Source organism: Microtus oregoni, unplaced genomic scaffold, assembly GCF_018167655.1.
Source record: "Microtus oregoni isolate MIOR12 unplaced genomic scaffold, Mior012 000020F_ref0000438, whole genome shotgun sequence".
Classification (NCBI taxonomy): Eukaryota; Metazoa; Chordata; class Mammalia; order Rodentia; family Cricetidae; genus Microtus; species Microtus oregoni.
In genome coordinates this window covers 34,818,596-34,962,774 of record NW_024543079.1, presented here as the reverse complement: position 1 = coordinate 34,962,774, position 144,179 = coordinate 34,818,596, and the positions used below count along the sequence as shown (strand labels likewise).

The 144,179-nt window shown below is 42.4% G+C and overlaps 1 protein-coding gene across 4 annotated transcripts; it reads right to left on the bottom strand.

Annotated features, from left to right (window-relative positions):
• Positions 1-78,168: 78,168 nt before the first annotated feature.
• On the bottom strand, positions 78,169-135,732 carry Gpcpd1 (glycerophosphocholine phosphodiesterase 1). 4 transcript variants are annotated; one of them, XM_041670388.1, is made up of 21 exons: positions 135,594-135,732; positions 128,758-128,830; positions 127,333-127,429; positions 123,518-123,602; positions 116,574-116,649; positions 114,823-114,864; positions 111,988-112,111; positions 105,093-105,324; positions 102,058-102,220; positions 101,634-101,766; positions 99,937-99,991; positions 97,303-97,395; positions 95,799-95,819; positions 94,979-95,056; positions 94,141-94,180; positions 92,541-92,602; positions 90,116-90,181; positions 87,418-87,554; positions 86,664-86,799; positions 85,817-85,977; positions 78,169-79,838 (listed from the first exon to the last, which is right to left on the bottom strand). In XM_041670388.1, exons 2-21 carry the CDS (start codon positions 128,804-128,806, stop codon positions 79,649-79,651), a joined length of 2,040 nt encoding a protein of 679 aa, XP_041526322.1. In that variant the 5' UTR covers positions 128,807-128,830; positions 135,594-135,732; the 3' UTR covers positions 78,169-79,648. The 4 variants fall into 4 exon arrangements, with proteins under 4 accessions (XP_041526322.1, XP_041526323.1, XP_041526324.1 ...); XM_041670389.1 differs by having other exon boundaries at positions 128,758-128,833; positions 135,594-135,726; XM_041670390.1 differs by lacking the exon at positions 95,799-95,819.
• Between the last annotated feature and the right edge of the window lie 8,447 nt (positions 135,733-144,179).

Sequence of the window (144,179 nt, the reverse complement as noted above, 5' to 3'; positions counted from 1 at the left end):
GTGCAAGTCAGCCACCTGGGATTTATTTTTTATTTCTTTAAACTTTTTAATTGAAAAGAATTTTCATGTGGTACACTTTGATCATGTTATCATCCTCTCCCCCATTTCTGCCTAGATCCTCCCCACCTACCTACTTCCCCAAATTTATATTCTTTATTCTCTCTCTCTTTAAAATAAACAAAACAAAACAACAAAACAAGAACCACACCAAAACTTTCACAAAAAAAAAAACAAGAATCAAAATAAGCAAGCAAAAAGCTAAAAAAAAAAAAGCCCACACAAAACAAAATGTTTACAAAAAATACCATTGAGTTTGTTTGACCTACTCTGACATGTGCTTAATATACCAGTGAGACTCCACTGGAGAAAATTGATGTTTTCCTTTGCAAGCAGGTAATAACTGTGGATAGCCTGGTTAGCAGTGGGAGCTGTCTGTGTCCTGCATCACTATTTTATAGGTATACAGAAACGCTCTCCTCTTGACACTGGTACCTGGTCTGGCTTAAATCTGTGCCGGCCCTGTGCATGCTGTCACAGTCGCCGTGAGTTCATATGTGCACCAGTCCTGGTGTGTCTGGAAGACACTGTTTCCTCGGACTCATCCATCCCCTCTGGCTTTTATAATCTTTCCACCTCTTCTTCTGCACAGCTCCCTGAGCCCTGGAGGGAGGGCTTTGGTGACGACATCCCATTCATGACTGGGTGCTCTGAAGATTCTCACTCTCTGCCCATTGTCCAGTGTGGCTCTCTATTTGTTCCCATCTACTGCAAGAAGAAGCTTCTCTGATGAGGGCCAAGTGAGGAACTGATCTGTGGATGTCACAGTATGCCATTTTATTGCTGTATTCCTTTAGCAGAGCAATAGTATTTGATTTTCCTCTAGGCCTCTTCAGCATTTCTCAGTTGCCTGTAGTTCTTAGTGTAGGGTTCAGGCTGTGTGGGGTTCGTCCTACCAATGAGCATCTTATTTTTAACAAAGAAGCCAAAACTATCCACTGGGGGAAAAAAAAAGACAACATCTTCAACAAGTGGTGCTGGTCAAAATGCATGTCTGCATGTAGAAGAATGAAGATAGATTCATATTTATCACTACACAAAACTCAACTATAAATGGATCAAGGACATCAGCGTAAGACCAGATAACCTGAATCTCATAGACTAGAAAGTGGGGATATGCTTGAATTCATTGAGACAAGAAATGACTTTCTGAACAGGATACTGACAGCACAGGCAGTAAGACCAACAATTAACAAAAGGGACCTCAGGAAGCTGAAAATATTCTGTAAGGCAGAGGACACCAACATTAGGGCAAAGGAGTAACATACAGAATTGGAAAAGCAGGGAACTGTGGTCTCTTGCTAACAACCAGTACTATCTTGACAGTCATGAAAGGACGATCCTCTAGCAGTTGACAGAAGCTCCAGCTACCATTTTAATCATAATATGAGAAATTCTGAGCCCAAGCCATTAGCCCGTCATCTTCAGATTTCCTAACTCATAGAGTCCTTATTGTTGTTTTAAGATGTTAAGTACTGGGGTAACTTATAACACCGTAAAAATAGCTAATATACCACCTCGTGGGCTGGATGACAATGTACAGAGGCTATAGCCTGGTATTTGAGCACGAGCAGAGGAAGCATACAGTAAATGGTAGCTGTTAATGTTGTTGCCTTATGCCTTGAATGCCTGGTGCATTGACAGATTTCAGTGTCCAATAATCTAACTGGTCATCAGGTAGCAATGGTCACACAGTCCACATTATGCCAAGCTACATTTCTTTCCTTTTCTACCTGAGTTTTCTCTGACCCCATGGGGTTAGGAGCATGGGGTGGGCCCCATAGACTTTTCTGCTGCTGGTCTTCTCCCTTCACCCCTCTTTCCTTTCTTAGAGGCTCTATCCAGGGAAGCACAGTGCTAGGAAGGTGAAGAAGGTGATCTACCTCCTCCTTTCATCTCAGCAGGTCCTTGTTCTTCCTTAGTGGGGCCGGTGCTGCTGCTTAAGTTTGGTGGTTTATTATGCTAAAACCCTTCTGGAACCATGAGCCTGAAGGAAGCTGGTCAGCAGCCCCAGAATGTCACAATGTACTAGCGATAGAAAGACATTTAGCTTTCTGATTCTTCAACATAGCATCTCTATCATGTTTTGTGGTTGTTTTTTAGGTGAGTTGGTCTGCTCACACCACCTGCAGTTCTTTGTCCAGGCCTCAGAGGCATGAACTGGATGCTGCCCTGTACTGATACTGCCTGCAGCTTTTTCTCTGTCCAGGCCTCAGCGGTATGAACTGGACGCTGTTCTGTCCTCGCTGATGCTGTTTCAAAGCTTTTTGTGAGATACCGACTCCAAGCCAGGTCTCCAGTCTCCTCAGAGTAAATGCAGTCAAACAAGAAATTATTAATATGAATTTTTATTCATGTAGACATATTAAATTACTCCCAGTTAGCAATTATGAGCAATTCTATTGTGATAGGCTTAATGGGAGAATTCCACAGAACAGAAAGAATTCTTGAGAGTGCTAATTATTTCACACAAACACTGGGCTGAGAATTTCCCACGAGGAAAAATGTAGAGTGGAAAAAATGAGAGTGCAGTCAGGAAATTGTTTTGGGGTAATAATTGGAATTTACCTGTATGTCAGACTTTTATTTGTATTAATCCTCGCCTACAGTCTTTTGGGAGATAACCTTTGATTTCCATCTTATAAATGTGGAAATTGAGCAAAGAGTCATTAAAAACCTTGACAGAAGCAGAATTAAGCCCTTGCTGTCTCTTTCACAACTTAGGGAAGCATCCCTGAGAGTGGATGCTTTGTATAATGCGCACATGAACTGTTAGCATGATGGAACAGGACATGCTACATGTGTTTTAAGGCGGGCTTATAGGCCACAGCTGGTCCTGTAGGATCTCAGGAGAGCAGGCAGACCGCACAAGAGACACCCTATTGTGTAAAAATTTTTTTGGAGACTGAAACATTCCATTCTGCAGGGAAGCACGTGAAACAACAATGTTTACAACTTAAAATAGCTTCAGGAAGTTCCTGAAACAGACCAGATTCACTAGGCTCCTCTCTGGCACAGTAAGCAATAAGAGTTCAGGGTCTCTCTCAGACAAGGCAAGCTGCAAAAAAGATTCTGAGACTAGATAAGCCGCCTGGAAGAGGTTTAGACTAAGCCACTTGGAAGGGCGCTCTCCAGTTTGTTGAGTTGCTTGCAGACTGCAGTGTGTTCCAGGTTCCCAGCTTTATGAGCTGTCACCCATGCTGGGGTGGGCTCTGTGGATGCCGCTGTATTTGAGTCATTTCTCCTCCTATAAGTAACCCTTCAGTCATATTCCTGTAAGTAATGCCAATAAAACTCACTGGTTCACCAATTTGAACTTTAGTGGTATCTGTCCTTTGGCTTGTCACCGGTTCCCTACCTGGGAGTGAGTAGACATGTGTATAGCGGCTCCCGAGGAAAGTTTTGTCACACAACACACCACCTGTTATACAGATGTTTCCTCTAAACTAAAACATCCTCTCCTTGGAGGCAGGCTACTTAAAATGCAATTAATAAAGGAAATGTACAATGTTCAGGGAACAAATAAAACTCATAAGTCTCAAGGAGTTCCTGAAACTTACAGGGTTTATAGGTCTTCCCTAGGATGCAAACAGTAACAGTTGCTGGGGAGAGGAGATTCTTCGGTGGCATTGCCTGAGAGTTGTACTGGAGGTGGAGTCATCACCCATGGTGGACTTTTGGGTGTGCAGCTGCATATCAGTGACCCATGCTACTGTAAACAACCCCTCACCTGTACTCCTGTGACCCTAGGTGTTTAACTAAGCTAGTTTACATATGTTCATGACTCCTCAGAAAAAAGTCACACTGTACCCCAGAACACTGTCCCCCCTGCAGAGAAAACCTTGTCTCATGAAGCTTTCATACATGAGATCAGTGTTCACCAGCTCTGTCTGCCTGCCATGGCAACCCTGGCCTAGGGATGCTCAACCACTGAGAGCAGGGGTCATTAGTGGTCAGCTCTTTCTGATCTGTTGAGAAACAGGCAGAATAAGGCTGGGTTTTGAAATGGCAAAGGTTTTTAAATTGGAGCAACTCTTTGAAAGTTTAAGGAAATGATATTTTGCCATTTCATTATACTGGATAGAACTTTCTACAGATCTCACACTCAAATGTAGATTCACTGAGCTGCACTGTAGTGTGTCAGGGGAAATCATAAAAGTCACAAAATAGGCTTTGATATTTACATTTCCCACATTTAAAATATTAAGGAATATTTTATATATAGCAAAATTTGTCATTCTCATGTATAATTCATAGAAATGAAGCCACTCTCATAGTCCTAATAGACAATGATTTCACAACCTATTCAAGTCTCCAGCACTGTTCTTTAGCAGGCGGGCCAGCACCATGCTTTGCAAGGCCTCTTCTGAACAGTATCTAAAGGAGTGAACAGCTGTTGCAGAGGGGGGATTCTGACTCATGCCTATTCCTGTTAGCAGCCCCAATAAAACTCATTGGTTCACCAACTTGGACTGTGTGAAATCATTATTTTGATCTGTTATGGGTTCCCTTTCTGGGTGAATACAAGTGTAAGTGTGTGTACGTGTGTGTCTGTGTGTACATGTGTGTTTGTGTGTGTATGTGTGTGTGTTGCATCTTCCCAGGAAAAGTCACAATATTCACTCTGTCCAGCTAGGTAATAGATGGTCCATCCGTTGGAGCATGGACCACCTGCCAGTGACCACACCTCCAAAGAAGAATGGTTCTCCCACCCCCAGAAGCTATCAATGCCAATAGCATCTCAGTTAAGGGTAAACCTCAAGAGCTCCTCCCTATCCATGCTGGAATTTTGATTGGCTTGCTGTCGTGACGGTCTTGCTCAGGTAACCACAGCTGTCGTGAGCTCATGAGTTCAGCCACCATAGCACGTCTAGGGGACAGCACTTCATGGCACTGTCCCCATCAACTGGCTCTTCTTGTCAAGGGCTGGGCTGTGCGATACAGATGTCCCAGTTAGCGCTGGGCATTCATCGTCACTTAATCTCATCATTTCAATAGGTTGTGAGTCTGTATTAACTGCTGTTCATGGCAAAAAGAGGTTTCTCTGACCAAGGTTAAGAGGAGATTGGTCCATGGGAATGAACCTCTTTAAAAACCATTTGGCAAAATAATAGTATCTTCCATGCTAAGGCCTGTGACCTCCCCTAACTCAATTGTTTTTATTTCTCTTTCTAAGGCAAGTTCTTTCTACCAAAAGCTCTACCATACTTGCAAGTTTTGTCGTCTTCCTCTTGTATTTGCCTTAAGTTCTCTCTGTGTGCTCATATCCCATTGATCCAGAATTCTATGCCCAGGCAGCACCATGAAGCTCTATATGAAAACGAACAGTAGAAGACAATGGGGGTAAGTAGTGTATATGGGTCTCCCGTGCTCATGCACACCCTTCACTAACCCAGCAGCTCTTGGTTACGAAACACAAGCTGAAAGATAAAGTATTACAAGTTTCAAACTGTTCTAATTTAACTGAAGATTTCCTAATAGATTCTAGTGTGGAGGCACCTGCCTCTAACATCAGTCCTTGGGAGACTGAGGCAGGGAGATTACAAGTTTGATGGCAGCCCAAGTTACACTGTTCGAGGCCGTCCTAGGCTACACTGGGAGACTATGTCTCACAAAATAGAAAACCAACAAAGTTTACTGAAAAAACAGATATCAGTTAGATCAGTAGAGTATGTTTGTCCATGTTTGTAATCCTAGCACTTTTGAGGCTAAGGCAGGAGGATTGCCATGAGTTCAAGGCAAGTCTGGGCAATGCGAGGGAGACTCTGTCTCAGAACATATGGAGGTGTAGGGGAGATATCAGCACAATACAATGTATGCCTCTAAGTCCATTAAAAAGACAATGATTTTGTGATGGGAAGTTTGAGTATTGATATTTGGTTACACAAAGGAACTATCGTTGCTTAATGAGTAACAGTAGTTTGCTGGTTTTTAAACCTTAGTCCTTTTATTTTAGAAATGCAGGAGCACTTGGTGGAGGCAATGAAGTATTCGAGGTTGGTTTAAAAATCATGCATTTGGGTGAAATGTATAAGAAGAACATAGGGTAAGTAAAATGGACTGTACTTCTTTCAGTGCTTGTTAAAGGTGGATGATGGCTATGTTGGGGATCATTGCACTATGTTTTTCTTATGTTTGATATTTTCTGTGATAAGGTGAAATGTCCAAGACATAAAAGAAAATAATGCAACAGCAGAACATTAAACATGCGGCTGTTCTGAGCACAGAGCCTCTAGGACTCTCCTTCCTAAGTTTGTAGCCAGCCTTCCCTCCCTACAGTGTATGACTGTTTGCCTGCACGTGTGTGTGTATGTGTGTGTGTGTGTGTGCAACATGTGTGTGCAATGCCCGTGGTGGCCAGAAGAGGGCATTAGATCCTTTGGAACTGTGAGCCTCCATGTGGGTGTTAGGCACTGAACCCAGACCCTCTGAACCCAGGCCCTCTGAACCCAGGTCCTCTGCAAGAGCAACAAGCACTCTTAACCACTGAGTCATCTCTCCAGCTCCTATGTTTATAATTTTTAATCTCAGTTTCTTAAAAGTTACCTTGGGGAAGGAAGGTAAGACTCTGGTAAGTCGGGGCTTCTCTGTGGCAGCTCTCATCACCAGAATCTCCCTGGTTCTCCCCACACAGGCCCCCTGGTAATTCTCCACCTGCTTTGTGTTTACCTGGCTCAGTTTTGCCTTTGGTTCCTTTCATGCCCTGACTGCAGGCCTCCTGATGTGGTTCTTATCCTTTCAGCTGTTTTGGCGACTTTACCTCTTGCACCCCAGCGATGCTTTCCTGGGGTTGTTACTGGGCTGAAAGTTCTTCTGAGAACAGGCTAATGAGCAAGGAGTAGGCTGCTGAGTGAAGACCGGCTATCTTGCAGGGAAGTTCCTCCCACCAGCAAGGGTGGGGGTGGCGATGCAGCCTCCTTCGTCTTAGGTGGCCATAGCCTTTCCCGAACACAGTGTGACTCAGAGGCGATAGAACCGGACTGCTGGGTTCCAATTCCCATGAGCCATTCTTAGCTGTGTGAGCATTCGCAAGCTCCACTTCTCGGTTTTCCCATCTGTAAACGGACCAAAATCAATAGCGTCTTCTGGAATGTTTGATTCTTTAGGAGAATGACACTAATAAGTGCACAATTAGTTACACTAGCAAACAGTGGGTGTATTTTCACAAACACCCAGCATCCAGGCCGAGGATTAAAGGGTCCTTAAACTGGATGTGTTGTATGACTTTGTAACTTTAGCGCCTGAGAGATGGAGGCAGGAGTTCAGTGTCTAAGGCTAGCCTAGACTACATAGAAAGACCTTGGTGCCCTCTAAAGCCCTCCGTGACCCGCTGCAGCATGGAGCTGCTCTGAGGACGAGTGAGTTAATATTGGCAACATGAGAACAGTACCTGGCATGCAGTCATCACTTTGTCGGCGGCTCGCTTGTGTCCGGGAGAGCAGTTTCCTTAGAAGATAGGGTTTCCCCGCTCTCTGAGAGCATTGCAGCTGGCAGGATGAGCGAAGACTCTTCAGAATAATCAATTATTTCCTCCCCCTGAGCACCAGGTGCTGTATTGTATGGCAAATGGCTCCTGTGGAATGCCAGCAATTCTCTTTAGAGGAGAAAGAAATAAGCAATCAGGCTACTGTTACCGCCCCGCGAAGCGCCAGATACTGCTGGGCCCGGCAGCCGGTGTCATCCACAAAGGACTGGCATGGCATATCCTTGTGCTAGGCTAGACATCAGGGGTCCGGGCTGAGGGTTAGGGGTCTTGGATGCAGCTTCCTGCATCAACTGCGCAGAGCTCAGCTGGGCTGAGGAGAGTTACTAGCCAGAGTGGAGCAGGACTGGAAGGGTTCACTACATAATATGGTCAGGGCCTGGAGAGGCGGCTTAGTGGTAGAGCGCATTGGCTTCTCTTTCAGAGCACCTAGGTTTGGTTCCCAGTACCCACACACCAACTCACAACTATCTGTAACTCCAGTGCCAGGAGACTCATGCCCTCTTCTTGCCTTCTCAGGTTCCAAGTACCTGTGTGGTATATATTCCATATGTAGGCAAAACACGCAAACAGAATAAAAATAAATCTTTTTGTTTTAAAAATAAGCCAGGTGGATGTGGAGCTGGAGAGATGGTTCAGTGGTGAAGAGCATTGGTTGCTCTTCAGAGGACCCAGGTTCAATTCCCAGCACCCACATAGCAGTGTGCAGCCAACTGTAACTCCAGTTTCATGGGATCCTACACCCTCTTCTGGTCTCTGCAGGCCTTGCATGTCTGTGGTACAGAGACATCTATGCAAGCAAAACATCCACACGTAAAATAAAAGTGAATAGATCTCATAAGACAAATGAACAAACAAAAATCCGTGGACAGAGGAAGTGGTTATGCTATTAATGGTGATTTATTGCATGCTAGTTAACTTTGGAATGTGTGTTTGCTCCTTGTTTTTGTGACGCAAGAAGCAAGAGAGGCCATCATCCATCTGGATGGAGACCAGCTATGGGTGAGGAAGGTTTTTCCTGCTGGGGTACACTGGCAGGCAAGAGGCAGCTCCTAGGGCTGCTGGCCCACTGTATTTGCCTGAGAGACATTCCACTCTCACACTGTGGAGAGAAGTTCTGCAAAATAGTGCATTGAAAAAACAATCACGGGACAAGAAAAGCTGCAGCACTCTTCAGACTGCAAGGAGATTTAAAAAAAAAATCCTAATGATAGCTGTAAAGGTAGATATGATTTTTTAAAAAATCAATAAAGGTTTATTTGTTTATTCATTTAGTGTATGTATGTGCATGTGTGTGTGTGAGAGAGAGAGAAAGACAGAGACAGAGAAAGAGAAAGGTGTTCAGGTGCCCCTGGAGGCCAGAATGGTGTCTGACTCCCTGGAGTTTGGGTGACAGGAGATTGTGAGCCATCAGATGTGGGTGCTGAAATTCAAACGTAGGTCCAGTCCATCACTAAGAATTTTTAAGTTACTATATATGCTCTTGGAATTGCAGGCACTTGTTCCAATCTAGAAATCCAAGCAGACTTTATTAGGCCTAGAGTCTGCTGTTAGCAAGCCGGCACTGCTTCCAAGGTGCCAAGCACCCGCACTGTTCCTGAGAGAAACCTCTAGATGTAGATTTGGGGGATCCAGAGTAAAGCAACAGCCCCAGTGGGGAATGAACCAGGGATGCCGCTGCTGATCCAGTGAGTTGTATTTAAAAAAGCACCTCAAGGGATTTTAAAATTAAAACAACAACAAAAATCCAGCAAACAAATGTGTGGTGCTAGGGTGTGTGTTGTGTTGTGTGAGTAGCAGAGAGAAAGAAACACTAAACACTCCTTTGTGTCTAGATTTTAACAACATAGGTTTGCTGAGGATGTAACTAATTGGTAGACTATATGCATGAGGCCTCAGGTTTGACCTCCCTATCTCCAGGACTGACATTGACTGGGTGTGGTGGTGCATGTATTTAATGTCAACACTTGGGACACAAAAGTAGGCAGGTCTCTGTGAGTTCCAGGCCAGTCAAGGCTGTGTAAGTGAAACTGTCTCAAAAACACCAGGAGCAATAAGCAACAAGACCCCAAACACATTTTTAGATTCGACACTTCACAGAGAAAGCTCAAGAATCGTTTTTATGAAACCAGAAAGCCCTCCTCACACTTCCCAGGCATCCTAGTCTCGGATCTTAGACAAATGGACCACAAGTCCTGTGGGTAGAGGGAAGTTTATGTCACATCAGTAGAGGACTGAATTCCTTATTGGCCGGAGGAACACAGTTCCAAACTGTTTGCCCTGTCGACACATTTTGGACTTCTCAGTCAGCCGAAACAACAAATTCTTATGTAAACAAACTTGCAAAACTGCACATTACCTTTGAGCTCTTTGCGCACATCCACTAACGTCTCCAGGTTTCTGATAGGAGGTGTTGGATTTTGGTAAGAGCCTTTCACTCCTTAGGCATCTTGTGTGTACCCTAGAATGGGCAGGCAGGCGAACACATAGCAATTTTATTAGTTGGCGGTGTGTGTGGTATGTGTGTGTGTGTCTGTGTGTGTGTATGGTGTGGTGTTCAATGTTCTGAACAGGTATCGAGGAATCAACAATGCATCACCCTTGATGGCTCTTGAAACTATTTCTCATCCAAACTGAACCTGCTCTGCAATAGGCTTAGGGCATAACTTCTTGCTCAGAAAGCATCGGTACCTCTCTGACTGCAGCGTATCGAACATTCCAGTCTGAACCTACCCACGGCGTTAACCCTCCTCTGCTGAAATTAAGGTCATTTTCTCCCCATGCCTCAATCTCCACTATCTGGGGGGTGGGGAAGATGGCGATTTTCACTGTCACCTTCCACTAAGTGCCTGGAAGACAACAAAGGCAGTAAAATCAAGGGGGAAAGAATCAACTGAGAAATTGATTAGATGCTTTAGACCAGTTATGAATTCTTCATATGGATATAGAATGGCGTTTTTATTTTTTTGAACTGTATTCCAGCCACAAAGAACAGGCGTGAGTTATTCAGCTCACCATGGTGGCTGATCTTTTGCTGCCTGATGGGGGCTGGAGGAGGCTTCTGAACTGTGCTCTGCGAAGGGGAGAAAGTGGGAACAGCGGACAGCACCTGCAGGCTGGAGCAGCATCGGGGAGACTGCTCCATCACCTGTCAGGCTTCCCCCCTACACACCGTTTTGAGGGTATTTTGCCTTCCAACATTTGGTGACCGACTCAGTTAGTCCTGGTGCTTAGCTGGAAATACTAGTGAGATTAAAATCACACAACACAGCCCAAGATGAACTACCTGAGATGCAAACTAATTCCAGTGCAGAAGTGTGGGTTCTAGAAAAAGATATGGACTTGAAGTCCACATTCTGCAACTGGCCATGGTCTTGCATTGGTCAGTTAACATCTCTGTGCTTGTTCCAAAGGGTTGAGTTCGCATCTGGAACCATGAGCTCAAAGCAGAGAGCGTGAATTCTAAACGGCCTGAGTCTGTAAGCTTTCAACCCTGTCTTCAGGACATACTCCCTTTTTTCAAATGTTATATGTATGGTTGTTTTGCCTGAATGTATGTCTGGGCACCACATGTGTGCCTGGTGCCTGTGAAGGTCAGATGAGGGTGTAGGATTCCCAGGAACTGGAGTTACAGACCTGATCCACCATGTGGGTCCTCTGCAAGAGCAGCCACTGCTCTTAACCATTGGACTCTCTCGCCACCCCCTAAATGAATGAATTTTTAACCAAGCAGATTCTTGGTTCAGACCAGTGCTGCAGATCCAAGAACTCTACTTGGAGTTCAGGACTTCACGTGTAAGCTGACAGCACTTCTCAGTCTAGATTGTATGTCGGGGGAGCTCCAGATGCCATCCGTAACAGTGATCGCACTATCCATGGCAGGGAGACCCAACCGGCCAGAGACAAAGCTAAAGTTTAGGGCAGTACCTTATTTTATAGTGAAGGACATTATCCTAGAGGGGATAATTACCTGTCCAAACCCCTACAGGTCATCAGTGCTGGAGGTTGATTCTAAACCCAGGGCTCCTAGCTCTGGAATCTGGATCTCATCCTCCTAGCCGTTCTTCTCACAGCCTCCTAAGGAGAGGACTGAAGCTCACACTCTGTCCACTGGCGTTGACTAGGGCAAGCAGAGCTGTATGATGTACACACACACACACACACACACACACACACACACACACACTGTTAGAAAACAGCCTGGGCCCAGAGGTTCTCCAGCACAAAGATTCTCATCGTGGGTTTGGCACTGTCACAACCAGAGGTCAGAATGTTGTCTCCAGGCCTGCAGAAAACTCTTGTGCTATGAGTCTCAATGTGTTTCCCGGAGCTCAAATATCATTGGTTCCCCAGCTTTCATATAATCGCTGACCAGTATTTTCCCAGTCGCTAAGGTTTTAAGTGTAAGAGAAAGCCAGGTGCGTTAAACCAGTGTAATTACCTCTGAAATGCTGGTGATTGAGGAAGTGGATTCCGAGAGAAACTCTCCAAGGCTTTATCAAAGTGGGATTGTGAAGCCCCGGGCTGGACAGCAGCCAAATGTCTGCCCCTTTCTGATGGGAAGCAAAGGATTCTCTGAGGAAGGGGCTTGCTGGCAGTGGCGGGTTCATCTCCCATCTGGGAATTCATTAATTAGGGCTTAGCTCTGAAGGCAGATAACAAGCTAATCAAAAGGGGAAGTGAAGGCCCTCAGATCACGCTGTCTAATGAGTACCACTGGGGTGAGCAGACCAGGAGGCATCGGAGCAGGTGGAGTGTCGGATGGGGGACTGCCCTGGCGCCATGATGCTGGCACACTTCCCAAGGTAAGACAAGTATTTAAAAATGAGCCATGGCTCACCTTTCTGCATCAGCCACCTCCCTGGATTTCTGCCACATTGCCATCTCATCTTTCCAGACACGAGACAGCACGGTCCTTGCCTGCCAGGGCAGAGAGGCGAGGGCACTCAGGCCTCCTGCTGCACCTTCACAGAGAACACAAATAAAACCACAGTGTTTTAACTTTGGCTTTGTGCCTTAAAACAGGCACTTAGAGAGTGTGAGACTGAGAACAACATAAAAAATATAAAGAAAAATCCTTGGATTTGTTAGGTTTTCTTTTCTCCACCATGAAATCCTTTGCTATCTTTTCATATCCAACCACTGGGTTAAAGGTTTTCCAGTCTGGGTTCACCTTAAAGCCTTGCTTCTCTTCTCATAAAACACGGCTGGAACTTTGCTCCAGATGTTGCCTTGTGTGTTTTCTCTAGGTGGGATTCTCTTGTGAAGAAATTAGTTTGGAATCACTTTGAATAATGGCCAATCAGTTATCTGCATACCATTCTTGGGCCAAGCTTCTCTTCATCACTCTTCTTTGTAAAATGAAATCCCAAAGATTCAAAATATTCTCTCCCATCCGTCAAGGAGAACAAGAGAATCTCATCGTGGTCTTCTTGATGCTGCAGCTTCTGGTGTGAGATGGAGCCACCTGACCTCCGTCAGGTAAAGGATCTGGTCATTCTGTGTGAGGGGAGAGGTGGGAAGGCAGGTGGCCCTGCTGGCACAGGTAGAGACTTCCCCTTCTCTGAAGATCTAACACTCTGATGCCCTCCTCATTACTATAGCAGTTGCTTATTGGAAACCCTCAGAAGATCTGCATGGTGGGTATATGTGCCCAGCTCTCCAGTGACACCCAAAGCTCTCTCACTGGCTAAAGAAACATGTTCAGCCACTCTTCTGGATGGGTTGCTCTTTAATAAGGCAATGGAGAAAGGGTAAGGGAGATTGGCAAGAAGGTGGACTTCCCGTGGCTAAAATGCATTTGCGTTTTACATAGCCATTGCTTTGTTCTCTGTTAAACCTGTGGCTCCTAATTTACATGACCCCTGATACCCAGGCTCTACCCCAACCCTTTTGCCAATGAATATTTGTGATTGTGTTCGGGCATCAGACGTTGCTTAATGACCATTTTCTGAAATGTGGCTGCAAATTCAGAATTCCTCCCAAGGCTTAAAAAATATTGATGCCTATTTTGACTCCCATAAATTCTGATTAGTAAGGGTGTAGTGTGCATCTGGGAATGAAAAAAAAATCTCCCCAATGTCCAGTCACAGTTGAGAATCCATGCTCATTTCCTCTCCACCATGGTTTACTGCACAAATCTAAAATCAGTACGCACTTTGAAAAGCAGAAAGTGTGTAGCTTAACTTTATCCACTATTCCCCACTTCTTGAGCTGCCCCTGCCCAGGGAGCATAACACAACACAGCCGTAAACAAGAATGTGAACAATGGGGCTGGAGAGATGGCTCAGAGGTTAAGAGCATTGCCTGCTCTTCCAAAGGTCCTGAGTTCAATTCCCAGCAACCACATGGTGGCTCACAACCATCTGTAATGAGGTCTGGTGCCCTCTTCTGGCCTGCAGGCATACAGACAGACAGAATATTGTATACATAATAAATAAATATTTAAAAAAAAGAATGTGAACAATGGAGGAATTTGAACCACTCCTACCAGACTGCCATTTTTAAAATTCCTTCTCTGAAAAAAGTTCATGCTTGAACCAAAAATGTAGGTAAGCTACATCCTTAGCCCTAGACTTCCATCTTTAACTGACTTCTAATAACTAACTTACCGGTGGAACTCAGATGGTGCATCTTGTATGGATTTCCACAGGAGAATCCTGCATCTACTGCGAACCTGCAAAAGCTTACGGAAAAAAAAAAAACTGTCTTAAACATGGGATCACCTGAGTTGGTGACTGACTAGCAGCCCTTTGGTTCCACTGAGGTACTGTAAACTCATTTGCATCCCTGAATGCAAGCAAAGAAACAAAAGCCACAAATCACATGGTTATAGTTAATTGCGGGAGTAGAAGGTGAACCCAGAGGTCTCTTCTAATGTCAGGAGTCTCTGATAGAAACAGAGTGGTTCACGTGACTGTCACTCACAGCGAGAGAAAATACGCTTAAGGGAAGGATTTGAGCCAGTAATTTTACAAATGCAAATCCAGCCACACGTTTGTGTATACAATACAATATATTTAAGAATGCCTATGTGTGTAGTAAAATATCCTGAGGAGTGGGCACATGTCCTTATCTCTTCTCTAAGATGAGGAGGTTATTAAGAAAGGGTATTTTCAATGGGAAGTGATGGATTTAGAACTCAGATTGCTGACTCCCACACTTTCTAGTCTGCGCAGACAATTCTATGTGACCCCATTGCTTTTTCATCATTATTAACAGCATTCAATTACTACTGAAGCGAGATGTTGGTTAGGTAGCAAATAAGATACATAGGGCAATGTCTGCCTGGATATTCCCCAGTCGAGTCATTCTGAGAAGCTGCATAGTTAGGAAGCCTGCCTGTACATTGTGAAGAGGAGGATTTGGAAGAGGAGGAACCACATATGCTGGAGTAGATAAGACGACTCGGTCTCCCTCACTGTGCTTGGGGCTCACTAGCGAGTGTGCTAATTAAGGGTCTAAAAATCAGGAGACAGGACTGAGTTACAAAGGCAGGAAGGATCCCAGGGGATCAATTGCATCTGCTGTGTAATTGCCACTTAACTATAGACCTAGAAGGAGGGAATCCCACATGCCCAGTCTTCTCTAAACAGGACATCAGCTAAGTGTGTGAACCCATCCGTTGGGATGGTGGTGTCCTAGTTAGGGTTTCTATTGCTGTGATGAGACAACACGACCAAAAGCAACTTGGGAGGAAATGGTTGATTTCATCTTATGACTTGTAGTCAATCATCCAAGTCAAGGCAAGAACGCAAGGCAGGGACTGGGTGTCTCTTGCTGTGATGGAACACCATGACAAAAAAGCAAGTTGGGGAGGAAGGGGTTTGTTTGGCTTACACTTCCCACCACAGTCCATTACCGAAGAAAGTCAGAACAGGAACTCAAGCAGGGCAGGAACCTGGAGGCGGGAGCTGGTGCAGAGGCCATGGAGGAGTGCTGCTTACTGGTTTGTTACCCTTGGCTTGCTCAGACTGTTTTCTTATACTATCCAGGACCACAGGCCCAGAGATGGCACCACCCACAATGGTCAGGGTCTTCCCATATCTATCACTTACAAAAATTCTCCGAAGGCTTGCCAACAGGCCAATCTGTTGAGGGGCAGGTTCCTCTCTTTCCTAATGACTCTATCCTGTGTCAAGTAGACATAAAACTTAACACAGATGGCTTCATGGAGGGTCAAGCCAATTCAAGCATATGAAATGAGAATTACTCTAGGTTGGTTTTTCTAAGTTGGTGTATTACAAAGAACAAGACAGGAAGGGGAGGTAATGGGCTTGTGTGATTGGCCTGTATTCCAGCAACACAAGGTGCATGCTATGTAGAACAATTTCATATTCATATGTAGTTAGAACAGAGGTAAGCAGAGGCTAAGCTGAGCTCTGTGAGGCTGGAACCACACATCTGTCATTCACAGCACAGCTCTAGCACCCAGCACAATAGGCGTTTAATAATTGTCTAAACTCAGTGTTAACTGGACACTGGTTACCACTCTTTGGGGCATCCATCACTCATGCTCAAGATTGTTTGTGGAATTTAAAGCCAATTGCGCTCAAGTGAGCAAAAAAGTACCCAGATGATCTTACTGGCATTGTCCCTAAACAACTGTGTAGTCACCTAGTTAAGCCACCTGGACTCTGAGAGCTCAGAGCTACTTGCGTGCCCGGAGTCCTTACACACATCTGTCTCCTTACTATCTGCCTTATAAAGGAATCATAGTAATCTGACCCGTTAAAGACAGGAAAACACCTGAGCACACTCATCTTTATATCTGCAGAGTCTTATTCACAGAAGGTCCTCCTACAGTTTTTAAATCATGGTTAAAATGACCTCAAAGCCCACAGGCCAATCTGTTCAGTCTAACTTGTGGACTTTCATAAGAAATAAATGTAATAACCACACAAAAAACTCCAAACATTTCAATGACAGACTATAAATGCCTTGCATGTCTGTAATAGAAATGTTATCCCTTTTTATCTGTTTTTAATAGATTAAAATGTTTCAGTGTTCTTTTTGTTTGTTTTTACATCCCAAACCAAAGTGTCTCCTCCCTCCCAGCTTCCCAGTCCCCCACCCCACCCCATCCACTCTTCTGCTCTCAGCCAGCCGTGGTATACCAGTCTGCAGTGAGACCAGCACCTCCTCTTCTATTAAGACTGGATGAGGCAATCTGGTAGGAGGAACAGTTCCCAAAAGCATGGAACACAGTCAGAGACAACCCCTGCTCCCACTGTTAGGAGTCCCATTCGAAGATCTGGGACTGTCACATATGTGCAGAGGGGACTAGGTCAGTCCCGTGTAGGCTCCTTGGTTATCAGTTCAGTCTCTGTGAGCCCAGGTTAGTTGGTTCTGTGGGTTTTCTTTTGGTGCCCTTGACACTACTGAGTCCTATAATCCTTCTTCCCCATCTTCTGCAGATTCCCCAAGCTCCACCTAATGTTTGGCTGTGTCAGTGTTCTTTAAAAAGTAAAATAAAGGGGGCTGGGGAGTTAGCTCAGAGGTTAAGAACACTGGATGTTCTTCCAGAGGTCCTGAGTTCAGTTCCAGCAACCGCATGGTTGTTCACAACCATCTATATTGAGATCTGGTGCCCTCTTCTGGCATGTAGGCAATGCAGGCAGAACACAGTACACATAATAAATAAATATATCCTTTTTTTAAAAAAAAAAGTAAAATAAAGGTCGGGCAGTGGTAGCAATGCTTCTAATCCTAGCACCTGAGAGATAGAGGCAGGTGGATCTCCTTGAATTCTTTGTCAGCCTGGTCTACATATCGAATCCTAGGACAGCCAGGGCTGTTACAGAGAAACCCTGTCTCAAAAAATACAATAAAATAAAATGGCAAATTCAAAGAGGAACCAGTTACTTTGTGTGAGGAAAATATAAACAAACAAACAAACCAAACCAAACCAAGTTTCTTGCTACTCTACAAAGTGTGTGTGTGTGTGTCCAGAGCTCCCAGCACTGTAAATGCTAGTTGGTGGCCCTCATCCGCTGTCTTTAGACGCGGCTTTGAAAGCTTACTTTAATGTTGAGATACCCTGATGTTCTATAAACTACAAAGCCTGATAGTGATCAGGAACGGTCATTACTGGGAGCATCCTTCCCAGCAAACACTTTCACCTGTTGAACCATCTCCTGGAACCCAAAGAGTTTTCAACATCATCTTCTGCTCCCCTTCCCATCACCACTGTCATCCTTTCCTAACTGGTTTCTCTCAAATGTCTAAGCATCCGTAGCAGCTTCCATCTCTGATGTGTACAGAGCTTAAGCCAAAGCCGTTCACGTGGACAGAGAGTATAGTTTAACTCCCAAACCTAACTGTGGCTTTTAACCCACAATGGATGGGGATGATACACACAAAATGCTCTCTAGAAATAAAGTCACTTTGGGATGCCCAAAGGCAAGAATAAACAAAGCCTCTCTATTCCAGGCAGACCGAGCCAAGGCAGAGAAGAGACAGCATCGGTGTTCAAGGATGTTCTGTGAAGAAAATACGTGTTCCCAAAGGGCAGAGCCCTCAATACGTGAAGGAAGATGAGCTCGCCAGGAAGAACCGGCAATGTCCATCCAAACACTACTCAGGGATCCTGGACACTTCATGTCCTAGATGAAGCTGTCGGCTGTGCAGAGGACACCAGCTGTTCTCTGATGGACGTCCCACCCTACTCTGGCCTTGGCCATTGATCTAAATGGACAGGATCCATGGGCTTCCTCAGTGCCTGGCTTTGCATTTAGTTCATGAAAGACCAAAGAGAGATGGGAATGACCCTGGCTAGTTGATTCATTTGGCTGTAGTCCTTGCTGGTTTCTGTTCTGTGGCTGCTGTGGCACCCCTCCTCTGGATCCCATTGTCACCCCATCCTTCATTAGCCTGACTAGAGGTCATAAGGTAATGTCAGGGAGCTGCACTGTCCCAGGCTGTCCAAATTGGATGTGCCATCAAATTTTTCTGAGCGACAGATCAGGGACTAATACCACTATGAATTCAAATCCCGAGTTCCTTGCTCTAGTATCATCTTTACCCCACAGTGTTCTATTTTAAAACCGACTTAGCACCTAAGTCCACCTATTTAGAAAGAGCACGCTGGTCATGTTTAGATGAGCTTCCTGTTCTTCTGATGTTTGGAGTTTTCATCTTTAATTAAGAGGCTCTCATTCTTAATTTATTCCTCTTGAAAATCAAATTAGCTTTGTTAGAGCTAGCTGGTCTGCCTGGGATTAATGAATTCGAGGTCTGAGCTGAATTTTCTCAGATGTTTTGCTTATGGAGGTCTCTAGTGCCCATCTGTTTCCACACTCCCACCTGCACCCCTCCCCTTCCAAGACACTGGTGCTTACAGACAAGAACTGCTGTCTCCTGGCCTGATAGTTCCTTGCCCATGCCATGACACACACGCACACACACACACACACACACATATATATATCCTCTTTCTTTTTTCTTTTGTTTTACTTTTTTGAGACAGGGTTTCTCTGTGTAACCCTGGCTGTCCTGGAACTTGCTCCATAGACCAGGCTGACCTCAAACTCAGAGATCCACCTGCCTCTGGAATGCTGAGATTAAAGGTGTGTGCCACCACCATCTGGCTCCTCCACTCTCTCTTTCTCCCACTCTTTCAGGGCTGCTGTTTAAACAATACTTTCTTAACATAGCTATCTTTTCCATCTTTCCTTCCCTAGAAAAAATTCTGCCTATTCATTTTATTGAGGATTTTTGCATCTAAAACCTTGAGATATCCATCGAGGGGACATTGGAATGGCCCAGACTTTTAATTTCATATGTAAGATGCAGGTACTAGGGAGGTTCCCACCTAAGTGACATGTGAAAGCAGAGACATACATAGGACGCTACGCAGATGGGGTGGGAGAGTGGGTAGCTAGGTGTCGTGGAGAAGGATATCAAGAAGAGGTGCAAATGTGACTTGATGGTCAGGAAAGAGGATGGAGAATAAAGAAGCCTGTGTTTTCAGAGCCAAGAGCCTGTCTTGGGCCTGCCAAGCTCATAGACACCTCTGCCAGTTGCTCGGGCATCAGGGTCCATGTTCGGGACTCTTAGCATCTGGTTGTGACTCCTGCAGACTGACACAAAACAAGATACAAGGTTAAATGGCAGCCACTGTGGGGGTGGGTTTTGAGGTCTCCTATGCTCAAGCTATGCCCAGTGTCACAGTGATCACTATGCCTGTGGATCAAGATGTAGATCTCTCAGCTTGTTTTCTAGTACCCTGTCTGCCCACATACCACCATGTCCCACCATAAGGAGAATGCACTAAACCTCTAAAACTGTAAGCTACCCCCAGTTAAATGTTTTCTTTTATAAGAGTTGCCATGGTCATGGTGTCTCTTCACAGCGATAGAAACCACAACTAAGACACAAACCAAGCAAATACAAAATGAATCTGAATTCCAGAGTCCAGCTTTCAGGCTCAGACATGGAGTTAACTAGTCAGTGGTTCCCACCATAACCACAGAGAAAAGCAGGAGAACTACTGGAACTACCCTTCACACAGTTCCCTTCACTTTTCTTGTATGGCTACAATATTGTTTGGCTTAATCACGTATCACTTAATTACATACTCTTTAATTTTTCATATCTGTCTGTCTGAGCCTGAAATGTCATGAAAAGCCCCCTGGGCCTCTATTCAAGTAAATGGATTTCAGACACAACTTACTTCTTGCAGACTCTTGAACAGCTCATTTAAACTCATCTGAAAAATGCAAATTTTAGTCTTGACTTCTTTATGCTGTGACCACCAATATAACAGATATCAAAAAGATAATAGATATCAAAAAAGATAATAGATATAAAATATTTATGAGTTTTAAAACTTTTAAAGAACTTAAGTTATATTATCTCTCAATTCTATTTAAGAATTGGAATTATGTACTTCTTATATGATTCATCAATCATGGTGTTCAAGCGATATTTCTTGAACAGAGGAGTGGAGTAATCAATGGACAAGTAGGTATGCAAAGGGCCACCATTGAGGGAACATGTGGGTATGTGTGGGAATCTGGATGTAATTGTCCTTTCATGATCTCATAGGGAGTGGCACTATTAGGAGGTATGGCTTTGTTGAAGTGAGAATGGCCTTGTTGGAGGAAGTGAGTCACTGTGAGGGCGGGCTTTGAGGTTTCCTATGCTCAGGATACTGCCCAGTACCTCAGTCAACTTCCTGTCAACTCCCAGCTCCAGCTCCACGTCTGCCTCCAGACTACCATGCTCCCCATCATGATGAGAATGGGTTAAACTTCTGAAACTGTAAATGAGCCCCTCAATTAAATGTTTTCTTTATAAGAGTTGCTGTGGTCGTGGCATTTCTTCACAGCAATAAAAAATCCTAACTAAGTAGGAAAGGAGAAGTTAGCCATTTTCAAATGATAGTTTTAACTATAAAACACATTTTTCTAAGTCATACTAAAGTCCACTAGACTCAGTATGAGCACGGCAATATTCTTAGACCATGTTTCCTTGGAAATAGGCTCCGAGAAATGAACTGTTGCTAGAATTTCTGTACCTAGGAGAGAGCAAAGAGGGTGGGTTAATGATGCTGAGTGTTGATGTGTGTGTGGCAAATGTCTCAGCCAACCTCACAGAGAGATCTAGACTTGGTACACCCTTCATGGTGAGTTAAGATGGAAAGTTCTATGTCTCTGCATACAACAGTCTTTGGAAGCCAGATGTCACTGGGAGGGAGGATAATGCTAAGTGAAGCAGCTGTCCCAGGTGGCCTCAGTAGCTTGTTTTCAATCCAGAAGTCGAGCTGTATCTGGAAACATGGCATCCAGCAAGATGTCACCAATGCTTCTATGGCAACATGTGCTCAGCCAGGACAGAGAGCTCTAGATGAAGATGGAGACGTGATGAAAAGCAAAACTCCAGAGACAGGGCTGACAGTATCCATGAGAGATGGCTGCAGAAGCCACCTCAGCTTAGATCTAGGAAGACTTCTGGTTGTCTAGACCAAACGCCTAGCTCTTGACCCAAACTCCCAGAGACATTTGGATTTCTCCTGCCAACTGGCAACACATACCAAATGAAGATGGTGACATTCCATCTTGAGAAGTAAAATGTCTGCACTGTGCAAGCTCTTGGAGAGAGCAGCAGACTTTGAAATATATCTCTACTATAGACATGGGTATTCTTCAAGTTTCTGGGCCCTGTGATGGACCTAACGAGGGGGATGACAGAGATCAAAGAGAAGGGTCCAGGGCTGGTGAGATGGCTCAGTGGTTAAGAGCACTGACTGTTCTTCCAGAGGTCCTGAGTTCAATTCCCAGCAACCACATGGTGGCTCACAACCACCTATAATGAGATCTGGTGCCCTCTTCTTGCCTACAGGCAGGATACTGTATAAATAAATAAATAAATCTTTTTAAAAAGGGGGGGGGGAGGGTCCAGACAAAGAATTGTCTCTCAGCAATGATCATGGAAAAACCATGTGAACTGGGATATCCCTGAGAGGAATGTCTTAGTGGCTGAAGACAGGCTGGTGCCGTTGAGTGTGTCAGCGTGGGACCAGCTATGACAAAAATGAATGGGCTTGAGGTTCCAATGATGAAAAATAGATATATCTATATTGAAGAAATTAATTAATTTCCATCTGCATCTTAAGGACAGTCTGGAACAAAACAGAACAAGACTCAGAAAGGTTAATTCTCATAAAGATGCTATCGGAAGGTGCCAGAAGCGAAAGGGCCACACCCATGAAGTACTAGAAAGAGAAGGGACATGAAACACCTAGGGAGGAGGAAGAGAAAGTACAAGCTTCACAGCCGTTTTTTATAAGAAATGTGAGCTTGTGCCTCTGGCTGGTACTTGTGGGAACACCATGAAGAAAAAACAGAACAAACTCCCAAATACTCCATGCCTCTTAATGAATGCTCAATTTTAGAAACGTATGGGAGTCATGAACTGTTCTCCTTCGCAGGCTTTCTGAGAGCAGATTAGAATATCAAAGTGTAACAGAAAGCAGAGAAAAGTTTAACTGAAAGATGAAAACTTTACATGCATTAGTGCTATGGCAACCAGCCATACCCACTCCAATTATGTCCTTAATTGGGTCCATAAATAATTTATAACCTACCATTTGTGTCTGGGGCAGAGGATTCCTAACGGCAAATGCTTAAGTAGCTGTTACAGGGACCAAATGATTTCCAATTCTGAACTCATCAGAACTCTGGGAGGCTGTGATCCCACGGCCCTTCTTGAAGTAATTGGGTAGGCATTACTCAAGTAGGGAGAGGGATTGTCTTCGGTATCTGTTGGGACAGGCTGACAGGGAAGTGACAAGCTCACCTTTTTCTGCTATTCACTTTGCCATCGACTTTCAGTTAAGGTCAAAGCCACGAACACCAACAACGCTAGTGGAAGCCGAGTTCTGGCCGACTCTAGGATTTTCCTCACTTCCTCCGCAGAAGCTGAAGGCCATTTTTCCTTCATCATAGGTGCCTGAATGTGCCTGCTGACTTTCTCCTCTAGGTCTTATGTTTCCTGAGAAAATTTAATTGTAGCGTAATAATGTAGGCACAGGAAGAGTGGATCGAAGTGCGTGCGTCGTGAGACAGCTCAAAAGACGTGCTTGCAAAGGAATTTAGCCAAGCGGCAGTGGCTAGGTCGAGATATAGATCATTATAACTTCCCCTGAGGCTCCCCTGTTCTCTCACAGGCTCTTTCGTCTCTCACAGGAGATGGCTGAGGAATGAAGCAAAGCCCCTGAGGCTGGTTACCAGAAGATTCCTGCACGGTCCGCCTCATATGAGACATGAACGAATGAAGAGCAAGTCTAAGCAGAAGATTTTAAAAGTCAAATGCTCCACAGTGGGTGAGAAGTATGTGAGGCCAGCTACAGGACTGGGTCCTGTTTACTTCCTGTCTAAAGCGTGGTTTTCCAAAGCCTGTTCTTCCAGGTCCCATTCCAGGGGAGCCACAGCAACACCCGATGGTCTGCGATCCCTGGAGGTACCTCACAGAGCAAGTGGCTGCTTGAGTGTTTGATTTAGATGAGGGACACCTGGAGGTCATCTGCCACCAGCCTCTCTGGGGATGAATGAGGTTCAGGCTTTGCAAACTACCTCTCCTTGCCAAGATGTAGGTGCTTCAAGATTTCGGTTCTCCCCACCAGCCTCCATTCAAGCCTGTGCACGGTTTTCTCTTTTACAAGTAGAGTTTCAACACTGAGGAGGACGGATAGTTAATAGCACGCACTAACCATACCTTTATTAGGTACCGAGAAACGCTATATCCTAATAAACTCATTAGTATGCAACTTGCATTGACCACTTTCTCCATCTTAGGCATGATGGAACAGGAGGGCAGACAGAGCTAGTGAACAATATGTCAGACTCTGCACCTAACAATCCTGCCCCAGGGCCTCATCAATACACAGCGAATCCCCTCCCCACTAGCCAAGGAGACGGCTCTCAGATGAGAAGAGGAAACACAACTCAACCAAGTTGTGATTGGATGAAATCCCAGAGCCACGACCATAGCTCAGTTCTTCATAAACAGTAAATTCATAAACGCCTCTTCTGCAAGGCGTGCACTGATTGGGCAACATGGATTAAATGAGATTTAGAGTGGAAATACTTTCCACACCTTTGAGTAGAATTTCAACCTGGGGCAAAACTTCACATTTTCCCTGTTGCAAGGACTTTTGGACCGAGCCAGAAATCAGAGGCACCCTTCTCAAAAAATGACATCACACAAAAGTGCCCTAAGCCTCGCTTGGTGCTGGGCTGACATTCACTCTGCCAGAGGTCGTGGCAGGGATGTCAGGATGAGCTTGGTTGTTACAGCAAGGATCTCATTATGAGATCGAAGCAGGGATGAAAGGGACAGTTCCTGAAGCGGAGAAATAGAGAATGGTTGATCCATTAGTTCTGTGGACACAAAGAGTCTGTGGGAATAGTCCTGCTGTTCTTGTGTCTGGACTAGGGGTGGAGGAGGGCCAGGATCTCAGACCAGAGGGCTGGGGTGTCATGGAGACCCAAGGATCGGTGGAATAATGAAGAGAAATGGAAGGAGCAAGCCAGTGACAATCTTGTTCGTTTGTTGTGTTGGAGACAGGGTTTCTCTGTGTAGCCCTGGCTGTCCTGGAACTAGTTCTGTAGACCAGGCTGGCCTTGAACTCACAGAGATTCACCTGCCTCTGCTTCTGGAGTGTTGGGATTAAAGGCGTGAGCCACCACTGCCTGGCCTCATTTTTTTCAATTCTCTGCAAGTGATAGTTAATTTTAATTGCTTTATCTGGGGTATGATGTACCTAGACATCTGGGACAAACATTAATCTGGGTACTTCTGTGAGGATGTTTTCAGACAAGCTTAACATTTCAATTGGTAGGCTGAGTGAACAAGGGTGCCCACCTAGGGTGGATGGGCCCCCGTCAGTCAGACAAAGCCTGACTAGAACAAAAGGGCTGAGCCAACCCTGGATGACAGACACTCCTTCCAGTCCTTCCTTGAGATGGGTTTGATTTCGTTTTCTCTAACTTAGAGCTCAAACTAACGGAGCATCTTAGCCCACATCTGCATTTCTAACACTTAGGACACCGAGGCAGGGGGTTTGTGAGTTTGAGGCTAGTCTAGGTTACAAAGAGAGTTCCAGGACTTTGAAACGCCAGAGCAAGACGTTGTCAAAACAAAAAATAAAAACAAGCAACAAAATCAGACAAAAACCAACCAAACAAAAAGACTTTCCAACTAAAATGCTGGCTCTTCCCGAGACTCAACCCCATGCTAGCCGACTGACCAGAACCACCCTGTCGTCTTTTTTATGCCACCAGGTTGTAGAGTTTAGCTTTTCTCACCCTCAGCGATCACACATGCCAGTTCCCCAGAATGAGTATGTGCATGTCCCACCAGCTCTCTTTCTCTGGAACCCTGACTAGTAAATCACCAGAACCAATAGAAACTGGAAGCAAGCATCCTGGGTGACCGAGAGCAGCTGCTCTCATGGCGACCACTGGAGCAGACCGCTGAACGGCCCCTGAGGCAGTGGGTGGGTGGACCCTGCAGATCTGTGCCACTTGAGCTTCCAGATGGTGCCAGGAATGCTGATGCTCAGGTGACACCTGGGTGTGGAGTGGCAAACCCGCACTCCCACAGCAGTTTATTCTGTTCAGCCTTTGCCAGATAGTGCTTCCTGTGGATTCCAATGCAGAAGCACTTAACCCTGGGCAGGTGGCACTTCAGCCTTGGTTATTTTACATTTGGTCATACCCAATATTTTAAGGCTTCTGTGAACCAAAATAGAGTAAGCCTTTTTTAACAGGGCTTTGCTGAAACTTCCTCAGGATTCCGCCGCAAGAAAGTCGTTCTTAAAACCTCCCCAGTCCCGATTTCCAGAAAGCACCCTCCTGCCTTTCACTCTCTTCTCTTTTACTATAAGGTCTTTCATAGCTCATGAAAGTGCTGGGGTCAGTGTGTCTCCTTCCCCACTGCTAATTTTTAAAAAAGCAATCTGAGCAGCTGAGTCTGTGCTGCTCTGAATGTACAGGAAATTAGAAGTGAGTGAATGAGATATGCGGTGTAGTTCAGATAAAATTCTGTGGCTGGAAAAACACGCTTGCAAGAAATAAATAAGAAGGGGCAAATCACCCCTGACACTTGAGGGCCCAGGAAAAGCTTACAGACAGTGGCCTGCCAGCTGCTCATCTAAATGCTTCAAGTGTCAAACTAAGGGAGGAAGCTTCCGATCAAACATTCTATCACATGCCGTGGCACGAATGCTTCATAATCACTTGGCATCATCAAGTTTACTCTGAAAACATTTGCATTCCTTGCCTTTGGAAGCTGGAGGTACCAAGACCATCAGCCCTTTGCCTGCTGCGAATGCTCCCTCCACTTTTCTTCCATCCCGGTCTGCATTCAGGAGAGGGACCTTGCCTTGGACCTGATCCCCCCCTAGATGTGGTTCCAGCTCCTTCTCCACACCTCCAAGTAGCAGTCCTTGGCTAACTCCCTAGTTTAGAGGAGCACACACAGGTATGGTGGCCTGCTGAGGAGGACAGATCAAGAGCCACTTCACCCCTGGGGGAACCAGGAGGTGCTGGATGTCACACGGTGAAGGGGAAAGAACTGTCTATGTTTTCATGGTGAGCCGGTGTGAAGTGAGGCATCGCTAAGGATCCAAGGCCGTGCCGTTGATTCTCCGGAGCATCCCACTGCCCCTGTGCTGCATGGCCGGGTCTGCTTTGTGAGCTGCGCCTGATCTATTGGGCAGAAGCCATACATGGATTCTCCAGTTTACTCTGTAACGTTGGCAATTAGATATTTAATTGCTGCCGTGGCGCAGATCACAGTGCAAAGTGGGGCAGGAGCCTTCCCTGTAATTTGATTCATTTTCTATCAGAGAGAAACAACACCAAGTGCAGGCTAGAAGCCGTAGCTGATGGCATAATTGCCACATGCATCTCCTGGGAGCACTTCCTTGGCACCCCTATGTTCCATTCCCTGGCACTGGGAAGCAGCTGACACCTGGAGGGTAAGAAGGGAGTTAAAGGAGCTGGTGGCTGGTACCCAGCAGCGAGAGAACCAGAATCATCACTTTGTTCTCACTTAAAGCGCCTCTTTATTTTATTTGTAAGGACTGTATGATCTGATGACATTTCAGTTGTTGGGGACTGCACCGTAAGGGACCATACAGTGTACCTGGTCAGTGCTTGGCACAGGCCACAGGCTCGGCAATACACGGTGTCTTGGCTGGTTTTGTTTGTCAACTTGACACAAGCTAGGGTCATCAGAGAGGAAGCAGCCTCAGTGGAGAAAATGCCCCTGTGTGATCATTTTCTCAACTAGTGATCGATAGGGGAGCCCAGCCCATGGTGGGTGGTGCCACCCATGGGCTACTGGGCCTAGATTCTATAAGAAAGCAAACTGAGCAAGTCAGGGGAAGCAAGTCAGTAAGTAGCAACCCTTCATGGCCCCTGCATGAGCTCCTGCTTCTAGGATCCTGCCCTGTTTGAGTTCCTGTCCTGATTTCCTTCAGTGATGAATAGAGATGTGGAAGTGTAAGCCAAATAAAACCCTTTCCTCCCCAACTTACCTTTTGGCCATGGTGCTTTGTCGCAGCAATAGAAACCCTGAGACATATGGTAGGGACATCTTGGCTCTCAGACGGCTCCCTGTGAATGCCTACACATTCCAATCCATATAGTCCGTACCCCCTCTTACTTCACCCCCTTGGTAGTTTGTATAATGATTTAGTAAATATTCTTTCTGACCTTCCTGTCCATGGTGGCGGGGGATTCCCATATCATATGGTAGACTTGATCTTTTACTCATTATTGACATAAGACATATAAACTGTATATGCATATAAACTGTATATGCATGCAAGGAATCTAAAAGACTTGTGTAGCTTTTTCTATCCTGCTCTTGGACATTGGAAGAAGATCTTTCAGATCATTGCTGGCTGTAGAATGAGAAACCCTGTGGAGAAGTCGTGAGCCAGCTCACAGCCTAGAGCTGGATCTACCTGTACCCAGCGCATTTCAGCCAAAGCAGTGCAACAGCCAGGATGTGATCTGGAAGAAGGCGTTAAATATGATCTATTGCAGGCTTCTGAGGCGCCATGTTGTTACAGAACATTATTAAAGCAACAAACTGGAGAACACGCTATACCCTCCTGGGACGGACACTGCTGCCTGGTTCAGAGCAGTCGCCAAAGCCTCCAGGCTCTTCATGAAAACCAGCAAAAGACAACCAAGCTGATCTCATTGTAGCCATGTGTCTTCATGTAGCAGTTACAAAGTACCTAACACAAGAAGTAGAAGGGGAGAGGGTTTACTGTGGACCATAATTTCGAGGGATATCAGCCCACAATGGCTGGGAAGATAAGGTGGTTGGTGGGGCTCCATCCATCGTGGTAGGACCTTGTGGCGTGACTTGTTATATCTCAGAAGATCAGGAAGCCGAAAGCTTAGGCCAGACCCAGGAGCAAACATCACCTCCAAACTCTACCTCCAGTGACCCATTTCTGCTATACAGGCCACAGCTTCGACGGTTCCACAGCAGCCCAGACGGTACCACCAACTGGGGACCAGGTGTGTTCAAACACATCAGCCTGTGGGGATATTCTCTATTCAAATCATAACATCTCATAATTGAAAACATTCAGTGACCGAGTGGCGGGGAGGAGAAACTATTGGGAGAAATGGCTGGAGTCAGGAGGGAGCAGTCAGGGCCGAGGTGGAATCCTAGTGCAGTGGAAATTCCATGGAATCTATGAGAGGAACCCTAGCAAAGACTCCAATCATTGGGGACACAGAGCCTGAAGTGGCCATCTTTTCTGACCAGGCAAGGCCTCAAGTGGAGGGACCCAACCACAACCACAAAACCTTTGCCCTACAGCCTGTCCTGTCTGCAGAGTGTTCTTGGACCAGAGCCCAGCAGAATCCTCATCACAGAGACCAGATAGACTTCATTGAGCAATCGGTGGGAGCAGAGGCAGAGTCCCACAGCCAAACATCAGGTGGAGCTTAGGGAGTTCTGTGGAGGAGGAGAAGGAAGGATCAGAGGAACCAGAGGGGGTAGAGACATCATCACAAAAACACGGCTCACAGAATAAACTGACCAGGACTCATGGCGGCTGGCAGAGATCAGGGAGCCTGTAGGGTCTGACCTAGGTCCTATACATATAGGTTATGGTTGAGTAGCTTGGTGTTCATGCAGGACTCCTAATGGTGGGGGTCTCTCTCTGACTCTTTTGCCTGCTTGTGGGACCCCTTTCCTCATCCTGGGTCACCTCATCCGGCCTTGATGTGATGGTCTGTGCCTGGTATTATTGTTGCTTATTATGCCATGCTTGGTTGATGTCCCTAGAGGCCTGCTTTTCTCTGAGGGGAGACAGAGGGGGTGTGTGGATCTGCAGGAGAGGGGAAGTGGAGGGGAGAGACTGCAGAAGGGGAGCGGGGAGAACTGTGGCTGGGATGTAATACGTGTGAGAAGAATATGAATAAGTAAATAAATAACCAAACTTTTATAAACAAACAAAACATAACATTCTATAGTGATATTTCATTTATGTTTTAATAAATAAAGTTTGCCTAAACATCAGAGGGTAAAACTAAGCCACTAGAGGCCAGGCAGTGGTGTCACACACCTTTAATCCCAGTACTAGGGAGTCACACGCCGTTAGTAACAGAACTAAAAGGGAACATAAGATGGGGGAGACAGAGGCTCAGGGCTCGGTCTGAAGTCACCTAGCCTTGATAGAAGTAAGACTTTTCTAGTGGCTGGCTGTTTTGTTCTTCTGATCTTCAGGTTGAACCCCAGTATTTGTCTCTGGATTTTTATTATTCGTACTACAACATTCAGCCCAGTTTTGTCTTCACAGTCCCAGTGAGACAGGGGAGAAGGATCCACCTCTCTCTGGGGCAGCAAGCAGGTGTTAAGTGGAGGGAGCAGATGAGGGGCCCCAGTGAGTGTGTATTACTGATGTAAGCATGTCCAAGTCAAAACCCCCAATTCCTCGGACCCATAGGAATGCAGAAGACTTGCCTGTATCAAACTCAGAGGACTGACAGAGTTTCCCCTGGTCCAAGTATGGATGTTGGCAAATGGTTGACCATCATCATCATCATCATCATAATAGAAAAATATCAACTGCAGCTTCCTCCTCCCAGATGTCGATGGTGTATTCAGAAACTGCAGTTGCAGTAGGGCTTCCTCCTGGATGACCACACCCGGAGACTGCTCCCCTACAGACCGACCCAGACTAGTTCACCTGCCTCCTCATTCCTGCCATGCGTGAGCTGTGTTTCTGGACCGTTTCTTGTGCATTTCCATCAGAGTACACTGCCCATCTGATCCCAGACTTTCTGTAGGTGTGTTGGTCTGCACACAGCTGTCAAACAGCCAGTGATACTAAGGTAAAGCCTTGAGGAAACTGCGCCGTAATCATAGCTGACTGTTCTAACCCCTGAGCGCCCAACCTCAGCCACTGCTGTGTGCAACACCGCTTGTTTGTTTACTCGATCTTTTTGCTATCAACAGCCTCCATGAACTCTAGATGACGCTGTAGTCTCTTCCGGTTACACCAGAGTGGAAAGGTTTCCCCTAGCAGTCTAGCAAAGAGACTGTGTGGGAGATGCTAAGAGGCAAGGCTGTCATTGGTCCCAAACAAATGGCCATGATTAGTCCAAATACCCCTTCTTGGTCTATAGAAGAATGCTCACTTAGTTACTGGGAGGCTCTCTCCTGTGCCCCTCACCCCACCCCCCAGTTGTTAACAGCCAATAAAGGATTCTCTCAGGTGGTCTTTCTTTTTCTGTTTTCAGCATTACAGGATGAACTGGTAACTGCAGTGGAGAAGCGATAATACCAAGGTGTTGGCAGGACAAGCGGGGTGGGGTGGGGCAAGGCGGGGGGGGGGGATGATACCGCCAGCTTGACAGCTGATAAAGAAGTAACTGAACAACTCAGAGACGCTGGGGCAGGAAGACATGCCGTGGAAGTGGAGAGATGCTAAGAGAGAGTGGAGAGCTGAGGCGAAAGGACAGAGGATATAAAGAACCAGAGAAGAGAAACGACAGACCTTGATCCTGAAAGAGTTCCAGAGAGCTGTCAAGCCTTTTGGAACAAGGATCTCGAACATCCCAGGTCAAGAGCTGGCTGCTGTCTAGAACTGAGGAATTCCTGCTACCCAGGTCTGCCTGAAACTCAGTTAAGAGCTAGAAAACCTTGACTTCCTAGATCTATGTAAGAGTTATTTTATCAGTGGGCTACAGGTTTTGCTATCTGGGGCTTGCTTGCGAGCTGAAGCAACAGAGGGCACCACCTGCTGCAGTTCCTCTGCCTCCTGCTGTGGCTCACTGAGGCCAAACACCCACGAAAACAAGTTGACAAGGACCAGGGCTTGAAGGGTGTCTCTGTACCTACCCATGATTCTATCTGGATAGAGCAAAGGGCCCAAGCCAGCTGATTGGAAACACCCACACTGTCAAAATTCAACATCTCTTCTGAGACATAAAGCAATCCATTAATTTGGATCTTCTGTTTTTAAAAAAATCCAAATATTGTGGTACATGACTGTAAAACCACAATTGGAAGGTGGAGGCAGGAGAAGGAGGCTCTCAAAGACAGAAACAGCTAAATAGCTAATTCAAAACCCACCATGAGACCACATCTCAAAACAATAACAGCAAATAGCCTTAATTAAAAATTTCAAGAGTTACATACTTCTGATAGACAAGCCACATAGAAAACATTCTCATTCTAAAAGGGAGGGCTGAAGGCGTATGAATGAATCAGAACAAAGCAAATCGGAAACTGAGCACGGCAAAGCACTAAACCTGCAGCTCCATGTCCAGCCCTCGGAACTTGTGGTGGTGTCCTGCGGCTCTGCAACCTACACGGCTTTGAGGTTGACCTGACTGGGGGATGGGAATGAAGGAAGGACAGGCACAGGAAAGCTGGGCTCGGTGGGATGTGTCCTCTAAGGGAGATACACGGGCAGCCTGGAAACTCAGCGCCTGTATTATACACACAGCTGAATGAAGAGGCAGGCTGGCTGATTTAGGGTGTGTGAGTCTCTGTCGGGAAGCGGTCTCAAGCTGCATTGTCCAGGAAGGATGAATTCGTGGTTGACGATTTCTGCACACGCTAATTGGCACCCGTATTAGGACCGGGGGAAGGCTTTGCCTTTCCCGTGGATCTGCGGTATCGGGATCCTTGACATGGCTCTGCCGATATGCGACGTGTTGTCAGCACGCTGTTGTGTCCTTAGGTCAAGCACGCCCGGCAATATAAGATCGATTACATTGGTCAGCAGACTGGAGCATCCCTGCTGTCCCAGCCCACGGGACTTCTTTGCTGGGCTACTGCCACTCGGTGCCGGCAGCTTTCTCTGGTATATAGTCGACAGTTCCGGTATTTCCAACATCCTAGGCTCTCCGCTGCCACTTAGGTTTCACTTTCAGAGTTTCCTATGCAGCTCTCTCAGGAGCTACATAAGGAAAAGTCAACTCTGCTACACGCTGCTTAGCCTCATCCGCATTCCGCTGGAATTTTTGTGCCTTAGTGACCCCCACCCCTAACTATTATATTCCGCATAAACGCAAAACCAGCGCCACATGGATGTTATACTGTGCCAGCTAGTTTTTACGTCAGCTCAACACAAGCTAGAGTCTTCTGAGGGGAGAGAACCTTAGTTAGGAAAATGCCTCCATAAGATCTGACTGTAGGACATTTTCTTAGTGATTGATGTGGGAGGGGCCAGCCCTGGGCTTGTGGTCCTGGGTGCTGTAATAAAGCAGACAGAAAAGTCATGAGGGAAACTCCCCTAAGGCACCTGCCTCATTTCTGGTCTCCCTGTTCCTGCCCTGTTTGAGTTCCTGCCCTGATGTCCTTCCGTGATAAATAGCGACGTGGAAGTGTACCGAGATTCATGAGATTCACCTGTCTGAATGCTTGGTCCACAGGGAGTGGCACTATTAGGAGGTGTGGCCTTGTTGGAGAAAGTGTGTCACTGTGGAGGCGGGCTTTGAGGTTGCTGATACTCAAGCTAGGCCTAGTGTAGCAGTCTCCTGGTGCCTAGGGATCAAGATGTAAACCTCTCAGCTCCTTCTCCAGCACCATGCCTGTCTGCATGCTGCCGTGCTTCCCTCTGTGATGATAATGAACCCGAACCAAAGAGTTGCTGTGGTCATGGTGTCTCTTCACACCAACCGAAACCCTAACACACCTAAAACTGGTAGCATACTAAGTGTGGGAAAGCTCAAAAATTCTAGGCCAGCAGAATTTAAGGTCCTAGGAACAGGAAGCAAAAAATTTTCCTAGTGAGTCACTAGGGATGATGGTAGTAGAATCATTCCCAATTCTACTCCTTTGATTCCTGGACCCATGGATCCTGGCTATAGAGGAAACTACCGCATACTGGATGCTAATTCAGAGCGTATATTGACTGCTGGCAAAGGCTGCTGCTACCTAATTGGCACTGTAACTATGCCTTTAAGAAGTCATTCCGTCATTATATCAGCAGGCCAGCTGCTCCAGAATTGGCACTCAGCAGTAGCTGCATCAAGAGAGAAGTCCCTGGGCCGAGGGGAAAGGGGAAGGTGAGGTATAGATGACCATGTGGGCAGCCAGCAAGACAAAGGCTGAAGACGCCTTCAGGACCCTGGTGAGCAGTCCAGAGATTAATTAAAAGTCTCTTCACTGTCAGAAACCTGGATTCAGCTAAATACGACAATCAAAGCCTGTACTATGAAATAACTGGCGGGATAATTCACTTGATCAAAAAAAGAAAAGAAAGAAAGAATGAGTAGTTTGTTGGGGATATTCAATCACACTGTGAACCCTAAGTTTGCATTTGTGTTAATTAAATGAAATTAACCTTGTGTCAGGAGGCTGTATTAGCAACTAGATGACAGGAAGTCATCATAGAGCATCAGAGGGCACCCAGGAGAGATAGAGAGACACAGGAAGTAGTAGGGGTTGGGGTGGCTCAGATTTTTTGTGGTTTGGTAAAGCGGAAGCCCAGGTCTTCTGTGAACACAAGCAAGGAGAGAACTTTAGCTAGTTGCTGCTCAGCTTCTCCGAGCTTTCAGGTTTTCACCCCAGCCTTTGAGTCTTGAGTCTTATTCATAATTAGAAGGACAGAGATGTAGTTAAAGCTACCTTTAGCGGCAGCGATAGAGTTCGGTGCCTGTGGGAGCAGAACTCCTGCCAGGCTACTGCCTGAGCAGCCAGGCTGCTGCTAGATGAACAGGCCAGTAACTGTGGAGCTGTAATTGCTGGCTGAGATAGCAGTGGAGTAAGCACAGTCACTGTGCTGAAGTCAAAACAACAGTAGTTGGCATTCTCTGGTTCTACAAGCCCACTCTCTTCCCCCATCCTCTGGAGAAAATGCCTAGACCTTCCATGAAGAACCAGTTGTCTGTGGAGACGCTATTTCCCAATCTTAGCCTTGAGGTTGCGCCCCGCCCCAGCTCTGAGGTGATTGCATCGTCCAGGCCTGACCTGTGGAAGCATTCTGGTCCCCTGGACTGTTGTAAAAGATGGACAGCTCCTGTTACCTTTCATTTTACCCAATTAGAACTTATAAATGGGGAAGGAGCAGCAGTTCTGGGCCTTTGAGTTTCCATGCCCTAGGAAATGTATAGCTTTAAGCCCTGACAGCCTGGAGTCGATTGCTCCAGATTTTAGAGCAGTGGTTCTCAGCCTTCCTGATCCTGCAACCCCTTTAATACAGTTCTTCATGTTGTGTTGACCTCCAACCATAAAATTATTTCCTTACTACTTCATAACTGTAATTTTATAATTGTTATGAATCATAATGTAAACATCTATGTTTTCTGATGGTCATAGGTAACCCCATGTGAAAGAGTCATTTGACCACCACAAAGGGGTCATAACCCACAAGTTGAAAATCACTGTCTAGGGTTGCCAGAACATTTAGATTCATAACCTGGGCTGTAGGCTTAGCCATCTATTCCAAACACAACAAGCAATAGTGAAAAGCAGAGAGAGATTTATTCAATATGATCATACTCGGAAGAGAAACAAATAGAGGGGTTTGGTGACCTCCCAAGTTCATCTTGGGAATACTGGCATGAAGTTTAGTATTTAAAGTGGGGTAATAGGGCCTTAAATCCAAGCAGAACATCATCAATTACTCCCATGATATTCATACCAGTATTGCACCAATGGGCTGGTCTTGTCAGGGTGGTCATTATTATAGTTCACAGGGGTCACAACTAGATAAGATTGTTAATTATCTTTTCTGCCAGTATCATCATACTTTGAAAGCTACCCAATAGGAATGAAGCTTCTATGAAAACTACCCAATAGGGATGAAGCTTCTTTGAAAGCTACCCAATAGGGATGAAACATCTATGAAAGCTATCTAATAAATGGATAAAGCTTCCAGATGAGCACCTGCTTGATTTCTCCATCCTATGACTAAAGTATGTGATATCTTCAGCAATAGGGTTTTTTTTTTTTTTTTTCGAGACAGGGTTTCTCCGTAGCTTTTGGTTCCTGTCCTGGAACTAGCTCTTGTAGACCAGGCTGGTCTCGAACTCACAGAGATCCACCTGCCTCTGCCTCCCGAGTGCTGGGATTAAAGGTGTGCACCACCACCGCCCAGCTAGCAATAGGGTTTTACATTCAAGTTCTGGGTGGTAACCCAGAACATTGGCAATAGTCCATAATGTTTGGGGAGTTGTTAGAACTGACTGGCTGACAACTTCAAAAGAGAAAACACTCCTTTTTCTTTAATTTCTATTTGTTAGTCTGTGGTTTCTAGGAGGGGTGTGGTTGCCTCATTATAGTGTAACTCAATTTAATCTTTAAAAATATATTTGTGTGTATGTAGCCATATCTATCACTGTTATCAGTGCTAAGAACTTTTTCTTTAATTTCTATTTGTTAGTCTGTGGTTTCTAGGAGGGGTGTGGTTGCCTCATTATAGTGTAACTCAATTTAATCTTTAAAAATATATTTGTGTGTATGTAGCCATATCTATCACTGTTATCAGTGCTAAGAACTTGTGGGGAGACAGGTTATAGGCTCTAGACACAATATTAAACACTGTTGTAAGTACTTATCATTATACCCATGGGTTACTATATCTCTCAACCCTCATCAGAGAAAATTCTTTTTGCAGTAGGATGGATATTAATATTAATATTGATACTCACAAATGGTCAAGATGCAGTCTTTTTTTTTTCTTTTTGGATTTTTGGAGACAGGGTTTCTCCGTAGCTTTTGGTTCCTGTCCTGGAACTAGCTCTTGTAGACCAGGTTGGCCTCGAACTCACAGAGATCCGCCTGCCTCTGCCTCCCGAGTGCTGGGATTAAAGGCATGTGCCACCAACGCCCGCCCAAGATGCAGTCTTAAACAGGATGTCTGTATCACACTCCCTCCTTCCAAGGGTTAGGGATTATGGATAATGAGGAAGAAGAAATATTATAAGGATCAGAGACTATGGGTGATTACAAGAGAACAGTGTTTTCTGGGCACAGCTGGGCAGTTGTAGATTATGAACTCACAGCAATTATGGCAGCATACACAGCTCAAGCCAGACAAAATTTCAGCATGAAGAAGGGAGGTGGGAAAATGTCCCACCCATAGCTGGCAGAGGGCTAAAGCAACTGTTAGCTGCTGGAAAAAGGAGAGTAGTGTTCTTTAAGGATGTGTCCGCTAGTAGGTCAACCACACTCCAATGGATGTCCACATAGCCAAGAGTATATGGACAGCAATAAGTTGGACTTGGTAGATTTTTAAAAGAAAAGAAAGAAAAAAACAAGAGAAAAATGGACACAGTGTTGGATGTGTATGGAAGGAGATGTAGATCTGGGAACAGTTGGAGGGGCAGTGAATATGATCAAAATGCATTCTATGAAATTCTCAGAGAACCCATTAAAATAAAATATAAGGGGTGTGTGGTGATTTGAAAGAAGATGGCCCCCAAAGCGAGTGGCATGATTAGGAGGTGTGGCCTTGTTGGAGTAGGAAGTGTGCCATTGTGGAGGCAGGCTCGGAGGTGTCATATATGCTTAAGCCACACCCAGTGAGTCAGTTCACTTCCTGTTGCCTTTGGATCAGTTCCAGCTCTGTGCCTGCATGCTGCCATCCTTCCCATGATAATAATGGACTAAACCTCTAAACTGTAAGCCACCCCAATTAAATGTTTTCCTTTATTAGAGTTGCCGTGGTCATGGTGTCTCTTCACAGCAATAGAAACCCCAACTAAGACAAGGGGTAGGAGATATGCATTGTAAAGCGGTCTTGATAAAAATGTAGTCCCACCCATCACTGACCCATCATTGTCTCAGCTTTGATAAGCTGTCAGAAATGTGTTAAATCTTCTCCTGGAGGGTGAAGTTCCTCCTCTAGATGGCACCGAGGGTTCAGCCTTTCCCTTCCCCCTGCCTGAGATTTCTGGGAAATTTTAATTCTTTGGAGTTCAGTGTGATAGCTAAAAGGATGGACACAAGTGTTTCTCTTAGAAAATCTTCTCTCCTGCTTGGCCAGTTACACCAGGGTTGCAGTTTCTTGCTCTGGGATTTCATAATTAAGAGTCTTGGCATCTGGTTGCTCTTTTGCTCTCCAGTTTCTAGCAGTAGAGGGCAGCGGTAGGAAGTCCTTGTTACTGTTACAGCTTAAACCTGTGGGGTTGGGGCCCTCCCCTCCTACAGGGACTAGTGCTACAGTTCTTGGGCTTAGAGCATGACAGTCATTGCCTTCTGATAGTGGACAGTGTGTACCTCTTAGACATAGGCTCACAGGACTCTTGACCTTTAAACCTTGGCACTTTCCTGGGGCCCTTTTAAGGGCCAGAACCTGTGGCTTTGTCTTTACCATTCGACAGACTTTGCTGTGTGCTCCTTGCCTGGTTACTCTCTGGAACTCCAATCTACTCTGGCTGCTGCTGCCACCTTTACTGAAGACAGCACTCTGTCACTCCTCCCACCGTCTCCTCATCCTGTCTCCAGCTCTGCCTGCTGTACTGATGACAAAGATCAAAGGCAGACAACGGGCTGCTACCACAGCATCAGGGGCAGCAAGGAGGGTGTCTTCCACTTTCCCAGAATGTGAGCCCAACTGGCTGTTTCTAAAGCCAGGAGGGGTGTTTTGTAGACCCATCGTGATGCGGCCCTCTGTGCAAAGGAAGGGTTGTATTTGTAGCTACTCGGGGAACTGTCAGTCAAGCAACTGGCCAGACTACCTTCACGACAGCACGACTGTGTGGGAATCAAAACAAACACTCTCAGGACACGTGGGCAGTTGCAGGAGACCACTACAGCCAGGTTGAAGATGTATTCGTCAGGCTGCCCTGCTCCAGACAACTGTCGCTAGCCTCGGAAAGCAGCACTGCAAATAAGACAAGCCTCAGTGAGTGCTGGATAATCCTGCCCCTGTCTCCACTCAGGTCACAGGAGGTGCCCTTCCCCATCTTCAAATCTGTAGCACATCGTATTGGCAATGTCTCCTTTGCCAAGTAAGGTGACAACGTCACGGGTTCCAGTGACTCAGTAACAGACATCCTTGCAGCATCATTGTGCTGTCTGCCACAGGGATAACTTCTGGTGACGGTGACTCCAAAAGTCATGCCTGTGAGGGACATGCAACCTGCACCTGTGGCCAACAAACTAGAGTGGGGACAATCTGTGCACAGACACCAGCCTCTGAGCAATGCATGCATACTGGTGACCATAATAACAGCAATAGGTCATCCCTTGGCAGAGGTCCTGCGATTTCTGCATGTCCCTAGGACCTTGAGCAAGAGCTGGTGGAATGGGCCTGCCCTCCCAGCTGTGAGGGGCAAAAAGACACAGGATCAAAAGCCCAAAGCCTGCCTGGGCTACAGAGCAAGAATGCCAGCCTGGGACGCTTAGTGAGACCTTATCTCAAAATAAAAAGTGAAAAAGAAGGCTGGGGCTGGGGCTGGGGCTGGGTGGCATAGTGTCTGCCTGGTGTGAAGAAGGCCCTGGTTCAATGCACAGCCATGAGGCAAAGGAAGATGAAGTGAGTGTCCTCTTGGAGAAGGTGTTTGTATCCAGTGGGGTCATGGCGTAGTTAAAAGATGATGGTGGCTACCCCTGTTATCAGAAAACTCTTCCAGAGAGGAAATAATTTCACACTGAAAGCTTTGCCATGAGCAGATTAAAAAGCAATAACTGTCCAGGTGTGGTGGCACGTGCTTGTGATCCCATCACTCAGCAGGCTATCCTAGGCTACGTAAAGAGACCCTGTTAGGACACTGCCCCCCAAACCCCCAAATCACAATCATGTAAATCATGATTAGTAAGTTAAAACAACATAACCCATGGAGCTGGAGGTATGACTTAGCAGTTAGGAGCACTGGCTGTTCTAGAGGACCTGGTTTCAATTCCCAACACCCACACAGCAGCTCACATCCTTCTGGAACTTCAGTGCCAGGGGATCTGACACCCTGTTCTGGGCTCTGTGGCCACTGCATGTATGTGGTGCGCAAACATACAAGCAGGCAAAGCACCTATACAAACCAAATAAAAGCAAATAGGTCTTTTTTTTTTATTCTTATTTGTAACAAAATAATAGCTTCCACCATGAAAAGGGGTTTGGGAGGGTTACAAAGGTAACTCTTTATACAGCGTCGCAGGGAATAGATGACATTTAGAACAGAGAAGTTGCAGTATTATGACTTAGGCACACTGTTTGGAACATGCAGAAAGCATTTTCATAGTTACAGGAAGAAATTAAAGTGAAAAGTAGGTATTTCTGGGACAACCTGGAGGCAGGAGAGTGCTTCTTTTTATTGTATTTTTAGTATTCAGCATTTTATTTCAAGCCAGACCTCTAACAAACACAAAACCCAGATCTATTCTTAGCATCGGATTGTGGGAATATGATGACTGGGTATTGGTCAGGTCGTTTAAGAGCATCGTTGGTATAACTTCAGCTTGTTTGCAATAAGAACAGAAGAACGGGAGGAGAAAACCCAGCCTTCTATTGTAATGCACAGAGATTGAAATTGCTTGTGGGTGAAGGTCCGAGGCGACGCCCTCCTGTCCAGACTCAGCACAAATAAGCAGCTAGGTCAATTTTAAAGGCAGACAAATATCATATTGCTCTTTCATACTCTCATCAGCATGAACCACCTTTATGTAGACATACTTAACGTGAACATTTCTATCATACATACAGGTCTGCAGATTCAGTCCAGAGACTGAAAACATATACTCATCTACCAATAGACAGAATCAATCCGGCGCTAACCAACCCTGTTAAATGTCCCAGTCTTGTCGCCTGTCAGGGCTGAGACCAGACCTGTGCTAAAAGGATGTAAGCCAATTGCCTGAAGTCACAGCAGCCTCCCTGTGACTGTGTGGCCTAAGAGTCGGCAGAGACCACAAGTACCTTAAATGTCCTCAACGGCTAGGTTATCAGTTCCAAACTCCTTTCTCCTTGTTAAAGTCTAGCCTTGAAGAAGACTCAAGTGCCATACCGGTAAATGACCATAGAAGAATAGGTTTGCTATAACCTGCTAGCTTGTTCTCCTGCTAGTTTCTTACCGTGGGTCCTGTGGAGTGTGATAGAGAAGGAGACTTTTCAGGAAAAATGAGAAACATAGGAACTCCTGTGCATGGGAACCTAGAGTTGAGCATCATTGTATCAGTGGTCAAGGGGACTTAAAAATGCTGCCAGCTCCATCTCCGTCACTGGCTGACAGGAGAGTTGGATGAACCATTTGATGGATATAAAACAGGTTATAGTGGCATATTATTTGTGTATTAATAAATAAAGCTTACCTGAAGATCAAAGAGCAAAGCAGCCATACTAGTCAGCCATACAGACCAGGGAGTGGTGGCACACATCTTTAATCTCAGAATTTGGGAGACAGAAACAGATGTGTAGTGATGGGAGCAGAAGACCCTCCCACATCACAGATGGATTTCCACCCTGGGCTACACAAGATTAAATCTGTCTAAATGAGAAACAGGTCTCACACAAAGGTGTTCCCAGCACTTGGGATCACACGCCTTTAAACCCAGCGGTAGGGAGGTGGAGACAGGAGCGATATGGCCAGGCAGAGAGAGGAATATAAAGGGGAAGAGTCATGAACTCAGTGGAGTGAGGAGTCTGAGGATTTGTGGAGTCAGGATCTCGCCCCTCTGGTCTGAAGATTTGGTAGAGGTAAAAGGTCTCTTTAATTTCGGCTGCTTTGCTTTTCTGATCTTTAGGTCGAACCCCGATATCTGTCTCTGGGTTTTCATCATTTTTGCTACAAAAGGTAGCACAAAAGGGTTAACAATTGCTGTGGTCACTTGAAATGTCCACTTTCATTTAAATGCTTTGGCATGGCATCAGCCACAAACTAAGGTAAGGGTATGTTCAAAACGGGCCACCAGGAGATGAGCCGAGTGAGAGATGGGCTGTGAATTGAGGTAGAGACACTAATGAGACATGCTCATGTGATTTCAAATGAGGTACAGCTACATAAAGAAATCCTGACCTATACCTATGTGCTTGTTAGTTTTTAATATTTTTATCGACTCGATGTAAGTTACAATAATCTGGGAAAAGAGAAGCTCAATTGAGAAAATGCCACCGTCAAATTGGCTGTGGACAAGTCTGTGGGGCATTTTCTTGATTAATTATTAACGTGAGAGGGTGCAGCCTACTGTGAGAGGGACCACCCCTAGGCAGGTGGTCCTGGGTGGTGTAAGAAAGCAGGCTGAGCAAGCCATGAAGAGCAAGCCAGTCTGCAGCATTCCCGTCTTCTCTGCTTCAGTTCCTGCCTCCAGGATCCTGAACTCGCATCCATTCGTGGTGGACTGTAAGAGGGAAGATGAAATAACTTCCTTCCCAGGTTACCTTTGGTTGTGGCTGTCACAGCGGCACAAAGCAAACTAATAAAACCAATACTGCCATCCTTTTAAAAGATGCCAGGAGCTCCCACAGCGAAGGTGTCCTTATCCTTAAAGACCTTCCCTGAAAAGGATTTCAGTGCTCTGGAGTATTCACCAGTAGCCCCTTCAGCACCCAACACAGCAACACTTACCACTCAGTCTTACAGTAATGTGTTTAGCGACCCATGCGGGTTGAGGGATTTACATCATCCGTGTGAGCCCTATGCAAAAGATGCAGGTATTTAACTCAAACATTTCAAAATAAGTGAGTGAAAGCATTGAAATTCAATGCCATTTACCATTTCCCTCAAAAGCAGGACTTAGTATGTTTGCAGAATGTACGATTTTGTTTGCATTGTCAGTCCAGACGGTGGGTGATATATTTGAAACTATAAAATACTAATATTTGATTGGCTGTTTGGCTGATTGTATTATTGGATTTTCATCAAAAATAATGCAGCGATTTCTTCTGCCTAATAAAAAAGGGACCCATGATTTTCAGAGATTTCCAAAGATGAAACACCCTATGGATTAATCCCACAATCCACTTAGGAAGCTTTATTCCGGGTCGGTATGGACCACTCTGGCTCTCCATCGCTGCCTCCTAACAATCAGGATGCTGATTTGAGGATAAGCACCTTTCTTTGATTTCAGGTCGACAGTGGGTCAAACTCCGTGTAAGAATTTACCAGATGGTGTGGCTTGAACACATCCTTCAAAGTTCACATGTTAGACACTTAAGCCCCTAATGACTGCTCATAGAATTTGGAGGCAGGGGCTTTGAGAGACAGTAGGGATTAGATGAGGTCACAGGGCGGAGCTGAGGCAAGCCAAAGAAAAGGGGAATCCCAGTACTGAAAAGCAACATCACATTTAATAGTGATCACATTCAAAGAATGGTCGCGGTGTGAGGCTCAATCCAAAACTGCTGTCTTTCCACACTCTCGGTAGGAGCTCACGAAAATAACAAGCTCACTGGAACCAAATCTAAGGACATAAGATGCCAAAAGGCAATTAGCTAGTTTTATCCACCTGCTTTTGACCCTATCTAAGACTGTGGCCTTTTCTGAGTTCTCAGAAAGACAGGACATTAAATTTATCCTAAACTCTTTTAAACAAAACCCATTTGAGGGTATGCACCTGATCAACACAAATGCTTGAGACTGCGGGTACCAGAGGCCATTTGTGTGGAGTTCCACTCATCTTCTCCAAGGTCTTTTAGGAGCCAATTTTTTTTTTTTAACAGAATCGAGAGAAAGGAGAAGTTACAGTGTTGTACTTTAAGATTTTGTATTTGTTTTATTTTAAAACTGCCCTTCCTGACTTGATTCTTCTTTGTACGGCACAGAAAAAGGAATCACATTATAGCCAAGGCCTCTGGTGAGGGAAACCCTTCACAGGAGTGTGGTTTCCTCAGTCTCTTCTTCAATCACCCCTTGTGCCCTCTAGGAAGCGACACCCCATCCTTCACCAACAGGACCCTGAGTTGCAATGGTACAAATTAGACATGTAGATCAACGGAACAAGATAGATGATCCAGATTTGACAAAGATGCCAAAAATACACATTGAAGAAAAGACAGCTTCTTTAGAAAATGGTGCTTCAGAAGCTGGGTAATCATATATAGAACAAAACTAGAACCTTAGCTCGCACCTGCAAGCATAAACTCCAAGAGCATGAAGGACTTTGACTTGGGACCTGAAAGTGGGGAGAACATTTCAAGACACAGGCACAGGTCTCTGAAGAGGATTCAAACTGCTCAGTAAAGAAGGCCAACTGGCAAATGGGACCTGTGAAATTAAATAGCTGAACAGCAGGGAAAACAGTCTCGCTGCTCACCAGAGAAATGCAAATCAAAGTTACATTGAGGGGACTGGGAAGATGGTTAAGAGCACTGGCTGCTTTTCCAGAGAACCTGGGTTTAATTCCCAGCACCTACATGGCAGCTCACAACCATCTGTCACTCCAGTTCCAGGGGATCCAATGCCATCAATCTTCTGGCCTCCTCAGTCACCAGGCACACACATGGTACATAGACATACATGCAGGCAGAACACTCGTACGTATAAAGCAACAACAACCAAACTACATTGAGTGTCCATACTATCCCATTCTTAATGGCAGACTTTAAAGAAATAAATTCTGGTGAGGATGTGGAGATAATTGGGCACCTGTACACAGCTACTGGGAGTGTAAACCATTCCAGCAATTATGGAAGTCAGTATGGAGATAGCTTAGAAAATTAGCAATAAAAATATAAAATAAAATTAACAATAGATCGTCTATATGACCCAGCTAGACCACTAATGGATTTTAATTTAAAGGACTCCGGGTGGCTACGTCAAAGGGACACTTGCAGATCAGTGTCTATAGCCACACTGTCCTTACCAGTGGCGTCATCAACCAAGTAGGGTGTCCAGCAGCAGGGGACTGGATCAAGTGTGATACAAACACGATGGAAAAGTTTTCAGCCCTACAAGAATAAATTATGCTATTTGCATGACAATAGGTTCGAATGGTGACAGTAATACCGAGCTAATTAAGCTAGTTTTACTTGTGGTTTTATGTGTGCGTATCTACAACGAATACGGAAGTGAAATTCTTCTGGGGAACAATGGCAGCAGTCAGGAAGAGCGAGAAAGGAGAGGATAGGGGAGTGGGGAAAGTGTTCTTGGGGTCTATGAAAAGTGACAATTTTAATTTTTTATTAAAGATGTAACTGAGGGATGGAGAGATGGCTCAGTGGTTAAGAGCACTTGTCCTCTTCTAGAGGACCCGGGGTTCAGTTCCCAGCACCCACATAGCGGTTCAACCATCCAATGCTCTCTTCTGGTCTCCTCGGGCATGAAGCATGCAAGCAGTGCACAGACTTACATGCAGGCGAAACACTCATACACACAAAACAATAAATGAACACTTTAAAAATGATTTATTTAAAGATGTAACAAACAAAAAAAAACATAAAACAATCAAATAAAAACAAAGAAGTTAGATTTTAATGAAAATAGAGTAAGTTGCAGTTTGTGGGTTTGTTGGTTTTGTAGAACCTAAGGAGGCAGGGGCGTTTTTGCTGGTATGCAGTCCACCTTCTAAACAGAAACCCTCTGGATGCCAGGGAAAAGTCTCCACTCAGAGCAGCAGCGATCTTTAGATAACAGACTGTGTTCCTCCGCTGCCACCCTGGAGAATAACTCGAGAGGTGTCTAGGTCTTCTCCAGGGAGCCATGGTTCAGAGTTTTGGATCCTGCAGCGAGAGAAGAGGGGCTGGAAGTGGGCCAGTCAGGGGATGTGTCCCTTGGTAACCGTAATCCAATGCAGTCTATGAGGGGAACCACTTCCAGAAATGTCGGATCTCCCTTTTCAGTCACTGAGGATGACGTCGTCCAAGAGAGGCAGTGGCAGTGAGAGAAAAAACGAGCGAGTCAAGGACTGATCTGCTGCGAGCTGGTGCAAACACGAGGCTAGGCAGACCCCTTCTTGTGATGCTGTGCCCATGGGCATGGAAACTTCCAGAAATGTAATATACCCCAAACTGAAGAGCCGGGATTCACACCACCTCCCCGCCCTGCCCCAGGAAGCCAGCATTGTCATTTAGTCTAAGTCCCAAGGTCTAACAGCTGGGGATTGAGGGTGCAAGTCTCTGATCTGAGGGCCCACGGAGAAGAAAAGATGACAATGTGGCTGCCTTAGCTCTAGCAGAGTGCAAAGGTCCCCTTCCACCACTGCTTTGTTCTCTTCGGGCTCTCAGTGGGGTGGAGGGTGCCTACCACGTTGGAAAATGCAGAGTGCAGAGCCAGGTGCTGGTGGTCCACTCCTTTCATCCCAGCACTCGGGAGGTGGAGGCAGATGAACCTATATTTGAGGCCAGCTTGGTCCACAGAGCAAGTTCCAGGACAGCCAGGGTCACCCAGAGAAACCCTGTCTTGAAAAACAAAAAGAACACACACACAAAAAAAACCCAGATAACCTTTACTTATTCCACCAATTCAAACGCTAATCTCTTCGAGAAGCACCATTACAGGCACACCCAGGGGGAAAAAAAGATCAGCTACTTAGGTACCCCTTAGCCCAGACATCCCAAGCTCACTGTACTGTCTTTTGCCACTTCTGACACAGTCTGCTAGATAGAGAATCCAGATCTTGGCTAGATAGGACACACATTTTGAATCACATGCTCCCTAACTCTTACTCTGGGCCCCTGGTCATTCTCACCAGTCAGCTCCTGTAACCAAGGCTTTGAGAGGGGTGGCAGAAAAAACCAAGCATCCAAACTGGAGGCAAGGCACCATAACAAGTTTTGCACGAAACTGTATCAAGAATTCCTGTCATCCCACAATTATTCCATATCTGTGGTTCCAACTTAAAACCCAGACAGGAGCCTCTGCCTGCAACATTGGTCCTTGGCTGGTACACACAGACCTGAGCCATCTGTTGGGCAGCTTGCCCAAGCCTTATCTTGCTGCTGGCAGCCTGTATTTATTTACAATAGGACTCTCCATTGTAAGAGTTGACTTTGCTTAAGACCCGAGTAATAGACTAGGAATTAGGCTATGTCTCCTTTGATATTCCAAGATGCTTTCACAGAGAATCCTCATTTTCAGTCCCCCGACGTCTATGAAGAACCGCCCTTTGCCATACTGTGTTTGCAAACATCAGGCAGGAAAGAATGGGAAACTTGAGAAAGTGACTCTGGTAACTGGGTGGAGGAGGAGAGTTCTTCTGTGTCTGTCCTATGATGGTGTACAATTACTGCGGTGCTCCGAACAAAAGAGAGCTGGCCAGTTACCTCCATGTGCTGACACGGTGCTAAAGCAGTATTTCTCCACTTGTGGGTCACGACCCCTTTGGGGGTTGAAGAGTCCTTTCACAGGGCTTGCATATCAGATATTTCCATTATGATTCATAACAAAAGCAAAATTACAGTTATGAAAAAGCATTGAAATGATTTTATGGTTGGGGGGGTCACCCTAATATGAGGAACTGTATTCAAGTGTTGCAACATCAGAAAGGTTGAGAACCACGGAGCTAAAGGCTTAGAAAGAACTTCCGGGAAACTTCCCTTCCCCTCTCTTGCCATTTACTTTATTGAGATGCAGTGGTAAACTGGCTTGGAAAACAAAACCAAACAACAAACAAACAAACACCAAACAGCGATTGTTAGAACCATTTCTGTTCTCACCAGGGCATCACTGAAAGATTAGGGGCAGGATTTCCACTTAGTCCTCTTTCTGCACCTCAACAGACACTCCACACTGTTGTTCCCATCTAGCCCAGCTGACTCCCCCACCATGGAATACTCCCCAAATGTCCTTTGTCTAAAGGTCTAAGGAGGATTGCTGCTACTGCTTAACAACCCGCTTCCTACTGTGTCCTCCTCCGTCCACAGTTTCAACTTCACCAGACCTACCCTGTTAACCAAATATATAAACCGGAAGAATATTAAACTTCATTCCCGGGCTGGAGAGATGGCTCAGTGGTTAAAAGCATTGACTGCTCTTCCAAAGGTCCTGAGTTCAATTCTCAGCAACCATATGGTGGCTCACAACCATCTGTAATGAGGTCTGGTGCCCTCTTCTGGCCTGCAGACATACAGACAGAATAATGTATACATAATAAATAAATATTTAAAAAAAAACTTTATTCCCTGAGTCTCACAGAGTTCCTCTCTTAGACGAAGAGGAAGAGAAGTGACCAAAGGAAAAGACCACGATGACATGGCATGGCTGTTGGACCCTGGAGATCTAGCACCATGCATGCAAATCTCCTGTACTCAATGATGAAGGATCAAAACACGGAGCCCACGGATGGAGCCTGGCTACTTCTTTCCCAAACCATACAGGTATGGGGCTCTTCCTTCCAGAACTGTGAAATCTAAGTACAGTTTTCTCTGTGCTTCCTCCTCCCCAGCCTTACTCATCTCTACTAAATGTATGGAAATGGCGAACAGCTTCCTTTCGTGAGGGTGCATTTAAAATTGTTCAGTTTTTGCATTTCTACATTATTTTTTTTCTGGGAAAATATAGCTTAAGACATTTGAACCACAGCAATCCTACCCCACCACTGCAGTAAACCCCACTAAGGAGCTGTCACCTGGCTTCTTTCTTGCGTATGCACGTCTTTCCACCTTGTCACCTGCATTTAAATGACTGCACTAGTATCATCCACAATTACACAAATCTCACTTAACCCTAACTAAAATCCCATTGAAAAGTAAGCAATCTCAATACTTGGGAGGCTGAGACAGGAGGATTGTTAATTCAAGGCCAGCCTGGGCTCCATGGTAGGACCTTGTTTTAAACAAACAAACAACAAATAAATAAATAAAGTTATATGGAGGAATTTTGGCAAATATCAGAGCAATAAGGTTGAACTTTAGACATATTTATCTCTAAACTGAGAAAAGTATGCTTTCAACTCAGCATTTGGGAGGCTGAGGAAGATATGTCTCCAATTCAAGGCAATCACTTCCTGAAGAAAAGTAGGATGGAGGGAGGGAGGGGAAAGATCCAAAAATAAGAATATAAAAATGTAGATTCCAGGAATAAGAATGTAGAAATAAAGAATTGTAAAGTTGTAAGCCTAGGAGCCTAGGAGAATGAGAACAGACTGTCAGCTTTCTCAGCAGCTCAAGGATTAACAGTGGGTTACTCCGCTTTACAACCCATAGCTCTATTTACAAGGCCAAAGCATCTCTCTGCAAATGGAGAGCCTAGCACCCGGGCCATCCTTGATTAAAGACAGATATGAGCTGAGTTAACTTTTAGGAGATGGATATATGACCTCTGGGTTACACGTTATCCCTGCTATGTGAAACTGGCAGCATCAAAGGGGAGAGCACAGGGCTTCAGTAAACACCACCTGGAAGCACCAAGGAAGACAATAGATTAAGCACAAACGCTAGTTAAACTGATAAACTCTGTTAGTGAAGATTGTAAAGTAAGGCAATCTGTATCTAAGTTTTACCCCAAGATTGTAAAAATTCCTTTGTTCAGACCTAATGCTTGGTGCCCCTACTATAAAAAGGTGGGTTCAGAAACCAGCCTTGGCCACAGCCTTACAAAATCCATCTCTAGCTGTGGTCTCAGCTAGCTGATAAGCTTTTTGTGCCCCATGGAGACTTTTTATTTTACTTTATTTTTTATTTTTTCCTGGAATCTTGTCTCTGGAATAAAGTTTGCTTCTGGTTTATTAGACTTTGGTGGACTGTCCCCATCTTTGCATGAACCCCCCCCACACACACACACACACTGGACCCAACAGGAGGTAAGAAAGGCAAGAAGAAGAGAGAAAGGAAGGTGAAGAAAAGGAGAGAGGAAGGAATTTTTAACCCTGACAGTTAAACAAAATAAAACTTTAAATAAATTAAATTTTAAAGGTCATCCCTCAGATTTCCAGGAATACTAAGGATTTTTCCTGAGAAGAGAAACGGCAAGGTTGCATGAAAACATTCCTCACGTTTCTCAACTGTGGACGAAGGGGCTCGGAGGCAGGTTGCTAGCAACCTCTGCTCTTTACAAGGGGATTTCTGAGGATATTTTCATAAAGTGGTTATTTTGCAGACGATGTAAGATCCAAAAACACGGAGGAGGTGTTTGGCACAAACATGCCAACCATGTAAAACAGCTTCTGGCAGTTTCCCTTTGGCGGCCTCCTGCGCCAGCGTTTCACTTAGATAAGAAAAAAGTCCCCTTTGCAGCTAGCTTCTTAAACGCACTAATTTGACGCTGTCTGGAAGTGATACTTAAGCTGTGGCAAATCACATTTAATTGTAGCCGTCTGCTCTCTGCTATCTCTTCCTTTTCCCCTTAAGCTCTCGAAACCCCAAAGAAAACAAAATATTCCTTAATTCAAGTGCTTTCATCCCCGGGCGACTTCTTGCCCATCTCTGTCAATTATTCTAATATATGCAAAAGCAGTCACAGCCACGTCGAAACGTCAAAAAGCTAAACACTGCAACTGGGTTCTGAGAACTCAGCGTTTGCCTGTCTGTTCAGCTGCAACTCGCTGGTGGAGTCTTCTTCCTGCCTGAGTCACTCTGTACCCACACGGTTCCACGACCAGCAGGGTTGGAGTAATGAGTTCCTAGAGCGGCTATTACCCATGTGGAGTTCTTCTAGTGGCTGAGGTAAACGCAGAGAAGACAGCAGAGAACGCTGAGGAGGTCACCCAGTGGTCAGGCAGCTGGCCAGGATCCAGCGGCTCCTGTTTGCAGAGGGAGTTTGTGCTGGAGCCTGTGTGGCTCCTTCACGTTCATTGCCGCTGTGTGTGTGGTTGGGGGAGGTATGTGGGTGAAACCCAAGTCGTTGTATATAAGTGGTCATTCTATCACTCAGCTATGTCCTTAACTCCTTCAAAAAGTTTTTGAAAAGTTTTAAGGCAGAGTAACACTAAGTTACACAGATAGGGTCACACTAAGCTACCTTTTGAAACAGAGACGCAATTTTCATTCCTGGAATAGGCACTGCAAAGCCTTTTCTAGTTAAGGTTACACGTGGGGCATAGCCCAATCCTTGAAAAGCAGAGATTTAATCATGAACAGGAATGAACTTAGTTGTCCTTTCTATAAAGTGACTTTTAAGCCTAAAATGAAGGCAAGCTACCTTATTAGAGGCCCAGCTTCCTCTGGAGAGTAGCAAGAGGAGGGAATTTGATCTCTGCATTTCTTGGAGCCAGGTCGGATTTGGTAAACACTAGATGCCCCTTTTCTTTGACCCATTTATGGATCTTCCAAACCTTTGATTACCCCAACCCCACATATACACTGAACACATGCCACCCTCTGTGTGATGCTTCTCTGGTATTACCCCAGGGTGAGGGTACCTTCTAGTTACTCAAAGACTTAGCTTCTGCCTGTGTGTCTGTTTCATTTTGATCGCGTACTCAATACAACCTTTGTAAACTATCCATTGAAGCTCTTTATGTTCAAGATTGTTACCCTCTTTGCTTTGGTGAACACTTTTTAGGAATTAGCTATCTAGGATTGAATTAATCTAAGTGGGTTTTTCCACAAACAACACAGAGATACTTAACACCTGGTATATAGTTGTATAGATAGTTTCCAAAGAATATTGTCCCTGAATACTTCAGAAGCCCTTATTAATATATATATAGAACAATTTATCCCAAAATTTAGGTTTTGAAACAATACCATGCTCTCATAGTTTGAGTAGGTTGGACGTCCAGAAGGAGTCCAACTGATTCACTCAAGGGGACATGGGTCATTGTGGGTCATGTGCAGACATTAGGACTCAAATCCAGGTTCATCTGTTGGCAAAACCCTTGTACTGATAGAGGAGAAACTGAGAATAATAAATTGATATTGTAGGAAGCAGTAAGATACACAAAGGAGAACTTAGTAGAAGGAACAGTCCCTGGTTCCCTTATTAGAAAGAGCCATATTCTACCAGGCAGACAGGACCACCCTGCTTTAACAGCTGCCTGGAAGGAGCAGCCCTGATCTTGGGATCACTATGACAATATTTTGCATTGTAAATCCCCCCATCTGTCCAAACAACCAAATTCTGGACTTTCGGTCTCTAGACAACATGTTCAATCCTTCAAAGTGTAATCCGGGCCCACGAAACTCCATAAACTGGTTGGGATTTCTGTTCAAGGCTGGTTCCCTTTTGTACATCAGCCAGGACCAGTAGCGTACTAGTAGTGAAGAGTTTTTCCTTTATTAATCTCCAAGTGGTGGAGTGGAATTCTCATCGCAAAGGCGTATTAATCCTATACCAGTACTTCACCCAGCTCCCCACCCCCACCCAAGCCATGCCACTCGTAATTTGGCGGTGGCTCTGAAACATTGAGCCTGCTTGATGGCATCAAGCGGATGAACTAACCGATCAGGAAAACCTGGGACCGTGGAGCCTGGTATGAGGTGAGGAATCTGGGTCAGTGAGCAAAAGGTGGGTCCAAGAGGAAGAGTGGGGGGACCAGGTTGACTGCCCCTACATCGTTCATTTAGTTTAATCCGCCTGGCACCAGCAGTCTGAAAGTCTCCGTGGGTGAACTTCTGAGTACTCTCTTTTATGCAGCTAACAACCCTCCCACGAAGCTTCCGCTGGGCCGGGCTGGGTTTTTCTTAGGCAGTATGAAGTTGGCAGAATGGAAATTGACTTGTTCCTGTCCCAGAAAGACTGCTACCTACTGAGCTTAACCTGAGCTGCAAGGAAGCATCCAATCCTGCCGGATCCCCCAGGGTTTGCAGAACAGAGTCTCAGTGGGAGGCTCTGCCGCAAAGGAACAGCGTGCAGCTCCTCTCTTTCTCAAAGCTGACTCTGTACCGATATTTAATAAGTGCTTCTTTGGTGGGGTCTCCATGTCCATTATTTAAACTTTGAAAATCAAAGCTCTGTGTCTTCTGAAAAAAGACCCCTTGACTCACCATGGGAAATCATATAAATATTGATGTACATTCCAATGACAGTGACCACGGGGGGCTGTTTTTCACAAAGTTCAATTTCCATTGCTTTGAAAGACAGCCGGGCAACTCAGGTCCTAGGAAGCACAGCTATTTTTCTGGCTGCCTGCAGTCCTGTCTTCATTCTTTCTTTCCTCTTCTTTATCCACCCTCCTTCCATTCCTCCCTTTATTGTTGATGCTACTGACGTCGTCAATAAATGAAGCGCGGCTTACAGCTAAACAATAACCCCTTTTGTAACTTGCATCCTTTTCTTGTTCTCAAGAGTGTTGCCTAATTTGATGCAAGTTATAACTCCGAGGAGCAGATAGGACCCCTTCTCCCCACAAGGGAGAAAACAAAGCCCCCTACCCAGGACTGTCCTCTCTCTCCTTAAGAATTGCCCTACCCATATGGGGACATTGAAATCTGTTTTATGGACACAGCAGTTTCTTTGTGGAAAGCTCTGCTAACTGCTGGACGGCAGGGGCTCAGAAGCAGAGGGCTCGTCTAGCATGCCTAAGGGTCTGGGTTTGAACCTCCGCACCAGAGGGAGGGAAGGAGGAAGGACGGATAGAGGGAGGAAGGGAAGGATTACCATAGCCTGGCTTTTCTTTTCAGTTAAAATACAGGTCAGACACAGAGATTACAGAACAAGATTTAAGAGCGAAACAGCTTGTGAGAAGCCTGCCTGACTCCATTTTGAAGGCAGGAACCATTATGCGTCCTTGTTAAAAAAAAAAAAAAAGTTTCTATTTACAGAGTTGCTTTCTGTTTCCTGTAACCTGACCTTCCCCAAGCCATGACCTTGACTTTTTTTATTTTTGAGAATACCCTTACCCTCTCTGACCCTCCCTGAACCCTCCCTACTTACATGGTGATCACGTGATTTATTTTTTTAGATTATTTTTCTGTATTTCCTTATTGCTCCATTGTCTCTCTTCTGTAAAAACTACTTGTGATTTTACTCCTTAAAAGGGGCCCAAGAAATGGATTTGGGGCTGCTCTCTTTAACCTGACTTAGGAGGCAGTCGCTGGCCAGCAGTTGGGGGCATGCCAATAAAAAAAATCAAGCTTGCTTCAAATTTGGCTCAAATTGTGATAGTGATCTTATTCTTGATGTAGGGATTAACACATTCAGCATTTGGTCGATATTACCGCCTGGGGTGGGGGTGGGGCAGCCTCCAGACAGCACAAGGCTCTAAAGGAATCCACAGTGTCACTGTATACTAGACTTTCCTATCTGAGGAGTTAGGGAAAAAGACACACACATGTGCGCACACACACACACTCTTGATGGTTTCCTTCTTTATTCTCTATTTTTCTCATTATGTTCTTGAAGTTCCAAAGTTCCTCCATTTTGTCTTCCGCCTCCATCTTGTGTCTTGTGTAAGCTATTTCCCGTAAAATATTCTGGTCCTCAGAAATGGCTAGGGGTAAATGTAACAGGGTAGCCATCTGGAACGTAGAGATAATCACAGAATGTCCACACCAAGAATGTCAGCCAACAAGCAAAAGGTAAGGTTCGAAAATGCAACTTGTGAAAAGTCCCTAGACACAAGCCAATCAGGATTGAACCTGCCACCCCACACTGTGCTAATGTTACTTTTCTGGGTTTGCCTTTAAATAATGCCCTCTAGAAGGGTGGGGTACCTCCTCTTGCCGCTGCTGCACTGATAAAGTCCTGGCAGCTTGAAAACATGCACACAACAAACTTTGCTTTTGCATTTCAGTGAGTCGGTCACCCTGATGGTCTTTTGGGGTCCCCATGGACTGGGCATAACAGCTCTGTATTCTCTTCTCATATCTCTGTCTGGAAGTATCCCTTCTGTCTCTCTTGATGTTTTCCTTCTCCTTCTAACTCTCTTGATGATCTCCTCTTAATTCTCTCATTCTTGATGTTTTCCTCCTCTCTGATTTGTGATGTTTTTCTTCTAACCCACTTTAACTCTCTCTAACTTTATCTCTATTCTGTCCCTTATAACTTACATACAAAGAAAGGGCCAATTACTTCATTACTTATCTTGAAAGGTAATCTCATAAGGAATGTTAAAGGAATCACAAACCTAAACTTTTCTGTATGAAAAAGAATCAGTCAGCTCTACTTTAAACCTTTAGGGTGCATACCCATTGATGAGTAGTTTCTTATGTCAGGAAGCTGAGGGTAGAAATGGGCATAAAAAATTAATCATCACCTTTGATCATCAACCAACCCTAGGAAGGAAAGTACGTCAGCTAGTAACAGTTGGGCTGCTTTGTATTTTTGACCACCCTTGTGAACTTTAGATTGTTTTCAAGGATTATTCATTGCAAAGCTGTTATCAACACATCTGGTCTAACCTGAAGTTATTTTAAAGCTTTGTTTCAGCTAATGATGCACACTGGAACCTGTGACTGTGTCTTTCAGCATTGAGAATTCAAGCCAGCCTGGCTCCTAAGGACTCAATTGTTTTTCTTAAACATTAACTTGAGCTATGGCTTATGCAACTCCTTAGGTGAAACTCATAGGCCCCGGCTATGTGGCATTTTCTTGTATTTATTTTTATTCACCAAAAGTCTGTATAAGCTAATATTATTATTATCAATTAGACAGTGTACAGCTTGGGGAGTGATGGAGGAAGGTCATTGGCTAATAAAGGAACTGCCTTGGCCCATTTTATTGGTTAGAAGATAGGTGGGAGGAGTAAACAGAACAGAACACTGGGAGGAAGAGGAAGTGAGCTCAGACTCAACAGCTCTCCTCTCGGGAGCAGATGCCTCAGAGAGATGCCATGCCCCGCTCCCAGGCAGATGCACGTGATGAAGCTCCGACCCAGGATGGACATAGGCTAGAATCTTCCCGGTAAGCGCACCTAGGGGCGCAACACAGATGATTAGAAATAGGCTAAATTAATATGTGAGAGATAGCCTAGAAGAGGCTAGATAGAAATGGGCCAAACAGTGATTAAATGAATACAGTTTGTGTGTTGTTATTTCGGAGCATAAGCTAGCCGAGCAGGCAGCCGGGGTGCTGGGGATGCAGCCCCGCCACTCCTATTACTACAGATTGGTGCCCAGACATGTGGACAACTGAATCCACTGAAAGCCTGAGAAAGCTTGGGAAAGAGAAGAGCATGTTTTCTTGGTAGCTGCAATTTAATGGAGGCTTCCTGACTCAGCTTTAGCTGCAAAACCCTGCAGCTCATTAAGAGGTCCTGCCACAAAACACTTAAATGGTGTTGACGAAAAGCTGAACGCATGCTTATCGGTTTTCAGCCGTAGCAGGAAAAAAGCTGCGCCGTTTAAAAATGCCGGCTTTCTGGGCTGTCCTGCCAGGGCAAACTCTGACTCTTTTACGCAGGTGGTTCGTGCGGTTTGCAAGCACAGGCTGCTGAAGCTCGCTTGCTGGCAGGGACCTTGAAATGCCATAGAGTTGTGGCAGTAAACATGGCTACAGCCAGTACCTCAGCCATGAGGCTGGAAAGCTAAGAAATGGGCTACATCTAGCCGGCAAAGCCACGCCTTTAATCCTACTGATATTGCTTGGTAAATTAAAGACTCATGTGGTCAGAAAAAGAGAGATATACAGTAAAGAGGGATTCAAAGACAAAGAAAATTTTTAAATGGTTTACAGTGTGTTAAAAATATATGCAGACTAAAAGTTGAAGTTCTTAAAGTAAAAAACAAAAAAAAAAAGGAAGAGAGTTGTTGTGTGTGGTAGTACACACCTTTAATCCCAACACTTGGAAGGCAGAGGGAGATTGACCTCTGTGACTTCAAGGTGTGGTAGCACACGCCTTTAATCCCAGTGCCTAGAAGGCAGAGACAAACTGATCTCTGTGAGTTCAAGGTGTAGTAGTGTACACCTTTAATCCCGAATGCCTGGGAGGCAGAGACAGGCAGAGCTCTGAGAGTTCAAAGACAGCTTGGTCTACAGAGTTACTTCAGGTCAAACATACAGAGAACCTGTCTCAAAAAGCAAAGAGTTAAAAGTAAAAATAAACGAAATAGAGGTTAAAACAAAGCTGCACAAAGATGGAAAATACACAGAGAATTTTGATACTGTATGCTATTATGCTCTCTTTGAATTATTTGAATGTTGAGGAAGGAGCAACAGCTGCTAAAAGATATTTATTTATAAATACTGCTGAACTAATCCAACATAGATATTTTGAATTTGGATCTAAGGATATGATACTTTGGAAAGGAGTTTCTTATTTTGTTTTCACAGAGAGTGAGAGTCTGTGGATTGCTTCCATCCCAATGTGATATGATAGACCACGTCCTCCTGAATGATTCCTGTGCACGCCTTCAAAAAATTGCTTTGCTCAACTGCCAACTGAGATGAAACTAGCACACAGATTATACCATGAAAGACCTAATTAACGACGCCCCATTCAACAGGAAGCAGTTTGGAGAGAAAAAACTGTGTCCATGTTCCCAAATATGGTTTATAAGCGTTCTTTTACATTTAAAGGGGGATATGATAGAGATATGAATAATTTACATTGATATGGATTTTGTTTTAGTGATTTAAATTTAAGGTCAATTTTGTTATATGTATATGTGTTTCTGATCTTGATTAAGGAACTGTGATTATGTAGTTCATTTAAAAATGTAATGTATAATTAGAAATATAGATTGTTAATAGATAATCATAATAGTCAAGTTTGTAGTCATGTTAGTTAAGATTTTCTAGATGTACATAGATATATTTTAGATAGGCATTCTTCATATCTTTCAAAGATTATAGAATATGACATTTTAAATGTTTTAATAACTTAGGGTTTTTCATGACAATGAGACACTCTGCTCCTGGCAGCACCAATCTACTTCAGGAAGAAGATGGACATCGAAGAGGATCTTTATGGAGTTTGATGGCTATTTGGGCAAGAAACTGCTCTTGCCTGGACTATTGCATAAACTGGACACAGAGAACCCACAGAGAGAGGACTACTGAACTTGCCTAAGGTGAGATGATCTTTTGGGGTTCCTGATTCATGAAAGAGTCTGTGAGACATTCTGCAGGACACAACAGATAGTGACTGAACTGACTTTGAATTTTCCTGCTTTATGGAAATGTCTGCTGGATACCATGGGCCTGAAGGCTGAAGATGGATGCCCCAATGGTACAGAGGAACTTTGGGTGACTGTCCAGGCAGCGAGATGTCTCTGTCATTTCTAGAGTTTTAAAAGTTGCTTTTTTCTTGTTTGCTTAGGTAGTAGTGTATCTTTCTGGAGTCTTTGATGGAGTTAAGAATAGTTAGTTATAGTTATAGTTTTCCTTAGTTATGATAAAGATTATTGTAACTTTTACTTGATAACTGTTTTGTTATATGTAATTTTGCTATGTTAAAGTTAAAGCCTTTTTTTTTTTGTTTAAACAGAAAAAGGGGAAATGATGGAGGAAGGTCATTGGCTAATAAAGGAACTGCCTTGGCCCATTTTATTGGTTAGAAGATAGGTGGGAGGAGTAAACAGAACAGAACACTGGGAGGAAGAGGAAGTGAGCTCAGACTCAACAGCTCTCCTCTCGGGAGCAGATGCCTCAGAGAGATGCCATGCCCCGCTCCCAGGCAGATGCACGTGATGAAGCTCCGACCCAGGATGGACATAGGCTAGAATCTTCCCGGTAAGCGCACCTAGGGGCGCAACACAGATGATTAGAAATGGGCTAAATTAATATGTGAGAGATAGCCTAGAAGAGGCTAGATAGAAATGGGCCAAGCAGTGATTAAATGAATACAGTTTGTGTGTTGTTATTTCGGAGCATAAGCTAGCCGAGCAGGCAGCCAGGGTGCTGGGGATGCAGCCCCGCCACTCCTATTACTACAGGGGAGGAATCATCTTCATGACAATCCACAGATAAAAATGCCCAGTAGAACAGGATGCTTCCATGAAATAAACACACTACATTATAGACAGAGGGGTCTCCCCACATTCATTCATGCCATGCCAGATACCAGAGAAAGGTAGCAACAGCAATCAGAGCGGAAGAGAAAGACATTTCAGGGTCCGTGGTCTGTGGGCCTTGCCTAACCAAGATTGATCTGTCAGAGAGTTTCCTCCTGGTAGGCTGACACCTTGAACTTCAGTTGCCACCTGCTGCTCCTCTGACAAGGCTACCAGTTGACATGTTACCACACCATCTTGAAGTCCATTCATGTCTGTCCTATGAAATGCCATAGAAACGCTTATTCCTCCTCCTCTTTCCTTGTCTCCCACAAGACTCTCTCTACCCTGAATGATACCCCAAACAGACCACTGGCACACTTTTCTCACCTCTGCTTACCCAGGAACAAGGCCATCGAACTGCAAACCCCAGCCCTCTGAGACCTGGGCAGCTGTGTTGGATTTGTGTGCCTCCTGTTGGACTCGGCTTTCATTCTTGGAGTTTGCAGGACAATCAGGTCCAAGGACTGCAGGGCAGCCTTCAGATCTGTTGGCCTGCATGTTCTCTGGAGGCGAACGGGGCAGCAACTGTCCCAGTTCACCTGAGAATTAAAGTTAGTGACTTCAAAGCGTTCTTTCCACCCTTCACCGATGTGTGCCTCTGCTCACTGCATACACGACTCATTTACTTTGAACTCACAGCCAGTTTTCTTTGTGTGTATCAGGCTAGCTGGTGCTGCGAGGATGCAAAACGAGAGTACGGTTCCTTTTCCTTAGGGATTCAAAGTGAGCTGGATGAGACCGCAGATGAACAGATAGGGAGTCAGAGTGGCTGTGGTTGGGCTGGGGAAGGGGGGAGGGAGCCATAGTAACCGAGGAACTAGGAAGCCCAGAAAGGGGGGAAAGTGCTGTGATACTACCAAGCTTGCTGGGAAGCCTGTGTCTGGGTCGTCAGGAGGAATGAGAGGAACTGTGGGGTTGGTGAAGGGGAGGAGCAGACTGACACAGCTTGGGGGTGAATCGGGATGGCTTCCACTTTATTGAAAAAAGGGCTACACCTTATATTCTCTATAATTGCACAATAGTTTAGGAGACTCAGTGATTCAGGGATGAAAGTGGCCATTAACTTTATATGTATAAATCTATTTATTTACTTTACATCCCAGCTGCAACCTGCCCCCCCCAATCCTCCCCTCCCAGTCCCTCCCTGTACCCACCCACCAGTCCCCTTCTCTTCTTCTCTATCCAGGAAAGGGAAGCTCTCCTATGAGGATCAATAGAACATGGCAGATCAAGTTGCAGCAAGACTAAGCACCTCCCTATGTATTAAGGCTGGGCAAGGCTACCCAGTATGGGGAGTAATAGGTTTCTCTGTTCACTCAATAAGCCAGATCAAGTCAAACTGAAAAAAGCATAAGAACAGGTTTATTTGTGTAAGGCAAGGGTTCTCCAGTCCCAGAGATTGAGGCCAGAGAAACCACAAGCCTGAACTAAAACAGGGAGATTCTATAGGTTGTAGGTGAGGGGTGATGACATGCCCTGCACAAGCTGGGTTTGTGCCAAAGTATGGTCAAAAGCTGAGCACTTTAGGAGGGGACTTGGCTGACTGGCAACTTTAGGGGAGACAGCTGTCATGGTCACCAAGAATGCATGTGGAATGGGGCTTTTTGGTGCCTTCCCTTTGTTAGAAGATTCTCTGAGTGGGCAGGGTTTGGAGAGACAGGAATGGGGCTTTCTGGACGGTGCAGAGGTGAGCTGGAGGTTCCAACCAACCAGAGAGTAAGGTCACAAAAGCCAGTAAAACAGTCAGAGACAGCCCCTGCTCCACTGTTAGGAGTCCCACCAGAGGACCAAGCTACACAACTGTCACACAGGCAGAGTGCCTCGGTCAGTCCCCACAGCTCCCTGCCTCCCTGAGCAGTCACCAGCTTTATTACAGCCTTTCTCCTGAGACAAAGGCAAGTGTCTAAATATCTATTGTTCTTTAAATATCTGCTGTTCTCTAAGGTTCCGTACCTCCACCAGGCTCCCTACAGCAAGGAAGGGCCAAGGGCTGCAAATTCCTCCAGCCAGGAGAGCAAGTCACTTTAGGAAGCAAGCAGGAACCTTCCTCAAGCCCCTGAGGGAATGAAGGTCCCTATTCAAATGCCTGACCTTGGGAAAAGGACTTTCTCTAGGGCCAGACACTCCGCTATAGAATAATACAGCTTTTACTATAGAATAATACAGCTTTTACTATAGAATAATACAGCTTTTACTATAGAATAATACAGCTTTTACTATAGAATAATACAGCTTCTACTATAGAATAATACAGCTTTTACTATAGAATAATACAGCTTGGTTCATTCAAATAGCTAAAGCTTAAAGTGAGCAAAGACCAAAGCTAGACAAATACTATCATGAACCTGAGTAGACCTTAGGAATGTATAAATCTTGATCAAATCTACCTTATTTATCAAACACATTTTATGTTCAGTTAGAGCTCCAGTTCTCTCCTGCATGGTCAAGAAAGACCCTTCACCCCACCCCCACCCCCTAATCCCCACCCCACTCTCCAAACCCTACCCACTCAGAGTCTCCAAACAAAGGAAAGGTGCCAAAAAGCCCAGTTCTGAATTTCTGAATTTGTGGCAACTGTTGCTACTTCCTCTGCGGATGCTAGCAGCAGCCCAAGTCCCCACCTAAGCACTGAACTCTGCACCATACTTGGGCACAAACCTAGCTTGTGGTGGAGACATCATCACCTCCCACCTACAAACTATGCAATCTCGTGCTTTAGTTCAGGCATTTGACTTCTCTGGCCTTGATCTCTGGGGCCAGAGAACCAACCTGAGAGTTGCTTTGTTCAATATACTTGTTGTTGTACTTTTTCAATCTGGCTTGATCTGGCTTACTGCATCAGTGGGGAAACTTATTATTGGGGGGGGGGGGAGGCAGGAAGCCTATTATCATATTTATCTAATATACCCTATTTGTCAAGCATATACTAATCTAAACTTTCAAGCAGCTTGATATTAACTTGTGTGGGAATAGGCAGAGTAGGTTTCATGGTGGCAGGGATTTTTTCCCAAAGAATTATTTTGTTAAACAGGCTGCCACGTTATACATTTTCATCTTTCAAAGCCTGAACAAAATTTCTCAAAGGAAAAGATGTAAGGGAACACATAGTGAAAATCATTAAAAATGGAAGTTAAAGCGTGCTGGAGGATTGTGATCCGCCAAGTCGAAATGCGGGAACTTTGTCAAGCATCTATGGTCGCCATGTAGTCCACGCCAGTTCTGTGCGCAGCCGCAGGAGAAGCCACTTCATCAATAGCGGTGAAAACCGTAAGGGAACCAGAGAGAAAGTGCTCCATGGGAGACTGTGAGTCTTCTACAACACTCTGGGGCCTCAGTGATAGAAGCTGGGGAGAGGAGGGGGCAGAGCTGCCCAGCAATGACAATAAGATCCCAGTAACTAGAACAGGAAGGATAAGCTGGGGGAAAGGCAGGAGTGCTCGGGCTTAAAAGGAAACATGAAGCTCATCTTTCCTGGATTATGGTCTTGGGTAGATGTTTAGGCAGGCTGACATCTGGGAAGGTGGTGTTACAGTGTGTGGGTGGGGGGAGTGGGTGGTGGCTAGAGTTAGGATGATGAGAGGTTTCTACGTGAAGTCAGGAGAGTTCCAGCACGTCCTTGGGTCAGATGAAGGCAAGCATACTCTCCTGGTGTCATTGGTGAGTAGAGATGGCACTGAAAGGGAGGCAGAAGAGGGGGCAGTTGGGCAAGTGCCGTAGAAGAAACAACACCCTGAACTTTTCCACAGTGTATCATTTTACTCTTCCGACAGCATCTTGTGAGAGACTGGTCCGCCCAACACACACACACACACACACACACACACACACAAACACACACACACACCTTTGTAAATTCTTTCTATGGTTGCTGTTTTTTCCTTCAGCTATGCTAAGAGAAAGATGTCAAGGTGAGCCTTCTTCATGGGCATTAAACAAATTGACATACTCATAAAAAGAATGTTTGGGGTACAGTGGTCCTTGTGCTCACGGATAAGCATGAGGAAAATGAGAAATGCTAAACATGCAGGGATGTCTCTTCTGAATACATATTACTTTTTATTTTCAGCTTGCAATTTTAAAGGCTACCTGTCGAACCACCGCAAAATACAAAAACATTGTGTTGATTTCATCCCCTGAATCGTCTGCCTCTGGCACCTTCGTCTTCTGCTGCCCTCTAGTGGTGACTCCTTCGGCGTCCCCCGTCCGACGTGAGCATCGCAGGGACTAGCCCTACAGAGATGCATCTTTTTGCTTCCCTTTTCTGTTTCTGGATGTTCCCTAGACCAATTAATTTAGTGGCATTTATTTGAGCAAAGAGAAACAAAATAAATCAGAAATCCAATCTCGAATTAAGCAGTTCCCAGAATCGGGGCAAGTTCAAAGAACTCTAGACAGCGATGTGAGCAGACAGCATCTTAGAAAACCGGAGGTAAGAAATAGAACATAGCTTAATTGGGTACGGCTTAGCTAGCCGCTCAGTTGGTTACTACTCAATTAATCAGCTACAAGACCCAGAGCGCAACGGCTGTGGTTAAACTCAACATCGATTGGGCCTTTTGTTGCGTGGGTGGGCAAAGTCCAAGGACTCAAGTAAATTTCCTGTAATGCTAATAAGTTATTTATACGGTGTCTTACTTTTAACCCAGGCTGGAGCTTACCACAAAGCCGGGGCTGACTTTGAACTCTTGGCAATCCTCCTGCTTCTGCCGCCCCAAATACTGGGATTAGGTGTGTACCCCCAACTCCCAGGAATATTTTTCTACTTTGTTCCTAAAACCCCTTGAAGGCGTAAGTCATAAACAATGCCACACCAGTTTGGAATTATGATTAATAGGGTGGTATTTATTTAAAGGGGAAAAAACTTACAGATCACTGTCAGCCCTCTGCGCAACCAGGAAGGGAGTCTAGTCGCCAGCGGAGCAGGAAGTGAAGAGAGAGGAGAGGGAAGTGGCCGCTTTTTTAAAGGGAGAGAGACCACGCCCCAATGGGCTGGTATCTCAGCGGCATAGGCTGGAGGAGTAGGAGGACCTCCCGTAACAACCCCTAACTTTGAATATCTTATGACCACACTGTGTGTTAGTTGGGCTTTACATTGCTGTGTCAAAAACTTCAACAAAACAACTTGAAACTTTTTTCAGTTCAGGGTATCAAACCCAGGGCCTTATACATTCAAGCCCAGCACTCTAACCCCTGAGCCACATCTCTAGGCACTAGGGAGAGCGTGTTTCTGGACTCCTTGTTAGAGAGAACACCATGGCAGTGGGAGCTTGTGGAGGAGGTGGCTATTCACCTCCTGGCAAACCAGGAATTGAGTACAACTTTCACACACCTCCTGTGACCTGCTTCCTGCAGCCAGGACCCATCTAGCTAAGGTCCTAATCTCATCCCAAATAGCACCATCAAATGAAGACAAACGGTTCCACGCAAGAGCCTACAGAAAATGTTATGTGGGAAATCTACAACAAACCAAACCTACTTGGCGTCTCCTACCCCTGGGGTGTTATTCCTTGTGGAGTAGATTTCTCAGTTCTCAGTGTTCTCCTTGGCACTATTCCTGTTTGACTATTTGGATGCTTGTATAACAAACCCTCCCGACATTTCAGCCTTATTCCCTTCTCTGATTTTGAGTTATATCTGGTGGGGATCAGATGAGCTTGTACCCAGGGTCCAGGCTCTGCTGAAATCTGTTCTACACACCTCGGATATCTCTGTTATCTATGGATTCCAAACACGTGGTCTCTGAACGGCAAAGGCAGACATAAAGAGGACCCAGATCTAGAACACAATCGTATTTTAGCTGGTTTGGTTTTGTTTACCATGCCCACAAATCTCATTGACCAAAAAAAGTCCTATGACTAGCTAAGGCCAAATCATATGTAGTTTATCCATTTTCATCAACATAAGGATTTTCAATTTTATCTTTATGTGTATGGTTGTTTGTCCCCGGTGGATGTCTGTACCCCCCATGCCTTCAGTGTCTATGGAGGCCAGAAGAAGAAGCTGGATCCCCTGGAACTGGAGTTATGGAAGGTTTTGAGCCAACATATGGGTGCTGGGGATCAAATACTGGTCGTCTGGAAGAGCCTCCTGTACTCTTAACTGCTGAGCCCTCTCTCCAGTTCCAACATGACATTTTGCTGATCTCACTATGCTGCAGGCTAGTTTTCCTTTCTCTGGATAAACACGTGGTTTTAGGTTTCGCTAATTAAGAGAATAGTGTATTAACGGTCATGTGACTATGCCCTTCAGCAAATAGACAAGCATTGCCACAGACTGTATAACTACCTAGCACAGTTAGCAGAATTTTGAAGGAGAAAAGGTGATCCATGTGGCATCTGTGTGTTCCAAGAGTTCTTTTAATTAGGTGCACTTGAAGGTCGTTTCATGCTTGTATAAGTCATTGTTAGTTGAGTGTTTTCAGTTGACTGCTCCAGCATTGCAATAGCTTGTAGTAATATGGGCAGCGGGGCTGCGTTCCCAGCACCCCAGCCTCCTGCTCGGCTAGCTTATGCCCCGAAATAACAACACACAAACTGTATTCATTTAAACACTGCTTGGCCCATTCTCTTCTAGGCTAATTCTCACATATTAATTTAGCCCATTTCTAATCATCTCTGTATGGCACCCCAAGGTGCGCTTACCAGGAAGATTCTAGCCTATGTCCATCCTGGGTCGGAGCTTCATCCCGGGAGCGGGGCATGGCGTCTCTCTCAGGAGAGCTGTTGAGACTGAGCTCACTTCCTCTTCCTCCCAGCGTTCTGTTCTGTTTACTCCTCCCACCTATCCTCTAACCAATAAAATGGGCCAAGGCAGTTCCTTTATTAGCCAATGACCTTCCTCCATCAATAGCTCTCTTAATGGTGATGGCCAGCTTATAGAAAGTTAGGTAGGTGTGTTTATCTTTTAAAAGCTAGTTGACATGAAAATGCCAAAATAAACAAAGGAGATGACACCAAGTGTTATTGCCCAATGGAGGGAGTAGTCAACTTCGCATTAAATTTCTCAAAATGTTTCAGTACTTTTCTACAGATTGCATAAACACCAGTTCTGGGGTCCTCATTTAGATGATTTGCCTCCTTGGCTGATACACAACATCTTGGGTTTGTGAGGTGACTCACTGCACGAGCTTGAAGACCTAGGTTCAGATACAACACTAGACACAGTGGTGTATGCCCGGCACAGAGACCAAAAAAGAACCAGTTCCAGCCTCAACCACATCTCTTCCTACACAGAGTAAGCAGAGAATGACAACTAAGTGGGTCACTAGGAAATGCAGCAACTCAGGGCTGGAGAGATGGCTCAGAGGTTAAGAGCACTGACTGCTCTCCTGGAGGTCCTGAGTTCAATTCCCAGCAACCACATGGTGGCTCACAACCATCTGTAATGAGATCTGGTGCCCTCTTCTGGCCTGCAGGCATGGAGGCTGAACACTGTGTACATAATAAATGAATAAATATTTAAAAATAAAAAGAAAGAAATATAGCAACTCAATTTTCACCTGGTCAAAATAAGAAACATACCCACATGACCTCGCTTCGACTTACTTTTTAAAAATTAGATTTATTTCATGTGTGTTTTAACTGCATATATGTACGTACATCACATGTGTGCTTGGTGCATGTGGAGGTCAGAAGAGGATATTGGATCCCCGGAGCGGGAATTACATGTAGGTGGTGATGAGCCACCATGTGAATACTACAAATTGAACCAGGGTTCTCTGCAAGAGTAGCAGGTGCTCTTAACCACTGAACCATCTCTCTAGCTCACTTCTATCAACTTCTGGGAGAAAAAAAACCCCAGCAGTCAAAGAGTTTTTGCAGGCTAGGTGTGGTGGTGCAATCCTAGCCTGGAAGGCAGAGGCAACAGATCCCTGTGAGTTTGAAGCCAGCCTGGTCTACATAATGAATTCAGGACAGCCAGGGATACATAGCCAGATTTCATAGAATGTTACCATCCTGACATCTGTAATTTCCACAGCCTGTGATTCATTCTCGCCCAGAGCAGGGCTTGCTGTCAGGCTGACTTCATCCAAGCACCTCCCTATTCACATCTCCTCTTCCGTGACTGTATGCAGGGAGGAGCTCGGCAGATAGCAGGTTGGGAAGCCATTTCCATCACCATAGGCTCTGCCAGCTGTTCTAAAAGTCTGGGTCACCTCTGCACAACATATCCAGCTGACTCCATTTGAGCCCTCCTCAGCTTTTTCCTCTCTGCCTGTTTACTGTTGCAAGGGTGAGCTAAAAGGAGGTAATTCTAACTTCGCTTCCTACTTCCCTCACTTCCAGACTGTCAGAGAATTCACACAAGGCTTCCCTGTGCTTCCTTTTAGAGTGGCAAAGAATGCCACCACTGCCACCTATGGCACAAAGCCAAACTGCTGTCACAAAAGCCTCTATGGAATCTGTCACACACAATGATGTGCTCATTGGTTTGAAAGGCTCAAGGTCCACCTTGACTTTCTTTTCCTGACCTCCTTCCCTACAGTTGTTCCACAACAGAAACCCAGGCTCTTTGGAGGAGTTCTGTGCGGAGTCCGTGGCTGCCATGCAAATGTGCCAGCTCCCACTGAAAGACAAAATCTCATGACTTCGTGTAAGATGTGGTTCCAAACTCTTCTGTGAACATCTTTGCCACTTGTGAAAGCTAATCTTTGAGAGGAATGACCAAACACCGATGATGGCCCACACCAAGCTCTTTATGAGCTTCCTGCTCTCCCAAATCTGGTTGACCACCATCTTCTCTGCAAGGCAGCTTTGCTGGTCCCCTGTGACTGCTTATCCCCAGGGTGGCTCTGACATGGAATGCATGTTCTCTAGCTGCATGTGCTTAACCTGAGACTAGAGGCATGTGCCACCACACTCAGTTTGGGTGGTGCTGGGCTTCAGATATGCTAAGCATGCACTGTATTCACTGTAAACCCAGTCTACCATACCGTTTTGATGTCTGTAATTGTTATAAATAATGGGGGAGAGAACGCCCCAACTAGACATCTTATGCCACCAAGTGAAACATCCAGTGTCAGGGTTACATCTAGTTGAATCATTGGCAAAAGAGGCCTCATAGACTCTTCCAAACAACTCAGGCTATTGTCAAGGCTATTGGCTGACTCCCACAAACTTATGGTGAGACCTATTCCTGGAGACAACACATATTGAGTACAAAAAAGTCAAGCTGGTACCTAAGCAGAGACTTCACCCCTGCTGACTAGTGTTCATGGTACTGGCAGACACTTTGCACATTATCAGAGGAGGAGGATGGTAATCAACCCAACTACAAACCTCAGACCTATAACAGTGACCTGCCTGCGAGATAGTCTGGTGCAATAGTGGCACAAATATTGTGGGAGTAACCAACCACTCTCTGATTGGATTTAAGACCTACTCAACGAGATGGAAGCCATGCTTGACACTATTAGAGTGGCCAAGAACCTGAGACTGGATAGGTCACGGCTCTAGTATGTAATTGGATTTTTCTGTCCTGCCCACCTGTCCCCAAATATCCGACAGCCTCTTCCCAAATAATTGACTCAAAGGCTTAATATTACTTATAAATGCCTGGTCAATAGCTCAGGCTTATTATTAACTAGCTCTTACATTTTAAGTTAACCCATATTTCTTATTTATACTCTGCCACATGGTGGTACCTTTATTAGCATGGCACATTCATCTCCTGCTCTGACTCTGCCCTTCTCCCTCCCATCATCCTTAGTTTGGTTGTCCCGCCTATATTTCCTGCCTGGCTACTGACTAATCAGCATTTTACCAAGCCGATTTGAGTGACAAATCTTTACAGTATACAAGAGAATTATTGCACAGCTCTAGTATTTAGAAAACCAAATGCTATCAGTCGTTAAAAGAGCATAGCAATAAAATAACCCGCAACAACATACCACTATACCCTTAAATCAGTGCCTCACTCATGCTTCATCTGGGAAGCTTCTTGCCGTAGATGGAAACTAACACAAAGACCCACAACTGGACAATGTGTAGAGAGTGAGAGACTCCCCTCAGGGCTCAAAGACCTATGTGGGAGAGAAGGTGAAAGAGAAGAACCAGAAGGGATGGAGGATACCAGGCAAAGAATGTCTTTCAGACACAACAGAGGCCTTTCAGTAGGAGCTTCATGAGAGCCCCTCTCTCCCGGACTCACATTTTAAAGGGGGAGAGGCAGCAGTAAACAACATCGAACTGTGAAAACTGAGGAAAGGAGTCTTGTTACTACCTTACATTGTCTGTCGGTGGATGCATGTCCTCCACACAGAGGTCTAAAGGGCTTACTTGGAAGTAGAATCATAGTAATGCACTGTCACTTCAGGCATGGGAGTGGGAAGTGGGGGATGTAGATGGGAATTTCTGTCCCACCCAGTCCCACAGCCATTCAGTCCCAAATAAACACACAGAGGCTTATATTAATCACGAACTGTTTGGTCTATTGTTCAGGCTTATTACTGACTACCTCTTACAATGTAAGCCATAATCTGATCTATGTGTAGCCATGTGACCTGGTACCTTTTCTTAGTATGGCAACCTCATCTTGCTTCCTCTGCTTCTGGATGACAACTGCATCTCGCCTTTCCTCTTCCCAGAATGCTCCTAGACTGGTTGCCCCACCTATACCTCCTGCCTGGCAACTGGCCAGTCAGTGTCTTATTAAACCAATGAGTGACAAATCTTTATAGTGTACAAGAGCGCTATCCCATAGCAGGGGACATAAACCAGTAGTTTTTGCGTTGGTCTTAACTTGCCACGCACCGCGCCCCCGTGTCTGCGTGTCTGCGTTCTGTGCGCTAGAACCCAGTTCGCGAGCTTCGGGCAAGGGGCTGGAGGTTGAGAACATGGACACAGAGACAGACCAACATGCAGACCTTTTAACACTGATACCAAAGCCCCCTTTATTAACACCATGTAGACTTAAATACACTGCAGTCAATGGTCAACAGGTGATAATCCCATCCTCTGATCCTCTAAGGAGGCACAGTTTCTAGTAACCTTATATTAGAAGGTTCTAGGAGGGAAAAGCAGCTGAAGGCCAGGACTCATTAATCCCAATATTAACTGATGAAGTAGAGTCTGCAGTTTCATAACCAGACCCCTTGGCATGTGTACCCAAGAGGATGGTGACAATCCTGCTCTGAGCAGCAAAGCTGAATGCAACCCAACTATACGTCAGCAGGAGAAATAAACAGCAAAGCGAGCGTTAGCCAGGGAGATGAAATACGGTAGAAACAGTTGGAGGAAGTGCTTTGTAGTATTAAAGAGATGCAAGCAAACCATGGCTCCATGACATAAAGTCCCTGACAAGGGCCGGAGGTCCAGAGGGAACACACCACTTCAAAGATACACAAAACTATTCAACGTAGCCTGCAGCGATGCAAAGAGGAGCGGAGATGGAAGGGGAGGGGAGGAATGAAGAGGGGGAGGGAAGAGCTATAGGCAAAATGTAAAGAAGGGAACTGATGGAGAATGAGAACATTCTAGAAAGGATTGTTGGAGATGATGGTGGTAGGAGAGAGGGGCGTTCAGAAATAATTGCACGGTCTGTGTGCGGAGGTGCAGACAGTCGAGTTGTGGTAGGTGCTGTCAGGAGCCACTCTGTATTGTGTGCACAATTTATATGCTCTTTTGAGCATAGAAAAAAATTAAACCTTGATTAGATGATAATTCATGAGAGCCTGGGCCACAGCTCTCCCTCTTCCTTCCTCCAGATGAGCTTCGTGCTAAAAAATTGATTTATGCAAAACCTTACTCAGAGATAAGTAAGCAAGAATGAGCCTAGGGAACTTAACAGAGAGAAGCTCTGCAGAAGGAAATGTGCCAAGCAAGGCCTGCTGGGAAGCCACTGGAAAAGTCTCCACTAAGAGAGGACACTGTGACCCAAATTGCTGCAATGAACTACCATCTAACCATCCTGAGACCTATGTCCTCACGGAACAGGAGGGAGACAGCAGGATGCCCTGGCAAGAAGCTGGCAGAGCCGGAGACATGGCAGGTGGGAGGGGTGTAGGAGAGCTCTCTGCTGAGCTCAGAGAACTTGGCTTTCTGAGAGAGTGTGTGATGCAGATGGACCAGGAGCAGATGTCACTGCTTACATTGGAAATTATTTGGTTGCTCAGTCCATGCAGATGTGCAAGTGTGGTAAGAAATAAACCTGACTGACACCCAGACCCTTCTTTCCCGACCTCCATCTGCTGGAAGCCCAGGCCTGCGTGATGGGGGACTCTGTCCCACACGACCTCTCAACATACGGTCTTTCAAAGATGGGGCCTGAGCACAGCTTCCTGGAACTGGTCTTAGGGCGAGCTGCCTTGGACACATCTCCACCCTTGGTCACCAACTGAAGCTGTTTGGATCCCAGTGTCCTGTGCTCCCCATCGCTGCTGCCCTGATGCCCTGGTCCAGAGCCCAAGGCTTCAGGGACTCACCTTCCTTCTTCAACACCTCCCAGGCCAGGAGCTCTGCTCCTACTTGTCTCTGGTCAGCACATCTACCCTTTGTGCTGTTGCCCTTGGAATCTCATTCCTTCTTCACCCCACCTCTCCCCGCTCCTTCTTTTTTCCCTTCTTCACCCTCTCTCCTTCTCTTTCTTCTCCTCTCCCCTCCTCTCTCCTATCCTCCCCTCCTTTCACTTCCTGTTTCCCCCTTCCCTCTCCTTTATTCTCTTCTCCCCTCTTCTCTCCCCTCCTCTCTCATCTCTTCTTCCCCTCCCTCCTTTCCTCTCCCCTATCTTTCCTTTTTCTCTCTTCTTTTCCTCTTTTAAAAGATTTATTGTACATATGTGTGTGAATACCCCCATGTATGTATGCGCACCACATGTGTGCCTGGTGCCTGTGGAGGCCAGAGGAAGGCTCACAGTGACGTCTCTGTCTATTAGCATAGCTGAAGGAAAAAAAAAACAGGGACCATAGAAAGAATTAGCAAGGCGGGTGGGCAACCAGTCTCCCACATGATGCTGTTGGAAGAGTAAAATGGTAGCTCTGTGGAAAAGTTCAGCAGTCTCAAAAAAAAGCTAAACAAGCAACATGTGGTGGCACACGGCTTTAATCCCAGTACTTGGGAGGCAGAGGCAGGCAAATCTGAGTTCAAGGTCAGTTTGATCTACAGAACAAATTCCAGAACAGCCAGGACTACAGAGAGGAAACCCTGTCTCAAAACAAATGAACAAACAACAAACCAAAACAAACAGAAAACTGAACATGCAACTCCAGCTTGAAGCCATCACCAGGAAAGCTTCCTTCGGCAGCAGATAGGAGGAAACACATACAGGGACCCACAGCTGGACATGATGCAGAGAGAGACCCTGGAACACTCAGACCTAACGGTGGTGTCTCCATCAAATCCTTCCCCTCAGTTCAGGTTCAGGGAATCCCTCAGAGGAGGAGGCAGAAAGAGTATTTAGAGAGCAGAGGGGATGGAGGACACCAAGAAAATAAGGCCCTCTCAATCAACATGAGCAATACCCATAGAAACTCACAGAGACTGAAGCCGTGTGTCATGTGTATAGGGACTGCATGGGTCAGGTCCTCAGAATATATATACATACATATATGTATATAATAGCTAATTATATATTAGTGTTTTTATGAGATTCCTGAGTGTGCAAACAAGCAGCTCTTTGATTCTTGTGCTTTCTCTTGGGCGCTTCATGCTTATGTTAAATTATTATTATCCCATAGAAATCTGTCTGTTTTCTAATGAGAGGCAGAAAGGGAGTAGACCCAGATGGGAGGGGAGGTGGGAAGGAACTGGGGAGTAGAGGGAAGGAAAACCACAATCAGGATATATTATGTGAGAAAAAAATACATTTTCAGTAATAAAAAAATCTCGGTAGAATGTGAACATGAGGATAAATAAACAACAATAACAACAACAACAACAACAAAAACCCGAACATACAGTAATCACTGGACTTGGTAACTGCAGTCTTGGGGATTACGTGTGCACAACACCAGTACACGGATATCTACAGAAGCTTTCTTCTCACCGGAAAGCACCCAGATGTCCCTCAGAGGACTATTCAGACCTCGCAGAGGGCAAGTGCGTCACAGGCTCGGCAAAGTCCAGATTCACCTAGGCTGGGGCAATCCTGACTTCAAAGCTGATGCACGCCTTTACAATAACTTGCCGCAGGCACATGCAGCATGTCTGAGCTGGGTGCAGATTTCAAAGACAACAAGGGATCGTGTAGTTTAAATTCTCCACTTTTCAGTCAAGAGGATGTGAGCACCTCGCACCTGAAGCCCGCTGCGTGCCCTAATTGCTTCCATTCATTTATGAAGAATTTAGCTTGCTGTTGGACGGCAGTCAGTGGCTGACATACCTCATCATACCGCTGCAGCCACCTGTCATAGTAGTACTTACTTTCGTTGTACGGTTGAGGAAAGGTAAAAATTGTTAGAAGCCTTGATAATGGAACTCTGCTCAGAAGCTGAGGGGCGCTGATAATGCATTCGCCTGCGGTGCCGCAGTGGACCGGTGCACGAGGTGCCCGCAAGGTGGCGCTCACGTCTAAAATTTTATTGCTACAATGCCCGCCAGAACCTAAACCTCAACTGCTACCATGGGTCTAAAATAAAGTAAAATATCTTAAGTAGAAATATGTTTTTGCAACTAGTACAATTATTTATCTACCTACTGATAATTTTCCTTAAAATGGAATCAGCGACAATGATCAGCAATTCATCAAGAAAAATAAAATCAAAGCCAGAACGGTTGTTGTAAATTCAACGTTCAGAGGCTACAATCGGAACACTGCAGCAAGGTCAGGCCAGCCTTGACTATGTAAAGAGGCGCCTGGGAAAAAAAGCAAAAACCGACAAAGTCTGGCTGTGGTGGCACGTGGCTATAGTTGACCCCATTATTTGGGAGACAGAGGGAGGAGGGTCACTACACGTTCCAGGCTAGCCAGAGCTACCCAGCAAGAAGCAGTTTTAACGATAGGAGGCTAGAGAGATGAATCCTTGGTTAAAAACATTGGCTACTCTTCCAGACCTAAGTTTAAGTCCCAGCACCAGAGGGCAGGCTAACAAGCATCCCGTGACTCCAACTCCAATGCTGCCTCTGGTCACTGCGGCACCAGGCGTGAATATAGTTATATATACATATTTACAGGCACTCGTGAAAACATTCATCCACACACACAAAAAGGTGCTGCCTGAGCAGGCTGAGAGGTGGGCGCCCTGGCTTCTTCAGAAGAGCACTGTATTTTCTTTGTTTTCAGTTGTAGAACCAAGTACACGGATATCCAAAATGTTGCAGGTTGGCAAACAGCTCCTGTACTAGTCAGCGACACCATGAACCTTGCAGGTTCTCAGGGAGGTCTCAGCTATCTGGGCCTTCCATCTTGTCAACCCTCCTCATTTCCCACCTCGGGAGGAGGATCCAGATCTACCGCGATCCTACCTCACCCCCTACCTCACCCCTACCGTACCCCCAACCTCTTCTGCATTGCCAGGCCCTGGGCAGTCATGCAGCTCCCCACAAAGCAGCCTCAGCCAGACCTCTACAATAGTGATTCTCAGCCTTCCTAATGCTGCCACCCTTTAATGCAGTTCCCTGTATTGTGATGACCTGCAACCATAAAATTATTTCATTGCTACTTCATAATCGTAATTTTGCTGTTATGAATTGTAATGTAAATGTCTGATATTCAGAATATCTGATATGTGACCCCTGTGAAAATGTCAGTCCATCCAGTGGGTCGCCCCCAAAGGTTAAAAATCACTACTCTTGCTTTGATTATCCTGGAAATAGCTCGGTTGAACAGGCTGACCTTGAACTAGCAGAGATCCTCCTGCCTCAGCCTCCTGAGAGCCACTATAACCAGCTTTAATACACACGCATGTGCGCATGCACACACAGTCTTATTCCTCTAGAGAACCCTAATTAATACAACTAAAGAGGTTGAACCTTTTAAAATATTTCTTAGCCATTTGTCATCTTTGAGAACAGTTTGTTCAGTTCCACAGCACATTTTTGTTTTCTTGACGTTTCTAGTTTTTTGAGTGCTTTGCATATTCTCAATACTAACCCAATGTCAGATGGTGAAGTTTTCTCATTCTGAAGGCTGCTCTTCATTCAAATGTTTCCCTTGCTGCACAGAAACTTGTGAATTTCATGAAACACCATCTGCCAATTTCCTGTGTGACCAGAGTCCTATTCAGGAAGTCCCCCCAGGTTTAGGGGTCATTGAGAAAGAGGGGTATCTCTTAGTTTGCTTTCTACTGCTGTGATAAAACATGATCAAAAGCAACTTGGGAAGGAAAGGGTTTATTTGACTTATATATACTGGGGGAAGCCCAGGCAGGAACCTGGAGCAGAAGCCACAGAGGTATGCTGCTTACTGACTTCCTCAAGGCTTTCTCAGCCTCCTTTTATATCTGGTGCGGGAGAATTGTCTGTATTCTGTCAATCATATTTTAAATAAATGCTGATTGGACAGGCGGGAAATATAGGTAGGACAACCAGACAGGAAGTAGAGGTGGGGTGATGAGAACAGGAGAATTCTGGGAAGCAGAAAGCTCCCTCGGCATTCTTGTCCAGACCACCGAAGAAGCAGGATGTGACCAACCCCGCTGAAAAAGGTACTGAGCCATGTGGCTAACATAGATAAGAACAATGGGTTAATAAAGTTACAAGAGCTAATAAGAAGCCTGAGATAATGGGCCAATCAGTTTTATAACTTATGGAGATCTTTGTGTGATTTTCTTTGGGACTGTGGGATACCAGGTGGACAGAAACCCCTCGTGTTACAGAATGGCGCCCAACCTCATACTACAATATCCCAGCCAGGACCATCTGCCCAGGGATGGTACCACACATAGCAAGCTGGGCCCTCCCACAACAATCAGTAATACAGAAAATATCCTAAAGACTTGCCTACAGTCAATCTGATAAAGGAATTTTTCAACTCAGGTTCCAGAGGTAGTGACTAGAGAAAACAGTATTTTCCAGGCACTATTGGAACAGCTGTATGAATTCACATGACTTTGACAGCATGCATAAGACATGTGCAAGATCAAGACAGCCCAAATCCCAGTATGGATGGGATGGGGGAAATCATGAAACCCCACTGCTAGCTCTGGAGTTATTGTCAATTAATGGTTTCCAAGAGAGGAGGAGTCCATTTTCTTCAAGGATGTGGCCCCCTGAGAGGTTGCCTATGGCACAGGAGATAGTCCCTTGTGAGCACACACTGCCAGCACTAAGTGCATTCAATGGGATTATTTTATTTTATTTTTTTTATTTTTTTATTTTTGTTTTTTGAGACAGGGTTTCTCTGTGTATTTTATTTTATTTTTTTTAAAAAAATACACGAACGAGGCTGGAGAGATTTCTACAGATGAAGGGCACTTTCTTTTTTCAGACAATCTGGGCTCAGTTCACAGCATCTACACAGTGGCTCATAACTGTCTGCAATTCCAGCTCAAAGGGATTCAAAACCTTCTTCTGGCTTCTGCCAGTACCAGGCACACCATAGTATACATGCATACATATAGGCAAAACACTCATATACATAAAATTATGATAAGTCCTTAGACAGTTTTAAAAGAGCACTCAAAATAGAGAGGGAATACTGGGGGAGCAGAACAGGGCATGGGGTAGAGGTGGATTTGATCAAAATGCATTATCTACATAAATGAAATTGTCAAACATTAAGCATTTTAATCATCCACTTGAATTAACATATGCTTATTGGGACTGGAGAGATCATTTAGCAGTTAGGACAGTTTCCAGCACCTACACCTCCACAGCTCCTAACAATCCGTAACTCTGGTCCCAGGGGATCCAATGGTGCCCTCTGACCTCTGCTAACACCAGATGTGCACACACACACATATACATGTAGGCCGAATGCTCATAAATCAACCTAAGCCAATTTTTGAAAAATGTTTATTAGTCCTAATTTATCTTACTGTGAGAATAAAATGCAAGCTGCTAAAATGAAAACCTACACAAAATTACGTTAGAACATTTTACAGACCTATATTCCCACTCACAGACATGCTTAAAGGCCTCAGAACAACTTAAACTGATAGTGGAAAGAAGTGGGAGTTCTGGAAGAAAGTGAGAAATCTCATAGGATGAAAAGAATGTCCAAAGAACCACATCAGAAGGCCTAAGATTGAGACTTAAGGAAAGAAGTGGGAGTTCTGGAAGAAAGTGAGAAATCTCATAGGATGAAAAGAATGTCCAAAGAACCACATCAGAAGGCCTAAGATTGAGACTTAAGAGGTGTCCCTGTAGGGGAGTGTGAGAGTTACAGCTCCAGAGCTGCAAAGCTATCCTGGCCTATGGGGAAGCCAGGGTATACTCGGCAGAGCCGCAAGAGGACAGCTCTGGAGGCTGGAGCTGCAATTGGACATCTCAGCCCATTTTATGGGCCAGTTAGATGACTCATTGATGTGAATATCCTACTTTCAACTTGAAAATCACATAATCAAAACAAAAGAGTAAATAAACTGTATCTAAATCTCAATGAAGGGTAGGTACTCTTTCATGAATCCAGTGTAATCAAACCTATTCACTGTAGACCATACAATGCAGAGACAGCTACACAGGGAAAGACAGGCAGAAGAGACGATTGTTCCTTATGACTACCAAGCTGGACTGCACCACACTCAGGCCCAACAAGTTCTACCTTCCCAGACAAGGCAGGTCAGGCCAACCCTCAATGCGGCCTCAGGGGGGAGCTGTGTGCCTCGGTTTACTAGGCAGTGCCAGTACACAGTTCCAGGGAGCAATGCCAAAGAATCATACAACTTTTCAGAAAGTATAAAAACAATTTTACATTCAGCTTTTTTGTTTGTTTTTTGAGACAGGGTTTCCCTGTGTAACAGTCTTAGCTGCTCTGGAACTAGTTCTTGTAGACCTGACTGGCCTCAAACTCAAAGACTCTTTCACCTGCCTGCCTGCCTCTGCCTGCAGAGTGCTGGGATTAAACGTGTGCGCCACCACTGCCTGGTTTATTTTGAACTTTTACATGCAAAAGCTGAGAGCTCGGTGTAGCGATGCACACCTTTGAACCCAGTACTTGGGAGGCAGAGGCAGGAGGATCTCTGTATATTTGTGGCCAGTCTGGTCTACAGAGCAAGTTCCAGGACAGCTAGGGCTACAATGAGAAACACTCCCCCTCTCCCAGTCTCGAAAACAACAATAATAAAAACCAAACAAACAGACCTGACGTCAACAAACTATCCCAGTGGTCATAATGCACTTTAAAATGTGCATTCATAGCAAGTACATGTCATGCACCGTGGAAAGAAAAATACGGTAGGTACGATGAATGCTACCTGTGTCTCAAGGTTCACTGGCACACACAATATAACGAGTAGTAAAAGGTCCCTCCCTTTCGACAGTATTGCAGTGGAGAAAGATGGCACAGTGATAGAGTACGGTGGGGTAAAGTGATTGGGAGAGTTCCCAAGCAAAGGGCACAAGGGCGCAGGGCTGGTCGCAGGCACAACTCGGCTGAGTAGAGTGGAAAGGTGGTGGCTAGTGATATGGAGCCTGGGTTAGCTCAGGTAAATAGTCTAGTTACCCATTAACAGGAAGAGAGAAAAGGGTTCTGTGGTAGTCACCCCAGCTCTTTGAAACTAAACCCACACTCCACAGCACCTCTCTGTGGTACCCCTTTACTTTCCTCTGCCCTGGAGACCACCATGGAGCTAGAACAAAACTAGAAAACTCTAAGGGAGTGCTCACACATGGTGTGCAGGTCTACAGAAGAAAAGGTCTGTTTCCGAAGGTACTGATTATATGAAAGTGCTAAATTCCCATTTGATGTGGGCAAAGACAGAAATGCCCGTGCAGAAGACATGTTCTAAACTATGCTCCATTAAACATCACATTTCAAATACAATACTGTAGGATTGCAGGCCCATCTCTCCGCAGTGAAGAGCTGACCAAAGCCCCATTGGTACACTATTAAAAAACAAACCAGGAAGCTGAAGGCGGTGGCGCAGGACTTTAATAACACAGGAGGCAGAGGCAGGAGGATCTGAGAGTTCAAAGCCAGCCTGGTTTACACAGTGAGTTCCAGGAGCCAAGGCTACACAGGTTGTCTCAAAACAAACAAACAGACAGACAAGGAACAACTTGTCATTTCAAGTCTTAGGTTCTTGGCTCCTGTCAAAATATGTCTAAGCATGAACAAACTGCCTCAGTAGGGACAAACTGAGAAAGGGTAGTGAGCCAGCCTTACGATCAGAATGAAATTGCTATTTGTCAGAATACCATTATAAAACCATTCTTCAAAAGTAACACCTTCTTAAGATAAAGAAAAAAAATAATAAATCTGTCATTTTATTTAACATTCATTCTGAAGTTACAGTTTTATCAATACAATCTGCTTCTAATGAAGAAATCTTAGTATAAGCCTAAAAACATGCGTTTATACACAGTAAGATCTTTGACATTCCTAAATAAATTACATACATGATATATATTAAACAAAGAATACCAATTTGAGAATTCAGGACATTTATTTTTCTGCATGGGAATTTAACTACTGTGTAATACTCACACAGCAGTTATGTGTACTAGGTAGTGAGACACTAAATAAGCATATTCAAAGTGTCTACAAACAGACTTTGTTTTTTAAGCGACAAAATATTTTCAGTCCTTGACATCTTCTCAGTCACCTAGCACCAGATGCAAGGACTTAACAGTAAACATGTACAGTCTCATGCTTAAAACCTAAAGCATGCATTGAGTCAAATTTATATATTGTGATCTATACTACTATGTATGCAATATATACTTCTTACTAACATTTTATACATTAAGTTTTACCCTGCAGGATTCTGGAATTTTAACATTTATGCAAAACAGTTTTGAAAGGTTTATAAAACAAGTTTCATGGTTCATCTGCAGGCTGGCTTGGGTCAGTGGGGAAATGGCAGCAGTCTGAGGTTTAGACCGAATGGAAACGGTGCACGTTCATATCAACTCATGTAAGACACCCATGTACACAGATGACAAAGATCTGTACAGCTGGAGTCACCAGTGCAAATACATGCATTTGAGGTACTTATTTTTTCATGGTCAGGTATAATTATGCAGTCATTTTTCTCAAGCACTTAAGATTTAAGACCTAATCAAATGAAAAGCCTGAACTTTAAATATCAGATATTTATATAATTAATTTCCAAGTATTATGCTTTTAATGAAGATTCAACATTAAAGGCTTAGATACCCAATTGAAAATATTTAACAGTAGATTTCTCATTGTATAGACTGATTGGTAATTATACCTGGCCAAGTGACAATAGTATACTTGATATTCTTGCAGGAACTGTAATGAAATAGTAAAATACTTCATTATTGCTTCATTGGACTGAGAACCTAAATGGCAGAGAAGCAGTGTTCAAGGATGAAACTGAGCATCAGAACAGTGACGCATGCCCCCAAACGTCCTCTGTGCACTACAAACTAAGAGGTCTCCACATTGTCAATGCCATTGGCATCTACGTGGATACCAGGTTCCCCACAGAGAGAAGAAGAGACGAAGTGGCCAACACTGGGACACAAACAGTTCTTGAGCTCTGGCAGTTCTTGCTTCAGGCGCTCCAGCTGCTCCACCTGGAATATATTTGGCTGTTCAGGCATCCAATCGTATATCCTATGGTGAAACAAAAAAAGTAATGTAATTCCATGTTTATTAAAGCTGCCTGACTTAACCTTTTCAAGAAAATTCATTTTTAAAAGTGCCCGAGATGCCCTTATTACAGAGATTTTATTCTGCTTTCTGATAAAACCAAAGGGTTAACAAAACTGTTCTTTTACAGCCCTGGTTACAAAGCAATTCTTCAAATCAGAAAATGGAATCCGTAGGTTCCTAGCGATCCTCAAAGTGTATGTCCTCCAAATCAACTAACTGGTGGTGCCTTATTTCACAGGAGAAAAGGCTCCCAAGAGCTGGAGCTTGTCCCCATGACACAAGTCACAAGTGAACAGTATCTAGCGTGGAGAGAGCAGAGAGAGAGAGCCTCTGGTGAGTGAGGCACGCCCAACAGCAGAGACCAGCTCCACATGCTGCCCTGTGAAAGTCGGAACAGGAGAATGCCAGCTAGCAGACAAAGCCGTGAAATTGTAGAGACTGGAGAAAAAGACGGCTGCAGTATCAGACAAAAGTTTTAGTTAGATTTTTTTTCCTTTTCTCAATAAAAAAGAAAAAGAAAAAAAAAAGGTTTTAGTTAGAAAAAAAGATCAATCGTCAGCCATTCATAGGGAAAACAGCTTTAAAAGTAGCACACAAGTTTCCCTTGATCTGAAAGTAAAGTGGGAGGGAGAAGGATGAGGTGGAGCCAGAGCAGCAATTCAGTATCTCACTCTGGTCACAGCTGTCCCTCCCTCTGACACTGACTTATAAGATAAATAGATGCCTCTTAGAATGGAAGATGAGGTCCACGGGAGGGTCTGGTATTTTAGAAGACCGCTACCACTTCTACCAGCAGCAAAAGAATGTGTTAACCAATTAAACAGAGACAACCCACCCCCTTTGCCCTCAGTTCTCTCAGCTGACCACACTAGCAGCCATTTAAAGTCCCCCAAATATGATGCACACATTTTTTATGAGGATCAGCCAAAAAGTAAAGCCCTAAACACTAAGTAATCTCAGAGGTCTGAACAAGCAGGCCACCAAGACCACTCTAAAACAACACCCACCTCAACAATCCACTCACTAACCCAGAGCTTCTAATTAATTTTCTAGATTTCAATCTCATCTAGGAAGCCAAGAATACTTTTAAATATGGAATATGAAAAAGACAAAAGGGACTAACTGTCCTGACCTGGGAGAACGAGGACTGTCAACAAACATGCTCCCCACATAGCACTTTCAGCACAAAACAAGGCCTTAGGAATTCAAAACACAATAGCATATAAGGAAAACTCAACAGAAACAGAGGGAAAGGTTCAGAGTAGGATGAAGAGCAAAACAGAGAATGGATCACAAATGTTGTGTCCAAGTGTCAATGATACAGAGGGCTAACATAAAATTGAATCCAGAAATGTACATTCCCTGTTTTCTCCAGGACCCACTCTACCACTGAACTACATTCCCACCTAAAGTCCCACACCTCTACATTCCCCAAACAAGGTCTCATGTTTGGTTTCGGAACGGACCTTCTGATCCTGTCTTTACCTGCAAGAGTTTTGGGTTGCAGCCACGTAGCTCCACACCAAGTTTGTGCTGTGCTGGTTTTGAGCACACTAGGCAAACACTGTACCAACTATGCTGCATGCCCAGTCCAGTCTTTAATGACACACATCAAGCAAGAGGCTAGTGGGGTACCAACTGCTCAGAACAGGGGTAAAACCACTCAGAAGATCCATTTCTAGGATTTCAGAGCACTGGCTAACAAAGTAGATTCTCTGAAGCCTCAAAGGGGAAACAAATTATACTTAAGGAAACAGCAACCAATGTGACTTCACAGTTCTCAATGCTAACACAGAAAACAGCATGATGGTGAAACAAAGAAAATCTACAAACATTTACAATTAATTCTATGTCTTCCTCTCTCAGAATGATGTAAAGGATGTGCTGTGTCAATGATAGCGAACAAGGAGAAGAGATATGGCTGTGGAGACTTGAAATGCAGCAAGTGGCTGCTCTCAGGAAGGAGCCTGTGCTCACAGAAGCCAGCTGGTCTGTACTGGGGCATCTTAGTGAGAACAGGAAACCACTGCCACTTCAGCGGTCTTGTAATCTAAGGAGAGAGTCTCCTAGTCTCAACCAGAAACTTGTTTTAATACAGTATGCCTGAACCATGGGCTCATGTAGTTTCCTTCTCACCTGGCAGGACTTTACCCTGAGAACTGGCCATAGGTTGTGATGGACACTCCAACTTACTTATCCTGCAACTCTTCTAAAAATGTCTGACTCAGATGTGGATGCCTAATTTTGCTGAGCTAGCAGCTGAGTGGATCACAAAGCCAATGAAGTCAAGATCTGAATCTAACAGTACATAACACAAAATGGGAAGAACTAAGGAACCTTGTTTTTAATCTTACACACATGTATCTGTATTGTGAGTAAGCAAAGTTTTGGAGAAATTTTACATCTATATTTCATGAGACCTGGTGAATAACATCCATATCAACACTAACAGCCTAATTATTATTAAGAAGTAGAATAAGCAATAGAATATATAGCTAGAACAGAAGTAATTTATAGCTATATACAAAAATGGATTAAGACCACAACAAAGCATAAAAATTAAATTCATATAAATATCAAATGGCATATTATTTAAGGATTGAAATAAGACTAAAGCTTTTTGAGAGAAATTAAGTAGCTAAGGAAAGGTGAGGGATGGAAGGAGGGAGGGAGGGAGGGAGGGAGGGAAAAACTGGGATTATACAGAAGCACAGAGGATTTAAAATCACTTGCCTTTAAACTCACTACAAGTGTTTGCTGTATTTTTCTCTCTTCTCTCTTGTTCCCTCTCTTCTTTGAAGCTGTTGGTGGTGCTTGGGACTGAACTTAGGTCATTCACAAGGCAACTTAAGTGTTCTGTCACTGGTCTATGGACTCCAAACCCCTAGAATGGGTCAAGCTAGGCATTGGTAGGCATGCCTCCAAGAGGAGTAGGATTTTAGGGCCTGCTTCGCTATACTAGACCCTGTATTGTCTGCTGCACCAAAGCCAGATGAACATTTAACAAAGCTATAAAGGTCATTATAAATTAATCACTCCCAGTGAAATGTTAGAAAATAAAATGCAACAGTTTTACATTACAAATCAGGGCTACCTGTCCAATCTGTGCTTTAATGCTTCTGTAGAGAAATAGTTTTTCATCATTGAAAATGCATACTTAAGGTTGGGCTGCAGGTCAGGTGCTCTAGTGTGTTCTTAGCATGCATCCCCAGCATCATCTATAGCATAGCAGGGTGGTGACCCATGACCACAATCCCATCATCAGGTGGGGACAGGAGTATTGGAAGTTCAAGGTCATCTTTAGCTATACAGTAAATTCAGAAACCAGCTGGGGCTATATAACCAAACCAAACCTATACTCCTATCACCCCTCTTTCATAAGTTCCCCAAAGGCTCCAAATCACTAACCACTCAAAACCACCTAAATTTGTCCATTTAGAAACATAGAAGCCAGGCAGTAGTGCATGTCTTTTATCCCCGCACATGGGAGGCAGAGGCCGGCAGATCTCTGTGAGTTCGAGGCCAGCCTGGCCTACAAAGAGTTCCAGGACAGCCAGTGCTATTACACAGAGAAAAACTGTCTTAGAACCCCCACACCCCAATAAAACAACCAAAAAATAAAAGTAAATATAATATAAAAAGAAAAACAATAAGACAGGGACTTGGCCAGGGACAACTGAAGGAATAAAAAACTGGTAGGTTTTTTTTTATTGTAAGCCTTAGTAATTAGAATTTTTTAATATTATACACAAATATTTTCACATCAATATAACCTCCCTTGTCTCTTGGGCCCTAATTAGAGCCCATGCCAGCCTGGCCCTCCAAATACCTCAACAGTCATGCCCTGCCTCATATATGCTGAACCTGGGCCTGAAATATAAGTTCTATCAAAGAAAATATGCCCATCTCAAACTTCCAACTCTGTCCCTCTCTTCAAAGATGCTGAGCCAGGCAGAGTCTTCCTCAGCACTTGGTATAATATTGTTCTGCTAGTCATGTCAACATCCAGCTCCAACCATAAAAGTCCTCGAGAGGAAGGAGCTGCCTAATTTATTTTCCTTGGCAAAATCATCCATGGAATTACCTCACACCATCTTTTCCTTGCCCCCAAATACTTAGTCATTTTTTCTTCTTCATACTCAACAGATACACATAAAATTTCCCAACATTTGCTAAAGCCAGTATTTTTATCAAATTGTTAATATAAAATTGATTATTTTTATTTTGTTAGTTGGAAACACCTATTTAAAAAAACCAGTCAGCCATTCTGCTTTATGCAAAATAAACCAACTAGTTTAGAAAGCAGGTAGACAGGTAGGTAGCATGCAGGTTACAATTTAAGGCAGTAGAGCACCTAGGCATAGTGACTTTCAACTATAAGACTAGGCTTTGGGAAGTTGAGATAGGAAGGCTGCAAGACTAAGCCAGCCTGAGCTACATAGTGAAACCTCTCCCTGTCTCCAAAAATCAAAATAAATTAAGTTAAACAAGTAAGTGAATAAACTAGACCAGCTTAGACAAAACAGTGGGAGTAAAATCTTTATTAAAAAATAATATAACTTATTAGGACAAAGCATAGTATGTATTAAATCCAAGGAAAGTATATTTTTGGTTTTCAAGCTGGTCTGGTTCTTTAGAACCCAAAGCCTCAAAATAAAAATAAAAAAAAAGAAAGAGTAAGAAAGAAAAACAACCTTGAGTATCAGCAACTATTAGACTATTAAACTTGCATCTTAAAATACTAATTCCTAGAAAACTGTTTTCCCATCTAGTCAGTAACATTTGCTCCCACAGTCTTTATTTTATTGCCCTAGCCTCTGAAGACAATACATAAAACAAGCAAAAATGCCTTGCTCTTGTGTGTCCCACACTCTCTCTGTGTGTGCAATATGGAACAGGGAGACACTAATTCAAAGAGGCCAGGAAGGAAAGTAGACACACGGTGTAATACACTGCATGTTGTGTGTCAGTCACTGATAAATGATGATGAGCAAAGTAAAAGCAGTGCCCTGTGAACAGAAGCTACTGGCAAGTATAGGTGAAACTATATAGCCTTCCTTCAAGTGACATTTCAGCATACAGGAATGTCTCTCTGAAGCAAAAAGAAGCAGCACACAGAGGGAAGTCATGAGAGGAAAGACCCAGAGGAAAACAGGACTGAGAGGTGACGGAACTCTGTCAGGAAGACTTCAAGGACTTCCCTGAGAAAATACAATAAGCAGAGTGGCCATTTATGTTGAAACCAAGGTGATAAGAAGGAACAAAAGTTTAAAAAGGTCAAGGAAATGTCCTGAGTTGGATACATATATCACTGGGAATGTATAAAGATATAAAACCCCACAGAATTCAAATGAGATCAATGTAGTGGTTTGAATGACAATGTTCAGTTCCTGGTAGATAGACTATTTGGGAAGGACTAGGAGGCTTGAAGGAGGTATGTCACAGGGGTGGACTTTGAGCTTACGAAAGCCAACAGGCCCAGTCTGTTTCTGTCTCTCTCTGCCTCCTGCTTGTAAATCAGAAGTAAGCTCTCAGCTACTGCTTCAGCACCGTGCCTACCTGCCTGCTGCCATATTCCTTACCATGATAGCCATGTGCTCAACCTCTGCAACTGCAAACAAGACCCCTACTAAATGCCTTTGTCATGGTGCCTTTTCACAGCACAGAAAGTAACTAAGACAATCACTGAGAAAGTTCTGACAGACAGGAAACACGTGTGGGACAGGCAGCTGTCTTCAACCAAGGTAACTTGTACATTTGGGTTAAGGCTTCTCAAGTGGCTTTGACATAGTTCAACATCTGGGAAAAACTCACAAGCTATCAAGATAAACTTTAGGCTAAACTACATAATTTTAACCTAACTAAATTTAACAGTTTAGGAGATAAAAAGCTACACCATTTATAACATTCCATGGAGATTTTTTACAAGAAACAAATACCTATCATATATTAGACCATTTACTCCAAATTCCTTCAGTTTCCTTCTGTTTTCAGGATCATTGGTATCATCACCCCAGCAGAAAATGACCAATCCCTTAGCTTTTGCCTCTTGGACATAAGATGGGTTTCTAAGCAGATCTTCAGTATGGGCATTAATTCCCTGAAGGAAAAAAAATTCATTGTTTACAAAAAAAGAAATGTCATTACAAATACTAAACTATCAGACTCTAGGTTGTTAGTGCTCTTTAGAGGAGATGAAACAGGGAAAAATGGGCAGATATTTTTCTTATAATTTCCCTTATTTAATGGATTATATACATGTGTGGATATAAACCCAACATATTATTAATACCTATATGTAATTTATAAGCACACTAAATGTGTAGTTGTTGTCATTTCTGTACTTCACATTAGTAAAACCAATAATCAGCTGTTAGAATAGGAAACATTATATAAGCCAGGCATTGGTGGCGCAGGCCTTTAAGCCCAGAACTTGGGAGGCAGAGGCAGGTGGATCTCTGTGAGTTCGAGGCCAGCCTGGTCTACAAGAGCTAGTTCCAGGACAGGCTCGAAAGCCACAGAAAAACTGTCTAAAACAACAACAACAACAAAAAACCCCAAAAACAAAAAAAAAAAAACAAAAACAAAAAAAAAAAAACCCAAAAAACAAACCACCATTATTTAATACTGTATAAAAAAAGAGAGAGAAAACGTTTGTACAAGCAACATTTAATGTACTTAGCAGGCTGGGTTTATATATTTATTGAATATGTGTGTGCATGTGCATAACAGTAACAATTAAGTTAATTATTTTTAAAGAAGAAAACTGGAACATACATAACTCACCAAAATATTTTCAAACTGTGCAAAGCTCATAGCAATGGGTGTTGTCCTAGATCTGAGGTCCATGAGTTCAGGGTAAATATCAGATTTTCCTTGGGTCAGAAATAATATGGGATATTTATTTTGCTTTTGCCGAACCCTAAATAGACAGGATAAAGAAAAAAAATGGTAGAAAGATAATAATATTACTTTGAAACTTTAGAAACTACTAAAAAGAAAGAAAACAAAACAGAAAGAAACAAAAGATATACATATGGCTCTTGCCCACAATCCCAGCTCTAGGAGGTTGAGGCTGGAGGATCACTGTAAACTCAAGGCTAGCCTGGGCTACACAGTGAATTCTGGTCTACAGATTGAAAACTCTCAAAAGCAGACAAACAAGAAAGATCAATCCCAGGACCAAACACAGGACCAGCCCAAACTCAGACACAATCATGTCAAACATAAAGATTTAAGGCCTTTATACACAAGAATACAATAATCTTAGAAATGGAAAATGGGAAACTGCAGGAGGGTTTACAGCTTGTGTGGAGGACAAAATACCAGACATAGCAATACAAGACCCAGTACAGGACAGACAAAGGGTGTCACGGTGAAGGGCACTTGGGAAAAAAGTGCTTTTTCGGAAGGAAAGAAATGGACAACTGGCTGAGGACAAACCAGGGTGCCATCTGGACAACCTCCCAATACTGCCTCCCCAAATCTAGCTATAATCAAAGGGTGCAGAAACAAACAAAAAGACCTGAATATTACTCACATTGTACAAATATCTGCATCAAACGAAGAAAATACTATTCTCCTCTTCCCAGAATTTTCTAAAACAGTTTTTAAAATTATATCCAAAAACTGATTCATGTCAAAATATGTTGATAAGTTGCCATCCCATACTCCATCCTATATAGAAAGAAGGAAATGAGAGGCCGTGAGACATGCTGGAGCCGCAGTGTTAGACAAATGCCAAGAACAATCAGCCCAATATTTATAAATGTAGTTATGTGTTTTCCAAGGGTATATAGGATATTACAGGATACAGAGAGTAAACAGATTATTAAATTAAAGCAAATAATCATATCCATCTTTACAGTTGCCCCCCGCTTGGGAAGCAGGAGATCAACTTATTTTAACACGCATCTCATGTATAGCATGACGCACATCCTTCAGCTGTATATGAATCTCTATCATTAGCACATCTGGTATTTTGTATTCTTTGACCTCTGATTTGTTTATTCCCTCAATGCAATTAGTAACTAGTTCTGGTCTCTATATTTAAAATAAAATCAGATTATCTATCTAAGTAAAACCATGCAATATTTTCCTGTGGCTACCTTACTTCTATTTAGCAAATAATTTCTCCAAGGCCTATTTAATGTAGCAAATAGCGAGATCTCATTTTTTTTCCCCTACAGACTAAATGTATGGCTATTTCTCTGCCTGCTTGCCCAGTAATGGACACATAGGCTGTCGCCTCATCCCCACCCATTTTTACCTATTGTGAAGACGTAGGCAATAATTACCTTTACAGGATCGTGGTCCTTCTTGGTAGATACCCAGTGTGGAGATTTTAAAGAAAATGGCCCCCTTAGGGAGAGGCATTATTATAAAGTGTGGCTTTGCTGGAGTGGGTATGGCCATGCTGGAGGAAATGTGTTCCTGTGGGGCTGAGCTCTGAGGTCCCCTATGCTCAAGCTACACTACCTGCAGATCAAGACCAACTCTATGCTCCTCCTCCAGCACCATGCCATCTGCATGATGATAATGAACTAAACTGTAAGCCAGCACCAATGAAATGCTTTTCCTTTGCAAGAGTTGCTGTGGTCACGTCTTTTCACAGCAATAGAACCCTAAGACAACCAGGAAGAGGGATAGGAGATAGCTAGGTTATATGGCAGATTTCTCTTTCTAATTTCTTTAGAAACCTGCTTTCCATAATAGCTTTTATATTCCTGTCCAACCATGCTCAGGAGGTCCATTTTAACCACATGGTGGCCAGTATTTGGTTTCTTTTAACTTTTTTGGCAACCATGTTAAAGACATATAGTGTGATACCTGCTCGTGGAACTAACATTTATTTCACAGATAAGGAAACCGAAGGCCAGGAAGGACTGACTGTCAAAGAAGACATAGTTATCTAGTGATAGCACAGCAAATAATTCAGGTGCTGAGACAACAAGGATCAATTAAACAACCAAAGGCTTTGTTTGTAAATGTAACAAATAAAAGATACATTTCAGGAAACCTCCAATTTACTATGACTTACCTATTTTGACGTAATCTTCATAAACCATAAGATGTATCAGTCATTATTAATTATTACAAAATATTTAAATTCTTAAATAATAAGTCAAAATAATTCTCAAAGCCTCAACAAACAAACAAAAAACTACATATTAAGAAAATCTTGGTCACAAATTTGCCGTCTGAACCAGGACTGCCTTAGCCTGATATAAAGGCAGTTATAAAATTTTCTAAATGAAACAAATCTAGGCTGTTGGTCCAGATGTCCAATACATCAGGACTCCACATTCCAGGCAACCTTTCACCATACATACCTTCCTCTAGTCCAAAACGCATTCAATAATTAGTTCTTTCTTTCAAAGCTTTATTTTTTTAAGTTATGGGTTTACGTGTGGGTATATGCACATCATAGCAGGTGCCTGGGGCCAGTAACATTGGTTCCTCGTAGACTTGGGGTTAAGGACAGTTTAAGGACCTGATGCTTAACTGAACTTGTATCCTCTGCAAGAGCAGTAAATGCCTTCTACTCTCAATAGTTAATTAATCCTTGTTTTCCTCAAATAAGAAAAAACTCTAGGGAAAAAGGACTTTATTTTGTCCTTATTCTGCTTATGTTCTCAGTACTCAGAAAATGCCTGACCTTTACTGACTTCTCAGTAAATATTTGTGGCTAATGAATAATTAAACCTGGGAATGATTTAAAAACATATTTACAAAAATTTCTTCTACTGTGGTAATATTTAACTAAAAAATGCTCTTAAAAATTATTACAATATTTTTAGATGTAGACTATAAAGAAATAATTAGTGAGAGCTTGACTGTTTATTTTTTAATGTACCAAAAGCTGTTTATATTAATGTACACACAAGCCACATGTATACCAAAACTTTTACAATATACACTAAGCAATTAAAAAGCATTCAAATACTAGTATAAGTGTAAAGTATGCTTTATTAAAAGTCTTGGTTCAGCAGGTAAAGGTGCTTGCTACATAAGCCTGACAACCTGAGTTTGATCCCAAGTCCGTGGTAGAAGGAGAGAACAAAGTCCTAAAAGTTGTCCTCTGACCTTCATGGGTATCATGGCACATATTCACAAAAATACACACAAATTACTTTGTCTTAAATTCTAAAAGGTTCAGCAAATAACGTGCTTCAAAGAAAGAAACACAAGACTTCAGTTTTATTCAGTGTCATTAAAAACAAAAAAAAATTACTTACCCTGTGTTGGCAAATCCATTTTATTTCTATATTAAATCCTACATCTTCTGGCAATGATTCTAAAACCTACAGTGTCGTGTGTTGATGATGAATTGTGTTGGTTTTGGCAAGATGGATGGCAAATAAGGGGGGAGGGAGGAAAACAGAATTATTACAAAAATCAGTAAGAATATATTACCAATATGTTCTTTGTCATTATAATTCAGTATCTATTCTAATACTCAACTGAAAACACAGATTTTTATGTTAAATAAGAAGAAAGAATTTTAAAAAGCAGTAGGCTTAAGTAATATCTTTGATAACTCAATTTTCATCATAAAAATAGACCCTTAAGCCAGGTAGTGGTGGTGCACACCTTTAATCCTAGCACCTGGGAGGCAGAGGCAGGCAGATCTCTGTGAGTTCGAGGCCAGCCTGGCCTACAAGAGCTAGTTCCAGGACAGGCTTCAAAGCTACAGTGAAACCCTATCTTGAGAAGAAAAAAAAATAGATCCTTAACTGTTGGGGAATATTATTTTCAAGTGTGTGAGTTTTGTTTACATTGCATTTGTTTTACTTTGTGAAGCTGTGTTACTGCGCCTGTCTAAAACACCCAATGAACCTAATGATGAATGGCCAATAGCAAGGCAGGAGCAAGGACAGGTGGGGCTAGCAGGCAGAGAGTATAAATAGGAGAAATCTAGAAGAGAGAAAGAGGAACAACAAGAGAATAAGGAAAAAGGGAAACAGGGGCTAGCCACCCAGCAACTCATGGAGTATAAAGGAAAATAAGACATACAGAAGTGAAAAAGATAAAAGCCCAGAGTCAAAAGGTAGATAGGATAATTTAAGAAAAGTTGGCTAGAAACAAGCCACACTAAGGCCAAGCCTTCATAACTAAGAATAAGACTCTGTGTGTGATTTATTTGGGAGCTGGATGGTGGGCCCCTCAAAAAGTCAAAAGAGTAAAATATCCCACAACACTAAACCTAAAATCTTTTTCATCATTCCTTTAAACAATATCTAAAGTGAGCTACTGGAAGCAAGAATTGAATTGAGGAAGACTTTATCCCTAACTCTAAGCCTAACCCTAACTCAAGTCATGCTTTCTGAATTACATTCAGATATGGGGAATATACTAAAATAAGATTAAATAAAAGCCTTTAATTCCAGCACTTGGGAGGCAGAGGCAGGCGGATCTCTGTGAGTTCAAGACCAGCCTGGTCTACAAGAGCTAGGTCCTAGTTAAAGGACAGGCTCCAAAGTTTCAGAGAAACCCTGTCTCGAAAAACAAAAAAACAAAAAAGAGATTAAATAAAAATCATCATTTTTAACTTTTTAGAAGGTGTCATTGTTCAACAAATACCATGTTAGTTGATAACCCCCAGAAAATACTATGCTATTGAGGTCCATAAATCAGAAAGGCAGGCACACACACACACACACACACACACACACACACACACACACACTAATCATAATCGAGTTGCTCATTCTTTCTAAAGAAAATGATCTGGACACATGGCAAGCTGATCATTTAGGGAGCTGTAATTGGAAAATCAAATTTAAAAAATGATAAGGAGTGCTTACTTGAAAGAGGTCCTAAGTAAATTCCTACCAATATCACCAAAGCAAAAACAAAAATTCAAGCAATTACCAGCATGAACAGAAGCATAGTTACTAGACCAAACAACTGACTAGAAAGAGGGGTTCATTATGAAAGTACATGAGCATCTCTCTAGCATCTATAAGGACTTTCCTGAGGCTGTAAATTGTCTCCAGTTTCTAAAATATTATTATTACTATTATTTTAAAGACAGGGTCTCAGCATGTAGCACCTATCCTGGAACTGACTGTATATCAGGCTGGCCTCACAGAGAGCTGCCTGTCTTTGCCTCCCAGAGTACGAGATGAAAGCTGTGTACCACCATGCCTGGCCAATTTTTAAGATCTTAATACTAGCTTTTGCATTCATAGTGTATTTCTGAAATCCTTTTTTAAACAATGAAGCCTCTTATGTTCTCTCCAGACTGTAAAATTTAGACACTACAAAAAGGCCTCTTCCACTATCACATCTTCCTTCCCCCTCTTGTCTTCCCCTTTGAGCCCTCTCCTTTCCTTCAGACAGAAACATGCGAACTTGTTATTGTCACCAAATTAGCCCAACAAGGGAGGTCTTACTCAACTAAAAGTTAAGCAGTTCTTTAAAACCAGTTGAGCCTCAGGGATGATAGCGAGCACCAGCACTTGGGGCAGGCAGAAACCCAGGAGTTCAAAAAGTCTAGGCCAGCATGAGCTATGTGATGTCATGCCTCAAACCTCCCACAACACCCATGATAATAAACTGATAACAGCCTTTTTAGTGCCCATTTAAGAGAGTAAAACAAACCATTATGCAATCAGCTATCAATCAGATAGCCTTGTCCAGGTACCTCAAGGAACTTACCATCTTAAGAGAAGGAAATGGCTGATTTTCAGAAAGGAAAGTTTCTTCCTCAACCACACTTTCTGAAATTTCAGATTATAAAAGTTTGGTAAATAAAATGCACTAGAGCAGATCTACTAAACCCTGACAGAACCCCTGCACTGAAGCAATTACCACATCTTAGCCTTAGTATTTCTGAAGGCAGATGCACTTATTACCTTTAGCCATTAAGAAGAACCCCATTTTCTAAATGAGCATCTAGCAACAAGACTAGTTCATAATACTTCATGTAAACATCATCCTTTGTGGCCCCAACAAGTGATTTTTTTTGAATAAAAACTGTTAAGATGACTTTCTGAATAGTAGTGAAAAGCAGTAATTACTCTCAGTGAAATTCGTAGTTGTACCAAAACCAGTTCACTAATCAGATTTAAAAATCTAAGGGTTGGAGCATAGCTAGGATGGTAAAAAGCTTGCCTAGCATGGATGAAGCCCTGAGCTCCAGTCTCAAGACCAAATAAAAGAAAGTAAGCATGGCATATGCCTGTAATCCTAGCACTGGGAAATAGAAGCAGGAGGGAAAACTTCAAGTTATCCTTGAGCATATAGTAAACTTAAGGCTAGGCTAAGCTACATGAAACTGCCTTAAAAACAAACAGGAGCCGGGCGGTGGTGGCACACGCCTTTAATCCCAGCACTCGGGAGGCAGAGGCAGGCGGATCTCTGGGAGTTCGAGGCCAGCCTGGTCTACAAGAGCTAGTTCCAGGACAGGCTCCAAAACCACAGAGAAACCCTGTCTCGAAAAACCAAAAAAAAAAAAAAAAAACCAGGAAAATCTATAGCTACTTTTGTTATCATAATCTTCTAATCCAAAATGGATTACATTTTTAAGAATCATAGAATTTTCTCCTAAAAGGAAAAATAAAATATCAATCCATGTACATCATAAATTTATTTTAAAATTAAAATTAGGTAAAAGTTTGCAGCTTAATAAAAGTAAAATTTTTGTGTACTGTCATAAAATATGTCTATGAAGTCATTATTTTGAGATTGTCTTGGGTCTACGTGAGCACTGGCCCTTTGCAGAAAGACTGTGAAAGTCAGTCTCTGGACTATGCAACCACTGTCCTACCTTTGAGAGACAGCATAGTCTAGCTAAAGAAAGGGAGCACAAAGCAATAGGTTTCAAGAGTCTCAATGAATTATTGAGCTCCGTTGAGAAAGGAATGTAAAGTGGTCCTCCACAGCAATGCTGGAGGCCACACTGTGTGAGGACACTAGGGCACAAAGTAGTGAAGTAAAGTGACCTGTCCACAGTCACAGCTAGAGGGGATAAGGCTGATCAAACTCCTGGCATTAGACTCTGTACCTAAGAGGTACCCTTCTCTGTAATAGTTAAGAAGGTTTGGAAAGAACTGACATAAAACTAAGGGAAGCCTACTATGCACATAACACTCATCTGAAAAATCAATGTAAGAGCTACACATTTATGAAATTGTATTCAGACAGACCAATACTATAGTCATTAAGATGACCAAGGATACATTAAAATGAATGGGGAATATTCATCCTATCAATGCCAATCATAAAACAAAAGCAGTGATTCCAAACTGGCACATACGTTTCCGATCTTTGGTTTTTAGTGCAGTCACATGAGAAAGCTAGAAAACAAGCAAACAAAATACAATTAGAAAAAAATCCATAGTTTATGAAGGTAACTAGTAATTAAAGGTAATTAAAAGTAACTAGAAAAGCTAGCAAGCTAGAACAGACAAAATGTGGAATTACCAGTTTAATAATAAGCTCTAAGCATTATGGTACTTTCTATATAAAATCATTACCAAATGCTTATGGGGTAAAAGAATTTAAAAAAAAAAAAGACCCTAAGTTACCAGGCAGAGGCAGGTGGATTTCTGTGAGTTTGAGGCCAGCATGGTCTACAGAGTGAGTTCTAGGACAGCCAGAGATACACACAGAGAAACACTGTCTTAAAAAAACCCAAACCAAAACAAAAACTCTTAAGTTAGTAAACTATTTGTACTTAGTTATTAACTTAAGTATCTAACAGGGATGAGATACAGATCATGCAAAGTAACACAGAAAAACAAAATATACTAAGATCTGAAATATGAATAAAACTATTACATAAAAAAGTCCTATCGCAAAACATGATGGTTCTATAAAGAGCTTCTGCAGACAGAAGCAACCTAAGACTGTGAACATATACTCTACAGCTGAGACTTACAGGCTAACTCCTCTAAGAATGGAACCCATGATACCAGCAAAGAATACTGGAGATGAGCATAAACCCATCCCTTAGTTAGACCAGAAACTAAAATATACTTCATGTATGTTGAATGCATAGTTATTCTTAAGTGCAGAGAGTATTACTAAATCAGACAAATGCAAATCATACTAAAGCTGAAGGAAAATCCATATTTTTGTGTCACTGTTAATACCTTCAATAACTGGAGCTGGTCAAATGTTAATTCTTTTACTGGAATTTCAAACAATTCAACTGGATCAGCTTCAAATTTCTATTAGAAAAGAGAGAGGGAGACATTAATATGTTTTACTATTTCTGAATGTTTATACTACATACTCCCATAACCTCAATTTACTGAAGGTGAGATAGCTCTTAGGTAGCCATCATGAACCCATCGTGACCCCATGCTGTAGTATTATGTCAGAAGAACCTAATACTACAGGAGCTCTTGTCTGGCTCCCTGCCCTGTAGGCTTAGAAGAGCCTACAGCCTTGCACATGCTAGACAAAAGCTCTTCTCTCTGAGCTACACCCAAGTCCCTGGCTTTTGTTTTTAATGCAGGCATCCAGTATCTAGAAGAAAAAAGCATCTGGAAGGGGTGGAAGCATTGGTGACAGAGCATGATGTCAGGCATCATTTTCACTGCCTCTTTCATGCAGTGTTCATTTGACATTTATCCATGCTACATGCCTAGGAAATCAACATGCAAGTATTATAAGCGAATTAATGCTGCAAGTAAGTTTCTATTTTTTCTAAGCTCTTCAAATACCTAACTTGACTAAAAGTAGCAGCCACACCAAGAAATTTCCATGAATCTGTGTCTGATTATCTATAAGCGATATTTAGGAACTACTATCGAGCATGTATTCTCCACAGGCAAATCTAAATTTTAAAGCCATATCAAATGTTATGCTGTAGGAAGTACCACTCTCTTAAGGAAATGAGTTAAGGTACCACCATTAAATTAACTCAACATTAAAAGCCACTGCACAAATATGAACATTGGTACAAACCTGTGTATGAACAAATTTTTTCTGGAAGGACACATAAGAAACTATTAAGAGTAAGGGAATGAGATCAAGGGAGGGGGGGACTTTATCATTCATTTCACTCTTTGAACTACTTGCATTTTTTTAATGGACATGGAGAAACTGTTTTTACACAAAACTGCTAACTTAAAAAATAAAACTCACTGGACAGTGGTGGCGCACACCTTTAATCCCAACACTTGGAAGGCACAGGCAGGTGGATCTTTGTGAGTTTGAGGCCAGCCTGGTCTACAAAGCAAGTTCCAGAACAACGAGGGCTAAATACACAGAGAAACCCTGAATCAAAAAAACTAAAAAACAAACAAAATCCTAAAAAATGAATAAAGAAATAAAACTCAAGGTAAAAATATACAATTCATTACTTTCATTCCCTCATTAACTCATTCAGATTCAACTTCATAGCAAGATAGTCTGTTGACAATAAGATCAGTAAGGCTCTTCAACAAGCTATTTTAGAAATAGTACTCTCTTGTAGCAAAAACCACGTTCACTATTGTTCCTTAGGTATTCTGCTCCCATCATCAATAGTGTAGATGAATCCTCTTTACCCTCCTGACATATTTCACAAAGACAGAGGGTCCTTATCTCTAGGTCTGTGCTTAGAATGCATCTGCGGAGCGGGCAGAGCCAGCTATCCTATCAGATTCTGTCCAACACTTGGGTCAGCTACAGTGCTCTACATAGCAACAAACTGGCCTCGACTTTAAACCAGCTCACATGAAAATGATACTCAACCATTATTTTAAAAGTGCAGGAAGTTCATCTGCATGCTCCAGGCCAGAATACAGACAATTATGTTCTTACACTAATAATGATAAATCTTAGGATTCTACATGTATTTTTACGCCTCCCTATAGACTCTTCCCTGTATCACGCCTTCCTCTCCATTCTTTCTGCTTCTGCTGCACCTGTCTCACTGCTCAGTAGCCATCAAATTCCTCTATCAGCCACCAAGACATGGATTGGTGTTGAAGTTTAGCTCTGAACATTTCTCTTTTCAGCCACAGGCTTTCCTTTCTTCCTAACTCTCCCATCTAGCCTGCCTTGACTGAGGCCTTCTACATACTAACTCCACACCACTCCACTGTGGTACCTTGTAGCTTTGGCTAAACTGTGCCAGGTGACTGATTTAAGATATGAAGCAAAAACACATGGGATCTTGGGAAAAAATTTCTTCTCCCTGTTTGATCCAGGCCAGAATACATAATACTGACAAAATGAAGAAAATACCTGGCATGTCCCTTCATCAGCAATATCAAAAGGCAAATTTACCAACACTGATGCCTGACTTATGGAAATCATTATTCCCATCAAACCTATGTCTTAATATTATAAGGGCTTAAGAATTGGCAGTATATCACTAAAAAATGAATTTACTAACTCTTAACAAAAAACTAAACATGTAACAAAATTTCTTTTTTTAAACATTTTATGATATTAAGTAGGAAATACAGAAATTTCAACATACCCTTTTCATAGTCAAACAGCAGGTGAGATCATGATATACCACAGGCACAAAGTCCTTTGAAAGGTGGACATCAAATTCTACAAATGCTGCACCCTGACAAAAGAAAAGGAAGCAAGTGTTTGAAACAAAATACTGGTAGACAACACATTTCTCAACACAGATCAGAATTTTTTGTTTAGAGTAAAATTATAATTTTGCACATAAAACCATAAAATCTCTTCAATATCTCACTTCAAACTTCTCCAAAATAATTAATTAGTCTCCTACAATTGTTTCTTTTGCAAAGGCACTTTTTTTCTGACGAAAAAAAAAGTGTGTGCTGGGGTGTCTTGATCCATTTGCAAACACACACAGCACTTCAGAAGCAGAGAGACAGCCTTCAGAATATTGCCTATGTCATTGCTATGAGCAGAAATGGAATTGAACAGGAGGAGCACTCTGTAAACTAAATGGTTGAACCTCAGGGAGAAGTGAGGAAGAGAACACTGCAGAACCTCTTCACTCTGCTCTGGGATTCGCATGAGCAGTACAGTTAGCTCACAAGGGTTTCCTAGAAAATGGACATTGGCTGGAGAGGTGGAGCAGCAGTTAAGCAGAAGATCCAGGTTCAGCTCCCTAGCTCACCTATGGGGTCACTTATAACTACTGTAACTACAGTTCCAGGAGAGCTGATGCTCTTTTCTGGCCTTTGCAGGCACTGGCATGCATATGGTGCACATACACAGACTCAGACCCACAAATATGCATGCAAACTAAAATTCTTTTAAAAAAAGAAAAATGTGACAATTGGATCAAAGAAGAAGCTACAACTGTTGTTCAATATTCAGAGAAGGAATGACAAGAATAATATACATATAAAGTTCGAGACAGAAACCTAAACTGATGAAAAAGAGGACAGGAATTGTAGTTAAGAAAATTAATTTTAGCTATGCATGACATATCTTCTTTTTTTTAAATTTATTTATTTATTTATTAAAGATTTCTGCCTTGACATATCTTTAATATATGAACTCAGGAAGCAGAGGTAGGCAGGGGTCTTAGATTCAATCTGTTGTACGTGAAAAAAATATAATTCAACTTTTTTTTTCTTTCTGTTTTTTGAGACAGGTTCATCTAGCCTAGGCTAGCCTCAAATACATGGTAATCTTCCTGTCTCCACCATGCAATTCTTTTTTGGGGGGGAGGGGGAGAGGAAACTATCTATTTAGCTCTGGCTGTCCTGGAACTCTCCAATTCAAAGAGATCTCCTATTTTGCCTCCCAAGTGCTGGGTTAAAGACAAGCACCACTATGCCCGGCTTAAACTACTTTATAAGGAACATGAAGCCACTGTGAAAAAAATATGGAAAGGAAAAGGATGAGATGCCCTCTCGTCCCACACACCAGTTAAGTCTAGAGTCTGAGTCTCTTGGTCAGGTGAAGTAAGCAAAATAAACTGATACTTTGTGACTGGATAAAAGAAGAAATTTAACATAATCAAGATTATTTTTCCTTTTAAGAGTATAGAATAACGTATTTCATTCGATATGGTATTTTATACATGTATTGATACATTTTTTAAAAAGTGTTATATAAAGACAGCCAGAAGATAGTTCAATGGGTAGGAACATCAGGCAACAAGCCTGATGACCTAAATCTAATCTCTGGGACTCACATGGTAGGAGGAGGTTGCTGAGACAAAATTCCTACAAGCTGTCCTCTGATTTCCCCATGTATACCATGACATGTAGACATGTACTAGCGTCCTATCCCCAATAAATAATAAAATGCAATGAAGTGTTATATAAAATCATTACCTTCTGTAAGCATTATTTCTAAACTAAAACCAGCCATTAGGAACTTTTTATCTCAAAAACAGGTGGGAAGGGTGCATGGTGGCTCCAACGCATAATGGCAATACTTGAAAAACAAAAGCAGGGACCCACCAAAGTTCAAGGCCAGCTTGGCTGGGTTAAATCAGAAAATTTAGGCCAGTTTCTCTATTTTTGAGACAGAAAGAGCCTACCCCCCCCCCCCCCCAAAAAAAAAGTATGTGTGGAGGGTTTGGAGAAAGCAGTTAAAAGTTCTTATTCACTTGTTGCTATTTCAAAAGACGTGGGTTCAGTTCCAGCAGCCACAGGACAGCTCCCAAAGGTTTGTAACGCCATCTATAGGGGATCTGACACCTCCTTCTGGCCTCCAAGAAAACAAGGAACACATGCAGTACACTTACACACATTCAGGCAAAACACTCATACACACAAAATGTGTTTTAAAAGGTTGGTTATTGTTCTGTTGTTTACATGTGAATCCTCACCACAAATCTAAACATACACACCAAAAGGTATTTTATCTTTTTACCTTCACTCAGAAACATTTTCAGAACAAGGAATAGTTTTCTATCAGTTAGTACAATCTGGAAGAGTTCTCTGTCTCTATAGAAATGGTAAATGGTGGAGGACACACCTTTAATCCCAGCACTGGGGAGGCAGAGGCAGGGATCTCTGTGAGTTCAAGGCCAGCCTGGTCTACTGCCCCAAAGCTACAGAGAAACTGTCTCAAAAAACCAAAAAGAAAGAGAGGGAGGGAGGGAGGGAGGGAGGGAGGGAGGGAGAGAGAGAGAAAGGAAAGAAAGAAAGAAAGAAAGGGTGCTTACATGACTGGCAGCATTTCTTAAAGAAGCGATCGTATTTTCCTGTACTTTAGCCAGCCTGAAATAGAGAAGAAAAAGTAGTCATAAGTACTAAAGAAAAGAAACACTGCAGTAAGCATCTTCAACAGTAAAAACAGGACTTACCTTTTACACAGAGGCTAATTTTGTTATGCTCAAAATATGATAGGGAACAAACTTAAATGATTTGTGCACTTACTTCATAAATACAAGTTATAACTATTACTTATAATGACAGATGTATTCCACATCACAACACATACCTTCCCTGTACTTGGACTTTTTTTTCTTGGAGACAAATGAGGTGCCTGATTAAGAAAAGCAATCCTTTTCAAGGGCATGAAGAAACTAAGACAGAAGAAATTTACTACTTGCAATAAAGCCTCGAAATGTCTTCATACTGGAAAAACACGGGGAACTGGGAATGACTGACACACCAAGGGTAGATTTCATTAAGAAAAGGAAAGATGCTACAGGGATAGCTCAATGGGAAAGAGTGCTTGCTACTCAAGCATAAGAACTTGAGTTCAGATAGCAGCACCCATGATGTCCACATACATGTTTTAAAAAAACCAGCAACCAGAGATGGCTGTATATGCCTAAAACCCCAGTGCTGTAGTAGGCAGGCAGAAGAGGTTTGCTGGGGCTTGCTGGCTGCCAGACCAGCTCCACATTCAGTAACCTGGTGTCAAAGGTAGAGAGTGACACCCACAGAGCTTATTAACATGAAACTTGAAAATATTTTTTCCTTAAATGTAAACTGACTTGGTTTGGAGACCTATTATAATATCATAATGACAACCACAATACCCAAAGCAAACTAAAAATCACTCTTTTAAAAACAATGTGGGGATTGGAGAGGTGGTTCAGTGGTTAACAGCATGTGCTGTTCTAGAGGATCTAAGTTTGGCTCCTACTACACACACAAGCTGTAACTCCAGCTCTAGATGATCTGACGCCCTCTGAATTCCACGAGTATTGTACACACATGAACACACACACACACACACACACACACACAACAAGCTGTAACTCCAGCTCTGGATGATCTGACGCCCTCTAAATTCCATGAGTATTGTACACACATGAACATACACACACACACACACACAACACAACACCAAAATAACCCTATGTTTTTAAAGATGGGATTACATTTTATAGAAGAAAGCCTCTGACAATGAAGTACGCCACTGAAAGATTTGTAAAACTGGAAGGGAAACAACTTTATTAGGCTGGCATTTGTATCTGATAAAGTCTAGACTGAACTTATATACTTCCTTAGAGCTATGGCTATGTAGGTAAGAAAGAAACACTCACTACAGGTAACTTTAACCAAACCCTTCTACAGGTGAGAAAAGTAAGACCCACAGAGTGCAGCTTGCAAGAACAATAATCAAAAGATAAAAAGGAGACCAAAAAAGCTTTCTGCATAAAAATCTCCCTCCTGATTTTCCATTTTTAGTGTTTTTTCATTATGCATCCAGTATATAAAAAAGATTGAACATTATCTCAGGAGAGACTTGGTTTTCTATTAAAATAGTAATCCTTTTCTCTTACCATCACTTTCATTTCATTCTAAGGGTAATGAAAAGGATTTTCAGATACTTAGCAGGCAAATCCATTAATCTCACCAAGCCACATGCTACTGAATGGTAATCCCATCCAAATATAAAACTTACTGGGCAGTTGTTGTTGAGTTCCCTGCACCACGATGTCCAACATCCAGTGGTATTCTTGGCTTCCAATATTTGGAAAATGAAGACTGCATGGAACAACTGTATCCTGGTAATGGCTTGATGATGATAAAATCAACTTCCATAGGGGAAAAAGGGGGAGAGGGTATGATTAAAAAGACTACTATGAGCTAAGCGACATTTGAATAGAACCAGCTTTGTTAATCTCTATCAAACAAGAAAAGATCAAGGCAAAACTAATGCAGAAAATTCAGTAAGTATGCTTCTTAAAGTGTTATTATCCTTGTAATAATGAAAGCAAATTGTTTATTTTGTCTTCATCATTTGCAAATACTCAATTTAAACTAGTATAAATTCTAGCACAAGCTTAGGTTAGTTTTAAGGGCCTATCTGCTTCTCCCCAACTTACCTCTGACTTTGCCTATAGTTTTTCTGGAAATTCTGCTCATGATGGGAAGAGTAAGGACTCCAGCACTCTTCTCACTCTCAGCAATGGTAGATGACAGTAGGCATGCTGTGCCCACATGACCAGGAAGGGCATCACCCTGCACTACATGCTCACTGAGATCTTCCTAAAAATAAATAAATAAATAAATAGCAGTTCAGAATGTCCTAATTCTTACTTATATTTTAAAAAAATTGTGTGCAGGGAGAGAATGAGATTTGACTTGCAAATGTCACTGCGTACAGGTAGAGGTCAGAGGACAACTTACCACAAGCTGGGGCCTCTTCCATCACGTGAGACCAGGAATTCTGAACTCAGATCATCAGGCTTATTAAGCAAGCACCACCCTTATCCACTAAGCCATGTTTTCACTGGACCCAGTAAAAAAAAAACTTTTAAAAAATGTGCTTTTTTAAAAAGAGGTCAGAAGAGAAGGTCAGAATCCCTGGAGCTAGAGTTACAGGAGGAAAAGAGCTGTCCACCTAGATACATAACTCAGGTCATCCACAAAAACAGACAGCGCTCTTAACCACTGAGCTGTTGCAGACTATTTGTGTACACTGTAAAGATGTGTCTCTGCCTAAGACACTTATAGATTGGTTTAATAAAGAGCCGGATGGCCAATAGATAGCCAGGAGAGACTAGGTGGGAATTCCAGAAAGAGAGAGAGCTCTGGGAAGACGAGAGATAGGGATTTCACCAGCAAGTCACATGTGCCATACTAAAAAGTAACCAAGTCACATAGCATAACGTAGATTTAAAAAAATATGGGTTAATTAGGTTGTAAAAGCTCACTGGGAAAAAGTCTAAGCTAAGGTCAAGCTTTCATAATTAATAAGTCTCCAGGTCATTATTTGTGGGCTTGTAGTCCAAAAAAAAAGATTGCAACACTGAGCCACCTTTCTGGACTGCCCTAAATTTTTAAACATAGTTAGTTTAAACATCCCCCAAAAAGCTTTCATGTGAACTTGGACTCTATGAAGACAACTAATGAGAAAGAAATCTAGAACTAGACGCTCAATTGGTATGGTACTTGCCTAAGTATTATGAAGCCTTAGGTTTGATCCCCAGCACTGGACAAAAGCAGACATGGTGGTTCATGTCAAAAATCCTAGCACTTGGGAAGACAAAGTAGGAGGACTAGGATCGGCTCCTAGGTCATGTCCAATTACACAGCAATTCAAGCTATTCTGAGCTGCATGAAACCCTACCTCAAAGATAAATGTACACATGATAGAGTCAAGCATCGTGACACTTATCTGTAACCAGCACTTAGAAGGCCAAGGCGAGGAGTATATTTGTAGTAAAATCTTAAGGTAGGCACTTGAGTAATAAAAAAAATGCTCAACCAAAACTTCATACTATATTTTTAACAATTCCCATCATGTTAAGTTTAGATCTATAATTTTCACATTAGGTCTTATATATTAAGAGACAGTAAAAAAGACACTCACAAAAGTATCTAAAAATATCACCAAATTGAATAATGCAAAATTTGCAAAACTTTTAATTTTATGTAGCAAGTTTCACTCAGTATGTTTAAGTCTATCTTGAATTCTGTTGCTATCAAGAAAATGTAGCTAGGTATTACCAAAAAACAGAAATCAGCAGGGGCAGCAAAGGAGCTAGCGGCTAAGAACCAGTATGTATAATTTACAGACACTGTATAAGAACTTTAAGGAAGGTATCAAGCAATTATTACTTGTAGAAAGCAAACAAGCTAACAGTCCTATGTGTTATTAAATTGGGGCCTCAGCATAGCTTTTTCAAAACCTGACATAGATGGCTGAGCAGGTAAAAAGCCTGCTTACCTTGTCTTAGTTACTTTTCTATTGTTGTGATAATACACCATGATCTAAATAAAGCAACTTGGGGGGGGGGGGGACGGTTTATTTTGTCTTACAACTTGTCGTTCACCAACCAGGGAAGTCAAGGCAGGAAACAAGGCAAGAACTTGGAGGCCAAAACTGAAGCAGAGGTCATACAGAAGTATTGCTTAAAAGCTTGCTCCTTACGCCTTTCTCGGTTTGATTTCTTATACCATCCAAGACCACCTGCCCAGGGGTGGCACAGTGGGCTGGGCTCCCCACATCTATTGTCAATCAAGAAAATACCCACAGATATGCCTACAGACCAATCTTATGGAGGCATTTTCTCTAATAGGATACCCTCTTCCCAAACATGCCTAGGTTTGTGTCAAGTTAAAAAACCACCAGTACATCTGGAAACCTGGGTTCAGAATCCAGACCTACAAACAGAAGGGACCAAATCTTGCTGGGTGGGGATAGTACACACCTTGAATCCCAGAACTTGGGAAGCTGAAGCTGGAGGATCTCTGTGAGTTCAAGGTCAGCCTGGAATACTGAGCTAGTTCCAGGACAGGCTCCATAGCTACTAAGAAACTGTCTCAATAAACCAAAATGGGGGGAGGGGACCAAATCTCTAAGTGTCCTCTGACCTTAACATGAGCACATGGCATCATGTACATACATACATACATACAATAAAATTTTTATTAACTTGTTGCTAAACATATTAAATTATAAAATAAATCTACCATCATAGTGACTTGTTACAATAAAAAATACATTTGAAGCTGAGGATGTAGCTCAGTTGAGAATGTCTAGCATGCATGAAGACCTGATCCCATTTGCAGCCCCACAGAAACTGGGCATAGATGCCCATGTCTATAATCAAGATCCTTCCTGACAACATACTGAGTTAGAGGTCAACATGAAAGGGCTACAAAAGGCCTTGTTAGGGAAAAAAATAAAATAATCTGACTTCTACCCTCGCTACTCAATCCATGGAAAGGTCTTTGGAAGTTTTATATTATATTACTTAATAGGTACATACATCTTGTCCCGATTAAAAATAATTCTACTGAAGTTGCTTATTCTGCTCCACTAAGTTTTCCTAAAGAGCAAAATCTGACCATATACAAATGTAAGTTCATGCCTGAATTCTCTGCTTAGTCCCTCACTGAAACAACTACTCACCTCAAAAAAGTCAAAAATTAGTTCCAGGTTATCGGGCTCCATCGTCTGTATGCTGTACTCAGTCCAGCGATCAGGCTGTAAGCCATACCCACATTCTGGCTGTGAGTGCCTGCACTTGAACTCATTGTCACTTATTAAGGATATTTCCAGGCTGTTGGACATTTTGTGAAGAACAGTGGGAGACACCTTATCATCATCATCTTCCTCCAGACCCTCTAGTGTAAGCTTTACCCTGTATTGAGAAGAGTGAATAATAAAACCCAGTAAGAAAAAAAATAAAATCACAGAATATACATAAGTACAGTTATAGTGTTTTTCAAATAGCAAAAATAACGTATTAGACAATCCACATTGTAGGTTTATTTACTGTAATATCAATTATAGCTAGCTTTCAGTTTCTTAGCCTTCCAAGAGCAAGAACTCCTTTTAGGAGATCTCATTTTAGGTAGATGGTATGATAGATGAATTGATTTCAGAAGCACAAACTAAACCGAAATCTACTAGGTAAGAAAGTCTTTTAGGGGGGAGTAAAGTAACAACAACAAAAAGACATATAAAGATGGAAAATACACAGGGTGTCTGGATCCTATATGGTATCTTGTTAACTTTGAATTTTTTAAATGCTAATATATATAAAAAAACAACAGCTGCTAAGAGACACTGAATTTTGGAAACTGCTAAATTAACTATATTTTTAAAATGTCCTAACATCAAAATGAAAGACAAGTCATTGCCTTTTGTTTCCTCAGAAAACAAAAGGCTGTGAATTCCCTCCAGAGATCAGATTTGACCAGGAGAAACCTCCTGAGTATCTTGGCTACAGATATGGGACAGAAAGTCAAAAAGATTATAGGACAGGTGATGTGTAAATCCTTTACATGGGAACAACTGTGAGATGAGACATGATCTTACTGGCTACAGAATCCTCATGACTTATTATTACATGCCATCTTTTCATACAGCATGGATAGATTTATATTAGTTTGATTATACAGTCCAAATGGACTTACAAAGTTCACAGATGCCTTTTACCTGAGCAAATGTAAAACAAGAAATCACCTTTAATTGATTTGTATACATTGCACATTACATACTTGTGTATTTTCAGAGCAAGGGACTGAACACCAATGAAAAAAGGTAGCCCAGGTGACCCGGCCTCTCGCTAGAGTTCTGCACCCAGAACAGCTTCAAGGCTGCTGGCTGAAACGGCCCAGCCTCAAAGACTACTTCAGTGAGGACTTGCACTTTCCCATTGCACAGAGACTGGACAACAAAAGTTACAGCTAGCTCTCCCAGCACTTGATTGCTACCCCAACTTTCCCAGGGTCTCTTAAAGATGCCATATCCCTCAGGCAACAGAAAGCAATCTAGAAAACATGACGCCCACATCCCAAGAAGTGGGGTAGGTGGCTTTCGGTCAATGAGCTATAGATGTTTGTCATCATTTAGGGAGACTGGTTACAAGCTATCATTGGTCATGGTCAGGAAAAAAGCTAAACAAAGTGGGCAGACTCAAGGATCTCTTTCTGAAGGATAAAAAAGGGGATTAGAGTATAGAAATGAGAGATAAAAAGGTAGATTGTTGAGTCTACATTTTATCATTGCATATTGAGACATTTTTATCAAAATAAAAAGTGATGATGCTGCTGGGCAGTGGTGGTACATGCCTTTAATCCCAGTACTTGGGAGGCAGAGGCAGGTGATCTCTGTGAGTTCAAGACCAGCCTGGTCTACAGAGCAAGTTCTAGGCCTGGCTTCAAAACTACACACAAAGAAACCCTGTTTCAGGAAAAAAAAAAAAAAGTGATGATGCCAACATTTCATTTGTCATTTCCCACTTGTCACTAATTTGAATCTATTTTTAAACCACTGGTGTTGTTGGTTTTTTTTTTACTCCCTACTCTTTTAGGGGGCTGCCACCCAGCTCCTAAATAAACTACACAGAGTCTTATTACTTATAAATGCCTGGCCTTAGCTTGGCTTGTTTGTAGGCATTTAAAAAAAAAAAACTTATTCCATTTAGGGCTGGAGAGATGGCTCATTGGTTAAGAGCACTGGACTGACTATTCTTCCAGAGGACCGGGGTTCAATTCCCAGTACCCACATAGCAGCTGACAACTGCCTACAACTCCAGTTCCAGGGGATCTGATACCTTCACACCAATGAACAGAAAGTAAGGTTAAATAAATTATTTTAAAGATTAGCCTAAACCGGGCTGTGGTAGCGCACGCCTTTAATCCCAGCACTCGGGAGGCAGAGGTAGGTGAATCTCTGTGAGTTTGAGGCCAGCCTGGTCTACAAGAGCTAGTTCCAGGACAGGCTCTAGAGCTACAGAGAAACCCTGTCTCAAAAAACCAAAAAAAAAAAAAAAAAAAAAAGAAAAAAAAAGAAAAAGAAAAAGAAAAGAAAAGAAAAAAAGATTACCCTATCTACCTTTTGCCTCTGGGCTTTTACCTTTCTCTATATCTGTATATCTTTCTTCACTTCTTACTCTGTGGCTGGCTGTGTAGCTGGGTGGGTGGCCCCTAGTGTTGTCCTCTCTTCTCTTCTTGTTCCTAGATCCTCTTGCTTCCCAATCCCTCTTTTTCATCTATTTATTCTGTCTTCCAGCCCTGCCTATCCTTTTTCCTGTTTTGCTACTGGCCATTCAGTTCTTTACTAACCAATCAGTTGTTTTGGAGAGGCAAAGTAACACAGCATCACAGAGTTAAACAAATGTAACATAAAAGAATGCAATACATTTTTGCATCATTAAACAAATGTTCCACACCATAAACTAATGTAAAACATCTTATAATATTCTACAACACACTAGTCTCAAATAATTTATAATGGTATGGATTTTTGCATAGGTACAAATGTAAGGTTATGTTTGTTATATGATACTCCAGTTCCAGGGGATCTGATACCTTCACACCAATGAACAGAAAATAATATATATTTATTATTAATATATATTATTAAATATATAAATTTATATATATTAAACATATATAATATATATTTCTATTCTTGTTTAAGGTATAATACCTATGTAACTCATTTTAAAAGGTTAAAGTTTTAACCTTAAAAGCTATTTAGGATAATAAATACAGATTAATAGTCATCTATATCTACCAAACTTAGTCATGTTTTCAAGATCATACAAAGATATATTTTAGACCTTCAAATACTTCAAAGACCTACAAAATATGGCATTTAAAATGTCTTAATAGCATAAGGCTTTTCACGACAGTGAGACACATCTGCTCCTACCAGCACCAATTTACTTCCCAAAAAGGATAGTGGGCATCAAAAAAGCTCCATATGGAGTTTATTAGGGAGCTGGGAAGTGGGACAAATATCTGTCTATAGAACACTTGCCATGCTCCTCTCTACCTCAGTAATAATCCACGTAGCTTATAAAAAGTAGCTGCCAAAGAAAGGTATTACAGCAACATCACTTTGTGTATATATAAATATTTTGTTTTTTATTTTTCTCATTTGTTTTGAAACAGTGTGTAAGACTATTGTATCTCAGATGGCCTGATACTAGTTATGTAGCCCAGGCTAGTCTCAAACTCAGAGTAATTCTCCTATCTCAGCCTCCTTAATGCTAGGATTATAGACATGAGCCACAACCTGAGGTTCTTTGCATGAACATTATCTGCATGTATATACATATGAACCAACCCACTTTTCTAATCAAACAAAGAATCTGGAATAAACCTCATAGCAACAAACACAAAAACCACTACCCAAACCACAGACCATAAAGACTAGTCTAAGCCGGGCGGTGGTGGCACACACCTTTAATCCCAGCACTCGGAAGGCAGAGGCAGGCGGATCTCTGTGAGTTCGAGGCCAGCCTGGTTTCCAGGACAGGCTCCAAAGCTATGGAGAAACCCTGTCTCAAAAAAAAAAAAAAAAAGACTAGTCTACTCCTAAGGAAAGGTAATTAGCTGCAGAAACTTTTAATGCCAAAAAGTATACTGAGGCTGGGATAATCTCTTCTACCAATGGAAATTAATCAAATTAAGTACTACTAATGTATAGAGCAAGTTATTGTAGAATGTAACAGATTAAAAAAAATTTATTCTAGACTTGCTTTTGCTTGATGAGAATTGAACCTAGGGCCTCACCCATGCTAAGGAGCATTTTAGATTTAAATGGAATCTTACAAATAATAGAACTTTATTAGTGTGGGCTGCTCTCTTTGTATAAGCTCCTGCCCCAACCACTGTTGTAAACCATATAATTGAGGTCTTCTTGATCAGCCAAACATGCAAATTATTAATAACGCTGTTCTGGCATTACACTATAAAACATTTCAATAACTCAAAACAAAGTACATCATCTCCTCTCAGAAAGTAAACTCTTAGGAATGGTTGTGGACAGCTATTAAACAGGCAGAGAGATAGATACATCAGGAGAAACCAGGAATGTACAGAAACGAGAAGACAAGAAAACCATTTAAAGAGGGGGCAAGTCTAAAGGAAAGGGATCTGTAATTGAACAAAAGAAAAAAGATGTCTTTACAAACCACTATATAATGCTGTAATCCACTACAAAGTTAGCACTGTTACTTTCTATCTATGGATGAGTCAAACAAAAAGAAAGCTATCTTTAAAACTTTTACTACCGAGATGCTTGTCTGTTGCTACTTAAAATGCAAAAGCTATGCCAAGTTTTAAAATTACTGAGGGCATTACAGGCACTTGTTTTCTAACCCATTATGGTTAAGTCTATGGTTAAGATAAATTTGGGTAAAAAAAAAAATGACCAGAACAGGCAGACACCTATTTCTCACTATGTACTTTATTTCAACAAGAAACAAATCATTTAACTTGTTGAGTTCAACTACATAGAGTTGTAAGAAAATATTTCAGTTAAAGACTAATGAGCTAAGTAGCAATAAAACCCCTCAAAATGACTTCTATATATATATAAGATACAGTATTAATTTTCATCAAAATCAGACCCCCAACATCAACTATTTCTTAAATGAAGGACAGGAAAAAAGTCCTAGTAAGCGAACAAAAACCTTAGTCTAGTGAGACAATTCACTCAACTCTGCATGTTCAAATCCTGTGCACTTGAGCAAGCTGAAGCAGCAGTTTAAGACCACTTTGGGTACACAATGATCCCCCAAAAGAGAGTCTTTTCCCTTCTTTTTAAAACAATCTCTAAACAAAAACTTAATTATACATAGCAGAGTACTTTAAAAAATAGAAGTCAAATAGACAAGGCACACATATCAAATTTTCTCTAATCACAACAGCTAATATTTGGGGTTTAAAGTGCTACCTGCAATGGACCACAAGGCAACCACTGCTTGACAAAGTTCCCGCATTTTAACATTGCAGATCACACTTTACCATCATCTTTACTTTCATTTTTAACAATTTTCACTATTAATGTCTTTGCCTTTGGGGAATTTTCTGCTTTGGTAAAGGATGAAAATGTGAATAATGGTAGCCTTTCTAAACAAAGTAATTCTCTGGAAAAAAAAAAACTTGACACCTCAGAACAAGGAATCCTATCATGCCCTCCTAATTACACAAAGAACAAGAACAGGAAAGTTAGAAATTTCCTAGACGCACCTGATCCCAAGGCTGAAATGCCTACAAGTCAGATGGTCCACAGCCCGAGGGCATCAAGGGGAAAAGTGTGGAGAAATTAGAAGGGTTCTCAGACCAAGACTCGGAACCTCTTTCTCTTTCAGGGGTGTAGGAGGGGAACAGCCCAATATAGCAAGACACAAAGAAAGGGACAGGATTAGGGACAGCTCAGTACTTATCCCCTAGAGAAATGTAAATTACTCCTAAACTGTCGGAGTGTCTGTTCCCAGGAGTCCTTTTCCCAAGGTCAGGCACCTGGATGGGGTCTCCAGTCCCTCAGGAACTTGAAGAAAGTTAGAGGAACTTGTGGCTCTTCCATTAACACAGGGCTGGTGTCTACTATCAAGATCAATGCTAGATTCCTCAATCTCTAATCTCACATCCCCTTTAATTTAATCCTATGTGCAACTCTAGAGTATAAAAGGTGTATTCTTTTTTCAATAGATGCTGCTGGCAACCATCCCGATTCTCCCTCTGGTCGTGTTAGTCACCCCCCTCCCAACCCCACACATCCTCTTTGGGAACTGACAGCCCACTCCCGTCAAAGTAGGTTTCCGGCAGCTACCGACTTTTTCTTACCTATGATTGGGATATGTATTATAACATGTTTAGGTAATGAGAATAAATAACTAAAGATTTATAGGGTATAATATTGTTATGAATTATACTAAAAAGATAATGTCAAGGTCTCCAGTTACTGCAAATGGGCATTTCTACCCAGCCTTGATATACCAGAAAAGCTTGCTTATTACGTAACAAAACCTAGAATTACAAAGCCTAGAATTCTTGATTCCAAAATCACAAGATTAGATGTCAAGAGTCAAGGTAGGCTATATCTTAAGGAAGCCAGCTTACTCAGATTTATGGTCAATGGTATAACAACAAAACTAATTTAACTATCTTTGCAAAGCTTTTCCATCTATCCCCTAAAATAGGGAGGGGGAGGAGGGGAAAAGGAGGAAGATGAAGGAAAGACGAGGTCACAACAAAGTTTGGGCTCTAAAGGCATTTCCCCTCACCACAAAAACACTTGTTTTGTGTATTTTAAAGCAATCCTGCAGTAAAAAAATGTTAACTGACAGAAAATACAAAATACAGAAGCCTAGAAACCACTTGATTTTACAAAAGAAAATTTTTCTGGTTGCAAATTTAAGAGTTAAAACTAATATAAGTAACAGCAGCAATCTGAGGGAAAAAAAATTGTTCACTATCTGAGAACCCTAGAATGTAAAGGTGAGAAATCCACACTAATAGCAAAAATAAATGGCCTAAGTAATAAAATCACATAGTCATACCTAAATCTAGATTTTTTGAATTTTTTCTTAGTAATTGAGACAGGAGGCTTCTCAGAATAATGAAGACGTAATCTAATTTCAGTCTGACATGTGAGCCATCCAGAATCCAGTGTTTCAACACCATCTGGTGGGATAAACAGAAAGGATAACATAATTAACACACTTTCAAGCAATCCAGTTAAGTTTAATACATATTAAAAACTCTAGTTCACATTAATATTTCAATACACTGAGATTATAAAATTCTATTTCTTTCCCCAAATTAATTTTAATTAATAAATTAACTGTAATTAAGAGTAATCTTGAATGTATCACCACTGAAAAGGAACTTTCATTTGAAGTTAGAGAAACAAAGTTAAATGATTACTAACAACTGGCTACTTAGCAACTCAAGTAAATTAAGTAAATCTATAAGAATTGCCATTATAGGCCGGGCATGGCAGTATACACCTTAATTCTTTTGGTGGGGGAAGGGCTCCTGGAACTAGCTCTTGTAGACCAGGTTGGCCTCAAACTCACAGAGATCCACCTGCCTCTGCCTCCCGAGTGCTGGGATTAAAGGTGTGTGCCACCACCGCCCCGGCCAGCAATACACCTTTAATCCTTTGAAGACTCTGGACAGAGGCTTGCAGGTGTCTGTTAGTTCCAGGACAGCCAAAGCTACATAGTAAGAGACCTGTCTCACATAGAAAAATAAAGACAGGGGGCTGGAGAGATGGCTCAGAGGTTAAGAGCATTGGCTGCTCTTCCAAAGGTCCTGAGTTCAACACCCACCCAATAGGTGGCTCACAACCATCTGTAATGAGGTCTGGTGCCCTCTTCTGGCCAGCAGGCAAACACACAGACAGAATATTGTATACATAATAAATAAATATTTTTAAAAAAAGAAAGAAAAAATAAAGGCAGACTTATGGCTAGATGGCTAGATGGATGGCAGACAGACAGACAGACATTATTAATAAATAAATCTTAAAAAAAAACAAAAATCAAAAGGCCAGCTTGGTCTACAGAACAAGTTCCAGGACAGGCTCCAAAACTAGAAAGAAACCCTGTCTCAAAAAAAAAAAAAAAAAAAAAACCAAAAAACAAACAAAAAGAATGTCTTAAAATCTTCAAAATTCAAATATTATTCATAAAATGGACAAAGTCAAAGAAATGCTTTTCCACACTGAAAACTAACTAAAGCTGAAAATACTATGACACTGGGAAGTAAAGAAGATACAGACAAAGACAGAAATGGTGCAACTTATAACCATAAAAAGTAATTAATGACAGATATTATGTCATATATTATAGCTGGAAAAAAAAAGCTATTCTCTGGAGGCTGGAGAAAATGCACATCTACTCTTAGAGAGGACCTGAGTTGCAATCCCAGTATCCACAGCAGACAGATCACAATGCCTGTAACTCCAACTTGAGGGACTCTGCCACCCTCTTCTGGACCCATGTAAACACAGGTGCACGTGGGCGCACACATATCCACACACAAAAATAAAATAATATTAACTGGGAGTGGTAGCACTGAGGCAGATAGAGCTCTATTGAGTTCGAGGCTAGCCAAGGTAACATAGTAAAACCCTACCTCAAAAAACTAAAACCTAAAAACAAACAACAAAACAAGAACAACAAAACCATTCTCTATAAAGTTCTAAAAAATATAGCATAAATATACTTTGTAAATAGTAGGACAAGTAAGCATTAAAGCTATTCAAACATTTTAGACTATATTATTTCTAAGATAATATACTTCATAATGAAATAATGGGGAAAGGTTTAATTCCTTTCCAAATACTGCCAAAGGATATCATACAGCCTCTGTGTTTAATTAATATAGTAAATTCTCTAAAGAGCATTCTTGGCAGGAAAGCACACTGGTCACCAGTAACTCATCTCTGGTTCAGAGTCAGGCCACCTTTGACGCTCAGGTACAGCACCCAGTATAAGACAAGGCAACATGGCAGTCTGATGGACCAGGAGACTTCCAGCCACTAGAGAAAGTTTGAATTCTGAGGATAAAGTACTTATTAGAGCAGAAATTAAAAAAATTTTAAATGTATCTTGAAGAAAATTTTCAACTTTACTATAAATTAATTTTTGAAGAGTTAGCCATAATTACTAGAACATTCTGGCTGTCTGGATTTATTGTAAACACATTATTTTTTTAAGATTTTTGTTTGTTTGTTTTTGTTGGGTTTTTTTTCTTTTTTCTTTTTTTTTTTTTTGCTTTTTTTGAGACAGGGTTTCTCTGCGGGTTTTGGAGCCTGTCCTGGAACTAGCTCTTGTAGACCAGGTTGGCCTCGAACTCACAGAGATCCGCCTGCCTCTGCCTCCCAAGTGCTGGTATTAAAGGCGTGTGCCACCACCGCCCGGCTATAAACACATTATTTAAACATACAAAATATACAAATTTAGCCTAGAAGCAACATTTAACTGTTTAAATGTTTAGAACCATTTTCTACATAATAGGTGCTAAAAAGAAATGGTATGCTAATACTTTAATACTAATAATATATATTAATTTTAAAAATATTTGTACCAATTTAAGGGTATAGTCTCATTAATTAAAAACATATATACCATGCCTAACCAAATCGAGAAATTAGCATATCCACTTCCTCTACCAGGTATACTTCTTTATAATTATATAAGCTCATAAATCTGAAATGACCAAACACTAAAAGCAAAGCCTTGAAGTTATTTATGATTTAACAGAATATACTTGTCTGTTTTCAACATGCATTGCGTTATCTCAGTATGTTATGCTATTTCCAATGATATGCTAAGGCAACAGGTTAATCATATCAATAAATGTTTTTAAAATTCAGTCTCACTTACTGTGGATTCCAAATTGTCCATCATCAATAATGATTTCACTTTCTGGAATTCAAGGAAAGTAAGAAGCCTAGTTAAAAACTCATGATGTCCACAGAATGAATGAACAACTGAGAATTTTACTTTACTGCTTAAAATGGTAATTCTATAACATAAAGTAGCCTAAAGTGAATAAGCCTATTTATAGTGGCCCTGGATAAAGCGTTCCCTTTCAGGAGGCTAGCAAGCAGTGTTGGTCCTACAGACTTGAGGGACTGTTCACAAAGAGAGACAAGGTCCTGGGAAGGTGTCCTGGAGGACTGGGACAAAGCTCAGCACCCACCATGCATGAGCCTACAGAGCTGTTGGACAAGATCTCCTTGCAACAGTCTTGGCACAATTAAAATGCTTATTTTTATGTGGTTCACATTCATAAATTAGCTAAGGTGTGAATCTCCTCAAACCCCAACATTCTTGCAGCCAGCCAAAAGCTTTATAAACAGCATCCACTTACCTGTACATACAGAGCTGTGGAGAGCTACCAAGAGTAAGTGCTAGCACAGTCCTTCACTAACAGTTCAAGAACATAAAAAAAGCTGCAAAGCTGTATCTAGTAACACTTGAAATACATTTCCTTCTCAGTACTCTTCTCAGCTAACTTTAAGCAGCCTGAAGCATCTGTTAAAATAAGTGGGGTGGTTCCTAAAGACTGTCCAGCAGACTATACATCGCTTTTAAGTTTACACCACCTTCCTCAAAAAGCAAAACAATAATTTCTATGAGAATAGAAATAAAATCTTTCTCAAACGCAAAAATATATTTAATTTCAAGATGCATCCAAATGCAAACTGTGTTTTAAAATACTTAATTCTCATTAAGCTTCAACTTCAATATGCAATTGTTGTAATTCTAAAGATGCTGCTGTAAGAACTATCAAAAATATATTAAAGCATATAAAAAGAACCCAGATGGAATGAGACATCTATTAACAAGATGTGCCCCTTAAAGAGGGCAAAGCAGAAACTCCCACCACTTTCTACTCTAAGCTACGAGACCCACCAGTTGTTAGTTCTCAATTCTGATCATCTGTAGAAACTAAAACATGTACTTCTTAGACAGAGTCAATTCACAAATACAAGTAGTTTCGTGTCTGTAAAATGAGTGTCAAGATCTATTTTCAGCATAGACAAGTGAACTAAAAAACACTTGTATGAAAAGAAATACTACTTTTGGCATTGAAAATTGAATTTAAAAAAGCCTCCGAATATAAATAATAGCACAGTCAAGAGGGAGCTAAAATGAATTAGAATATGTCAACTATAACAAAGAAATGTAAATTCATTTGTTTAAGTATTTGATAGTATTTAAAAATTAAATATGATAACTTTATTAGCATTCAAAACAATTTTTTAGAGTTTTTGTTTTGGATCAATTTTTTTTTTAAACGCTCTCTGGGCAAGAAAGCTAATAAAGCCATGAGTCCTCAATAAAGGAGAATAATGTTAACTTTCTAACAACTCCAAATTGAAAAATCTTATAATAGTCTAAAACCCTCAAATAAAATAAGTAGACAAGCATTTTTAATAGTTTATAAAGAATGGCTACTAAAACTGTTCAGTTTTGCAAGATCAATGAAATGCTAAGAGCAATCTGGAGTACTGACAACGCATTGATTTTAAACTTCAGAATAAAAGTGTATTCAGTCCCTAAGCCACTGTGCAGCACATTAGTAACTTTATGCATATGCCTCAAACAGATGCAGTTAATGCCCATACCTAAAGGGGTTATTGATCGTGGTTGTAGATGAGTCTCCCACTTGTGAACTATGACTTGACATGGACCACCGATAGTCTGCAATTTAAAAGTTAAACGTCTGCAATAATTTCTTATATCTTATTTCTAACCATGATTCCATTAGATGTTTGTGACCTAAGTCTTAACTAAATACAAGACCAAGAAACAAGAAATTAATCTTGCCAGTTTTTAATACTATTATGTACCAAATCAGGCATATGCCCAGGTCACAAAGCATGATGTAATATTACAAAAAAATGAGTTAAATCAATAAATAAAAATAACTGAGATGAACTGGCACACAAAACTCCCTTAAGCCCATTTGCAAATTTATCTATAGTACTTTGATTTCTTTTACGAAAAATTAACTTTGCACCAATATTAATTCTAAGTTAAAATTAACATCATTTATACTTTCTTTGGTGTGTCAAAGGGGTGTTTCTAAATATTCCCCTGCTTTACTTAAGAAAGACTACACGTTTAGAAGACAGCCTAAACAAGCTTATGAGAGCAGGGCAAGAGCAAGTACCTCAAGATCACACAGCACACATTACTGCAGGAAGCTACAGGATAGCAAAGTCCTCTACTTAAGAATATTAAATTTATTATATTTTTCATATTATAGTAACCCATGTTTGCAAAGAGAACAAGAAACCCTGAATACATAAGTGAACAGCCAAGTTTCAAGAATAATTGTGAGAAAAGTGATATTAAATTAACATCAAATTTGAGATTTATGCTTTCAAATTTAAAAGTCATAGTATAATAATACCTAATGCTGCCATCATGTTTCCTTAATAGCAACGAAAATTATGTGCTGCTGTTGACACACAATTTTAAAACAGGAACGAACCAACAGCAAAGACCCTCTGAACAAACACAGGGCAGACTACATACTTAAAATTATGTGCCAAAAAAGCATTTATACATCTTAAAAGCAGACTTTGAAATTACAACTCTATAGGATTTATTCTATGATAATTTTAACAAAATACAAAAAAGAAAAAAGTAAATATAAAAATTACTCACTATTATACTATTTCAGAATAAATCTTTGAAACTGGAGTATATAAGTTTCTCTGTGCACATTATATACCTTTAGATGGCTCTTTCATAAAAGTATCCCACAAATCTTACTGAATTTAACTGTTGATTTAATTTGGTAAGTGTGCCAAATAATCAGTATCCAACAAAAGAGGCATATTATTAAGTAACTAATTCTAGGAATTAAGCAAACAAGTTAAATTCTTTTCTCAAATTTATAAACAGTTTAAAAACTACAACAGCACTGGAGGTTTACTCAAAATGCTAAATCTGAGATACTAAATGACATGTTCTTTCATAATACCTCTTTGCCATTATATGGGTCATCTTAAAATATGGTGAATTTTATTTCTAATACACTAAAACATAGTATATTTATTAATTTTTTTTTCAAGACAGGGTTTCTCTGTAGCTTTGGAGCCTGTCCTGGAACTAGCTCTTGTAGACCAGGCTGGCCTCGAACTCACAGAGATCCCCTGCCCCTGCCTCCCGAGTGCTGAGATTAAAGGTGTGCGCCACCACCGCCCGGCAACATAGTATATTTAATACTGTATCATCTGCTGTATATACAAAACTGTTTTAATTTTTTACATTTATTGAGTGTATGTGAGCACACGCGTGCATATGTACACACATAAAGGCATATTTCCATCTGTCTTTTATTTTAACCTTCAAAAGAAGCAAATGTATACATTAAGAACAGGTGTGTTCCTTAGTAATGAAAGCACATAATGAATTAACCTAAGCCTTTTCTCATTCGCTCCACTTCTCACTCACACCCTTCTACACCTCCTGGCAGCCAAACTTCTATCAGTAACCAAATGTAAAGTAAGAAGAGTACCATCAATATAACTATCAGCAGGGATAAAAACAGAGGGAGAAAGGAGGGTTAATTTTGCTTTGGTTTAGGTCCAGTGTCAGGATAACTCTACAAAGTAACTACTGCATCTATCCTAAGAATAGTCTTGTAAATTATGCTTCACAGGAAACCTACTTTAGTAATAATTTTAATACCTTTCATTTAATTAATTTTAGTGACAAATCCATTACTCACATATACAATCACCTAGAACTTGAGGAATAATGAGGAATAGACCAAAGGCCCAGTTTAGTAGGCCACTTTCTGTCTACAAACATTCCCACTATAGAGACGTGCTGGCTAGTACACAGAGTGTTAGAGAGTAAAACAAACAAACAAACAAACACATCTTTAATCCCAGCACTCAGGAGCCAGTGCCAGATGGATCTGAGCTGAGGCCAGCCTGGTCTATACAGCCAAGTTCCAGGCCAGTTAAGGCTAATAATAAGACCCATCTCAAAAACAAACCAACAAAATCCCTAGTTTTAAAATAAGTACACTTAGGGGGCTGGAGAGATAGCTCAGAGATTAAGAGCATTGCTTGCTCTTCCAAAGGTCCTGAGTTCAATTCCCAGCAACCACACGGTGGCTCACAACCATCTGTAATGGGGTCTGGTGCCCTCTTCTGGCCTGCAGGCATACAGACAGACAGAATATTGTATACATAATAAATAAATAAATAAATAAATATAAATAAATAAATAAAATAAGTACACTGATTCCTACATTGCTGTCTGTGACTTTTACATTAGGAAATATAATCTTATTCATTTATTTTTATAAAGATTTTATTTATTATGTATAGTGTTCTAGCTGCATGAATGGCCTACATGCCAGAAGAGGGCACCAGATCTCATCATCAATGGTTGTGAGCCACCATTCGCCTGCTGGGAATTGAACTCATGACCTCTAGAAGAGCAGACCTCTGAGCCATCTTTCCAATCCCCATAATCTTAAATTTAAATTTCACTGGTGGGCTTAAAAAATAAGACTCAAATATTGGGAAATTTAAAATCTCAGTAATGACTCAAAAACGCGTAATACTTTATGCTAATATGCTAATCTATATACTAACTATAATCACCTATTCTTTAAAATTTTAAGAAAGAACAGTTCTATTATGCAAGTGATGTCTTAATTTTAAGCTTTTGGATTCAAGTAGAAGGTTACCTTTAGAGAAAGAGTAACAAGTATTATTAACACCTTCAAAATTTAATATATAAAATCAAGACTATGAAATAGCTCTAAACATGTATTATTAACAAAAACATTTGCATTAATTTTTGAAAAGATTTAGCTGCTGTTCTCTTTCGAAAAATTACTTTTAATTATGTATAGGTGTGTCTGTGTGTGGTGGTGCAGGTGCCCTTGGAGACCAGAGGTATTAGATTCCTTGAAGTTGAAAAAACCCTACTTGTCTCTTTCAGCTACAGCAAGCAACAGGAAAAATAAAAGAACATGTAGAGTTTGGTTTATGTTTTTAATACATCAGCATGCAAAATTGTGAGTCGGGTAAAGACATTGCTTGCAGATGAACTAAAATTTAATTTTTACTGATTCCTTTCTTCTCACAATTTAAAAAATAACCTGCATGTATGAAGGCAGGGATTTTACTCTACAATACCAAACCCAATATTATTTAACAACATTTCTACTAAGTCCAACAAGAAAATGGTCATCCCATTCAAATAAAGTAAGGTAGACATCAAGTTAACAGTAAAGCGTTTGGCATCCAGAAGAATATTATTATATCAAGAAGGTAGAGAATGGCCAGGCAGTGGTGGCGCACGCCTTTAATCCCAGCACTTGGGAGGCAGAGGCAGGCTGATCTTTGTGAGTTTGAGACCAGCCTGGTCTATAAGAGCTAGTTCCAGGACAGGCTCCAAAACCACAGAGAAACCCTGTCTCGAAAAACAAAACAAAAAAAAAAGGAGGTAGAGAATGACAACCTAGGGGGGCTGGAGAGATGGCTCGGTGGTTAAGTGCACTGGCTGCTCTTTCAGAGGTCCTGAGTTCAATTTCCAGCAACCACATGGTGGCTTACAACCATCTGTAGTAATATCTGGCGCCCTCTTCTGGCGTGAGGGCATACATGGAGGCAGAATGTCATATACATAATAAATAAATAAATCTTTAAAAAAATGATCACCTAGGCTATTGTAAAAATTAACAATTACTTATAGCTGACTGACCTGTCAAAGCATTTTTAAAAATAGGAAAGATGAAGGTAAAAATAAGTTAATAACGAATTAAATTATGAGTTTTGGCATTATAAAAATTATGATACTTTTAAAATATAATGGTCTGTTTCACAAAAATGAACTAACTTTTCAAAGAGTATAATAAAAATTGCATAACATTTCACTCTAAAAAAATCCATCAACTCCTTAAATTTAAATTTTAATGCCTTAATAAAGTAGTTTAGGTGCTGAACAGATAGCTCAACTGTTGAGACACTGGCTGTTCTCCCAGAGGACCCAGGGTTCAATTTCCAGTATCCACACCATGACTCACAGTCATCCATAACTCCAGTCCTATGATGCCTCTGGGCATCTTCAGGCCTCCAGGGGTACCAGGCACACACATGCTGGACATACATATGGACAAAATACTCCTAAATGAAATAAATCTTTTAAAGATGAATATTTAGTGAAGATGTGAAATCAACGGACTCTGTGTGGACCCACACTGAGTTTCCATTTCAGGAATGTCCATCGCCTTTGTTTGCTATAGTTAAATAAAGGGAATAGGTGCTACCTGCAAAATTACTACAATTTATCCCATTAACATCCTACTCCAACTTTACAAAGTCTACAAGAAGAAACATGGCTTTGAGAAACTGAGAAAAAGGAGGAGCTCACAATACCCTCTCTTTCCTGTGTTCCACAGATTGTCAATGTTGTAGGGATAGACGTTTTCTTTAGTGGTCGAGAGATTGGTAAGTTGCTCATTCTCCTATAAATAACCCTTCACCCATGCTCCTGTAAGCAATTCCAAGTAAACTCACTGGTACATGAGCACACACTCGTGCATGTGCACACACGCACAAACACATATACACATCAAGAAAAAAGGAAAATAGAAAAAGTGAGGGGGAAAGGGACTTTACAACTCCAGGAACTAAAAAAGAACATGTCAAGGAGAAGCAATGCATGGAAAGAAACATGAATTGTGACACTGTATTTGCTTATAATATTTAATTTAATAATGAACAGGACCCAGGAAGCCTGTATTTTAAGCCCTTCATCTATGGATAGAGCTGGCATCCATCTAAAGGTAAAGAGCTCATCTGCCTGAAGTTCTGCAGCTACCAACCCTAAAACTCCTGCCCAGTGACTCCCTTATCTCCCATTTCAGCTTTCCTGTCAACTCTAATATTGATTAAGATATGGATTTCACCTATCTGTATATTTTCATTATTTAAGATGCCTTGCATATATCTATCATTTGGCAACACACTATTAAGATAAAGTTTCATAATAATTATAATAAAAAGTGTTTCATTTTAAAAGGGCCACCAACTTTTAGAAGTGTTACTTTAAGCTGGCATGAAGTGAAAAGAAAGCAGTCATATGCATGGGATTTTATGAAGCTATTTACTCTAGTCCATGAAAAACATACTTACCAGGGCAGCCCCTGCATCACACGGTACATGTGTACACGATACAGAGCAAGCACCTACTTAAAGAAACACACTCACCAACATATACTGTAAACTTTTGCAAGTATTACAAGGGAAAACTCAGTTTATTACTGACAATTTTCCAAGAGGCGTCAGTGGACTGATTTGTTGCTTTTGGTTACGTTTTCTATGAAAAGAACCACACTACAGGTTGGCTTACTGTGACCTGTGTTGACAATAGTTTTATATAACTATACCCAAGGGACTCACTGACTCTCACTGTCCATATCCTCCTTTTCAAATAAAATTTAATTTCCTATCACACAAAGTTTCTGTGTATCAGGACTTTCTTCTAACGCCGGAGTGCCATGGTTTGTTTATTCATATACAATTTAATTTGTACTGGAGGACTAGACCATGACCTCTAGACCAAATAAGCAGATGCTTTTTGTTAGACTATTGTCAAGATAAGCCAACACAATGACCACCCACAATGTAATTTTAGTTCAATTACTGAGTGTTTACAAAATATTCTTGGAATAAAACAGGTAGTAGGTGCAAAAGACAGCTGAAGTGAATTTGTCAGCTTTCATGTTAGCTGAGAGTGCAGTAGTTGCTAGTACCTTTCATCTATAACAAAAGTGTTCTATAATTACCAAGGGGAAATACATTTTTTCCAAAGGCCTAATCCATGTTTAGTTTCTTACACCCCTGCTAAACTCTTGGTCACACATGCACAAGTGTGGCAAAGGTAAAAATCCTTTCACTAAAGGGAAAGAATTCTTTCACTAAAGAAATCGATGTCTGTAAACTAAGGAAACAAGTTAACATTTTACTTTTCTAAAAATGAGAACAATCCTAAAATAATAAGCTGTGAACAGGCAGATTGAGAACTAATAGACACTCAAAGCTTTCAGAGAAGACCCTGACCGGTCAGCAGCATCTATGGAAAGCTCCGAGAGGAATCACTTTGCTTTTGGTAGGCATTAAACAATGCAGCCACAGAGACAGATGACTGCATGAAATAATTTTTTAAAACAGTAACTTGCTTAAAGTTGGTTAACATACTTTGCTAAAGGTATTTATACCACATAATGCTAAAAACAAATAAAAAATTGCAATTGGTACTAGTTGACAAGGTTGCAGAAAATGCACGCATTAGAAAACACTGTAACAGGACTAATAAACTTACTATTTATTAGTCTTTTAAAAATCCCATGACAGATATGTCTGTCTGTGAAGGAGATACTTACTTGAGTTTTTTTTTTTTTTGGTACAAAAATATTAAGAGTTCAATTTCTATTTGACCAAAACATATTCATTTTACTTCTAAAGTTTTCAAACTTAAATTAGTTGCTTTCGAAAGTGCTAAAGAAATTAAAAAAGAAAGAAAGACATACCTTTGGTTCTAAAAAGCACCCTCTGAAGTAGCGGTACTGAATTGATATTCCTCTACTGAGAGTAATCACTGCTTTCCATAATATACTGATGGAATGAAACACAAAAAGAACACCATTAATATCAAGGTAAAATGTATGAAGAACTCATAATTCACAAAATTTCTCAAATAAGGTCCCTACTGTTCTAGGATATCTGTACACTGTGAAGATGTGTTGCTGTGACTGGTGTAGTAAAATGTTGAATTGCCAATAGCCAGGCAGGAGAGAAGAGGCAGGACTTCCAGGCATAAAGAGGAAGTCAGAGGGATGAATCTAGGCATGTGGGATTGACCAGTGAGACTCAGAGAAGAAGCAGGAGGTGCAGAATGGAAGAAAGGTAATGCCATGTGGGAGAATGTAGATTAATATAAATGAATTAATTTAAGTTGTAAGAGCTAGTTGAGACCAATCCTAAATTAAGGGTGAACTTTCATAATTCATAATTAATAATAAGTCATCCTACCCATGATTTTACTCCAGGCTTGCCCAGAAGGCAATGGGAATGCAGTGATAACCCCACTCTCAAGGAGTTTGCTTTCCTGTATGGGTAGGCAAATGCAAAAGCAGACAGCAAACACTAAACTAACAAGCCCAGGTGGAGAGGTGCAAGTCTTTAATCCCAGCATTTGGGAAGTTGAGGCACAAAAATTCTGAGTTCTAGGTCTGAATGGACTGACTGCAAAGTTAATTCAAGGCAAGCCTGAGCTAACGTGGTAAGACTCTGTGTCAGATAAGGAAGGAAGGAAGGAAGGAAGGAAGGAAGGAAGGAAGGACTGACTCCAAACTTGGGAGGAAGCTTAGGAGCAGAATCCTCAATGAAAAAAATTATCTGAGTTGAGACTTAAAGAATAAGAAGTAACCAGCTACACAAAAAAGCAGAAAAACTATAAAAATCAAATCAAAATATACTGTCAATCCTCTTTTGTCTTCCCGCTTACCCAGAGACACTACGTATTACTAAAAGGCTTTAAAGTAAAGCCTTCAGGCCATAAGTGAGCCATGAACACTGGCAAGTTATAGTCTACTAACTGTCCTTTGTTCTTTAACTTAAAAATCATACCAGCTGGTATTGCTCATAGGGACACTAGATATATACATACAATATTTAGGACAACCAGTAAAACAAATGTGATTCTATCCTAACCACTTTTCCATGAAATTAGAAAATTAAAGCCTGGATCCATAAACTCTGCCCAAGATTGACTGCACATACCTAGGTCTGCCCTAGTCTAGTGCACTAGCAACAAGTTTACACTGAAATAATGCTGCTAGTGACTACATTTCTCTTTGTGGTTAAGGAACCAAAATGGCATGTTCTACTCAGTAATATCACATACTTCCCAAAGAGTAGTTTCAGTCAAGCACACTAACACATACTTGTGATATCAACTGCTTAGAAGGCAAATGCAGGAAAATTTGCAAGCTCAAGATCAAGGTAGCCTGGACTATAGTGTGAGTTCAAGTAACTTAGTTAATATCCAATCTCAAAACACAAAGTAAGAACAGAAGCTAGGCCAGGCATGGTAGTGTACACCTTTAATCCCAGGACCCAAGAGCACAGATCTCTGTGAGTTCAAGACCAGCCTGGTCTCTACATAGCAAGTTGCAGGCCATTAAGAGATACACGGTGAGATCTTGTCTCAAAAATTAGTATTTTTCTTTTCTTTCTTTCTTTCTTTCTTTTTTTTTTTTTTTTTTTGGTTTGTTTTTTCCAGACAGAGGTTTTTTTGTAGCTTTGGAGCCTGTCCTGGAACTAGCTCTTGTAGACCAGGCTGGTCTCGAACTCACAGAGATCTGCCTGCCTCTGCCTCCCACTCCTCTGCTGGGATTAAAGGCGTGCGCCACCACCGCCTGGCTAGATTCTGTTTTAAATGAGGTAAGACCGCTATTTAGAACAATGATGGAGGGCAAAGCTAGAGCGAAGGCATGGGCCTGCACAACAACTAGAAGAAAGCTGAGCAGGTCTCATGTTCAAGGCTCAAGACCAGCCCTGGTAACTAACGCAGCAAGATTATCTCAAAATAAAAAGCAAAAGGAATGGCTGTGTGACTCAGGGATAAAGCTCTTAGGTTAAATTGAAGGTATTGGCACAGGAGACCACTTCCTAAAAATAACCCCAGCAGACATTGAGAGAAACAATTAATAAATGGAACCTCCTGAAACTGAAAAGCTTCTGTAAAAAAAAAGGACACGGTCAACAAGACAAAATGACAGCCTACAGAATGGGAAAAGATCTTCACTAACTCCACATCAGACAGAGGTCTGATCTCTAAAATATACAAAGAACTCAAAAAATTGAACACCAAAAGATCACATAATCCAATAAAAAAAAATGGAGTACAGACCTAAACAGAGAACTCTCAACAGAGGAATCTAAAATGGCTGAAAGACACTTAAGGAAATGTTCAACATCCTTAGTCATCAGAGAAATGCAAATCAAAACAACTCTGAGATTCCATCTTACACCTGTAAGAATGGCCAAGATCAAAAACACTGGTGACAACTTATGCTGGAGAGGTTGTGGGGAAAAGGGAACACTTCTGCATTGCTGATAGGAATGCAAGCTGGTACAGCCCCTTTGGATGTCAGTGTGGTGATTTCTCAGAAAATTAGAAAACAACCTTCCTCAAGACCCAGTAATACCACTTTTGGGTATATATCCAAAGGATGCTCAATCGTGCCACAAGGACATGTGCTCAGCTATGTTCATAGCAGCTTTGTTTGTCATAGCCAGAACCTGGAAACAACCTAAATGCCCCTTGACTGAAGAATGGATAAGAAATTTACACAACAGAGTACTACACAGCAGAAAAAAATAACGACAGCTTGAATTTTGCAGGAAAATGGATGGAGCTAGAAAACATTATTTTGAGTGAGGTAACCTAGACTCAGAAATACGATTATCACATGTACTCACTCATAGGTGGTTTTTAAACATAAAGCAAAGTAAGCCAGCCTACAAACCACAATCCCAGAGAATTTAGACAACAATGTGGGCAATAAGAGAGACTTACACAGATCTAATCTGCATGGGAAGTAGAAAGTAGAAAAAGACAAGATCTCCTGAGTAAATTGAAAGCATGGGGACCTTGGGGGAGGATTCAAGAGGGGAAGGGAGAGGAGGGAGGGGAACAGAGAAAAATGTAGAGCTCAATAAATATCAATAAAAAAAAAATACAGGGCTAGAGAGATGGCTCATTGGTCAAGAGCACTGGTTGCTCTTCGAGAGGACCTAAGTTCAATTCCCAGTACCCACGTGGCAGCTCAGAACTGTCTTTAATTCCAGTTCCAGGGAACCTAACTCCCATGGCAAAATACCAATGTGCATAAAATAAAAACGAATTAATAAAAAAAATACACAAAAAAAACATATTAAAAGGGGGGTGAGGATGGTAAGAGTCAAAAGATGTCAAAGAGTTTTGAATGGAAGTTAAGGAACCTCTTTTTCCACAAACTTTGTAAAGTGATTTTACTCTTTAAAACTGTGTATATCACAACTTTCATAAAAATTAAATTAAAAAAGCTGGGTGGTGGTGGCACACGCCTTTAATCCCAGCACTTGGGAAACAGAGGCAGGCGGATCTCTGTGAGTTCAACCAGCTGGTCTACAAGAGCTAGTTCCAGGACAAGCTCTAAAGTCACAGAGAAACCCAGTTTTGAAAAACAAAAAACAAAAAAAAAAATTAAACTAAAAGAAAAAAACATATGTAACACCTCAGAGGTTCCTAGATTTATAATGTCACTATTACTCTGTAACCTGGCATTTTTGCACTTACCTTTCTCCTGTCTCATTCTCTGGAAGAAGAGTCACAGCATTTTGAGGATTCCAGTTTCCCAGGGCTTCACAGCTTCCGCATATTGCAAAAACCTCTCCTAAAGAAATCAGAGTAGTCAGTCTTTTCCAAACACCAAACTTTCCAATTTTAGAAGCAAGAAGAGAGCAGTCAGTTGCAATTGTCTTTAGAGTCTCCCTGAGTCAAGAAAGAGGAGCCTCAGGCAAGGCTTTTGACCCACTGGCCACTCTTACCACCTTTTAAGATAATTTGACTCAGCCGGGCAGTGGTGGCGCACGCCTTTAATCCCAGCACTCGGGAGGCAGAGGCAGGTGGATCTCTGGGAGTTCGAGAGCAGCCTAGTCTACAAGAGCTAGTTCCAGGACAGGCTCCAAAGCCACAGAGAAACCCTGTCTCGAAAAACAAAACAAAAAAACAAAAAACAAAAAAAGATAATTTGACTCATCTTTCCAGAACCAGAGGGAGCAAGAAGAAATAGGCACAGGAACAAGCTTTTCTTTATTTTTTCAACTACTTAGTAAACAAATAAAAGCAAGCAAGTAGCAAAGTGATGAAGACACAGTACCTCATTGAAGCTTCCCAATTTAAAGAAATAAACACCAAAGAGGGTATTTGTTTGTTTGGAGACAGGGTCTTATTATGTAGCTGTGGCTGACCTTGAACTTATAGAGATCTACAGGTCTCTGCTTCCAGAGTGCTAACAATGGGCTACCAAAGGCATACTAAGAATTCTAGAGAAATATCAATTAATAACTGTAAAAGAGTCTCCTCCAACATCCCCCTCTGCTCCTCTACCTCCCTTCCCATACACCCTAAACTTCAGTGCCCACCTGTTAGCAAAGGTGGGTAACTTTATGACTAACTCTCGTTAGTTCATCTCTGTGATGTAGTCAGTTTCTTTTAACTTAAACTGCCTTTTTTCAACTCTCCTGGAGGAGGATAGCATAGGGACTGTTGAAGGGTGAGAGTTCCAACCTTGTACCCTAACACCTGTAACTCCACCTCTTGTGAAACAGAAGCAGAAGTCCTTGGCTACCTAAAAAACTAGAGGTAAAACTGAAATATATGAGACTCTATCAAAAGGAGTACAACTTAGTCTGTAGTCTCTAGGAGGTTACATATAGGTCCAGAGATGAGCAATGGCCAGTGATATCCATCAGCTAAGCGGCAATCTGAAGAATTCTGCCCAGGGTATGAAACAAGCTTTCTGGCTGAGAACATAAACTTAGATACACCTTCTTCTGGCCTCTCCAGGAATTATATGCACATGGTACACAGACATACATGCAAGCAAAAATACCCATACACATAAAATAAGGGGGAAATTTCTTAAATGATTAATTTTTTTAACAATCTAGGAAAAAATGCTCACTTAATTTTAAAAAATACTCTAGAATAAAGCTTTACCTGGTAAAAGAGTTCCTCTTATTTCAAAGGTGACCTGAGAAGGTGTCATTCTGATGGATTTATTTTAGAATTTCTGCTAGGGAAGAAAAGAAAAATAGTCACTAACTGTATACAAAGATAATATAGCTTTTTACCACAGTACACAATGGGGCTGGAAGAGTGTTGTTAAGTTGATCCAGTGCACAATGCCCTTGGTTCAATCCCCAGCACCACGTAAACCTAGCATGGTAGCACTAATTAGCACCAAGAGATCAGAAGTTCAAAGTTATCCATGCTATACAGTGAGATGGAAGCCAATCTGCAATACAGAGTCCCTGTCTTAACAGGGACTTAACAGCTGGACAGTGGTAGCACTCGGGAGGCAGAGGCAGGCAGATCTCAGTAGAGTTTGAGGCCAGCCTCGTCTACAGAGCCAGTTCCGGGACAGGCACCAAAGCTATACCACAGAGAAACCCTGTCTCGAAAAACAAAAAACAAAAACAAAGAAATGGATCAATGAGACAGCTCAGAGAATAAAAGCACTTGCCACCAAGCTTGATGACCTGAGTTTAATCTCCAGGACCCAAGTAAAAATGGAAGAAAACTGATCCTTGAAAGTTGTCCTCTGACCTGTGCTCTTGACACACATACACTTAAGAAAATAAATGTTATTTTAAAAAATATTTAATTGGCCAGACAGTGGTGGCATATGTCTTTAATCCCAGCACTCGGGTGGTAAAGGCAGGTGAATCTCTGCGAGTTCGAGGCCAGCCTGATCTACAGCTTGAGTTCCAGGACTAGCTCCATAGCTACTGAGAAACCCTGTCTTAAAAAATAAGACAATAGCTAGGCAGTGATGGCACGTGTTTTTAAGCTCAGCATTCAGAAGGCAGAGGTACCCTTGGTCTGCTGAGTTCAAGGCCAGCCTGGTCTATGAAGAGTTTCAGGACAGTCAGGGCTTTGCAGAGAAATCCTGTCTCAAAAATAAAAAAATTAAATTGGTTCATACCATATAATCCCATTTCTTGGGAAGCAGAGGTAGGGGATCTCTGAATTCCAGGAGATTTAGAACTAAAATATTTAATGACTTTGCAATTCTGTGATAAGTTTACTTTTAAAAACTTTTAATATTTTTTCTTTGAAAATGTTTATACAATTTGATCATATCCATACCCCACTTCCTCACTCGACTCCACCTAGAGTGCCCGCTACCTTTTATTCCAACTTCATTTTACATCTTCCTTCATCATTAAAAAGTAAATAACTTTGATAAGAAAAAGGCTAAAAGGAGGGCTGGAGAGATGGCTCAGTGGTTAAGAGCATTGCCTGCTCTTCCAAAGGTCCTGAGTTCAATTCCCAGCAACCACATGGTGGCTCACAACCATCTGTAATGAGGTCTGGTGCCCTCTTCTGGCCTGCAGACATACACACAGACAGAATGTTGTATACATAATAAATAAATAAATATTTAAAAAAAAAAAAAAAAAAAAAAAAAAAAAGAAAAAGGCTAAAAGGAAAAAGGATATAAGCAACAAGCAGTCAGAGTCCTTATATACAAACTGACTGCACTAAGTAGAAGTATCCAGCAAGACTTACAGTTTTGTTACATACTTACTTTCCAAAAACCCAAGAATGAGTGAACCAGAAATATTACAAAACAAGTATGTCCAAGCTTTATTTTAAGGGAGTCAGGATTCTCTTGCCTCGTACTTTCTCCTTTGATAAGCAGCTGTGCTAAGTCAACCTATCTTTCCTAACCAGGTCTAGGTTAGGGTGGTAGGAAAAGTAAACCCCAGAGACAGAAAAAGCTCAACTAAAGACTTCTACTTCAGTAACAAAAAAGCAACTTAAGTCCTTCAGCTAGACCTACAGAAACTAGTTATGTCTGGTTTAAAAAAAAAAAAGCTTATGAATCTGTTTCTAATATACAATGTTACCTTGCTACCCACACAAATCCTTCCTCAAAATTAAGTCTTTTCAGATATTTTTTCTTCATAGGATCAGCACGCTCAGATTCTTTAAATTTAGTCTCAACTACAGTCTATTACAACAAAACAAAACAAAAATAAAAACAAACTTGAAGCTGGGCAGTGGTGGCGCACTCTGTGAGTTCAAGGCCAGTCTGGTCTTCAGAGTTCCAGGATAGGCCCTAAAGCTACAGAGAAACCCTCTCTTGAAACAACAACAACAAAAAACTTGATCTGATGTTCACATGACTACTGCACTTTCAAGTCAATAACATCATGCAAAATCACATCTCGTGGTACTCTGGATTCTAAATCTCTTGTCAGTACTGTCTTAACCACTTCACAGATTTTATTTACAGAAATCTACACTTCTAAGGCTGAAATCTTTTGCCTTTTTATTCATATTTTCTCTCTAATTTTTTCCTTGCTACCTCCAGACTTAGCCAAATATACTTAACTAAGGGAAGACAGGAAATTACTTTTTAAGTATATACATATACATAGATACATACATCTCTAGATAGTTACTAAGTCTAAACAAAGAATACATTCTTCAAATGGTGAGACATTTTGCTTAACAACTCAAATATCCAAGCCAGGCAGTGGTGGCTCACGCCTTTGATCCCAGCACTTGGGAGGCAGAGGCAGGCAGATCTCTGTGAGTTAAAGGCCAACCTGGTCTACAAGAGTTAGTTCCAGTATAGGCTCCAAAGCTACAGAGAAATCCTGTCTCGAAAAACCAAACATAATTCAAATATCCAAAAAACCCAGACACTTGTGGAGGAATAATCCAGGTCTCTAAAAGAATTCCAATCATATCTTTCTTTATGCAGCAAGCCCCTTAACTTACCAGCTAAATTTTATTTCATTTTATTTATGAATAAGGATGCTTCTAGAATCTAGTGGGCAGAGGCCAACAGTGCTGCTAATATCACAGTGACTGAGCAGTCCCCTCCACAAATAATACCCAGATCAAAACAGCAATAGGTCTGAGGTTCAAAAGCCAGACATATAATGCCTAGAGAGGGCTAGTAAGTAATCAAATCTACAATTAATATTAGCTACACACTATAGATGCATTGTCACATAAACACCAATTAGAAAATGTAATGCTGAAAGATATTTTATAAATGTACAGTATTATATACATTTTACTACCTTTTGTCACATATACAACAATTAGAAAATGGAATGCTGAAAGATATTTTATGAATGTACAGTATCATACATTTTTACATACATATGTAAAACAAGATTAATAATGTAGTATCATGTTGTACTTGGATAACTTTGTTTATGATAAAAATGCCAAGACTATACACAGGAGAAAACGTGTCTGTGAGCAAAATAATTTGTAAAACCTACTTGATTTTCTGTTTCTAAAAATAAACAAGATCTCTTCATATGAATCCATCCTGTGCTAGAACTGATAAAGAACATCTCCACATATAAACAGTTCTGGATTAGCCTGCTACCTGAACACTGCAACAGGTCTTTTAGATGGCTGACAAAACCGTTCTGAATCAGTGAAATGTTCATTGAAACATTTAACCCTCATTTAACAGATCCAAATTATAACAAGAAAGAAGTCCTAAAACTTTAAAGTTACTGATTTGGTGGTGGAGTTGTTTTTTTTGTTTTTTGGGTTTTTTTTTTTTTTTTTTTTTTTTTGCTTTTCGAGACAGAGTTTCTCTTGGTAGCCCTGGCTGTCCCAGAATTCAAATGCTGACCAGGCTAGCCTCCTACCTGGTTCTGCCTCTTCAGTGGTGGGATTAAAGGCATGAGCCACTACCACCTGGCATGCTGAATTAATTTTAAGAAACAGGGGCTGGAGAAATGGCTCAGAGATTAAGAGCATTACCTGCTCTTCCAAAGGTCCTGAGTTCAATTCCCAGCAACCATGTGGTGGCTCACAACCATCTGTAATGAGGTCCGGTGCCCTCTTCTGGCCTTCAGGCATACACATAGACAGAATATTGTATACATAATAAATAAATAAAAAAATAATTTTAAGAAACAACCTAAACCCATAACTCAGCAATATGGCTGAATAACCAACCTCAATTCATTTATGTATGTGAGAAAGAGAAAAGGCGAGGGAAGGAGTTCCAAGGTATACACGTGAGGGTCAAAGAACAATTTGCAGGAACTGGTTCTCGCCTACCATGAATATCCTAGAGATCAAATTTACACCCTCAGAACTCGGCTTTTCAGTAAGCATCCCTTTCTGCTCAGAGTCTAACCAGCTTGTCAGTCTTAAACTGTAACCGGAACTTTAACCCAGTGTTTACAATTCTAAACTAAGGGCAATCTCATCTAAAAGACTGCAGAGTTGGTACTAAGCTAACTATTCATCAACTGCAATAACCAATTCAGTCAATGTAAGGTAAGGCACATGAAATTATTCTCATATATTCAAATCAACAGCAGGTCTAACCTTGCTCTAGATGTCTACTACATGAGGACACCAAGAAGAGTCTGTGGATTTGATAAAAGGGAAACCAACCAAGCTTTCAGTTGTGACACAGCTACAGTAACTCGACAGTGAACAGCTGCAGGGAGTACAGCACAGGCAGCCACACACGCGGAAGGAAGCACAGACAGAACCACCCCAGCAGACCGGTGCTCTAGTCCACTTCAACTGTCCGAAGCCAGCAATCTACTTCAGTTGCCACCTGCGATGCTGCTTCAGTGGCAGCTTACTGGACTTGATGGACAGAGGCCAAAATGTTGGTGCAGGACTAAAGCATAAAATTTTGGCACCCAACTGCTTCCAAACCACAGTGGTAGTTTTAAAAAGTGCCTTTCTACTGAGAATCTCAAAACCTGCGCATCGACCTTTATTTCTTCTGCTTAACAAAGATATCCCAACTTGGATGGAGGAGGTCTTTCAGATACACATAAAACAGTAAAAACTGCAAGTCACCGTGCATACGTAGCTCCTCAGACAGACACCAGCTTACTATCACCTTACTACACAGCACACTTCTGGAGGTTTTGATGTTAGGCTTTGGAAACTTTTTTCCAATACAACCTCCAATTTGTACTGTCTAGAGATAAACACTACACAGCACTTTCAGCTGAAGTTGAAAAGTTAATTTGCTTACTTAGTTTTGAGGCAGGATCTCACTAGAAGACCTGCCTGCCTCCACCTCTAAGTGCCTGGGTTAAAGGTGTGCACCACCAGGCCTGGCCTATTTTAACACTGTTAGAAGACTCAAGAGGTTTTTTTTTTTTTTTTTTTTTTTTTTTTGTTTGTTTTTTGTTTTTCGAGACAGGGTTTCTCTGTGGTTTTTGGAGCCTGTCCTGGAACTAGCTCTTGTAGACCAGGCTGGCCTCGAACTCACAGAGATCCACCTGCCTCTGCCTCCCGAGTGCTGGGATTAAAGGCGTGCGCCACCAGCGCCCGGCGACTCAAGAGGTTTTTACATGCTACTGTAACTTGTTTACATTAAAACTTTTTAGTTTGCCCTACCTAGCAAAATCAACTTCACTTTTTGTTAAATATTCAGCAGTGGATCTAACCAGTTAACCAGCATGGGAAACACACTGGAGATTTAAGCTAACCAAAGATGTGGGACCATTCCAGTTACAGCTGAACTAAAGGTGGGTGTTTTTAGCTAGCAGGTATATTTCTAGCAAAAAGAACATCTCTGTTTTCCTTTACAGCTTCTAGAAGGAAAAAAAAAAAAGCTGTTTCTAATTCTCCTCATTCTTCCCTAGATTCCACCAGCTCTGATCCTCAGAACATCCTACAATCAAGAAACAGTTTAAGTGCCCATATTGATTTCTACTCCAGCTGGCAGGGATCATTATGGCCCTACTTCTAAGACCTCCATATACTCTAAGCCAATATTTTAAACAAGAATAGCTTTTTCATTAAGCAAGCGTTTATGAAGATTTCAGTAAGCCAAATTAATATTTTCATCAGCTTTAGACAGGCAGTAGGCATTTTCCAAATATTTTTCATTTCATTTTATGTTATTATTTTCATAAGTATCATATGCTTGTTATATACATATAGTTAATTCACACACCACCAACTTTTTGTGCACACCAAACAGTTTTGTGTTATTTCTCTGAGTCCAAATTTCCTGCATCTTTCTTTGTAGATTAACTGTGTTTAAAACACTTACTTATCTCCCCTAGTACTTAAGCCACTGCATGCTGTGTACCTGCTTTTTATTTTGTACTGTTTGTTTCTAGAACACTGGGCAATGGGGGGGGGGGGGGAGACTAATAGCTTGTATTTATTTCTTCGTTATGTAAGTGTTAGAAATGTAACAAGCAGAAGGGTAAAGTTAGTAGGCAGGAGCAGGGCGGCAGGGACAGGAGTACGGAGGGGTACATCAGACCCGTCCGCCCCGCTCGCTCGATCAGAGAATCTCTAGAACCCGGCAAACTCCCGGTTTCCCTCCGCTTCTGGCCGGACCCGGCTGATAAAGCCGGCGACACCAAGAAGAGGACCGCGACCCTAAAACGTCACCGAGGGCACCGACGACCGACTTCCACGATAGCCCTGGGCTCTACCCACCCTACTGTACTGTCACCCGGAGTTTCTTTGGTGAGCACTAATTTTAGGCAATTTGGGAAAATCAGCAGCTGTCAAAACGGCGCGAGTCATCAGCACCGGCGCGAGGTGGCGGAGGTGGCACCCCGAGGAAGGGAGGCACGGAGAGGGCTTCGGCTCCAGCGCTGCCGTTTCTTTGTTCCCCAATTTTCCGCCCGGTATTTCCGAGGCGGTCCCGGGTCACGCCGCCCGGAGGGACGCGGCAGCAGGGGACAAGCCGGGGTTCCAGCCGCAGCGCGGCTCCGGGACGCCAGGCCGCCCGCCCGCCCGCACCTCCGCGTGAGCGCCCGCCCGCACCGCCGCCCGCCGGCCGCCCTCACCTGCCGCTCTGCGCCGCGCCGAGAGCCTGGGCCGCGGCAGACTAAGCCGAGCGTCCGCGCCTCGCCAGCGCTCCCTTAGGTGGCAGCTGGCAGCGCGGAGCCCCGCCACAGCCTCCTCTCAAACCGGTTTCAGCTGCCCTAGACTAAACTGCCAGCCCACCCAGTGGGGCGGGATCGAAAGGGGCGGGGCGGGGCCTGACGTCACGCCCGGTCCCTTCCTGGCCAATCGGCGGCCGCGCGCCGGGGGCGGGCTGCGCGTTCCTGGCAGGCGGGCCCACAGACCTGATGTGGCCCGGGGCCCCCGTCTGGCGTAGTCAGGCTCAACTGAGGAAGGCGGGTCACGGAGGCACGTCTGTAATCCCAGCATCCGGGAGGTTGAGCAGGGAAGGAAGGTAGAGAGTTCGAGGCCAAGCTAGGCTGCAAAGGTAGCCTGCCGTTTTCTAGAAACTAGCTTTCTTTACCAAACACACCAAACACACTCAGAGTAAACCATTAATGCTGCCAGGTGGTGGCCGAGCATAAAAGCCCATGTCTGTGAGCTCGAGACCAGTCTGATCTACAAAGTGAGTTCCAGGACAGTCAGGGCTGCACAGACAGGTTTCCCTGTCTTGCAAAACAAAGCAAAAAGCAAACAAGAGAAACCATTAAAGCTGAAATAAGGACCTGGAGATAACTCCGTGGGTAATGGCACTGTCCACCAAGCTTGACGACCTGAGTTCAACCCCTGGAACCCACAGAGTGGGGAAGACTCAACACTCTCTGACTGCTATAAGCCTGCTGTCACAAACACTAAATAATAAATGAACCAGATAGAGACCCTCCCTCAACAGGGGTCTTCATTGTTTTCTAAAACTACCCTTCTTCCTTTTAAAGTCCTCCTTCCCTCCCCTCCCTCCCTCCCTCCCTCTCTCTCTCTCTCTCTCTCACACACACACACACACACACACACACACACACACACACACTTTCTTCCTTCCACAAATCCACCACTAGGTAACTTTTTTTGTTTTTTTGTTTTTCAAGACAGGGTTCCTCTGTAGCTTTGGAGCCTGTCCTGGAACTAGCTCTTCTTGTAGACAGCTCGAAGAGATCCGCCTGCCTCTGCCTTGCGAGTGCTGGGATTAAAGGCGGGAGTGCTGGGATTAAAGGCGTGGGTGCGGCAACTTCTAATGTAAAACCGGTTACTTAAATTGAGATTGTAAACAAACAACAGAAGCACCTTCTCCTTTGAAGGAGCTACGGAAGATCCAGAGCTGTACAATTTGTTAATCGCTTGGCGCTGACTGCGTTTCTCTGTTGTTAGTCATACGTCAGAGATGCAGATTTTTGAAAGAGTCTGCTTCCTTTAAATGTTTATAAAGTAGATCCCCATTCTTCTGTAATCACCACTTAGTCAAGCTACTATCGTGGAATATTTATGGCTAAAGATGGTAGACCTGACCAGTGCCCCTCCCCAAATCCTCTTGAAATAATAAACAACAAAATGTCTGGGCCTTCTGCAGGTCTATAATTCTGGAAGTAAAGTCAGGATTGCTACCAGTTGGAGGCTTGGCTATACAGTGGATACCAGACCTCCTAGAGCTACAGAACAAGATCTTGTCTCAAAACAGTAACAAAAGCTTGGCTGGGCTGGGCAGTGGTGGGCGCATGCCTTTAATCCCAGCACTCGGGAAGCAGAGGCAGGCAGATCTCTGTGAGTTCGAGGCCAGCCTGATCTACAAGAGCTAGTTCCAGGACAGGCTCCAAAGCCACAGAGAAACCCTGTCTCGAAAATAAAAAAAAAAAAAAACAAAAAACCTTGGCTGGCCCAACATATCCTTGAGTTCCACATTGGCAGATTCAGGTAATCACAGAAGAAAATAGGAAATTTGTGCTAAGCATAGCCTTTTTTCTTCTAACCAATACAGTATAGCAAAGATTTATGAAGCATTTTCATCATATTAGGTATAATAAAAAACTAAAAAGTCAGATGGTGGTGCGCATGCCTTTAATCCCAGCACTTGGGGGCCAGAGGCAAGCGGATCTCTGTGAGTTTGAGGCCAGCCTCATCTACAAGCGCTAGATCCAGGATAGGCTCCAAAGCTGCATACACATTGGAAGAATGACCTAGGACCAGAAACAGAGGGATTTCTGCAAGATAACTAGCTGGTAACAGGAGAGGATTTTCAAAGAAACCTGAGTCTACACAGGTCAAGAAGGGATTCCTGGAATGTTTTCTAGGCATGCCTAGAAACTCTTGGATAGCACCATTTATGTCAACCAGAGCCTAGTCCTGCCACCAGAGATCCTAAAACAAGACCTGGCAATGTGTCCCCTCCTCTTGCTGCCAGTCCATGTGAGGGACGTCATAATTCCTCAAACACATTCCTGATGAGATTAGTTCGAGGATTAACTTTATTATTACCGAAAGGGCACTGAGTACTTTACGCTCACAAAAATACTTAACATTTGCCATTTTATTTGATGAAATAATGAAATGCATTCTCAGTTGTCTGGAATCAGCACGCAATCTCGTTTGGGAAAGTTCTCAGCTTGGGAGCCAGGCCTAGATTTGTGCTCTGCCCATTGCCATCTGTGACATTATGAATATAAATATTCAGTGGTAGATTTATTGCTATTCACGAATTTTGACTGAAAATTCCAGGGAGCCTGTTTACTTTCTTAGTCAATTTCCTAGAGGTGGAGTTGGACCGTTGCTAAGCTGCTCCAGTTCTAGGTTACTGAAGTTAGTTCATTCGATTCTATTTCTCATATGCATTTTAACATGAAAATAACTTAATGCTGACACTAGTTTTAAACAAACCACCAATTATTGCTCCTACCATTGTTAGTGTGGTTCTTTTCTTACTATTTAATATTGTTTAAGTTTAGTTTAAAATTGCAAGTCTGTATTTTTGTCACAAGTACTGATTTTCTGTGTGTGTGTGTTTCTCCCTTGGCAGTTATAGCTACTATCAGCTTTGCTTTGTGTGTGTGTTCTTTCCTAGAAGTATTCTGGCTCAGATAAAAGGCTGATACTGATCCCACATTCCTCTAGAGTTCTCTATCGGCATATTTATCATTCTCCACGTTATCAGTTGTGTGGTTTGTGAACCACGCGGTGGCCTCGCTACTCCAAGGGAGTCCTAACTCAGCCCACGCAGTGGAATGCACCTTGTAGGTCAAGGCCTCTTGAACTTCTAATACTCGCGACCCCTTCCACGTGAGAGTTTTACTAGCTCTGGAGTGTAAGATAGGTTCTGCCAATGTGTAGCGAAGGGAGCAGTGCAGGACAAACTCCCACCACCATGGAGCCATCTGCCATGGCTTTCCTCTATAAGGGGCTGTATCCTCTCAAACTGCAAGTCAAAATAAACCCCTCTTTCCTAAAAAATAAAATAAAGGCCGGGCAGTTGTGGCACTTGCCTTTAATCTCAGCACTCAGAAGGCAGAGGCAGGTGGATTTCTGAGTTTGAGGCCAGCCTGGTCTACAAAGTGAGTTCCAGGACAACCAGAAATACACAGAGAAACCCTGTCTTGAAAAGTCAAAGAGTAAAATAAAATAAAACGTAAAATAGGCATACAAATCAAACATTTATTGGCAATAAATCATAAAGTAATTTATTTTAAACTAACACTTTGGTATGCATACTAGTTTTACTATTTATTAAAACAAATGAAACTTTGTCTATTTTTACATAAAGATTAAATCTTGAGCTGGGCACAGTGGCACATGCCTTTAATCCCAGCACTCTGAAGACAGGGTGGATCTTTGTGAGTTTGGGGCCTGCCTGGTTTACATAGGAAATTCCAGGATAGTCAGAACCATGTAGAGAAACCCTATCTCAAAACAAAACACAATAAAAAACAAAAAATCCAAAGAATTAAATATTGGCCAGGCCTGATAGCACAATCCTAGCTACTTGGGAGGTTGAGGTAGGAGGATCACAAATTCAATGCCTGCCAGGGCCAAAGTGAGTTAGGGACCAGCTTGAGCAGCCTGGTGAGGCCTTCTCTCCAAAGACTTCAGGAGACCCAGCTCTGTGGTAGGCTCCCTTCCTGGCACAGGCTTAGCCTTGGGTTCAACTCTCAGAACCACAAATAACCCAAACTTTGAAACTACAGGATATAGAATATCTTAACATTTCTCAGAGTTTATTGATATTTTTTTTTAAATTTATTTATTATGTGTACAGCATTCCTTCCATGTGTGCCCGCAAGCCAGCAGGGGGCGCCAGGTCTCATTATAGATGGCTGTGAGCCACCATGTGGTTGCTGGGAATTGAACTCAGGACCTCTGGAAGAGCAGTCAGTGCTCTTAACCACTGAGCCATCTCTCCAGCCCCCAGTTTATTGATATTTTAATTTTATAATTGCCCAGCCAGGAACACTTTTCTTAGCATGCTTACTTGTGTGATACAGGTGATATGGTACACACATATCTTAACACATGTGTGCAGTCCACTTGGCTGCTAAACTGTGAACTGCAGGCCAGTTGACCTTAAGCTTCTCTGCCATTTTTCTTTCTCCTCCCATCTCTCCCTAAGAGTACTAGAATCATAGATGCCAATCACCCTTCTGGCTTTTTTTTTTTTAAAAAAAAAAAAAAAACAAGAGTATTGGAGATCAAACCAGGGTTCCCAGGCTTGTGTAAGACCACAAAATCATCCCCGGATATTGTCAGATAAGGTGGTACACTCCTGTAATCCCAGCAACTGGGAAGAAGGGGTGGCAGGATCAGAAATTCAAGGCCATTCATGGCTACTTTAGGTGCTCAGGGCCAATACAGGCTATAGGAGATCTTCCATCAGAGAGAAAAAATCCTTAGAGTCAATAGTAAGTCAAATGTGTGCTTTACACGTACACGACCCTGGCTTCAATCCCCAGCACTTTAAGGGAACACTTTTTATTTATTTTATTTTTATTTTTATTTTTTTTAGGTTTTTTTCAAGACAGGGTTTCTCTGTGTAACAGCTCTGGCTGTCCTGGAACTTGCTTTGTAGACCAGGATGGCCTCGAACTCACAGGGATCTGCCTGCCTCTGCCTCCTAGTGCAGGAGTCACGGGTGTGCGCCACCACCACCTGGCGGGGGGGGGGGAGGGTTACCCTTTTCAAATGATTCAACAATTGACTAGTTATAATTTTATTTTACAGAAAATACCGATAACTTTCCTCAAAATGAGCTACTACTGTTTTCAGAATATATCCTGCCTGTAAACAAAAGAACTCTTAAGAGTACTGTTACTGTGTGCTGGGCTTAAATACCCAGTTGCCAACGGCAGCCTGGCAGCCCGCCAAAGCGAGCTGGGACTGGACCCAGGGAGGCAGGGTTTCTTGGCAAGCATGGCACATTAATTATGTGCATGTTTTTGATGAGAAGATTAGAGGCCGTGTTTCTGCTCTCTCTCTACTTCTGACTTGCAGATTCTCACCCTCCTTTATCATTTTACCTATAGACAAAAAGGAGAGCGGGAACTGACACCACAGGGAGCTTATCTGATGTAGCTGCAGCGGGCCCTCCTAAAACCGGGCTGCCAGGGAAGGAGTTGGGACAGGGATCATCACACCCCAGCATCAGACCTGGTGCATGGCAGCAGTAAAGGCACCTCCACAGGACAGAGGAAAGTTCAGGAGACGCGTTAAGTCCGTGTGGTAGTTCTAGCTGTCATTATTTCATTATCAATGATAAAGTAATGGTGACCAGATCTACTGTTTCCTTCCTTCCTTCCTTCCTTCCTTCCTTCCTTCCTTCCTTCCTCTCCTTCCTTCCTTTCTCTCCTTCCTTCTTTCCCTCTTTCCTTCATTCCTTCTTTTGAAACAGGGTCTCACTATGAAGCCTTGGTTAACCTGGAACTTGCTAGGTAGAACAGATTGGACTGGAACTCACAGTGATTCCCTTTCCTCTACCCTCTGAGTCCTGGGATTAAAGACTTGCTCCACTACACCCAGTTCATTGCCTGGATTTGGTCAGATGTGGTGGTAGACACTGTGAACCTGAGAGGCGGGGGCAGCAGGAGCAGACGTGTTCAAGGACAATCCAGGTTATAGACCTTGTATAAATATATATATATATATGAATAACAAACACACACACATATACATATATATATATATAGAGAGAGAGAGAGAGAGAAAGAGTGAGAGGATCTCTCTACATAGCTCTGGGTCTCCTGGAACTCACACTATGTAGACCAGGCTGGCCTGTTATGATTTTTATATTTAATCTATTTCTTATGTGTGTGTGTATGTGTGTGTGTGTGTGTGTGTGTGCATAAATGCACAGCTCCACTTAATGCAGGCCTCCACTCTGCTGCGTGAGCTGACTATCCCAATCATATACTTCCTACGTTTGCTTGACCCAGCCAGGCCTTTAAGTTTGGATTCTAAGTTAACGAAACTAATATCTGATTGTTCATGCACTGATGAGTTAAAGGGAACCTTTATATGAACACTTATTGCTTTTTCCTACTACACAGCAAATTAAGTCCCGGTTTAAGGGCCACAAAGAGAATTTACCCGGACCTCTCAGGATTCACCAGTGGTACTACACAATCAATTCATGTGACTATATATAAAAATATGACATCAAAAAATTCAAATGTTGTCCTAAAGAAAAAGATGAGAGCCAGGCCTAGGCTAGCTACAGCTTTTGGAAGCTAAGGAGGGAAGATTGGAAGTTCAAGGCCTGGCTGTGCTTTTAAAGTGAGTGTAAAGCCAGCCTAGTAAACTTGACAAAAAGAAAAAAAAAAAACAAATCTGGCATCAAAATACAAAGTGGGAGGGAGCCGGGTGGTAGAGCACTTACCATGTTTCAAAAACAACAAAAGCAGGGGGCTGGAGAGATGGCTCAGTGGCTAAGAGCATTGCCTGCTCTTCCAAAGGTCCTGAGTTCAATTCCCAGCAACCACATGTGCTCACAACCATCTGCAATGAGCTTTGGTGCCCTCTTCTAACCTGCAAGGATAACATGCAGGCAGAACACTGAATACATAATAAATCTTTTCTTAAAAGAAAATTTAACCTGGTCTACAGAGCTGGTTCCAGGACAGGCTCCAAAGCTACAGAGAAACCTTGTCTCGAAAAACCAAAAAAAAAAAAAATTAAAAAAAAAAAACAACAAAAGCAAGCAAACAAAACAAAACAAATCCAACTAGTTCAGACTCTCAGCACTGCCAGGCTGGTCCAAGTCCCAACTCCTCCAGGGCTGTCTTTCATCTCTCCTTTAAAATCTCCCTGGAGCTGAGGGAGCTGGGCAGTGGTGGCACACGCCTTCGGGAGGCAGAGACAGGTGGACTTTGTGAGCTCGAGACCACCCTGGTCTACAAGAGCTAGTTCCAGGACAGGCTCTAAAGCTGCAGAGAAACCCTGTCTAGAAAAACCAAAAATAGCCGGGCGGTGGTGGCGCACTCCTTTAATCCCAGCACTCGGGAGGCAGAGGCAGGTGGATCTCTGTGAGTTCGAGACCAGCCTGGTCTACAAGAGCTAGTTCCAGGACAGGCTCCAAAACCAAAAAAAAAAAAAAGAAAGAAAAACCAAAAATAAATAAATAATAATAATAAATCTCCCTGGAGCATTTGCTCTGTCCTAGTACGCAAAGGGTGGGGCTACTCCAAGCTGTGGCTCTGTGGTTTCAGAAGGCTAACCCATTGCTCGCTTCCAGTGATCTCCCATTTTTACATACCTAATGTCATACAACGCTGATGAGGGAGAGGAGGAAGCTGTGATGAACACGTAGCCCTCATTCCCGTCGCGCACCCTTCGAGAAGAACCCCAGAGTCTTTTCTGTACAGTACTTCAGGGAGCACCCTACAACAGCCTGGACTTAGAAGAACATCTGCACTTCCTATTTAGTTACAAATGTGTTCAAGTCACTACTCTGAAGAAATAGAAACAGTCCCGACATGGCTATTAAATGCTCAGGGCCTTGACTGCACCACTTCCCCCGTAACTCTCTCCAGAAAAGGCATGGTGGCACTCTAGCACATGTGAGTGACATTGACTTTATTACTCCTGTTCTAATTTTATTCATTTATTTTGGTTTTTCGAGACAGGGTTTCTCTGTGTTGCTTTGGAGCCTGTCTTGGAACTAGCTCTTAGAGACCAAGCTGGCCTCGAACTCACAGAGATCCATCTCCCTCTGCCTCCTGAGTCCTGGGATTAAAGGCACATGCCACCACTGCCCGGCTCTAATTTATTTTTAAACACAATCTTCAGGCATCCGGACTAAACTCCTCTCATGGTGCAAAACAGACTTGTGGTCAACAGTTGCTCCAGCGCTTCGCCATAGAGAAAGTATTTCAGGGCAGATGAGACTCGGCTTGACCTGGGCACCTGGGCTGAACTACCGGAACTTCCTGGTAGAAGGAAAGAACTGACACCCGGAAGTCGTCCTCTGACCTCCACTTGCGCCCAGTGACTCAGGCATATGCACATGCGCACTTCCAAAACTAACAGCCTTTTAGGAAGAATCGGGTTTTATTTTGTTTTATGTATGGGTGTTTTGCTTGCCCTGCCTGTGTACCATGTGCATGCCTGGTGCCTGTGGAAGAGAAAAGAAAGAATGGGATCCCCCAGAACCGGATCTATGAACTGTTCTGAGTCATCAC

Coding starts and splice junctions, on each gene's coding strand:
- Gpcpd1 (XM_041670388.1), bottom strand. CDS start 128,806: ATGACACCTTCTCAGGTCACCTTTGAAATAAGAGGAACTCTTTTACCA. Junction 116,650..123,517: donor GGTGCTTTTTAGAACCAAAG/GTATGTCTTTCT, acceptor TTTAAATTGCAG/ACTATCGGTGGTCCATGTCA. Junction 86,800..87,417: donor GATGCAGATATTTGTACAAT/GTGAGTAATATT, acceptor CTGTCTATTTAG/GGTTCGGCAAAAGCAAAATA.